General features: G+C 38.6%; 17 protein-coding genes and 3 pseudogenes across 18 annotated transcripts in view; 6 read left to right on the top strand and 14 right to left on the bottom strand.

The window, feature by feature from the left end:
* The window catches only part of LOC144667445 (DNA repair protein complementing XP-C cells homolog), a 20,929-nt gene extending 18,056 nt beyond the window's left edge, over positions 1-2,873 (bottom strand). The window contains exons 1-2 of the mRNA XM_078528862.1: positions 2,570-2,873; positions 761-1,255 (exon numbers count right to left, since the gene is read on the bottom strand). Coding sequence (XP_078384988.1) covers positions 761-1,255; positions 2,570-2,801 — 727 coding nt within the window. The 5' untranslated portion in view covers positions 2,802-2,873. The remainder of the gene's footprint in view (positions 1-760; positions 1,256-2,569) is intronic.
* A 2,045-nt stretch (positions 2,874-4,918) lies between these two features.
* Positions 4,919-6,149, bottom strand: LOC144667204 (serpin B6 pseudogene; annotated as a pseudogene).
* A 4,698-nt stretch (positions 6,150-10,847) lies between these two features.
* LOC144667514 (serpin B6 pseudogene) lies at positions 10,848-12,129 on the bottom strand (annotated as a pseudogene).
* Positions 12,130-12,701: 572 nt separating this feature from the next.
* Positions 12,702-13,876, top strand: LOC144667533 (leukocyte elastase inhibitor-like). Its single transcript, XM_078528960.1, has one exon. It carries the CDS (start codon positions 12,707-12,709, stop codon positions 13,874-13,876), a length of 1,170 nt encoding a protein of 389 aa, XP_078385086.1. The 5' UTR covers positions 12,702-12,706.
* Positions 13,877-16,608: 2,732 nt separating this feature from the next.
* On the bottom strand, positions 16,609-18,168 carry LOC144667513 (serpin B6-like). Its single transcript, XM_078528940.1, has one exon. It carries the CDS (start codon positions 17,828-17,830, stop codon positions 16,634-16,636), a length of 1,197 nt encoding a protein of 398 aa, XP_078385066.1. The 5' UTR covers positions 17,831-18,168; the 3' UTR covers positions 16,609-16,633.
* A 1,218-nt stretch (positions 18,169-19,386) lies between these two features.
* LOC144627972 (serpin B6 pseudogene) lies at positions 19,387-20,868 on the bottom strand (annotated as a pseudogene).
* A 10,336-nt stretch (positions 20,869-31,204) lies between these two features.
* Positions 31,205-32,323, bottom strand: LOC144628201 (uncharacterized). The gene has a single exon (XM_078486265.1). It carries the CDS (start codon positions 32,280-32,282, stop codon positions 31,458-31,460), a length of 825 nt encoding a protein of 274 aa, XP_078342391.1. The 5' UTR covers positions 32,283-32,323; the 3' UTR covers positions 31,205-31,457.
* A 3,063-nt stretch (positions 32,324-35,386) lies between these two features.
* LOC144628191 (uncharacterized) lies at positions 35,387-36,621 on the top strand. Its single transcript, XM_078486255.1, has one exon. It carries the CDS (start codon positions 35,453-35,455, stop codon positions 36,278-36,280), a length of 828 nt encoding a protein of 275 aa, XP_078342381.1. The 5' UTR covers positions 35,387-35,452; the 3' UTR covers positions 36,281-36,621.
* Positions 36,622-39,186: 2,565 nt separating this feature from the next.
* On the top strand, positions 39,187-40,022 carry LOC144628247 (uncharacterized). Its single transcript, XM_078486317.1, has one exon. It carries the CDS (start codon positions 39,218-39,220, stop codon positions 40,019-40,021), a length of 804 nt encoding a protein of 267 aa, XP_078342443.1. The 5' UTR covers positions 39,187-39,217; the 3' UTR covers position 40,022.
* An 8,523-nt stretch (positions 40,023-48,545) lies between these two features.
* On the bottom strand, positions 48,546-50,357 carry LOC144628942 (uncharacterized). Of its 2 annotated transcripts, none has more exons than XM_078487064.1 (2): positions 49,899-50,357; positions 48,546-48,719 (listed from the first exon to the last, which is right to left on the bottom strand). In XM_078487064.1, the coding sequence occupies exons 1-2, from the start codon at positions 50,258-50,260 to the stop codon at positions 48,584-48,586; spliced, it is 498 nt and encodes a 165-aa protein (XP_078343190.1). In that variant the 5' UTR covers positions 50,261-50,357; the 3' UTR covers positions 48,546-48,583. The 2 variants fall into 2 exon arrangements, with proteins under 2 accessions (XP_078343190.1, XP_078343191.1); XM_078487065.1 differs by having other exon boundaries at positions 48,548-48,726; positions 49,912-50,357.
* Positions 50,358-87,117: 36,760 nt separating this feature from the next.
* LOC144667202 (uncharacterized) lies at positions 87,118-87,912 on the bottom strand. Its single transcript, XM_078528607.1, has one exon. The coding sequence runs from the start codon at positions 87,910-87,912 to the stop codon at positions 87,118-87,120; it is 795 nt and encodes a 264-aa protein (XP_078384733.1).
* Positions 87,913-89,187: 1,275 nt separating this feature from the next.
* LOC144667201 (uncharacterized) lies at positions 89,188-90,069 on the bottom strand. Its single transcript, XM_078528606.1, has one exon. The coding sequence runs from the start codon at positions 89,998-90,000 to the stop codon at positions 89,188-89,190; it is 813 nt and encodes a 270-aa protein (XP_078384732.1). The 5' UTR covers positions 90,001-90,069.
* Positions 90,070-91,763: 1,694 nt separating this feature from the next.
* LOC144667199 (uncharacterized) lies at positions 91,764-102,496 on the top strand. The gene is made up of 7 exons (XM_078528605.1): positions 91,764-91,814; positions 92,669-92,711; positions 93,291-93,401; positions 95,008-95,118; positions 95,882-96,077; positions 100,793-101,167; positions 102,160-102,496. The coding sequence occupies exons 1-7, from the start codon at positions 91,764-91,766 to the stop codon at positions 102,302-102,304; spliced, it is 1,032 nt and encodes a 343-aa protein (XP_078384731.1). The 3' UTR covers positions 102,305-102,496.
* Positions 102,497-105,859: 3,363 nt separating this feature from the next.
* Positions 105,860-106,768, bottom strand: LOC144628396 (uncharacterized). Its single transcript, XM_078486493.1, has one exon. The coding sequence runs from the start codon at positions 106,719-106,721 to the stop codon at positions 106,089-106,091; it is 633 nt and encodes a 210-aa protein (XP_078342619.1). The 5' UTR covers positions 106,722-106,768; the 3' UTR covers positions 105,860-106,088.
* Positions 106,769-114,475: 7,707 nt separating this feature from the next.
* LOC144628387 (uncharacterized) lies at positions 114,476-115,668 on the bottom strand. Its single transcript, XM_078486482.1, has one exon. It carries the CDS (start codon positions 115,572-115,574, stop codon positions 114,786-114,788), a length of 789 nt encoding a protein of 262 aa, XP_078342608.1. The 5' UTR covers positions 115,575-115,668; the 3' UTR covers positions 114,476-114,785.
* A 1,247-nt stretch (positions 115,669-116,915) lies between these two features.
* LOC144628383 (uncharacterized) lies at positions 116,916-118,349 on the bottom strand. Its single transcript, XM_078486478.1, has one exon. It carries the CDS (start codon positions 118,234-118,236, stop codon positions 117,439-117,441), a length of 798 nt encoding a protein of 265 aa, XP_078342604.1. The 5' UTR covers positions 118,237-118,349; the 3' UTR covers positions 116,916-117,438.
* A 1,113-nt stretch (positions 118,350-119,462) lies between these two features.
* LOC144628388 (uncharacterized) lies at positions 119,463-120,463 on the bottom strand. Its single transcript, XM_078486483.1, has one exon. The coding sequence runs from the start codon at positions 120,355-120,357 to the stop codon at positions 119,569-119,571; it is 789 nt and encodes a 262-aa protein (XP_078342609.1). The 5' UTR covers positions 120,358-120,463; the 3' UTR covers positions 119,463-119,568.
* A 401-nt stretch (positions 120,464-120,864) lies between these two features.
* LOC144628349 (uncharacterized) lies at positions 120,865-122,249 on the top strand. The gene is made up of 2 exons (XM_078486450.1): positions 120,865-121,999; positions 122,035-122,249. The coding sequence occupies exon 1, from the start codon at positions 120,983-120,985 to the stop codon at positions 121,928-121,930; it is 948 nt and encodes a 315-aa protein (XP_078342576.1). The 5' UTR covers positions 120,865-120,982; the 3' UTR covers positions 121,931-121,999; positions 122,035-122,249.
* Positions 122,250-126,130: 3,881 nt separating this feature from the next.
* Positions 126,131-131,444, top strand: LOC144628309 (uncharacterized). Its single transcript, XM_078486397.1, has 5 exons — positions 126,131-126,221; positions 127,887-127,982; positions 128,752-128,998; positions 129,892-130,214; positions 130,510-131,444. Exons 1-5 carry the CDS (start codon positions 126,137-126,139, stop codon positions 131,433-131,435), a joined length of 1,677 nt encoding a protein of 558 aa, XP_078342523.1. The 5' UTR covers positions 126,131-126,136; the 3' UTR covers positions 131,436-131,444.
* Positions 131,445-131,865: 421 nt separating this feature from the next.
* On the bottom strand, positions 131,866-141,433 carry LOC144628344 (neuropilin-1-like). The gene is made up of 8 exons (XM_078486445.1): positions 141,275-141,433; positions 139,776-139,973; positions 138,290-138,429; positions 136,736-136,871; positions 136,135-136,218; positions 135,080-135,149; positions 133,730-133,952; positions 131,866-132,271 (listed from the first exon to the last, which is right to left on the bottom strand). The coding sequence occupies exons 1-8, from the start codon at positions 141,357-141,359 to the stop codon at positions 132,233-132,235; spliced, it is 975 nt and encodes a 324-aa protein (XP_078342571.1). The 5' UTR covers positions 141,360-141,433; the 3' UTR covers positions 131,866-132,232.
* Positions 141,434-142,300: the final 867 nt, after the last annotated feature.

The following is a 142,300-nucleotide window of genomic DNA, read 5'->3' as shown; positions in this document are numbered from 1 at the left end:
GAATTTAGAAGTGTTGGTTTTTGTGGAGGGAGGAAAACCGGGGAACCCGGAGAAAAACCCTCGGAGCAAGGACGAGAACCAACAACAAACTCAACCCACATATGACGCCGGGTCCGGGAATCGAACCCGGGCCACATTGGTGGGAAGCGAGCGCTCTCACCACTGCGCTATCTCTGCTCCCCCAAAACGTTTTATAGCAGCCTTAAAATAAGTCAAATTATTCACATCTGTTAGAGTCCCAGGTAGTTCATTCCAAAGCCGAGTAGCTCTGAATACGAATGACTGCTGGCTGGTAGCTGTGGAAACACCATGTTGGTGCCCACGCAGAGGGACACCAACATGGCCGCAGGAAATCAATGATCAAACACAGATCTGAAATTTACTTCTACTACAAAAAGCGGTCAGAACACCCTCATGAACACAGTTCAGATTGTTAAAAATCACAAGATGATGCATTTTTTTAAGCATGCAGCTGTATGTGGCAGCCTTCTGGCAGCCATCTTTGATGTTGTGTGGCATAAACTCTAAAATTCAAAATAATCTATCAAGGACAGAGGATGCTATCGAGCTAAAAACCTTCAATGTACATGTATATTAAGGATGTCTATTATAGCCAGTGAAGGATAAAAAATTAAGGGGTCTTGCAATTCTAGATTTTAGAATTTTGATGACGTCACGTGAAAACCAAGAATTGGGGACAGTGAAGATATTCAACTTTTTTCTTTCTTTTCTATCTTTCTTTTAACTTTCTTTGACATACCATCAACGTCTTCCCATGCCACGCCTTCATCGTCACTAGACTCGTCAGATGAACTCTTTTCTCCAGTATTCAAATTATCCTTTGTGTTCCCTTCTCCTTCACTTCCTATTGAATCTAGTCTCAGCTTTTTTCCCACAACCTTATCTTTTCTTGGTGATTTTTGGATATCCTCTGGAGTAGCAACATGTTTATGTTTCAAAGGACTCTGCTTTTGTTTTCTTTTCCCTTTTCCTGTTGTTGCATTGTGTACCTCTTGCTTGCAAGACGAACCAGCCAGTGATTTGATTTCATTTTTTTCTTTACCATTCTTGCCTGCTTGTTTTGAAAGTGCAGCTGATTTTCTTTGCTCTTGCAAGGAGCAGCGTTTATCATCCTCTGTGATTTGAGCATCTTTCTGTGTTTGCACCTTTGAATATTCTACTTTAGGCTTTTTCACAGGAGATTCACTAGACTCTTGAAGTGATGTATTCCTTTTCTTGCCATGCCTAGAGGGACCTATAAAGTACAACGTAAGGTAAAAAGGCTTAGTCTGCGTCAAGTTGCCCAAACCATTGAAGCCTATCCTGTTAATAAGATGGGATGCTAGTCCATTGCATCTGGTTTTATACCCCCAGCATTAGACTTGTCCAGGGTCTTAAGGAGGGAATATTTTTTCATAACTGATCCCATTTTTTTACCCAGAATTTTGATCCCTGATCTCAAAATAAGGGTAGCTTTGATCCCTGTTCCCCCCAAATTTTGTCGACCCCACTAGATTCTCTCTTTATAATTTCACCGCAATGTTGTGCAATATATGATTAGGACAGCCTGATCCCCATGCAATTCCATGAAAAATACTGCTGATCCTGATCCCACAGGTTGTGATCCCAGATCCCAATGCTACATGTATGATCCTTTATCCCACCCCTTTTCAGGCCTTTGATCCCTGATCCCATATACCTTGTTATGACCCTGACTTGCCAGAACCCAATTATACACCTGGGTGGAGAGGCATTGAGAGAGAAAAGAACCCAACAACCCAAGACTACAATGCAATGAGCCTGGCCAGGGCTCCAATCCAGACTGCTCTATCCAGAGTCCAGTTTAACCATATTAAAAGCCAACAGGTCTCACACAGAGCTGCAAGGTGATTGCCAATAACCTAAGCACTTTTAAGTTTACATGTAGCTTAGTGCCAGGGTACAATCTATGTATGTGCCACACAAAATTCTTTGCCACACAGTCTAAGACAAAAAGACGTGCGCTTTTAAAAGTCACGCCAAAGATCTTCGGCATATAAACCTGCATGTACATAATATGCCAGTTTTTCAAAGAATGGATAATGCTATCCACCAGATTGCACCATCCAGAAGATTTGGAAGGTGCCTTTCCTACTTCTTTATCAGCGGTTTTAACCCTGTTACAACCCCTGCGTAACCTGTTGACTGCATTAATTTGTGTTTTTGATTCAGAATGGACCATTCCATTTAATATCCCCCCCCCCATTGAGGGTTTAGGAAATCCTAGGGGGAGGGAGGGGGTCTTCAGCAGTTATTTCTGAGGGGGTAGCCATGTCGGTACTTTTGATCTTTTTAATTTAATGAAGGGGGGTATGTGTCGGCACTTTGATCAAAAAAGCTGAAGGGGTCTTCAAATGTAATTTCCGAGGGGGTTACGACCAAATACCCTCAATGGGGGGGGGGGGGGTGCGGATCTTAAATGGAATGACCCAATTACATAACATAAGCTAACGAGTAGATAAAGTTCGACAAAATATAGCAACGCGTCTTTGCGCCATTTAGCAGTAGTCTGTAGCTAAAGAATTCCTACCTTTTTCAGTTACAATATCCTTTGAATCACCTTGATTCACGGACGTACTCTTCGAACAAACATCTGTTGATTTCAAGTCCCGCTTCGCTGACCGTGCGCGTGTTGTTGTGGATCGAGAATTCCTCGCAGAAATCGCATTGGATTTGCTGTTTACACTACCTCTGGATGCTGAGAAAGTTTTCTTGGTGTTGTCTTCCTTTGCTTTTGCGGATTCTGATCTCTTTTTCGCCATATTACTGGAACAAATTATCCTTCTGACTCACAAGCAAGCTACAAGGCGGCCATTTTGGCGGGTTTCCTGCGGAAAACCGCTGACCAAGTGCGTGTGACGCAGGAAGGGTTGCGTGACTGAACGCGTGACTGTTCTGATCGTTTTGGGAGAAATTCACGAAAATGTAAATAAAAAAATCAATTGACCCTTAGAAACTCTGATCTGGTTTTTAGAGAATTTGTACGGGTGGGGGGGGGGGGGGAGAGGGGCAGGGTAAGACTATGAGTAGCCTCTCACTTTTCCTGCAGTCTCTAGTGGGCTCTCTGGCATGACATGCATTAGCCTGTTCCAGGCGTTCGGTTAGTTGGGAAGCAGCGCAGAGTCCCCTCACCAGTTTTTCGCTCGCCTTTCTTCGCACCGCTTCCCAACTAACTGCATGCCTTGAACAGGCTAGACATGCATAGGATCTGACTTGGGGAATAGGGCAAGTACTCTTAACTTAGTCTGGCCATGTCTTTACCTCTCACATGAACTCACTGCAGTATTAACTTTCACACAAAGAATTTATTGATTTTAAAATGTTTACTTCATGTAAATTCATTTATTCATATATAAAGCTATGTTATTAAAATAATTTTCACAAGGGGCCATTGAAAAATCATTATTTTGCATTAAAGTAATTTAAATAGTTTGCGTAAAAGTTTTGAAAGTTACTATACTCATGTGTCAAATATGTTTAAAATATTTAATCCTTACCTAAAGAAGGTACACTGATCTCTATTAGTGTTCATCCTAATAGTTAAATTTTGATATACTTTAAACACCTCAGGCTTGTTAATACCAACAATATTGGGCACTTTGATACTGGGACACAGTTGAGATTTTCTGTGTTACAGACTTCAACTCTACGGCAAAGACCACAGACTGGCAACCTCTTTGTCTGTGTTGACATCACACTACCTAGTTTTATTCTTTTCTCACAGTGAAAAAGTGGTGGATTTGCATCAGCTGTCCCTATCCGTACAATGCTGAAACATTAAGTACCACCTGGTTGTCCAGTACAAGTATAGTTTCTGCTTGACAAGTACAAATACTGTAACTTTTAAGTGCTTGGTTCCCCTGTTGGGCAAGGGCCAAGGCAGGTCATCTTTCAAATTAACTAAAAATTACTGAAAAGAAAATTAAGACAAGCATGCAACAGCTCTGGACAAGCAATATTTAAGAGCTGCTTGTCTGAAGGGCTATCTGTGGAATTCAAGTTTCTTTTTTTTTCAAGCCCTGTCCCTACCAGTATCCTTATAGCTAAATTACTGGTAGGTATGAATCTATGTTTAAGCTGCAGATCTCATTTGACTATGAAAAAATAGTACAAAAAATACACTGACAGTTTATGAAGTGAATTTTCCAAAATCATACATCTGTGCGATGTTTGGTCTTTCTAAATAAGAACAAGTAATGAAACTCTTTCTGTGGTGTGATAATGTGACCGAACCTGGAAAATTATCTATCTAATTTTTTATTAGATTTTAAGGTTGTGCCTCGCATGTGATACTTTTCCTGTTCGCACAACACTATTTGGTCTTTTTATTTATGCTATTAAATTACTACAGTCGAAGCTCTCTTAACGGACACTCTCGTAAGCGGACAGATCTACTTGCGGCCGCCTTGTTTGAAACCCCGTTTTAACTCCCATTAAAACTCTGTATTTTTACATTCTCGTAAACGGACATTCCCGTAAGCGGGCTGCAGACACTTTCAGAGAATACGACTTAGACTTAATGTTCTTTGTTTTTAAGCTCCCGTAAGCGGACATCCCAAAAAAATCCTATTAAAAACCTCTGTATCTTGTTTTTATCAGTCAACTTCACAACGCTGTTCGTCAAAATGGTTTTACAGTGATTACAGTACCATATTTTAGTGTTTGTTTTGTCGTCATCCACGTCCGGTTACATTTCGAAACACCACTTACATGCATATTAGCATTATGTTAGCTGGGCAAGCTCCCGTAAGCGGCCATCTATCCCCTAAACCTCTAGTGGCCGCTTACGAGAACCATTCTCGTAAGCGGTCAGCTCCAGTTGCGGACACTTTTTTCGCGTCCCGAGGGTGTCCGCTTACGAGAGCTTCGACTGTATTAATTTATGAGATAAAGTTGATAGGCTGAAAGGTTCAAATGTACTACTATACTAAGAGACATTCCAAATCTCTTGATCTCAATCACTTTGTTGGCTTCATGAGACGGCCCAGGAACAATATGGCACCAGACTCATTGTGCCGAATAAGAAACAGAAAAGGATGGTCAGCCTTGAACACTGGCTTCGGCAATGGCATGCACATCAAAGCTATTCCAATAGCAGTCGCTGCAGCAGCCTCGGTACCTTCTTCATTCACCTCAACAAAGGCCTTGTGAACCACTTTAGATACAAACAATGGCGCATCTGCTATACCAGAGAGGTCAGCCTTACCAGGAATAAACATCTCTTTGGCTCCCATCTTAGCCAAGATGTCGTTCAGGTCAAACTGCTGAGTCAGCTTAAATTTTGGCAAGAACACTTCCACCTCATCCGCTGAGGAATACATAAGCAAAGAAAGAGACTCTTTAAGGTTGTCGTAGGTCAACTTTTCTTCCAATTTGGCAAGGCCGTGGGTTTCATTAGGAAGATAGATTACCATGGACATCTTCCGGTCAATGTAAGGCATTTCAAGTATTTGGCAACCCAGCTTCTCCGACTCAGAATACTTGAAATCAGCTTTCTGGAACATCATTTGAACCTTGATCTCTTCATTTTGGGACACAAAGAATGACCCCAAAAATGTTTCTTTCTGGTTGAATTGCTCCAGCCACAAGCCTTTGAAGTAAATAGCATTCACTAGAGTCAGTCTTGTGTCTGAGCTCAGCATTCCAGAAGGAATAAGATCTTTGATCTTGTCATTTGTTTTCTCTTCCACCCAGCGGTTGATCTCTTCTCTGGCTTTCTCAGCATTTGTGATGTAGTCAACCAGAGCGAGTTCTGCATCGTAAAACTCGCGAGTTTCTTCTTTAAAGGTTTCCAGGATTTCAAAGCTCTTTTCAACAAACAGCCTGTTTGCTGTTAGCAGCTTGTTGTTCTCATCGCTTGCTCCATTTAAGGTGTCAATGAATTTCTTCATGCTCTTGTTGAGGTCAGGTGACGAAACCGAATCAACATGAAGAACTTTCAATATTTCTGCCGCAGTATTTCCCCTGGCTCCATAAGATGTCATCGCAAGAGCAATGAGGAGACTTGTAGGAGAATAGAAAAGGTTGTCGCCAGCTGCGAGGCATTTATGAAGATCAAGAGCGAATTTGTTCGCAGCTTCTCCCACAAGCTGTCTTTCTGTAGCAGCCATCTTTGTGCATTCGTTGCCAGTCGTTACCAGGTTCTTTTCTTGGGGGCGTGTCTGAAAGGGGGCGTGGCCAATTGTGGGGCTGCGGCGGGGGTGTTTGAGGGGGGGGGGGGGGGGTGGGGGTGGACTCTTATACTATATTTTATATATACCTACTAGAAGATGGTTTTCCATGTTCTATAAGAAAATAATGCACGCTTGAGGTCTAGAAAAGCTGCTAGTGGATGCCCGAGCCGTTAGGCGAGGGCATTCAGCTGCTTTTCTAGACCTCATAAGTGCATTATTTTCTTATAGGACATAGGAAAACCATATTCTAGTGGGTTTAGAATATAGCATTAAAAAGAGCACAGAACTTACAAGACTCACGGCCGCTTACGGCATTTACAAACGCACGCAACATTGGTAAAGTGAAAGTTTATTTTAATCTCTTCTTTGGCGGCTTTTTGAAAATAAACCAAGATACCATTTCATTCATATATCGTATTTATAATCCTTTTTCCGACTACCAAAAGATTCTCACAAAGTCAGCAAATCTAGTTGAAATATTTACGCATTCAAGTATGGTTAAGCCTACCTCAATTTCATTCAAATGAAAAATTTTCATGCGGTCGTTTCGCAGCAAGTTTTTCAAATTCGCCTCTAATTTCGATTTAAAAAGAACAAAAGTGGAATGTTCTGTCTTCAAATTGTGGCTGAAGAAAGGTTTCATACCTCAAAGCGTTTCTGGAGTCCTTTCTGTCATGCAGTCGTCGTTTTGTTTTGCCAATATAGAAAGCGTCACAGTCCCAGCAACTGGCTTTGTAGACAACCTTCGATTTTTGCGAGCGATTGAAACGATCTTTGTAAGGAAAAAAGGACTTAATCCGGCAAGTGTTCTGAAAACTCAACCTAAGATTCACGAAGCCATAAAATTTATTAACACAAGATTTAAGACGGCGTTTAAAATCTTCGGTTTGGAAACCTACAACCATGGTCACAAGTATTGGAAAATAATTATTCACACATATTTTGCCCCTCCTCACCCCTATGCAATTTTGATAAAAACATTCATCTGACACGTGAGAGCATCTTACCACTTGCCAACATTGAAAGGGGGAACGGGGGTACTGACACATATTTAACAGTTATTACGGTGATAAATTCATGTTTTTAAGAGCGTTTCAACCAAAAATGTCCATGGTTGTAGATAAGGTAACACAACGATTACGTATTTCTTGGGAACCGTGGTAACAGTTTCAGAAGGACTGTTCCTATATGTTTATTTAAGACATCATTAACGTTGTAGGAAATTATACCATTCGGGTAACCATTTTGAAGCAATGTCTTCCTGAGATCAGAGATAGCAGCCTGTAAAGAAGAGGATGTCTAACAAATGCGAAAACAGCGATAGGTGAGGGTGCGGATTAAATTGATTTTATACTTCCTTGGCGTGAAAGAATCCCACTTGGTGTAAAGACCTGTAAATTTCTTTTTGCGGTGTACTGTTGTAGAGAAGGTATTAAATTTTCATGGCGTTTGATGAGGACATCTAAGAATGGGATCTCTTGGTTTTCTTCGAGTTCCACAGGGATGCCTGTTGCTTAGGTAATGTAGAAATCTTGAAGCTTTGTCTTTACTGTCAAACAGGGAGAAAGTGTCATCAACGTATCTAAACCAAATGGATGGACAGTTCACTGCGTTATATACCCATTGTTCCTCAAAATGACGCATGAAAATGTTAGCTAAAAACAGGACCCAATGGTGAACCCATGGCTAGGCCATCAACTTGATCATAGTACTGGCCGTCGAATATGAAGTGGCTTTTCTTTGTTGCAAACTCAAGCAAAGGTTTAAGGGCTGGTCGTTTCATTTTTGTTTTTGTTTTTTTTTTTTCAGTTCTATCCTGGATTTCAAGCCAGTTCTTTGTTCATATATAATTTATTGTAAGTGCTTCAAGGTGTGTTCCTTACTCTTTCTATTTTTTTGGTCAAAATAATCCAACAAAAGACAATCTTGAGACATGTTACGTTCAGGGAGTTCCAATGATTAGAATTTTACGCGAAAACAAAGGAGGTCACTCACTACACTAAGTAAGAGCCTCACAGGGTAGGACCGGCCATGTTTCCTTGTTCCCTCAAAAAATTCATTGTGTTACCTTGTTCCCTAAAAGCATTTTGTCCATTTTTATGAACACTGTTCCCTAAAACACAGAAGCACAGCTTTTGTTCCTGTGTTTCCAGCCATGGCCATGTTCCGTTGTTCCCTAAAACCACTTTGGGAGCCTCCTTAGTCACGCAACTTATACATAATCAACCCTCACATTACATTCAGGCAAGAAGAAGAAAAAAAAACACGTACATTGCATTTTACATTGTCATAGTCAGAGCACCTGTTCGTCGGAAATATATTCGTTCTTAGCTTGATCGGAGAGGACAACAAGAAAATTTTCTCAGCCCCGAAAGTTGCATTAAGTAAGTTTAGACTTCGTTCAAATACAATGTGGGATTGCTGAGCCCTTAGTAGACTTTTTCAAAGTCCATTTTGTGTGCTATCCTCGTTAGCCGGCGACCTTGTTCCTCGTTATCGCGACTACATCACTCATAAGAGTCGACTTGTTTCAAGTCTAGGCCTTTAGTCATAGAGTACGTATTTTGAAGCCAAAGCAGTTTTTCGGCTGGTATGTAAAAGGATATCAATTTTTGGGGTCAGGTCTGAAACAGGGTGAGGATTTTAGTAGGTGTGCTGTGCCCCCACCCCCGGGGGGTACTCCCAAACATTTTGTACGGCAATGTACCGCTGAGTCTCTGCCTGACCCTGGACCTGTTCCAGAGAAAATAAGGTGAATTTGCGACCCTGTCCCAGACAAACATTGGAAATATTAGGCACCCTGTTTCAGAAAATATGCACGACGGAAAAATATATAGATATAAATAATAAAAAACACTGGAGAATATCATAAAGTGAGAAAGCCTTTATTTAAATAGGGTGACTCTATCAGCTTTTACAATAAAAAACTGTTATCAATAGAGGCCCTTGTCAAAAGTAAAAATTAAAAAGTCGCTAAAAGCCTTACAGTGTACCTAACTTCCGTCTGTGGCATGAAGATAAAGCGACTCTGTTCCAGAGTCAGGGAGGCAAAAAAGCATACCCTGTTGGGCGGCACATACCTGAATAGCCAATTTATGGGAGTACCCCCCCTGGGTGCTGTACACCCCCCAGCTTTTTTTGGAATACTGCCCACCCCCGGGCTTGTCCCCTATCTTTTTTCTCTTTCTCTTTTCGTTTTTTAGTAGCCCCCTTCACCCAGCCCTCATACCCAGGAATAAATAAGTAAAAAAATAGTCATGTTTCTTTCTGCTTTTTCGTTAAGTTCTCCTCTGGGAATTACCTAACAGGGCCATTAAAAAATTTACTGATGATAAAAGCAAATTTCAGTGAGATTGATAAGCTCTTTTTTTAATTCTAAAATTATTTTAAAATTCTTAGCAGTAATATTGCTTATTCATTACAATTATATTAAATTGTATATCCATCTATCTATTAAATGTATATCTATATTATAAGAATAATTTTATTCTTAACAAATTAATTTCCTATTAAGACAAATCATATGATTTTGTAAGGTCACATTTCTTACATATCTTATTTTAGAAAACTATTTCACATCTCTGACAAACTTTATGTCCAAGGCTTCTTAATAATAACATACACCTCTAAAATGTTCCTATCATACCCAAAAAAACACCACACATCACTCTACACAGCTAAATATACAATACAAATACAATATTTATATAGCGCTTATCCAAAAAAATAACAATAATAATAATAATACATTGTACATGTACATTGCTACATATATCATTGCTTTACACAATGCTAAGATAAATCGTTTATAGCTTGCTTAAAATGGAAGGTCTTTAACTTAGATTTAAAAATATTTGTATTGTGTAGCTTCAAAAAATATCCATACCCCTCCCATGGAAGGTTTTTTGGCTTGATCCCCCCACCCCTCTGGTCCAGTTGCCCCTACTTTCCTTTACAAATTTGGCTTTTGATACCTCCCACCCTCAGGATTTCTTTGACCTTCCATGGGGTGGGTATGGATATTGTCTTGAACCACACATTGTCAATAGATCTAATTGCCAAGGGCAGATTGTTCCGCAGTCAGGGTCAATGACTGAAAAAGCTCTGAGTTTATACGTCTTAAAGTTGTGGGGGTCAATAGCATTATTAACAGCTACCATTCATTTAATAATTTCATACAAATTCCAGAGGAACAGTTCATGTTATACATGTCGATATGATTTCCTTCAATTTTTCAAAACGCCATATTATAGAGGTTCACTACATATAATTGTCACAACTGAAGGTTGTCAGTGTCAAGGGGCAAGTGAACTCTCTATCATGTAATAAATAAACTGTATCAGAGGCGGCAGAGCACTTTGGAACGTGAAGGGCAGAGACTGACCAAAAATACTCGGCAGGTTTTCATTGTTTGAAGGCCATATGAACCTTTCCGATCATATAATGGAACTTTTCTGAGGGGAAAGGAAGTTTCCTGAAGACTTCTAAGAAAGTTTTGAAAATGTTTTAACTCACTCACGAGATGGAATATCTTGACAAACCAATTTTACGCTGCGCTCGCGATATTTTCGGCACCAAAACATGGGGGAGGGGGGCTGAGCTCCCCCAAATTTTTGTTGTTTTTTTTTTTTTTGGGGGGGGGGGGCTACAGCCCCCCTGCCTCCCTGCTCCGCGGCCTATGCATATGGAAAGGTTCAAATGTACTTCTATAATTTCATCTATAAAAAATTCAAATCTTTCATTCTTCATGACTTGGCTTCGTGAGACGGCCCAGGAACAATATTGCACCAGAGCTGTTGTGCCGAATAAGAAAAAGAAAAGGGTGGTCAGCTTTGAATGTTGGCTTTGGGCGTAAGCACGCCAAGAACGCAACCACACCAGTAGCTGCTGCCGCCTCAGTACCTTCTTCATTCACCTCGACAAAGGCCTTGTGAACCACCTTGGAGACAAACAATGGCTCTGCTGAGATACCAGAGAGGTCTGCCTTACCAAGAAATAAACATCTCTTTGGCTCCCATATTGGACAAAATGTTGTTGAGTTCAAATTGCTGAGTCAGCTTAAATTTTGGCAAGAACACTTCCGTCTCATCCGTCAAGATTGCCTCATCAAGCAACGAGAGAGAATCTTCAAGGTTGTCATAAGTCATCTTTTCTTCCATTTTAGCAAGGCCGTTAGTTTCATTTGGGAGAAAGATTACCATGGATATCTTCCGGCCAATGTATGGCATTTCAAGTATTTGGCAAGCCAGTTCCTCTGACTCAGAATACTTGAAATGAGCTTTTTGATACATCATTTGAACCTTGATCTCTTCATTTTGGGATACAAAGAATGACCCCAAAAATGTTTCTTTCTGGTTGAATTGCTCCAGCCACAAGCCTTTAAAGTAAATAGCATTCACTAGAGTCAGCCTTGTGTCTGAGCTTAGCATTCCAGAAGGAATAAGATCTTTGATCTTGTCATTTGTTTTCTTTTCCACCCAGCGGTTGATCTCTTCTCTGGCTTTCTCAACATTTCTAATGTAGTCGACCTGAGCGAGTTCTGCAGCGTAAAACTCGCGAGTTCCTTCTTTAAAGGCTTCCAGGATTTCAAAGCTCTTTTCAACAAACAGCTTGTTTGCTGTAAGCAGCTTGTTCTTTTGATCGCTTGCTCCATTTAAGGTGTCAATAAACTTCTTCATGCTCTTGTTGAGGTCAGGTGACGAAACCGAATCAACATGAAGAACTTTCAATATTTCTGCCGCAGTATTTCCCCTGGCTCCATAAGATGTCATCGCAAGAGCAATGAGGAGACTTGTAGGAGAGTAGAACAAGTTGTCGCCAGCTGCGAGGCATTTATGAAGATCAAGAGCGAATTTGTTCGCTGCTTCTCCTACTAACTGCTTTTCAAAAGCAGCCATGTTTGTAGTTTGTGCAACGATTGTTACCAGGTTCTTTTCCTTTGAGGCGGAGAATGGGGGGCGTGTCTCGAGGGGGTTTGGCCGATTGTCCTGTCCTGTAATTTAAATCCGTGCTACATATTTCTCTTTCTCTTCTTTTGTATTAAAATTCTCCCGGAAAAGACATTCTCAGCAAATTTCACATCACCTTTATTTTGCACGAACTATGCATTTAACACAAGGGAGATGGTCACGCGCTGTCACGAAAGTTGACATATCAACCCTTACGTTACAGTCACGCTAAACCCGAACAGTGTCGTCTCCAATCCTGCGTTAGATAAATTGTTAGCCTTCAGTACGGATCTCGCAAAAAGTCCGAAATTAACTAAAAGGAAAATGGTAGACACCAAGAAAATTCGCTCAGCCTTGAATTGCGTTAAAAGTTAATACAAGGGGTCAAAAACTTGACCCCCCAAAGGGATGGACACCGGGCCCTACATGTAGACAAAAAGCTACGCGACACATCGTGCGTGACACGCGTGACGCACCACCTGCCGCGCCTCAACTTGAGAGAACCTCAGAGAAAACCTGGTAACTACTGCTACAACGACTGCAAACATGGCTGCTTTACAAAGTGGGTTCGTGGCGGAAGCTACGAACAAATTCGCTCTTGATCTTCATAAATGTCTTGCAAATAACGATAAATTTGCCAATGGCAACCTGTTCTATTCTCCTGCAAGTCTCCTCATTGCTCTTGCGATGACATCTTATGGATCCAGGGGAAATACTGCGGCAGAAATATTGAAAGTTCTTCATGTTGCTTCAGTTTCGTCACCTGACCTCAACAAGAGCATGAAGAAGTTCATTGACACCTTAAATGGAGCAAGCGACGAGAACATCAAGCTGCTTACAGCAAACAGGCTGTTTGTTGAAAAGAGCTTTGAAATCCTGGAAGTCTTTAAAGAAGGAACTCGCGAGTTTTACGATGCAGAACTCGCTCTGGTTGACTACATCACAAATGTGGAGAAATCCAGAGAAGAGATCAACCGCTGGGTGGAAGAGAAAACAAATGACAAGATCAAAGATCTTATTCCTTCTGGAATGCTGAGCTCAGACACAAGGCTGACTCTAGTGAATGCTATTTACTTCAAAGGTTTGTGGCTTGAGCAATTCAAACAGGAGGGAACACATCCTGAGTCATTCTTTGTGTCTGAGAATGAAGAGATCAAGGTCCAAATGATGCACCAAGAAGCTGATTTCAAGTATTTTGAGTCAGAGAAGCTGGCTTGCAAAATACTTGAAATGCCATACACTGGCCGAAAGTTGTCCATGGTAATCTATCTTCCCAACGAAACCCACGGCCTTGCCAAATTGGAAGAAAAGTTGACCTATGACAACCTTCAAGAGTCTCTTTCCTTGCTTGATGCCTCAATGGATGAGGTGGAAGTGTTCTTGCCAAAATTTAAGCTGACTCAGCAGTTTGATCTCAACAACATCTTGTCCAAGATGGGAGCCAAAGAGATGTTTATTCCTGGTAAGGCTGACCTCTCTGGTATCTCAACAGAGCCATTGTTTGTCTCCAAGGTGGTTCACAAGGCCTTTGTCGAGGTGAATGAAGAAGGCACTGAGGCAGCAGCAGCTACTGCTATTGGTGTCAATACATTTTCTATGCCATTGCCGAAGCCGGTATTCAAAGCTGACCATCCTTTTCTGTTTCTTATTCGCCACAACGACTCTGGTGCCATATTGTTCCTGGGCCGTCTCATGAGACCAGCTCATGAAGGCTGAATTTTATTTTCATAAACTCAGAGCTGAATTACCACCACCAGGATTTCTCTCAATGAGAAAAATCATCATATCTTTACACTGTAAAAGATATGATATCTTTCACATGTGATTTCCGGTAGATATCAATTTCGACACGTTTGCTGACAAGTTAAGCATGTTTCAATACTAAATGAGCCAAAGTTTGTCGAGATGTAGTTGAAACATCTTCAGATCTTCCTTGGCATTCTTCAGCAATCTTCTGAAATCTTCTTCTGAAAATGGTCGGAAATCTTTGGAAAATCATCAAAAACCTTGTTATTAGTAGGTTTATAAAATAAAATAATACATGGTTGCTTGGAGATATGAAATTTCTTTTCTCGCGTTCAATATCAATATGAACACTCCAAGATGAACTTCAATCTCAGCGCAACTATGTATTATCCTCTATTTACAGAAATGTAGAAATGTGTATTAGATCTAACATGAACTGTTGATGATGATAATAATAATTGTAATATTATAATAACCATTTATATTACGCAGACTTCTATATGAATATGTTCAGTTGTGCTCTACAATATTGCTGCAGATGATTTAAGTGGATTAGTAAATTATTATTAAAATAAATTGTTAACAAAGTTTGACTATTTGTAGGTTAAAATAGCATGTAAATCATATTTTGATAGGGTCAAACATTTTCATTAATGTATTGCATTAGGAATTGGCCCTCAAAAATACTATGAAAAATTTTTAATTATAGTTTTTATGACTAAAACTCTTGAATCATTTTAGGATACGTTAATGGGCTGGGGACATTTTGTTGCAAAGCAATTTTTAACCAAGAAACTAGTGCAGTCCTCTGTAAAAAAAATAATGTTTTGTTAACTGAAAAGTACAAAATAATTATGTTAGTCGTTTGTGCAGTTGGCAAGTTCGTTATTGGTATGAACAAAGTGCTATATAAGAGTTAATAACCATGAAACATTTTTAACATTTTATTGTAATTTGCCCTGAAAACCATTTTTGGAGAGGTAAATAAAATCTTATCTTATCTTATCTAAAAAAAAAATGTCAGAATATTGCTGTGACCAAGAAATCATATAACATTCCTAAACATAGATATGGGCTTGATATAATAACTTATTTAATGATCTACTGAACTCCCACCTTGCTTCGAAAAAGCAAATAAGACAGAAGTTGAAGTCCGGGTGAATAAGAGAAGTGCTAAAAATAACTCCTATTAAAAAAAAAAAAAAACAACCCCCCCCCAAACACAAAAACCCCAACTCCCGTTTAATTTTAATTATGGACCTCCTCAACTACAGACCCCAAGTTGTGGTAAAGGTATCCATTGTAGTGGGAGTTGACTGTAGATCTAAATGAGGCCTGGAAATTTTTCAAAATAATACAATTTGCTAATTAGAAAACTTTTGAGGATAGAAGATTATTTAATTAATATAAGAGATATATTTAATATATTGTAATGAATTGATCACAATTACTACCATGAAAATCTGTTTCATAATTATGTGTTAAATAAAATTTTTGGTAGGTTCATCATTCTTAATTTTATTGGTATTTTTTTAAATTATTCATAGTAGTAATTATAAGACAATGATACCGTATTTATTCGATTGGTTTTAAAAAAAAAAGTTTTTTAGGTAAGCGCCCAACCTCGAATGAGCGCCCACCTCGAATAAGCACCCCCCTGTAGGTAGGAAAAGTTAATAAGCGCCCGGATGTGTCTGGAAGACACCCAGGGAAATTAAGGATTTTAGTTTACATATTTTACATATTTCTCTTGGGGTTGTACTCCCCCTGAATGGAAAGCTAGTCCATTGCAGGGTAACCCCCCCCCCAGCATTATGTCACTGGTACCCATTTATACACCTGGTAGAATAGAGTCACTATGACCCCCAAAAAAAAAAAAAAAAAAAAAAACCAAAAATATTTTCAATTTCATGGCAGAAATATTCTTCAGCTGGTAGTAATACTATTCATTACAATTTATTATTATTAAAATAATTTTATTCTCCATAAAATTTATTTCTTATTCAAACAAATCACATTTTTTGTAAGGTCACATTCTGACAGATGAGATCATATTTTAGAAAACTATTTAACAATATCTCTGGTGAACTTTATGTCTGAGACTGCTAAACAATAACATACACCTCCACAAATGTTTTATAGTTCCTATAATCAGCATAAAATAATCATTTCATCATATAGAGATAATTTCCTTGGGAAAACCTTGCCATATTGACAATGATCCAGCACTCTTCGAGTCCTTACAGAGATCAACATTGCACCTCTCACTTAAAAAAAGATGAAAAAAAAAAGGATTACTTTCTCAAGTGCTGCCAGTTTCACTGGTTTCTCGTCTAAAAATTACCTTGGAACAAAATGTCTATACAATACAACCTCTAAATGTATGTCCACTGTTATAAATCGTGAAATATATTTCAAGATATTTATGAGGCCCAGTAACTTTTGCAATACTTAATGAAACTTTTAGACCCTATCAGCAAACAAAAAAATTGATTTTCCAGCAACTTAATTATACAAAGTCATTCATTTAATAACTTCAGATTTCCTTCAATTCTGCAAAATGCCATTTATAGAGGTTGACTACATATAATAAAGTGTCACAAAGTGGTCTAAAAGCAAGTGAACTCTCTATATCAGTTTAGGTAATTTAACAGAGCCATATAGAAAGGTTCAAAATGTACTTCTACTTTTACAATTTTCAATAAAAAAAATTCTAAATCCATTAATTCATTCTTCATGACTTGGCTTCATAAGGCGGCCCAGGAACAATATGGCACCAGAGCTGTTGTGCCGAATGAGAAACAGAAAAGGATGGTCTGCTTTGAATGTGGGCTTTGGGCGAAGGCATGCTGCGTCCACACCAACACCAGTAGCTGCTGCCGCCTCAGTGCCTTCTTCATTCACCTCGACAAAAGCCTTGTGAACCACCTGGGAGACAAACAATGGCTCTGTCGAGATACCAGAGAGGTCAGCCTTACCAGGATTAAAAATCTCTTTAGCTCCCATCTTGGACAAGACGTCGTTGAGGTCAAACTGCTGAGTCAGCTTAAATTTTGGCAAGAATACTTCCACCTCGTCCATTGAGGCATCAACCAAGGAAAGAGACTCATGAAAGTTGTCATAAGTCATCTTTTCTTCCAATTTGGCAAGGCCGTGGGTTTCATTTGGAAGATAGATTACCATCGACATCTTTTTGCCAGTGTAGGGCATCTCAAGTATTTGGCAAGCCAGCTTCTCCGACTCAGAATACTTGAAATCAGCTTCTTGGTACATCATTTGAACCTTGATCTCTTCATTTTGGGACACAAAGAATGACCCAGGACGCGTTCTTTCCTTCTTAAATTGCTCCAGCCACAAGCCTTTGAAGTAAATAGCATTTACTAGAGTAAGCCTTGTGTCTGAGCTCAGCATTCCAGGAGGAATAACATTTTTGATCTTGTCATTTGTTTTCTCTTTCACCCAGCGGTTGATCTCTTCTCTTGCTTTCTCTACATTTGTAATGTAGTCGACCTGAGCGAGTTCTGCATCGTAAAACTCGCGAGTTCCTTCTTTATAGGCTTTCAGGATTTCAAAGCTCTTTTCAACAAACAACCTGTTTGCTGTAAGCAGCTTGTTGTTCTCGTCGCTTGCTCCATTTAAGGTGTCAATAAAGTTCTTCATGCTCTTGTTGAGGTCAGGAGAAGAAACCGAAGCAACATGAAGAACTTTGATTAATTCTGCCGCAGTATTTCCCCTGGCTCCATAAGATGTCATCGCAAGAGCAATGAGGAGACTTGCAGGAGAATAGAACAGGTTGTCATTGGTAAATTCATTACCATCTGCGAGGCATTTATGAAGATCAAGAGCGAATTTGTTCGTCGCTTTTGCCACAACCCCACCGTCAGAAGCAGCCATTTTGATGGTTTTTACAGCTAGGTAGCTCATTCAAGTTTCCCTTTATATAGTGGAGGCGGTACATGGGGGCGTGTCTTACTGTCTAGTCCTGGCGTGTTTACATACTTTTTTTTCTTTTTTACTCGATTTCGTGCTCGTGTACACGTTCTCGTGCTCACGGAAGAACGGGCATTTATACTCGCGCCAGTAATATTGGCTTTGCTCTATTGGAATCATTGACGGCTGAAGACATTTTCTTAGTGTTACTTCGCTTTTCTTTCTTGGATTCCCACCTCAATTTAGTCACGTAGTATTTGTAGAACAAACAACAGTCCAAGAGCAGCCATTTTGGATTTTCCTATGGACAACCGCTGGCCAGGTACATGTTCTGCGTGATTGTTACGTTTGTAACGCTCTTGAGTAAGGGACGGACCATTATTTTCTTGGAGGGGGGGGATGAAAATTTTCCTCTGCAACTTTTTTTTTAGTTTCCCTCTGCAAACATTTTTTGTCTCTTTTTTTGTTTCATATCGTTTTTGCAAACAATTTTCTTTCCAGGCCCTCAAACAATTTTCATTCTTCCCCCCCTCCACTATGTCTGTCCCTAACGCACATGCATATGCAAAACCTCGTCCCCAGGGGACGAGGTTGTGTAACGCAAGGTTTATGAATTGAAGTCCCGTGAATTGCTAGGTAAATGCCTTAGCTAAACGTTTAAATGTAGCACAATTCCAGAAATGTCAATCTAACTTTTACTAACGTACGAAACTGAAGCCACATAAAGAACTTTCATTATTCATTAAATAAAATTAATTATTGATTGATTTTGATTGATATTTCTGCAGCAGCTTTATCCTTGGCTTTATAAGATGCATCAAAAGGGCAGTAAGAAGATTTGCAGGAGAATAGAAAGTATTGTCATAATAGCAAATTAATTGCCATTTGCAGGGCATTTATAAAAGTCAAAAGCAGCCTCCACAAAAAGCTCCATAAGTTGCTTTAGCCACAGCATAATTTTTTTCAATCCATGGTAGTTATATTTCTAAATATAGCACACCTGATTCACTATTGACAATGGTTCAGGACTTTTCAAATCTTTACAGAAATCAACATTTTATCTCTCAGTTAAAAAATGATTACTTTCTCGCTGACAAGTTCACTGGTTTCTGGTTTAAAAATTACTTTAGAACAAAATGTCCATACATTACAGCCTCTAAATGTACGTCACTATTATAAACTGTGATTCTGTGAAAAACATTTCACAATATTTATAAGGGTCAGAGCTATAACTGCAATACATTTTGAAAACGTTTTGACCCTAACAGCAAACATACAATTGATTTATCATTGTTTCAAATGAGTATGCTTGGTTTTCTTTTCTATTTCAACAAATGCTGACTTCAGGTGTTCTTCTCGTTTTTTCCACGATATACTTTGCGTTTACTAAGTTTCTTATTCTTTTCTGTGTCCAAACAGTAGGTTTTCATTTCTCTTGTTTTCTGTGTTCCGGTATGCAGTCTGATTTTGTTGGGCTCTCGGCTTGGCCCCCTTGGTGCTTCCTCAGAAAACAGATTTTTTCGCTGCGCCTTCGAATAACTATACGGTAACTTAATGCCATTCATTTAATAATTTCCTACACATTCTGGCAGAACAGTTTATGTTAAACTGACATGTAGATATGATTTGTGTCCTTCAATTCTGTAAAATACCATATTATATAGGTTCACTACAAATAATTGTCACAAAGTGGTCTAACAGCAAGTGAACTCTCCAATGGGTAATAGCAGTCTTTACAGAGCCATACAAAAAGGTTCAAAGACTTCAAATGTACTACTAATTTTTTAATTTCTAAAAAAAATTCTGAATCTTTCATTCTTCATGGCTTGGCTTCATGAGACGGCCCAGGAACAATATGGCACCAGAGCTGTTGTGCCGAATGAGAAACAGAAAAGGATGGTCAGCTTTGAATGTTGGCTTTGAGGGAAGGCAGAAAAAAACACTCTCAATAAAAGTAGCTGCTGCCGCCTCAGTGCCTTCTTCATTCACCTCAACAAAAGCCTTGTGAACCACCTTGGAGACATACAATGGCTCTGTCGAGATACCAGAGAGGTCAGCCTTACCAGGAATAAACATCTCTTTGGCTCCCATCTTGGACAAAATATTGTTGAGGTCAAACTGCTGAGTCAGCTTAAATTTTGGCAAGAATACTCGCACCTCAACCATTGAGGCATCAAGCAAGGAAAGAGACTCTTGAAGGTTGTCATAAGTCATCCTTTCTTCCAATTTGACAAGGCCCTGGGTTTCGTTAGGAAGATAGATTACCATGGACATCTTTTTGCCAATGTATGGCATCTCAAGTATTTGGCAAGCCAGCTTCTCTGATTTGGAATACTTGAAATCAGCTTCTTGGTACATCATTTGCACCTTGATCTTTTTATTCTTGGACCCAAAAAATGACCCAGGATGTGTATTTTCCTTATTGAATTGCTCCAGCCACAAACCTTTCAAGTAAATAGCATTTACTAGTGTCAGCCTTGTGTCTGAGCTCAGCATTCCAGAAGGAATAAGATCTTTAATCTTGTCATTTGTTTTCTCTTCCACCCAACGGTTGATCTCTTCTCTGGCTTTCTCCGCATTTGTGATGTAGTCAACAAGAGCGAGTTCTGCATCGTAAAACTCCGAGTTCCTTCTTTAAAGGCTTTCAGGATTTCAACGCTCTTTTCAACAAACAGCCTGTTTGCTGTAAGCAACTTGTTGTTCTCGTCGCTTGCTCCATTTAACGTGTCAATGAATTTCTTCATGCTCTTGTTGAGGTCGGGTGAAGAAACCAAAGCAACGTGAAGAACTTTCAATATTTCTGCCGCAGTATTTCCCCTGGCTCCATAAGATGTCATCGCAAGAGCAATGAGGAGACTGGCAGGGGAATAGAAGAGATTGTCATTGGCAAATTCATTGCCATCTACGAGGCATTGATGCAGATCCAGAGCGAATTTGTTCGTCGCTTTCCCCACAACCCCGCTTTCTGTAGCAGCCATTTTGATGGTTTCTGCAGATTGCTAGCTCTTCCAAGTCTTCCTTTAGTTATATAGTGGAGGCGGTACATGGGGGCGTGTCTACTGTCTAGTCCTGGCGTGTTTCCTTTTTTTTCTTTTTTACTCGATTTCGTGCTCGCGTGTACACGTTTTCGAAGACACGTTAAACCAATACTCGCGCCACTAATCTTGCCCTCATGTTATCTTTAGGATAAAAATATAGGATAGGCTATTGGATAAAAATATGAAGCCAATAACTAGATTGTTCACAGCGGTAACCGGTCGTTTCGCCTACGAGTGGATTCGCTAACGAGCTAGCAGTTTCAGCTTACGTCTTTGGTCGATTGGCCTACGTCTGAAGTCTGTTCGCCAGGGAACTATAGCTATAGGTCGTTTCGCTAACGTATTATAAAGATTCACATTTTGAAATGTAGTGATAGAACATAACAATGCCTGAATCAATCCGCATAAAAGATTCCTTTCCAACTTGGATTTTGACAATGCCATCAAACACAGACGTAAGACGACAGTTATAAACAAAACTAAATGTGTCTCCACGTTTATCCAGTTTGATAAACCACCTAGGCCTAGGAAACATGGCAAACATAGGAGCGAAAGGACTTCGACCGAAAGTTGATCAAAAGTTCGACTAAGAATATTTCTCGTTCTTTAAGCGTGAGCAAAGGGCGACTACGTTAGCGAATTTTAAACGCCAAAAAGGTGGCTGCGATTTCAAAATTATTTCAGTGTTTCTCTTCTTACTAAAAGAGACGTTAGCGTCATAACTTTATTTATACGTAAGCGAAACGACCTACAGTTCGTTAGCGAAACGCCTTTAGACGAAGGCGAATCGACCTCTAAAGACGATAGCGAACTGCTCGTTAGCGAATCCACTCGTAGGCGAAGCGACTGCATTTCTTAACAGTCCCCTGTATTTTCCGTGAAATCGTCGAGATCGATCGTTGAGTTCGACGGGTTCCTGAACGCGAGCGAAAACTGGGGAGAGAGCAAAAACCCCGTTGGTAGGGATGCGGGCACCCCTACCCACGGGCATTTTGCACTCTCCCCAGCTTTCGCTCGCGTTCAGGAACCAAGATGGCAGTCAGTCGAACTATGGCAAGCCGACTGTAGCAATATTCAATATTTTTATATTTATTCAATTTAATATTTATATTTATGTAATATTTTTATATTCATTCAATTTAATATTTATATTTATTTAATATTTTTATATTCATTCAATTCAGTATTTATGTTTATGTAATATTTTTTTGTGTTTATTCAATTCAATCCCGGTATATGTATGTAAACACTTTTTAATCATTTAATTTAATCTGTCTATATTCATTTAATCTGTTTATATTCATTTAATTTAATCTGTGTATATTCATTTAATCTTGGGGACTGGGGCAAGCCATCAGATCAGAAGAAGGAAGGACTGGGAAAGAAGCAATATGGCGGATGAGGAGTCGGAGGAAGAAGGTTTCAACAATGAAGGTTTTGACATTGTAAGAGACCTGCCTGCGTTTTTAGCTTCGGTTTTAGATAAAACGGAATACATTTGTCAAAATGACGTTGACGAAGGAACTGCCGAAGCGCATGCTGAAGTGATTGACCAGAATATTACAGGAGGACAAAACGAAGCTGTTCCACAGAAAAGCTGTTCTGCATGCACTTTCCAGCTGGCTCGGTCAGTAAAAAACATGGACTACGGACTACGGACTACGGACTACGGACTACGGACTGGGTATAAAACCCAGACTGAGGTATAAAATGCGGACTCAAACTGCCGACTAGGTATAAAACACGGACTGCAGTATAAAATGCGGACTAAGCATGGAAACTGCTTACAAACGTGACCTGATGGTAAAATTAACGAGAAGAAAGGCTGTTGGCATTAAAAGTTGACTTTCTCAACAAAGTTAGCCTTTTTCCTGCAGAAAGCCTGCTTATAGGTTACGGCAAAGCACTGTCAAAACACCTTAAAATTTCCTCCAATTGGGAGGCACTTAAAACTTGTTTTTTTCCTGCGCTTTAGTCTTCCATTGTTGGAGTTGTAGTGGAGACTCGAATCAAAACTCAAAATGTTGTTGATTTCATTACAGTTAAATCTCGATAACTCGAACCCTCAATAACTCGAACCTCCTGCTAAACTCGAACCTTCTCCGATTCCCCTCCAGTTTTTTTAATACTAATATTACCCTTGCTATCTCGAACCCTTTTTCGATTTCTCTTGAAGGTTCGATATCTTGGGATTCAACTGAATATCTGGCCTCAAGCGGCAGGCACGTGAGAATTTGACAAACAACCCTAATTTGCATGACAATGAAAACCGGGTCAGACACTTTCCCCCGTGTGTTTCTCTTCTGCTAGTAGAATTTTTTTAGCCACTTCACTTCATCAAAATTTCGTGCCTCTTTTTTGCTATCATGGGAGTGTTGAAATAAGCGAATGGCGAAACGTGAAATCAAACCGTGTGTTAGTCTGTTAGTGTAGCAGCGAAAATAAGCAAAATTCGTACGTGTCTGTCATGTGAAGCCAGACGATAATCCACTTAACATTAGAGTTTGAAACCAGGTTTTGAATCGAGTTCTCGTTTTAACAAGGAATTATTCACTTCGACAATGGGATAGCCTGTCTACAGCCGTCCCGCTCCGAGCGGGACGTTGAAGAAAAAAATATCAAATTCCTGTACATTGAATAATAATTGTTGACTCTTGAGAAAAACCCTTCAGTTGTTTTGACTGTAAGCTCCGTAAACCGTAAGGTAGCTTGTTTTGACTGTAAGGTACTTTGCCGAGAAAGATCATAATTGTTCGAGGTGAATCCCTACGAAGTTCAACGGATGACAAAACGGTAAACTCTGAACAAGATTTATTTACTCTCTTCGATAACAAACATCAACGTAATACGAGCCGACAAAGGACATATAAAGTCCGTTGCGTTACATGCGGTCACATGCACAGTTTTGCGTGAACAATAGTTTTATGCTCATGTATGTACATCCTTGATGGGTTCTCGTTATTTCTAGCCGTGGTTCGCTTTTAAACGCATTTTATATGCTTAGTCCGCATTTTATACCGCAGTCCGTGTTTTATACCTAGTCGGCAGTTTGAGTCCGCATTTTATACCTCAGTCTGGGTTTTATACCCAGTCCGTAGTCCGTAGTCCGTGTTTTTTACTGACCGAGCGTAATATTCTGGTCAATCACTTCAGCATGCGCTTCGGCAGTTCCTTCGTCAACGTCATTTTGACAAATGTATTCCGTTTTATCTAAAACCGAAGCTAAAAACGCAGGCAGGTCTCTTACAATGTCAAAACCTTCATTGTTGAAACCTTCTTCCTCCGACTCCTTATCCGCCATATTGCTTCTTTCCCAGTCCTTCCTTCTTCTGATCTGATGGCTTGCCCCAGTCCCCAAGATTAAATGAATATACACAGATTAAATTAAATGAATATAAACAGATTAAATGAATATAGACAGATTAAATTAAATGATTAAAAAGTGTTTACATACATATACGGGGATTGAATTGAATAAACATAAAAAAATATTACATAAACATAAATACTGAATTGAATGAATATAAAAATATTAAATAAATATAAATATTAAATTGAATGAATATAAAAATATTACATAAATATAAATATTAAATTGAATAAATATAAAAATATTGAATATTGCTACAGTCGGCTTGCCATATCGAACTCAACGATCGATCTCTACGACTTCACGGAAAAATAGGGGACTGTGAACAGTCCGGCTCGCCAATAACTAGCCACTAAATTAGTATACAACACACGGTTAGCCACGCTTTTGTTGAACCGAGAAGTCCTGGATGCGAAACTAATTTGCATTTGGTGTTATGGCGAAATAATAAAACAACTGGGTAGGAAAAACTTTTACCTTTGCTAGGAGATTTTGTTTTTTGGTCATTCAAAAAGCCGAACAAACACACAATAGGTATTGCTTGATTGGCCAAATAACAATAGCCATAGTTAGGTTAAAAAAGGTGGCAGCCCCCCCGGGGGAACTCCCTATGATGGCCTATACGGGGAGGCTCCGTCCAAAAGGGGCACCTTTTTTAGGCTTCAGGTATATAAAAGGGTAGGGAGTTCAAAAATTTAGGTATATGAAAGGGTAGGAAATTCTGTCATTAAGATATTTAAAAAGGCCTTTAAATTAAATATTTCGAACAGACGCAACTTATGGCTGTATCGTCTTAATTTATTAAGCGCTGCATCAACATTTCAAGAAAACGTCCTGTTTTAATTGCATAGATAAACCGAAACAGGGTCCGTCTTTCTGGAAGTTTAATGCCAGTCTTACGGAGGATGATGATTTCATTAAGTTGATAAATGAAAGCGTGCCCGTGTGGTTAAACGAATTTAACGAAGTTACAGATAAAAGATTGTTATGGGTTCTCAATAAAATCAGAATCAGACAAGTTTCTATCAAATATAGTAAAGAAAAAGCTCGTGAAAAAAGAAAAAAAATCTGATATTGAGACTTCTCTAAAACTGAGCGAAGAGAAGTGCAATGAATCACCAACTGTTGAAAACCAAGAGGAACTTGAAATTTTAAAAACAGAATATAATTCCATTTATGAACGAATAGCAAAAGGTGCTATAATCCGATCAAAAGCCAATTGGTATGAGAGAGGCGAAAGAAATAACAAATACTTTTTCAATCTTGAATCGCATAAGAAAGCTAAAAGCTCTGTTCGCAAAGTCTTAAACAACGAAGGAGTCCTAATTACAGATCCTAAATAAAATTTGCAAGAATTTCAAAATTTTTATTCTACCCTCTGCGAGATATGTCCAGAAATGCACGCAGTTGCGAAAATTACGAAATTCGTGAAATTTCGCAAAAAACCGCAAGAGAAGAAAACACAAGTGTCAAGGAGGGCCCTCGACGAAACTGCGAATATTACGAAATCTGCGAAAATTACGAAAATCGTGAAATTTCGCAAAAACCGCAAGAGATAAGAGTATTAAACTCAAAAATTACATTGATTTACCAAAATCAGTAGAGGCAATGATATCAAAATCAAACAACAAGTTACAATAAGAAATGGAAGAAGTATAAAAATAAATTAGTATGCAATTCTGCACCGATGGCCACAACATAATAGCATTGTAAAAGGAGAAGCCACGAGCCAAGCGGCCCACACTGCCGGAGCTTATCCCGGTTTCCGTAGCATAAAGCGGCTAGGAATATTTCTACTCCCCCCTGAATGGGATGCTAGTCCATTGCAGGGTTCCCCCCAGCATTATGTCGCCGGTACCCATTTATACACCTGGGTGGAGAGAGGCACTATGAGAGTAAAGTGTCTTGCCCAAGAACACAACACAAGTGACCCCGGCCGGGGCTCTAACTCGGACCGCTCGATCCGGAGTCCGGCGCTCTAACCATTAGGCCACCGCGCCTCCCAATGTAAAACAGAGGACTCTTTGTGTAAACAATTTTTTTTTGTAATATTTATAGTGTCTGTATACCGGTATGTGTCTACCGGAAAGTAAAATCTGTTAACGTAGATTCCCTGAACGAGTCCTTGGCAACTTCGAAGCTATGCCAGGAACCGCCAGATGCTTTGCAGGAGCTCGTAACATCTTATAATGACACCCTGAAAGCTGCTTTGGACAAGCATGCGCCGTTACTAACAAGAACGGTCGTCCAGCGACCTCGTGTACCGTGGTTTAGTGAGGAGATTAGGGAGGCGAAGCGCCAACGACGAAAGGCTGAAAAGAGGTGGAGGATGTCGCGATTGGACTCTGATTTTGCTGTTTTTAAAGCAAAACGCAATGCTACTACTCGTCTTATAAATAAGGCTCGTAGGGAGTATTATACTAACTTCATAGAAGAGAACAGTGGTGATCAAAGGAAACTATTCCGAGCTAGTCAGCGCTTGTTTAATCGCACTGTGGATGATGGCCTCCCGCCCCATTTAAACAGTGCAGTTTTTTCTAACGACTTGGGGAAATACTTTGTGCAGAAGATTGAAACGATCCGTAGTCGGCTTGACACGGATCCGGCTGTTTCACATGTAGAAAATGACACTCCATCCACTGCTGTTGCTGAGCCGGCACCATCGGTTCCTGCATTTAAGATGCTGTCTTGTAATGATGTTAAACTGCTAATCCAAAGCTCTGCAAAAAAGTCCTGCCCCCTCGACCCTATGCCATCCACACTGGTAAGCAAATGCGAGGTTCTTCTCCCAGTTCTCACAAACATTATTAACACTTCACTGCAGTCTGGGCAATTCCCTGAACTTTGGAAAGAGGCTCTTGTTTTTCCATTGTTAAAGAAACCTGGTTTGGACTTCTTATTTAAGAACTTCCGTCCTGTGAGTAACTTGTCATTCGTATCTAAACTCATTGAGAGAGCCGCGTTCAACCAGATTCACGGACACATGGTTAGCAACAACTTATATCCGGACGCACAGTCTGCTTACAGAAGAAACCACAGTACTGAAACAGCACTTCTGAAAGTAATGAACGATATTCTGTTGAATATGAATAAGCAGCACGTTACTATTCTTGTGTTGCTTGATCTCAGTGCGGCTTTCGACACCGTCGATCATAACATTCTACTAAAAAGGTTGTCGTTAAAGCTTGGTTTGAATGGCACTGCCCTCGACTGGTTTCGATCTTATTTGTCTGGGCGTTCCCAGCGAGTCTCTGTTCGTGGATCTGTGTCTGAGAAGTTTGATCTGCGCTATGGAGTCCCCCAAGGCTCTTGTCTTGGCCCGCTTCTGTTTACAGTCTATGCAAGCGCATTGTTTGATGTCGTCAGAAAGCACCTGCCAACTGTACACTGTTATGCCGACGACTCACAGTTATACATCTCTTTCAGTCCAAAGGAGCAATCTGGCCAGGCTGATGCAATTGCTGCTATCGAACACTGCACTCAAGACATTAGGCAGTGGATGTCTCAAGACAAGTTGCTCATGAACGATGCTAAGACAGAACTTCTTCTGATCGGCACCAAACAGCAACTCGGTAAAGTCAGAATTGATAACATAGTGATTGGCACCTTTCCCATTGCTCCGCAGTCCCCCGTTAGAAATCTGGGTGTGTGGTTGGATTCCAATCTATCGATGGGCGACCACATAACGAAAACAAGCTCTGTTGCGTTTTATTATTTGTATAATATTAGAAGGATTAGGAAATATCTTAGTAAGGAATGTACGGAAACATTGATGCATGCCTTTATCTCTAGTCGAATTGACTATTGTAACAGCTTATTATATGGACTACCGGCATGTCAGCTACAGAAATTGCAAAGAGTTCAGAACTCAGCCGCTCGCCTTGTTTTAGAACAAAGCAAATATTGTCACATTACCCCTCTGCTTAGATCACTCCATTGGTTGCCTGTCAAGTTTCGTATTGACTTTAAGATTTCATTGTTAACGTTTAAGGCTATCCATGGTCTCGCTCCGCCTTACATTACCGAACTTATATCTGTTAGGGATACTGGTGGTAGATATAACTTAAGGTCAAATGATGGAATACTTTTAAACTTTCCTACCATCAAGTCTTTTATTACCCTGGGTGACAGATCTTTTTATATGGCTGCTCCGAAATTATGGAATGATCTTCCCATTTTTATTAGAAATATTTTATCTGTAAATAGTTTTAAAAAGTATCTTAAGACTCAAGGCGTTTTTAAGCTAATTTTTATTTTTTATTGATTGTAATTTTACACTTATCATGCATTTTAGTATTTTTATTAATTTTAGGGCCAGTTAGTGATATATTTTTTTATATATATTGTAATGCGCAAGTGAAAATCCTTGATTGATACTTGCGCAATATAAGTTCATTAATTATTATTATTATTATTATTATTATTATTATTATTATTATTATTATTATTATTATAGTAAAGTAGTTTTGAATTTTATTCATATTTATTTGTAGTGTTTGTAGTAGTTTAGTAACTAAAACATTGTATTATTTTTTGAAAGCTAATAAAAATAATTAAAGTAAAAAAAGTATATGTTGTGTCGTGTAGGTATATGAAAGGGGTACCTTTCTTTAATAAAAGGTATACGAAAGGGATGCCCTTTTCTGTCAAAATGGTATATATAAGGGTAAGGGGTTGGACCTCGGGGCGGAGCCTCCCCGTACCCGTATAAAACGTTTTTGAGTACCCCCAACGCGGGCGACAAACTTGAGCCTTTCCCCGCATGGACGGTTATGCAAAAAAGTTTGGAAATGGGAAATGATTTTCAGTTTATTTTGAGAATCTTAAGGTCAAACAGTTGTATTCAAGTAGAAATCCCACTAATATCTAACACCTTTCAAGATCACGCCGCTACCTTATTTAACAAACTTCCAACGAACCTTAAAAACACTGTGACCATGATGCAGTTTGCAGGGAAGTAAAGCGCTTCCTTTAAAAAAAAACTAAACCAACAGATTGATCTCCTGAAGCTTTTTTTATTTTTGTTTTTATTTATTTTTATTTTTTATTTTTTCTTAGATGTATACAGTATAGTATTTTTTAAATGCATAAATGTATATAGTATGGTAGCATAGTAGTATACAGTAACTAGTTAACGATAAAAGAGTTATAATTGTAAATATCATTTTATTTGCTAGGCTAGGGTTAGTTTGGTAAATGAAGAGCTACTCTGTAGAAATGTTACCAATAAAACCATTATTATTATTATTATTATTATTATTATTATTATTATTATTATTATCATTATTATCAGGTGTTCGCGGCTGAGCAGCGGAAGAAATATTTAAATTTCGGTTAGCATTGTGATCGTTATTTTTGAAGAACACCACCAAGGCTTTCGCTATGGAGTCGTTTAACTTGCCTAAACTAGCAACGAGTGACATTTTTACCGGTGCTGGCCAGGTACGTGTTCCGGGTGATTTGCAACGCTTGTAACGTTCTCACTGGGAGCAAATTTCCGTCACAAACACACTTTCTGAAGCGGCCATGCTTGCAGCAGTGGTAACCAGGTTCTTTCCTTCAAGTGGGTGAGGCAAGGCATGTGCTGAAATGAGGCGTGTCCTGAGAGTTCTGTCTTATTTTGTGACGTCAAGACAGCCATTTGAGCGGATTTTCTGAACAAACCTTGCTGACTATGTACATGAGGGGTATCAAATGGTCTTTGCGAGCATTTACGAGCATGCGCGCAGAGCGTTTTTCTTTGCGAGCACAAGCATTGACAAATGCCAGCCTTACGAGCAACGAGCACTTTTGAAAAAGCTACCTCCTCGAAAAACCGAGCATGCCAGCACTTGTAAAAATATGCGACAACGAGCAAACGAGCACTCACTAAAAATTTTGCGAGCATTCCGAGCAGAAGCCTAATTTTGCGAGCACTGCAAAGTTTTGATGGACCATTCATAACCCTTACATGTCGTTGTGTATGTGACTGAAACGTCATCAGTTAAGTACTAGCTTAAGTACGACGGCAACGCGAACGACATCCTCTTCTAAACAATAGCTCTGCACGTGCATGCGTTTAAAATCTTCATATATATCCTGGCCGTTCTCTGCAAATCAGCAAATCAGCAACGGTAAATGAACAAATTCTGCGTATTTTGAGAACATGAACGACGACGGCAAAATTCTCGTATTTTTATTTGGGGTTGAAAGCTCTCTTTACATATTCAGCTGGAGCTATTTCCTAAACCAATAGATACACTAGTACTGAATATATAGAGCTGGATAATTGCGAGATTCTTACATAAAATATTTTTTTTTGTAAGGGCGTTGTCCTCAGCCTTGCCAATGTTAAGGGACGGACCATTATTTTTGGAGGGGGGAGGGAGGTATAAAAAATATTCCTCTGCAAACTTTCTTTTTAAAACCAGATTGATTGCAAGGCTGGTACAACGGCAGGAGGGCAAGATTTATTGGCCAATATTTCAACTAGCAGAGCTAGTCTTCTTCAGGGCCAGTACTATAATCTAAGGAAAATAACGGCTCTTCAGTTTATGCACCTCTGCAAAATTTTTTTTTCGAAATAGAAACTATTTTTTGTTAAAAATATCGTGTTTTCAAACAATTTATTTTGTCTTTCTTGGCCCTGCAAACAATTTTTTTCAATATTTTTCATACCCCCCCCCCCCCTCCTTTCCCTGCAAAAAAAAAATGGCCCGTCCCTTATAGCCTCGGCCATGCCACTTTGGGGAAGCGAGCAACACTTAGTTTTTTGGAATTGAAAGTTTTAATAAGTTATAAGCAAACAGGCCTGCAAGCCTGTTACTCCTGTTCTTAGCTATACTTCTTCTTTCCTACAATGATATATAGTTAACTGGTAACTGATATAACACTAGAGCTATTAACAAATATCCATTTGTGTCCTGATATGTCTCCACAACACAGAAGACGAGTAATAAATAGAACATCCTGAAATTATTAAAGTTAAAAAATATGAAATCTGAAAAATCAGATGTAGATCTTGCTCTGATAAACAACGAAGTCTGTTTGAAATTCAAGGTAAGAGCTTTTGACTTGTTACAATTTTATCTAGTTTCAATCTATCCTAAAGCATATCTAACAAACAAATTCAAATTATATTTTTAAGTAATTCTGGGATGTAACTAGCGTTTGTATTCCTAATGCTTTGAAATTCGTGGAAACTGTTTTCCATGGTTCATGTTAGGAGGAGTGTTTATATTTCAAGTTCGTCTTCAGGGTCTTTCTCGCAACATTTTAGGAAGGATATTGTTTTAAAAATGGGGATTAATATCATGATCACATTCTTGGTAATGAATATCGAGGCATCTGCACCGTATTCGATATGTACTGCCACGCGAACCCCAAGGAACAGAGCATTGATGAAAACTTGAACTACAATCCGCATGGAAACCGCTGTATTACTGCCTCTTACGAGCCCATCTTGCTGGACCTTGTGCCCAAACAAATCCAACGGCGAAAGGAGAAAGCCAATACATGCAAAAGCAACTATTGCTTTCTCGAAACTCGTTGGAATTCCATGGCTGATTTCACTTTCTTGTAAAACCAAGCCCAGCATATCCACTCCATCGAAGAAATCAATCGTCATCTTGTAGGAAAGGTCAGTTATTAACGCATGATATTCATTTGAATCTGTTTTCACGAGTGGGTTGTTTAATAAAATCAACAGAAGAAGTGGTGAAACGCACAGGATCAATTTCAAACTACCAGGACTTAATAGTTCACCTCTTTGGAGATCGTTCTCGATGAGCCCAAATATGGTTCCAATTGTAGGAATTAATCCAATGCCAACATGAAGCAGCCAGACAGTACAGAGCCAGCGTAAACGCCCTGTCAGATCGTATGTATGCCACCACCACGCTAAAAAAGCGGGAAAGAACACCGGGGCGATTGCATACCAACCTTCGTAATCTTTGTATTTTACAAGAAAATTTGTCAACCCATACGCTTGAAATATTGCCAGAACTGCAAATAGTGCGGGGCGACCGTAAAATATGTATTGGGTTAACAGTTTTACCATGATCTACGCGAAATACCTTAGAATTGCCGAACGTTCACGTCCCAGTCAGCTAAAGAGATTAGAATCGCAAAGGTGCTTCAAGTTCTATTTTATTGCAAGAACTGACCCGGAAATTTCAATACCGCGGTTGAAGCAATATTTGGTTTCTGGGAATCCGGAAGTTTTAATGATTTATATTAAGCTCTCAGAACACTTAGATTCTTAAAAGCAATATGTAGTTTACAAGGAGTTTTTTTTATAGAAACTGTTACGAGAGAACTCGCTTAGTCATGATGAATTAGTCGCCTAGTCATAATGACATTTGTGTTGATACCTGCATGTACTGTATCTCAGGGAGACCACAACAGTTGAGGAATTGAATAAATTGATCAGTAAAAGAATACGTTACTCAGGTGGCCGAGCTGTCTGAGCTGTCTTGTGCGCGAGCGGATCTTAGACATGCAACTTTCTCCCTTTATAATAATTATAAATCTCAGATATGCTTATTTTCTAATAATAATTATAAAGGGAGAAAATTAGCATATCTGAGATCCGCTCGCGCACAAGACAGCTCAGCAAACGACAACAGTGCTGTCTTGTGTATCGCCTAGGAAACAAACGCAGCCAGGGGAGTAATATTCTTTTATTATTCAATTCCTCAACTGTGTTTTTCTCCCTGTGATTGCAACAGCTCCTTTCATACACGGCATAGGGAAATTTGTATTGGACCAGATCCTTTCAAAAGGGGGTTCTCCCTGCTTGTCAATCAATTAAGAATCGCTTACTTTGAAAAGAGTATTTAAGTTTTTTGTTTTACGCTTGGGCGTATTTACTTAAGTGACATGTCGGCACTACTTTGTACCTAGAAAAACATTTATAAGCAAGCGATATTGAAACGTTTTTTGATTTTATTTAACGAAGCAAAAAAGACTGCGGTTGGACCCAAGTTCTGTCTCATCCTTGACGTCAGTAAGAAGACCACTGAAGTAGATTCCCGTGACCAGAAAATCGTGACGAGTTTTCGTCCCCTCAAGTCATGCGAGTTGCTTGAAAGAGCTAATTTTCCCCAGTGCTCCAGAATGTTCCAGAGCGTTCCCTTTACAATTCTAAAGTCTCCGTTTATTCGTGAATTGTGTTCCAGTGCGGAAAAACATATCGTCACAAAACGGAGTTTTAAAAGACCTGGCTAAACTAGGAAACATTGTTGCAGAAACACTAGTTGCCGAGTCAAATTTTTCCCAGTATGGCCGCACGGGAAACATATGTTGCGGACACAAATTTTGCTTCCGAAACATATGTTGCCCAGCTAGTGTAGCCACCATGGAAGTCATGGAAGCATTTTCTTTGCTTCCCGCTAAAGGCCTGGCTAAACTAGGAAAATTGTTGCGGAAACATTGTTCCCTTGTCATGTTTTCTGGGTGGCTAAATTAGCAGGAAGCAAAGAAAATGTTTTGCTGCCCGAGTGGCTAAACGAGGAAACAATGTTCCGGGAATGTTTTTAACGAGCAGCACTAGAAACTAGTCAACATTGCTTCCATGGCTTCACTGGGCATCATTGGTTTCAGAAGCAAAATTTGTGTCCGGGGAGCAAAAAAGGTTTTTGACATGAGGTAGAAACATTTTCTTGTTTTCGAGAAGCAAAATTTGTTTTGTTTTTTTGCAAAAACGACGGCTAATTGGTTCGCCATGATTTTTTTTATTGGGAGTCGCCATGCAAGTTGTTTTGTATTTTCGATATGACCACTTCCGTACGTGATCCAAATGGCTTTGCTGCCTGTAGAAATCGAAAGCAAACTGATGCCAAAACTTTTCTCAGTTTCTTTTTCCTTGACTTAAGCGGGTTTAAAAGCTAACCGATACCGGACATCTTTTGCTTACAAAATCTTTGTAATTCGTGCTAAAAATTCTTTACATCTTGCTTTTGCACACGACAAAATGTAACTGCTCCTGAACTGAACAACAAATTAAGGATCGACTACTTACGTTGTCTGTTACAAGTTGATTATCAACTGGAAGTAGATTAAGGTAAATAATTAAACTGCCGTAACGAAAAGCTGACGTTTCGAGTGTTAGCCCTTCGTCGGAGCAAAGTAGAGGATTGTGCCTGCCTTTGCCCTCCCTAGAACGCAAAAACGTGTTCCACAACAAAACCTCCTCTGGAGGTACCCAACCGTAATAATTTGGAAATCACGACGGTGAAAACCAAGGACAATGTGAAGTGGAAAATTTTGACCAATTTCGGTAAAATCGCATAAGTTGTCCCAGCTGTTGGTACAGATTACAGTAAAACGACAAATTTGTATAGGTAATAGAATGAGTTGCAGTAGTATTTGGTAGCAATACCGGCTCGTAATATTTCATTTGTTGTTTTTATACGAGCTGCTTCGTACAGATCATGCTATTATTTGTGTTTTGCTTTCCATATTCGTAGTTTTTCGTTCATTTTGACAGCTAATTTCATTACAGTGTCCTTTTTTTGTCCACACGCTGAACGATAGAATTGTCAGCCATTTTTTTTTTTTTCAGTCTAAATTGTTACACTTTCCATATTTGGAAGAGAGTAGTATTTCAAGCTCTTGAAATATATACTACTCTGTTCCAAATTTGGCAAGTATTTTAGATAAAGACAGCTCGTTTTAACCAATCAGCGTTCGGAAATTCCTCAACCTGTATTATAAACAATCTAATTTGATATTCCAGTTAGCTGTAAAAGAACAATCCGCGAACTAATCAGACTTAAATAAGGCCAGACTATAGTTTGAAGATTGTTCTTTCGATGGCCGGGAGCTCCAGTGAAAGTGAATCGAGAAAATATGTATATTTGTTGGCTTAATTAGAGGGCACCCAATAGGTTTTTCGGGATACGGGATTTGGCTTATTTGAAGGCCGAGATCCGGGAATGTAGATGGAAAAAGGAGCGAGATTCGGGGTTGAAGCTTTCGTGTTATAAAAATGTTTTAGGAATACCGGCTGCTTTAGATGGTGTTTTAGGAAAATCGTCCGCCATTTCGGTTTGTTTATCTGGGTCTTTTCTGAGTCGTGATGTCACTCGCGCTCTTCGCTATTGTGCCAAACGGGGAACCCCCTTCTGCATGTTTACCGTCGATTACATCATTTCTCGGAAAAGGTGACGTGTCAATTCCGAATTCGCAGAAGCGATAGTGCTTCGGTAGTTTTTTTTCAAGTCTACAATGGCGAAAGTCTTATCCTTTTTAAAGAGAAAAATCAAGGCTTTGCGATTTGTTGACGTGGGTCGTTTTGCATTTGCTGTCCTGCTTCTAGCTCAGTGTGGTTTCCTCGCAGCTTACCCAGCAAAATACACGAAAAATTTACTTTGGATTGCTGTAGTAATTCTGTACGCTCCAGCACTATTTTACTGGCTGCACTGTCTGAAAACCCATGCAGGACTTCTCAGGATGTTTTTTACTTGGGGTTTGTACGTTGTGGTCGCTTTAGTACCCAACATAGCCATCACCTTTGCATTATGCGGAGATAACCTCGACAAGGAGACCTTCCTTGGACCTAACACTTTGAAAGTGGTCTTGTGCCTTACTCCAGTTCTGTTCCTGTTTTTGCTAAACACTGCAAGCGATTTAAGTGAAAGCGAAGACTACAGGCAGCTCGCTTCGCAGTTTTCTATCCAGATAACCATAGATCTTTTCGATGGAGTCGAGATGCTCGATGTTGTGCTTGACGAGAGAGAGAACAGCCATGGAATTTCCAAAGGCTTTGGGATAGCGATGATCGCCGTGGCTTGCTTTAGCTTTATGTTGTCGTTGTTGCAAATGGCGGAATATAAACTTGACGACAACAGCTACCAACTTCGCAAGAAGCTTTCTATTATCCGTAATGCTATGCAGTTGAGTTTGGTGAATTTGGTATTCCTGATTATTCGACTTGTGATCTTCATAAAGTACAAGAAAGATGAATCTATTTTCATCGCTAAGAATGGCATCGCCATATTTCTCTCGTCGTTGGAGATCTATTGGATCTGCAGAGACTCTGAATCTGTGGATTAGATTTAAAACTGTGGTCTATACTTCAACCGAATCATGGAGTTTTTATTAACTCATTTGACACTTTGACTGAAGCACTCTGTAGTTTAATTGTTCCAGAAAACCTTCAAAATTCCATTTATTTTCAGTATTTTACTTCTCCTTCGTTTTGAAGTCGTGTGATCTGTAAAGCTCTAGTAAACGTTTGCAACATTTAGATTGTACATCGGCTAAAATGGTTTGGTCAAATTTATGCTGGCACATGTTAAAAGAAAGTTTGATTCCCAAAGTTTGAAAAGCCAGAGTACGAAAAGTTTGTTGACAACAGCTTGTTATAGTCACGTTCTAAAACTCCAAACCTATGTTAGATACCGTTTGAATTCAATTTGAACAGATCATGGCTCTCTTTTAAATCGTTTTTCGTGTATTTGATGGTATATCTTAGTTGCTTAGCTTATAGTTATTTCTGTTGACACGATTTTAGTCAAGTTTCAGTTAGAGTTGTAAACATCGAATGGCAGCCCAAAATTTTACGTAACAAAACGATGTTAGTGTTCCAATAACGTTGTTGCTACAAGCTGCAATTTTCTTTCCATTAACATACTTTTAAACGGTGACCAAAAGACATAGCTGGAATGTTTTTCTATAATCGAGCAAGAGCCCATAAAAATTAGTAAATTACAGAATTAAAACAATGTTAAACTCTGATTTAATGGAATGTTCTGTCAGTCAATAAACGTTTCGTTTAACAATTTACTCGATTAATCTTCTTGCGTTGTATTTTTCCCTGCTTATAAAAATGTCTGTACATGACTCGAAATTAGGCGGGGAGATCTAGAAATTATCCAAATTATCCAAAATTTCAATGATTTTGATGGCAGGTCAGTGAAAGTCGAAAAGACCTTAGAAATGGTCGATTTCTTTCCCTGAATGTCACAGAAATTTTACGATCACCTATATAGAATTCGTTTTTCTAAGGAAAGATATCTTTGTGCCTTAGTTTACACACAACAAAATGTAATAGTAAATAACTTAAAAAAAAAACCAAGGATATAAGTTGTAACCGGAGAAAATTCACAGCAGCATGTGGTTATAATTTCCGAGAAAGATATTTGCATCCATGACGTAGTTCCTTTTTAACAGTAACTCGGGGAATCCCCTAAACCATAACAACGCATGCAAACTATCTTTCTCGGAAATTAAGACCTCTTGTAGCTTTCACTGATTTCGCGGTAAAGCTTTGTATCAGTTACAGTAAAGATTGAAGGTCTGTTATTTTGTTTTTTAACCAAGTCAAAAGTGCGAGGTCAAGATGGCTGAATATTCTTCATTTGCATGTTCAATATCCAGCCATATTTACCTTATAAAATGAGCTTTGTCAATAAGAATTTCAGCATTCATTTGGTATAGCATAAATGTTTTCTAGCAAGACACAGCGGACAATAGTCCATATTCACGATAGCCACCATGATGGTTTTCATATTAGTATTGGAAATTAGCCACGTTATCTTCCAGGGGGCGAACAATGAAATAATGCCGTTTCTCAGGGAATTGGCTCGTCGAAATAGTGAAGTATCTACGCTAAAATTACATTTGAGAGCCAATTTATGGAATAATGATTTCAATATTGACATTACCTTATTATAGGAAATTAACGCTTGTGTAAATTAAGGTATTTGAAATTAACGCGACTTAAATTAACGCGAATCGAAGGAAAATTTTCTTCCCAATAAAGGAAATTAACGCGAAAAAGACGGTAAATTTCAAAATGAAGGAAATTAACGCGACGTACACAAAGAAAAACACTTGTCCAAACAACAGGAACAAGCTTATTTCAACACTAGGCGTATAATCTGAGAAGGAAACAATGTTCGTGATACTAAACCCAAACGTATGAGTTAAGCGAAGGAATCTGAGCGCTTCGAGCGTCCACTCTGATGAAATAATGCTTTTTCCTATGAGATAAGAACATCTAGACTGTATCGAGAAATTGGGGCCAAAATAATGGAAATTAAGGTCGCGGAAATTAACGCTCCACTTAATTAACGGCGCGGAAATTAACGTTAACAAAAATTAACGCGACTTAAATTAACGCGAATTTTTGAAATTCGCGTTAATTTCATGAAGCGTTAATTTCCTATAATAAGGTAGTTTGAAGAATTTGCTTGATTAGAAGACTTAATTAGCTACGCAAGCCGTTTTCTTTTTTATAAAAGCGCCGAAATGGCGTAAAACTTAGAATATTTTTACCGCAATACTGAAACCATTGTAAGGCTATGGGAAAATTATCAAACATAATAAGAAGCTAACTGAAATTTGTTTGCCCACTCAGTATTTTCAGTAATCATTTACATGTATCATTATAACGGGAAAACAAACATGGCGGCTATCATGAATAAAGCCCATACTAAGCCCCAGTAGGGGAAATAAGTGCCAGATTTGGCAAATCTTCGTTCAAGCACTCGAAGAAAAGAAATTTACCAATATCCTGCCATCTTGACCTCACGCTTGGTCAATAACCCATATTTATTTCTACACTAAGCGATAGTCAAATTGTGTGATACAGATATTTTAATGTTTTGAATCGCTTTTACATTGTTTATATAGTGTGAATTAGCAACAGGTAATTAAAATTTTTCTGATCGATAACCGGTAACCCCGGTTACAGCTGGTGGTTAAATTTTCTTAAAATCTTTGATCGCGACGAATCGTTATTTCCTTGAAATTTCCTTATGGACAAGATATAACTTTAAATGTGTTAAAAACGTTCCTTTAATTATTTGTTATATGTTAAATGGTGTTAGCCATCGCAGCTGACATAATTTCATTGATTATTCAGCTTTAACTCTTAAGTCTTTGTTCACGTGGAACAAAGGAACGCATATTTTATGCAACCATAATACTGTTGGTTTGTTTTTCAGTGACTCATTGGCTTATAGAGCCTTTGATGGAGAGAGAGACATGCCTTCGTTTGCTACATGGGCTTTACGAGCAGAATTCTTCGCTTTTATAGTCACTCAATGCTTCTTTCTAGCAGCCTATCTGGCCGAGTACGAAGACAATTCTTACTGGTACTTCGCGATCGTCTCATTTGCCCCAGCAGTTATAGCATGGATCTGTGTTATCCTTTCCAAAGCGCCGAAGCTTCGCTCGTTATTTCACGTCTGGAGTTTCTACATCTTCGCTTTGGTAACCAACATTGCTGTCTTATTTGTACTTGTTGGAGAGAAAATTGACAAGGAAAATTTCCTTGGACCAAATTTTTTGAAGGTTATTCTAAGCTTTACACCACTTCTTCTACTACTGTTGTTGAATACGACTGGTAATTCGGGAGAACTTGAGAAACATAGCGACGTAGTGGCTACGCTGTCTATATATATGGCCATTGATCTCTTCGATGGAATTGAAATGATAGACATTGTTTTGGAAGAGAAACAGAACCACTTTGGAATATCCAAAAGATTCTCAACAGCGATGGTTGCAGTAGCGTGCTTTAGTATTTTGTTATCTCCTTGGCAGATGATAGAAAACAAACTCAGCAAAGAAGAACCAAAGATTCATTCCCGAATTGCAATACTTCGCAACTTTGTTCAAATGATTTTGAATTTACTATTCTTGATCATTCGAGTTGTGGTGTTCTTTGGATATGGTAAAGATGAATCTATCTTCATTGCTAAGAATGGCGTAGCAATTGCCCTTTGCCTGTCGCAGTATCGCCATCTAGGGCGTTCACGTTTGCCACTTAGATTAAAAACGCTAGTATGAATGTACAGAGAAGGTGGGGTGGGGGAGGGGGGATGGTGCGTCAAAATTAAGCTTGTTGTTATTTTAATCTTCTAGGTTGTATGTAAACAATATATTTTATGAAATCCTTTAAATCACTCTTTTTAATATTTGTTGAAATTAGATTGTATTTTTTTCCTTTTTAAAAATACGAAGTGTGTTTAGAGATTGAAAAACCATTACCCGCTGATAATTTTAGGAGATAAAGGATAAATGTAATACTGAGTAAATGCACTGTATCAATGATATAGACAACAAATGCAAGGAAACGTTGGTATACTTAACTGTTATATTTCGATATAATTCTATATCATCTTCAGACTAAGGTGACAAACAAGTAGCTAGGATTTAAATACTGAAAGGTGGTACGTTAACATTTAAAACATGCACATGAAAATACAAAACAAAGACGTTAATGTCAAGAGAATAAGCATAATTCCTTGCTAGCTTTTAAATCATTGTTCAAAGATGGTGCTGAACGCTTGCTGAACGTTTACAGATTTGGCATGCGAAATGAAAGAAGCTGCTCGAATATTATTAGGAGCAATAAATCGCTAACTTAATATTATTTTATTCATTTGGAGATTTCCTTATTCAAATTCATAGCTTTATAGTATGTCGGTACAGTCGCGTAAATATCTTCCAATGTTGAAGGAGTCAACTTACTCCAAGCATTAATCAAGTGTGTAGTAAATAATAAAGATGGTAAGTTTAAAGCTCGGTGTTAAATAATGAAGATGAATTTTTCAACAATGACACGAGCATGGGACAAAGAAAAATTCTGAGTCTCCGACGGGAATCGAACCCATGGCCTCCCAGATGCCGGTTGGGCGCTCTAACCAACTGAGCTACGAGAGACTCGTGGTGAGCTGGGCCATTTACTAGGTTGATATGTGACACACGTCCTGCATACTGCTATATATAGGATCAGCAATGTCCAAATCATCAAGTGTGTAGTAAATAATAAAGATGGTAAATTTTAAGCTCGGTGATAAATAATGAAGATAAATTTTCAACAATGACACGAGCATGTGACAAAGAAAAATTCTGAGTCCCCGACGGAAATCGAACCCATGGCCTCCCAGATACCGGTTGGGCGCTCTAACCTGAACTGAGCTACGAGAGACTCGTGGTGAGCTTGGCCATTTACTAGGTTGATATGTGACACACGTCCTGCATACTGCTATATATAGGATCAGCAATGTCCAAATCATCAGGTGTGTAGTAAATAATAAAGATGGTAAATTTTAAGCTCGGTGATAAATAATGAAGATAAATTTTTCAACAATGACACGAGCATGGGACAAAGAAAAATTCTGAGTCCCCGACGGGAATCGAACCCATGGCCTCCCAGATGCCAGTTGGGCGCTCTAACCAACTGAGCTACGAGAGGCTCGTGGTGAGCTGGGCTATTTACTAGGTCATGTGATATGTGACACACGTCCTGCATACTGCTAGGATCAGCAATGTCGAATCATCAAGTGTGTAATAAATAATAAAGTTGGTAAATTTTAAGCTCGGTGATTAATAGTAAAGATGAATTTTTCAACAATGACACGAGCATGGGACAAAGAAAAATTCTGAGTCCCCGACGGGAATCGAACCCATGGCCTCCCAGATGCCGGTTGGGCGCTCTAACCAACTGAGCTACGAGAGACTCGTGGTGAGCTTGGCCATTTATTCAGCTTGTTGTTATTTTAATCTTCTAAGTTGTGTGTAAACAATATATTCTAGAGAATCCTTTAAAACACTCTTTTTAATATTTGTCGAAATCAGAATGTATTTTTCCTTTTTAAAAATACGAAGTTTGTTCACAGATTTGGCATTGATATATAAGGCGAAACTGTGAATATTATTCGGGGCAATAAATCTCTTACTTAATATAATTTTATTAATTTGAGGATTTCTTTATTCATAGCTTCATAGTATGTCTGTACAGTCTCATAAATATCTCTCAATGTTGAAGAAGTCAATTTACTCCAAGTATTAATCATGCAGACTTTTTTGACCAGAAGGAACGTTCTCTCCAGCAGTCTGGGCCTAGCTCGACGGGGCCAAAAGTACAAAATTTCGGATCGGGGCTCCAGGCACCTTAGTAGTCTAAGTTAGTATAACGCATAATTTTTAAATCGATATAAGAATCTCTCTAATAGCGAACTTTGTTGTCTACAGTTAAAAGGATTTGTGAAAGCTTGTACTGACGTCTATATTTTTGTGGGGGAACAGCGGTTTTCCATATGAACTAAAATAAAGTGAACATAAGAGCTGTTTTGTGTTTGTCGAGAGCGCCTCTGGCACGCAGGTAAGGCATTTGCATACAGGTCATGGATGGTGCACCTTGAAAAAAGTGGCCAATTTCCCCCCCCCCCCCGCCAAGTCTCAAGTGTGTCGTTCGTAATCCGACCTGATCTTCCTTAGTCGTAACAATCATTGTTTTTGGTTTATGTAATGTTTTAAAATAAACGAGCATTGGGAGGTGCGGTGGCCCAATGGTTAGTGCGCCGTACTCCGGATCGAGCGGTCCGGGTTCGAGCCCCGGCCGGGGTCACTGTGTTGTGTTCTTGGTCAAGAGTTTTGAATATTACTTCTCAGGTGTTTTTTTACCTTAGACATCTATTAGTTTGAGGTTTCCTTCAATTGAATAATTTTGTAGATAAAAAAAAAGGTGTCAGAAAACACCAAAAAAATACACCTAGCTCCTTTAATGGTGTGCGCGTCGGCAGAAAAAATGAATAAATATTAAAAAATAATAGATGAATAAACAAAGCAAGCGAGCGAGCGTGCAAGTAAATATGACTAAAACCTGTGCTTTTTACGCCGTCGTGGTATAGTGTTACAAAGTTGCACGCAGACGTATGAATGAATTTTTTTAATTAATAAAAGACGAATAAACGAACACGACTCCCGTGGTTGCGCAAGTAAAACAGTAACGATGGTCCGTAATAATACAAATGAAAATGTGTTACATGCAAAGCAAGTCATTTTAGCTGTAAATGGCACTTTGACAACAAACCTAACAGGCCGTAACAGATTTCTCAGAAAGATTTATATAGGAATGACGTCATTTGTAAGTTATTATCTGACTCTTTCTTTCTGTATTCAAATCAGTTTTCTCGGAAGAGCACCCTGCACTTCGTACGTTTTCTTGGAAAGACCTTGCTTTGGCTTGGCTGATATGCCCTTGTAGTTTTGGAGAGAACTAACGCATATATCGTACAGCTACAAGATCAGAGTTTGTATCATGGCTTCAGGTCTAGTTTATGTTGGACAAGTCGCTTTTATCGTCCTTCTCTTTGCCCAGTCCGCTTCGGATGATGCTTATCCAGCAAAGTACAAAGTCAATCTTGACTTATACCGTTTAGTTGTTTTGCATTTCCTACTGTGGGCCTATGTTGTGTTCATTGATGGAAGCCTTCAATCGTTGTTTGCTCTATGGACATTGTGTATCATTGAATTCGTGATCTTTGTTGGAATAATCTTTGGTGCATTCAAGCCAATCTAAGAAAAACTCGACAAAGCAAGGTTCTTTGGTCCAGACATTTTAAAGATGATACTTTGACTAACCTGAATAACCACCCACCGGAACTAATTTGAATGTCTATAAAGACCTGAATTGGATACTGTTCTACGAATACTGAATGCTGTCTCTATACTACGGATCTCTTCGACTATAAAGATATTATCGAAATAAATGAAGTCAACCATGAAGTTCCAAAGAAGTTTAAAAAAGCCATTTCCTGCTGTAAAAAGATCTGTAGTTACATGGATCCAGCAATTAGACATTCTGCAAATGCACAGCGATCTCTCGTACAACCATTCAGATCCTCTGTGACAATTGTGTTTTCCCAGGGCTTCCCTTGGCTCTGTTTTTTTTTTTAATATGTAAAAGATGCAGCTATTTTTATTGCTAAAAATGTTATTTAGTTTTTCTTCGCCTTTTTGAGATTTGTTAAATGCGTAAGTGTAGTGGCTGTGACTGGATATAGAATATTATTAACATTAGTACTTAAACAGCCGGACAATGAATTCATAGTCGTTTCTGTAGTACTGAAGTCTACAGAGACTTTTCAACTATCAGCTGAAAAATGTGCGTATTTCTACGATTTTAATGTTGCGTCATTGCTTAAAGGGGCCAGATCACGGTATTTTAGGTAATTCTATTTATTTTCGTTAACTAACTGGAGGCCCCATTAGGGGGGGGGGGGGTCCAAGTATCTTAACCGTATCCCATTAATTTTTGGCCTAAATATCCCGTATCCCATTAATTCCCATTAATTCCCATTAGTTCGATATCCCACACAATCTTATTTCTTAATATCCCGTACCCTATAATTTTTCCCTGAAGTATCCCGTATCCCTATAATTTTTTTCCCCAAATATCCCGTATCCTTAAAACCCCTAATGGGGCCTCACTAAGAGCTGTAAACTTCAAATGGGCAGAACAAAAGTCATTTTTTGGCAAAATCACGGCCACATAACAAACAAGGATGATTTTCGAGCACCCCCCCCCCCCTGAAAATGACACTTTCATACAAATTGAGATAAACTTGAAAAAGGTCGGACCGACGTTTTTTAAGTTTACCCGAATGCAATCCGTTTTAATTTTCTTGAATTCTGCCCATCCATGCCCCTTTTTGGCCTGTCTGTGTATTATTCTACAGTTTTTACCTTATATTTCACTATGATCGGTTGGTCAGTGCTGAAATTGCCTAAAATTGCGTGACATAGCCCGTTTTTTGAATCAATAATGATTTATCTCCAAAGTCTACAATCCTCTCATGTTACAGAAACTAGGATGGGCCTGCGGCAGTGTGACCTGGGAGCAGGCTTGACCTTTGTTTGTTGCTAATGACTTACACAAATCAAGAAAGTACTCTGTGTTAAAATTGGCTCTGTACTCTCCCTTGTACTGTTACACAAGTCAATATTCACTCAGGAGTAAGTGCAGGGCCGTAACCAGACCTTTGGCATAGACGAGGCAAGATCTTGCTTGGAGGTTCTGGGGGCATGCCCTTCAGAAAAAGTAGAGAACTGTAAGCCCTGAATAAACTCTTTCTGAATTATTTTTCGTAAGGTTTTCTTTATCAATCTTTTTCAACTGGGGATTATTTTCCCAACTAAACATATTATGTTTTTAATTTTGGGTTAAGAACAAGACAAGGCAAGTGCCTCGTCTTGCCTTTTTCTAGTTACGGCCCTAAAGTGAGAAAAGCTGACAGAAACCTAATATTGATCTCAAATGCTCAAATTAGGAAAATGAGTGAAAAAAAAAACCAGGGATAAGTGAATCGTAAAACTAACTTTATTAACGTTTCCTGTTTAAAAGCATTATGGGGGGCCTCTCAAAATCTCACCACCACCTGACAGTCCAGATAATGAATATTTAGGGAAGATTGGAGGTAGTAAAGTAAACGTTGCATTAGTCCGGCTTATCCCCCTAAAAGATAAGCTCCAAAACTCACCATAACAAAAACATACATATAGTTACTTCCTTGTACCAATTCTTGAAAATTCTTTAAATATTTATTTATTCAACAAATAAAAAAGCCTTGGCCGTGCTTTGTTCTGTTAAAAAACTAATATAGCACGCAAGGAAGTGACGAGAGCACGAAAGGGGTAGGATGAAAAAGAGCCGAGGCTACTCTTGTGATTCCTGTAAAATAAATAAAAAAGTTTATTTGGGAGAGCGATGCGAGAGATTTTGAAAGCCTGCGCGCAATTTACGACAAATTGTCTTGCATTAAAATCAAGCGCTTGGTGGAGTAGTTCAATTCGTCATTTGAGGGGGCAATTTCATTCCTAGCGCACGCGTTCCAAGGAACCAACGCCACACCTCTGGCATTTTGATTGGTTCGTTTTGAGCACGCCTTTCAAGTTATCCTTGTCTCTTTTCTCCCCAATCTTGTCTCAAGTGGTCTGCGCCAGGGATCAAGACCTCTGGGCTAGACTAAAAGTCTGCCAAAAAGACGGCCAAATCTGATTGGCTGTTGAAAACTTGTTCATTTCATCCATAATCCTCGACGCACGTGCACAAGCAAACCGGAACCAGAAATTCCTGGTTTTGGTTTTTGAATCGCCCAGAGCTGTCGCGTTTCCTGACCGCTGACCAAGGGGGACGCAGGCTTTGGGAACGAGATTGTGTTCTTCCGCCTTGGTTCAACCCTTATATGTGGCAAGGAAGGAAGAGTTCAGGGACTGGACTAGAGATTACTGGGAGAACGCGCGTGATACAAAGCATCAGTGTTTTGTCGCTTAAACAAATACTGGATCGATGGAAGAACAAGTCTTTCTCGGTATAATCAAAAGATGACATTTTGGCATTTACGAAGAAACGACGAAATAAGTATAGCCCCATATAACCCCTCAATATGTTCCACGATAGCACATATGCAAGCATTTTCTGCCTTTTGCGGAGGAAGGAACAGAATAACAAGAGCAGAAGTGAACAAAAAATTCGTGACTCCCCTTTGTTTTGTGTGGGTTTATTTTCCATCAAAGCAAAATAGTGTCGAAAATTAAAACTGAAATACATTGTATACATATACCCTTACCCTAAAAAATCATGTGGGCTAAAAACCTCCCACCTTTGACGTTCCATTTTAGCAGCTCTGGGTCAGTTAAATGGGCCATTTCCTAGTTACCCTTTGCCTCTGTTTCAAAACGAGTCTACGCGCAAAACCTTTCATATGAAAATGAGTTTCACCTTCAGGTCCATTTTCATGCAAGTCAAACTCATTTTTTCATTTGAATGGTTTCGCACGTAGACTTGTTTTGAAACAGAGGCAAAGGGTAACTCGGAAATAGCCTATTGCAAAATACACAAGGTACAGAGGTTACTGGCTACATATGATATACACAGGAAGAGAATTGCTTGAATAAAATGTAAAAATAGGCTCAACAATAACTCAATTGAGCTGTTATATAAAAAGCACTGATATAAAAATGAACACAGTGGAAACCTCGATTTCTTAAAATTCCCAATTTGGAAACAAAAGTCGCGTTCCTTGGATTTGGTTCTCGTAAACGACCTAACTACACCACTGATTTTTCCAGCCGTCGACATTTCCAAACTCCCGCAAACTCGAACCAATTCTTTGCTTTGGTGGGAAAAAGCAATCCTCCATAACCAGGGACCGAGGAGCATTTTTCCAATTTAAGGGAGGGCTGACAAGTGACATGAAGTGGGGAGCTTTAGAGACTCTTCACTAAGTGATTCTTTATTTTTTTCAGAAATATTGTCGGGGGAGGGGCTAAGCACCCCCAGCCCCCCCCCCCCTGCTCTACGGTCCCTGACAACTCGAACCCTTTCAGCCGCTTTCAGTGTTGGATGAACAAGCGACCTATGCAAATTTTATACAAGAATTGGCCGAATACGACTAAAAGTTCTATTAGCAAAAATGTAAATTTTTCTTTAGAAAATAAGAACCTAAATAGCCTAAACTTGTGTTAACTACCATCAGAAACTTATAAGGGTTGAAACGTGTAACTCCCTATGATTCGCATTGTACAAAGCGTTTGCACATTCATTTACACTAAGTACCATATTTGGAAAACCACGAGAAACATTTAACCAATCAAAATTACTATATTTGAATTAAATTCACAGCGCGCGCTAGCTCGCGCTCGATGGCGTAATCTTGTTTTTGAACAAGCTTGGTTGAATAAAGTTAAATTTGGTTAAATTCTCCTGTTTCATCTTCTTGAAGTAGTCTGGAGAACTTCGCTTCGATGCACTTAATGTATTTCTTTAGTTTCTGTAAGAAATTTACGGCGTTTAGGTCGAAATTCAAGCACCTTACCGCAAAACCAAAAATTATGTTGCGTGTGTCATTACGTGTATAAAGCATTCGCGTACAAATTCTTCGTGTTTCCAAATATGGTACTTAGCAAAATGAATATTCAAACGCTGTGCGCATGCGTTACACGTTTCAACCCTTATGGGTTTCTGCTACCATTTATGTAAGAACATGTTTAGGCTAACCTGAAAAAATTAGGTTCTTACTGTAATCAGCTCTCACCATCGGTGATCATAAACGGGTAGTGTACTTTAACTTCGATAATTTTCGGCCCATTTTCTTTGGGGAGTAAATACTACAAGGAAATATGTTGAACACAAGTAAATGATCGATTTATTGTAACTTTGTCCAACAACTTTGTAAACACTACAGTAAAACCAACTGCCGTGTACAAAACCCGCCGAAACCTTTGTTGAGCCACAACTAGTCTTGAAGCTTTCAAGTCATTTCATATCAGAAAAATCAATTCGATAGATTGGAAAATGTTGATACAAACGTGATGTTCGATGTTCAAAAAAGATCAGAGGAAAAATTCTTTATTAAAACATTTAGGCATTTAAATTTTCAGATGTGTCATTGAGCCGTTTCAATTGTCGATCACTCGGTTTTGTCCGAAAATTTTCGAAGTTAAAGCAAACAATAATAAAGTACCTTTCATTATAGTAGCTTTCTCGAAGCTTTGAGCGCTGATATTTAGCAAGTTTTAGTCAGCTTAATTTAAGAATAAGTAGCGGATATCTAATTTAATTCACAAGGCATAAAATTCAAAGTTTTTCATTTCCGTGACTTGCCCTTCAGAAGTGATGTGGTTGGAATTGCTGACGTAAGCATCGTTGTTGTAACTTGTGACGTCAACCGACTTCTTTGAACTTTGTTTAATGGATCTTAATGGTATATTAGGATAAAAAAAAAACATTAAATTCAGAATTATAGTCTTCGTAATCAATAATAATAAAAATAACGTAAACACGCATAGATAATAGAGTCTTTACAGTTAGTCACGCAATAAAGCTAAGAGGTTGTAATGTTTGGAACTAAATTCAACTTTGTTATGGTATGTGGTAACTGGTGTCAGAAGCAAACTTAGTTATAATAACTTTAGACTTTCTCGTGCTCTTGGCCGTGATTCACTGCCAAGAGGAGAACATACCATGGTCTGACGTCACATATTAGCCACTCTAGTCACAGGAAGGAGAGGAGCCAATGTCGACCTTTGTTAATATTAAAATGTTCGATCTATTTCGTAGCGCTTGTCAAACGTTACACGATCTTTTTGTTTGCGGCTACGCCAAGCGCAACAGGATTCCTGCTGGCTTAACCGTCGCGTAAACAAAAAAGATCGGATAACGTATGACAAGCGCCACGAAATAGATCGAACACCTTAATATTTTCAAAGGTTGAATTTGGCTTCTGTGTTCTAGTATGTGCGCGGCCAATGATTATTCGCCAGAGCGATTTCTTTAGGATTGGCTTTACGACACCCGATCGAGAATCTTTCTTCAGTAAGTTATCTTGTTATTGTATCAAAGAAAAATGTATTGGATTTAACTAATTGGGTGTCCCTCGTACGGTTTAGGTTTGTTTTAGGTTAGTGGCTAGTGTTTGGATTTAGTTAGCTTTCCTAGTGGTATTCCTGGTTTTAGTACACGTTCATTCAATTTGCTTTGGTCCGCAGTAAGTAATGCCATTGCCTTAAATAGAGTGATTTTTACTTGTGTCGAAAGTAATTCGCGTTTGCTTTCATTTTGCATTACTACGCAATTGATTGGTTTAAAAAAACTCGCGCCACTCACTTGCGTCACTTTCTCGACCAATCAGAGGTAAAACCCAAACCAACCATGACTCGTTCACATGCGTTTTCTCGCGTTTTACGTCCGTTACATGTATTTGCTCTAAGTGCGATTCATCAACTCGATTCTCAGCGTCTTTTGTGATTTTTCAGAGTGATTTACCGCACTGAATCGAAAATCTCTCTAAGATGAGTAATCTGGTAATTGTATCACAGAAAAATGTATTGGATTTAACTAACTTATTGGAGCTCTTACGATTTCAGTGTCTCTTACCCGTTACTTCTAGATCTCTTGCAAGCCAACACGAGGGCAATGATAATCACCAACAATAGAACACCACCCACACAAGCTCCTATGATTATAGCAGTCGTTGGTTTTGATTCCTCGTCACTTTTTTCTGTGGGATCCGTGGTGGAGACTAAAGACTGAACACTTATGATGGTACCATTCATCGATTCTTCAATGCTTGATACATCACTCTCCAGGATGGCTTTCACGACTTCTTTGCGTACAATGTTATCAGAGAGCCCTTGGGGAAATTGTAGGTAAAATGCCAACAACGCTACGAGAGGATCAACAGCCAACTGCTTTGGATAACCCGGGAGAATGTGAACCTTATCCCTTGAAAATACCATTTTGTCAAATGACTGGTTTGGAAGGAAACTGTAAAAGGTACAGAAAGAAAAACTAATAAAAATAATATAAAAATAAAAATTAACAGTTAAGCACAAAATAGTGATATTTAGAACAAAGCTTCAATCAGATGTATAACTCGTGCATCATGATGATGATGATGATGATGATGATGATGATAATGATAAAGCAACTGAATATTTCAACAGCATGCTATAATCCGAAGGATCCATGTTTCAGATGGTTTGGTCACTGTTTTGGTTTTTCGTTTTATGATTTACCTTTTTTATTAAATGGCTGGTGTTTGTAGCCGATATTACGCGCTCTCTGATTGTAACGGCCTCAGTTTGAGATGTTCCCGTAATTATTATTGACTTAGTGTTTCGGTAAAATAACAATTAAAAAAACACTAGTAACTGAAAAACACTACCTTTTTGCTATCTAGATTCTGAATTTTTAGCAGAACAGATTCTTCTCTTTCTTTTGAAGATGCTGTTTGCGTAGTTGGGGTGATGGTAGAAGAGTTGCCTGGTTAACACGAAAATAAGAAAAAAGGGACAGTTAATACAATGATCTTAAAATTGTTTCAAATGATTCTAAAACTACAAATACATTTCGACCTTATCGTTTTGTAAAGAAAGGTTTCTCGTGAGAGTTTTCTCAAAAATTAAGGCAACAAACAATCCTGTGACACTAGATTGCATTAGGCAAACACATTAACCTATGCTAGTCCGAACGTGACAAAATATCAAGTGAGATAATGTTTTATTTTAAGATATATTTTTATACAACATCCTTTTTAAATTTATGTCAAGTTGTCATTTATTTATGTCAACAAACATTCTCTTATGTCATTGTGTTTTTTGCTATATCAAATGATGTTTTCATTAAAACAAATAATCACTGTTTCATATACTAACGTGATTAATCTTGATGTCAAGTTGTCACACATTTTTACCCATCAAGAACGTTTCTTACATGACATAAGTTATTGTTTTCATGTCAAGTTGCGCACATTTTTATGTATCAAGAAAGGAGAGATACTCTCTTGATCTGCAAATATCGCGGTCAGGCAGGAGTCTGGGTTCTGATCAGTTGAGCACAAACAATTACCCAAGCAAGTAAACACAAAAATACAGGGAGGAGATGGGAAGAAAGTCGGCACTTTTCTTTGACGACATAGCGGTGCCGGGAAACGGTGCAAGTCTATGTCATTCAAGCTGTTGCTAAGAAATACGTCACCCAAAGTTTTGTTTTTCTCAGGAAGATTGAAATACCAATGACTGCATGCGTGTGAAATGCGAATAGTGCCGTTTTTTTCGTTTGATGTCTCAAATGTTTTTTGCATTTTCAGCCAGATTTCTCACCTGATGTTTCACGTCACTGAGAATATTTTGGAGGCGTAGAATAACAAGCAAAAAATTTGTCACGGTTGACATTTAACAACCACAAATTGGTAAATCATTTTAAAATCATTGGAGTTATTTTAATTAGAATAATTCGCAAGCCTTGCTTTTGCCAGAATGGTCACCGTTATCACTGTTTGTTGTTTTGATGTCCGGCAAACTTCAAAGAAGCAAACAAAATGAAAAAAGCTATTGTGTTTTGTACACGGACAAGACCAAAACATGCGAACTAAACAATGAACTTTATCAAGCTATTCACTATGCCCTTAGCAACCATTCGATAGCTACTGCGCACACTCGATTGCCCGGCGCCGCTATGACCATCTTTTAAGTTGTGTAACAAAGGAAGTCCCCCCTCCCCCCTGCAAAAATACTAAAACCAATTTAGAGCTGAAAACTCTAATTCTGTCCAAAGGTTATTGAATCATAATTTTCCGTGGAATGTAACTTTTATTTGATATTTAATTTTTTTTTGCTATATATGGAAGGACACGTTTACTTCTTCAATCCCAAATATGTAATTTACCAATAAAAATTGAATAATTACTGCGATAAGGGCCATGGAAATGGGCCTTGTAGGCTAAGGACCCAAACAACGTAAAACAACTTAAAAATTGTTTTGTTAAACTTTACGTTGCTTTGGTTGTGTGTTAAGTAGTATTTTTCAAGATAGGCTTAAAAAGAGTTGACACAGTGAGTTCTGCATCTACTTCCCAGAGCTATCTTCCCCCAAAATCAAAATAGTTGGGTCTAAGTTGTTACTAGCGTACATACGAAATGAGAAATAAAAATGCAGACTTGTTTCGCTTTGTTGCAGCTTACTTATCTCACAGTTGTCTCCGTAGAATCCGGGTGGACAAGTGCAGTCGTACCCGACAGGAAACCTGGCACATGTTCCATTATTTCGGCATGGAGAGCTGATACATTGGTCAACTATAAAAAGTTATTAAAAAAAATCAGGAAAATATATAAACACTCCGTTAAATTTAAATTTTAAATAGCTTTAACATTGCACATTTTTGCTTCAGGAATGTCCTTCAGAGAAATCTGTGCCCTGAAAGTTAAATTCTGAGATGTTAGCGTTCGTAAGAAATTACAAATAATATTTCAAACTTGTTTCGCCTTGTTACAAACTTACGTATCTGACAGTTGTTTCCATAGAACTCCGACAAACACATACAGCTGTACCCTCCAGGAATTCTAGTACATGTTCCGTTATTACGGCATGGAGAGCTGGTACAGTTGTCAACTATAAAAAAGTAGTTAAAACGAATTTATTTACCTTTTATTTCACAAGCATTTTAAAAGGCCGTAATATTGCACATTTTAACTCTTTCTTCCTTCATGCATATCATTATTGTTTCTTCAATATGCTCAGAATGTGATAAATGTTCAATCTTTAAAGTTTCCTCAATGGTGTGTTCTAAATTAGTTCAGCTTTCTCGATGCCGTTACTTTCTGTGACCTCCGCTAATACCTGGAGCATGAACAATAAAACCGTGGCCTAATCATTTTCATTCTCCGAAAGTCCGTTCTGGCGGACAACCTGTTGCAGGACTCTGGGCTCGAAATTGCACATATTACAGATGAAAAGCCATTTTACATTCTTTCAACTCACATATTTCACAATTGTCTCCGTAGAATTCCGCTGGGCAAGTGCAGTTGTATCCACCAGGATACCTTGTGCAATTGCCACCGTTTTGGCATGGAGAACTATTGCAGTTGTCAACTACAAAAGAGTAATTGAAAACCATTTTTAGCAGATCATTAAACACTTTTTGTACTGTCTCAAGAATTTATGTCTAAGAACAAAGTTTGATCAGTTTACTCTCTTAAACATATGTGGTGCTGTTTACTATGACGTCCCTACAATGTGGTTCTAAATTTCAATCTGTGAACGAAAACCACAGTATGGGACAATCTCTTGATTTAAATGTCCCACGGATGGGGCGGCGGTCTGATCGTTTAAAAGTTTTGAACTGTACCTGCGTGTGTGAAATATTACTTTTTATCCTCCTTACCCCCCAAAATCCTCAACTTAAAAATTTGCAACATGGAAAAAAGTGCTCACTGAGTATAGTGTAAAGTTAAAGGTGTTATGAAAAATTGGTTTTGCTTCTTCTCCCAAGGGCTTTTTTTCCAGTCGCAATATCTCTTGATTTAAAAGCCCCACTGAGGTTGTTTTGCAATCTGTTGTTGTCATTCAAAACACCTGACATGGCCTCTTTTAGCCTTTTTTCAGCTTACTTATATCACAGTTGTCTCCGTAGAATTCCTCTGGACAAGTGCAGTTGTATCCACCAGGATACCTAGTACATGTTCCACCGTTTTGGCATGGAAAGTTGGCGCAGTTGTCAACTACAAAAGATTAATTGGAAACCATTTTCAGCAAACGTTATAATTAGAGAGAGCCTGGATGGGGTTAACTGACAACTAACAAATCGCCTAAAATTTAACTGACAACTGACATTTGTAGTAAGTTTATTATTCTCTCCAGCCCTATCTAAAGAATAAAAAATTGTTTTACGATCTACTTATCGTTTTGCTTTAATACAACTCATGGCCTAAAAATTAATTAAGAGTTTATTCTCTGATTTCTAAGAATGGAAAATAGTTTTACGATCCTCTTATCGTTTTGCTTCATACAAAATGACGTCAATTTATTTTGTGGGCATATCCACGTCTTACTTGTCTTTCCTGTATTTGTTTTAACATCGGCGCACTGAAATGGGTTGCTCAGTCACGTATGCAAATTTAAAACTTATCTTTTATTTCTTACCATGTGCACAGTTTAAACAAATTTAAACGTACTCTAAATCATCTCTAGTGTAGTTATTCAGTGTAAAATTGGACTATACTAAAGCATAATAATTGTTTGAACTTCTTTGAAAAATATGAGTCAGTTTGTATTTTTCACCTCGCGCTCGAGCAAGATGGGGTAAACATGTTTTTTAGAGCAAGTTTAGTTTAAATAGATTTTGTTCGAGCTTTTTGCTTTTACGTCGTTTAGTACTTCGAAAGACGTCACTTATACTGTATGAATTTCTTCCGCCGAGAAAATGTAAGACTAAAAGTCGGAACAAACTCACAGCAATAAGAAATAAACTCTCACGGCAAAGGATTAGAATTCGACTTTATTGACGGCCAAAGAAAATCAACTTACGGCAATAGATAATCGGTAAATCCATAGCAAATAAAACCAACTCAGGGGAACAAAAAAAATAACTGACATGTAAGCGTAAGCTTAAATGTACTACACATCACAGTTAAAGCGACTGAAAGGGGCAAAGTATAAGCTTAAGTTACGGAAAGATCTAAACTTTGCCGACCCAGAGTCTATCGAAACTGCGCTCAGAAAGTAAGCTTAAGTTTATAAACACCATGAAATTTTCTGAAATAAAATCAGATTCAGTACAGGTTGTTACCTTGCATCTGGTTCCTGTATCTTTCTTCAGCGGACTTGATCCATGCAGTGTTTAGCTTCGTTTTTACACAATCATTGCTAAAGTTATTGTATTCTTGATGTTGACGGCCGAAGATTCATCCGCAAACAACAGAAACAAGCAAACTGGACGTGCACAAGGAATATCTTTCGCAATTTTTCCGGGTCTCATCGTACACCTCTTTCGTTATCTACAATTTCACTGTATATAGGTGACTTTTGAGGACATTGTGCGAGAATTATTACTGACAGTAAGAAAGTTCACGATTCTCTGTCGCTCTTTTTTATACTCTCGGTTTCATTCAGCCTACACAGTGAATACCGCGCAACAAATTTTCCCGCGTTTTCATAACATAACTTCGTGTAGATCAAACTGAAACGTCCACATCATCCAGTCGATAGAAGATAACGTCAATTGCTCGTTTTACGGTTGCGAAAAATGCGACCAGAGACCAATAAATTGAATTTAACCGTGTAGCGATCGAACGAGAGCAATTTTTTTAGTGTAAAGGCTTCGATACACTCACACATGAATAAAGACAAACAAAATAGCGCAGTTGGATAATAAACCTCTCAGATATTTTGCTGTGTAGTATCGCTGTGTAATTTTACCCCTTGTGTACATTTTGTCTTGCCTTGCGAGCTTTATTTGCTGTTTGTAATTTCCTTACTTTTCTTTAGCCACGGGCGGGCAACCTCGTCCCCAGTCCTAATCCGTGCGTGCGTACGTACGAACGTACGTACGTACGGGGCGACAACCAAAATTTTTTCGGTTCGATAGGATACCATTTGCCTGCCTACGGATGCTCCGCTAGCGGCGCCTTCGGCGCCACGGGAGCTCCGCTATTAAAAGACCTTGTGAAACGTAATTAACGGCAAAATTTTCAGCCCCATTGTGTGCAATATTCAAGGAGATATAAGCGTTCAAAAACTGCAAAATTTCTGGGTGGCAAAAGCGCTAATGAGCCCATACATTCTTTGTAAAATACCAAGTTAGCAAACCTGCGTGACAGAAAAAAATTTAATATATCGGCCTCAAATTCATAACGAAAGTTAATCGTATCATGTACTTTTAATATTCAAAAATTGAGATTTTTTTAGCTCCACCAGAAAGTGAAGCGCTTATGCTAATGAGGTAAATATTGTAAACGAAGATTCTCTTATCAATTAATTATTATTAATTAATTTTGATAAATATAGTTTCATGGTATTGAAAACTGCTGGCTAATCGACAACACTTTAAATAAAAAAATAATATTTTATATAGAATAGCTCTGTTATACTTACCTAAACATTATGCGATGTTTTTGCTGCCAGTTGCAACTGTATAAGTCTGATATGGGCAATCGGTACACTGGCCTATTACACCAGTGGCAGTATTGTACGTATCTAGTGGGCATGCTGTGCAATTTTCAATATTGAGATCAAAGAATTCCCCAGACGAACCGTTTTCTAAAGTGAAAAAAAGATCGATAAAGAAAAGTTAGCAGAGTCGGTTTTCACTTTAAAGCACTTATTTCAAGCTTGTCGAAAAATTATAGGAAATAATAAAGAGATAATTAAGTAAAAAATATCTATAAATATAAGAAGGGAACAGTTTTATGGATTTGAATAGTAATATTCTTGCCATCTCGCCATAAGTTTGTTTTGAAAACTCGGTAATTTAATTGGCATAGAGCAAGCGCTTGTTTCTCTAAAGGGCCGATGACAAGGTATATTCAAAATTGACAAAAGTAATAATTTCATGTTGTGAAATATTGAAAGGAGAGTGGCAGTAATATATATATATACATGATGGTTAAGTATTAACAGACAATTAACTGACAACTGACAAATGACCTAACATGGAACTGAAAACTGACAATTTTTTATCCCCCCATCCAGACCCTCCTTGAACACTGCATTATAATTATATATTTTTTGAGCCATTACATGTCATTTTTGTACTGCAGAATTGCAGTCTAACAATAAAATTTGATTAGTTCAATTTCAGATACGTATTTGATGCTGTTTACTGACAATGCCATCATGGCCATGTCGTTCTAGCTTTCAATTTGTGGGCAAAACAGTAACATGGGGCCAGATCACTTGTTTTAAATGTCCGCTGATGGGGCGAAGCACTAATAGAGGTGAATATAAGAATGCGATATTCTGATTGGTCAAGAAGTTTTGGTTTTGACGATATATTCACTTCGCTTGGAGGTGAATATAGCATTTCAGGGCTTGGTTACTCACCCGCGCCATCTTTGTCTTCCAGGCAAGTAAACATGGCAGCATTTGCTGAATGAAATTTTCATTCATTCGAAAGACATCACTTCAAGTCCGGAGTATTCAAAACAGTTGGAATTTTGAAATTCGCTACCAAGGTTTTTGAACCGAAAATATTTTCAAGAAATGGTTCTCAAGGCATTAGAATTGGTGCTAAGGACGATGGTTTTGAAGATCGTACGCGGCCACAAGAAACTCAGTGGCAGATCAGTTGACAAAAAATTATTCAGTTCTCTTCAGATCAGAGCTACTCGACTCATTTCAAGAGGATTTACACAATTGTTCAGAAGTCGCCAACGATAAAACAAAGGTACTAGATATCTGTCTTTTTCGTAGTGTTGCTTTAACTAATTATAAATTGTAAATTCTGATTTACAATCGATGTATTAAACTTGTTTACACGTATTGAAGCGAGCACTTGTGTTTGTTGTTTCCGTGTTTTAGTTCTTTATTTTATAGTTCTTGATATTCACCTCTAAAACTTAGACTAAAACAATTATTCACCCCTGGCTCAGTGAATCTCGGCGAATATTCCCCGAGATTCACTTCGCCTTCGGCGACTACTTGTTAAATAGTTGGAAAAGCATTGTGTTGTAGCCGTTCGAAACAATTGACAGATAAAATTGCCCTCTTTTTAGCCTTCATTTAACCTACTTATCTCACAGTTGTCTCCGTAGAATTCCGGTTCACAAGTGCAGTTATATCCACCAGGATGCCTAGTGCATGTTCCACCGTTTTGGCATGGAGAGCTGGTGCAGTTGTCAACTACAAAAGATTAATTGAAAACCATTTTCGGAAAACGTTGGACACTGCATTATAAATATAACTTTCTAAGGCCTTAATTAATGGCGGGTCAAGGAGAAATCAATTCTGGTTTATTTGTGATAACAATCACCTCTGAAACAACATTAATGGGGGGAGAGCACATAACGACAGGGAGGATCAAAGAAAGGGCAAAAAGTCATCGGGTGCTGTAAGAAATGCAAATTCATTTAGTTGCAGCCGTATAAATCCGCAGTGTTCTATAAAACCTGCTTAAACTGTCATTTTCTATTAAGATTTATCGGATTATCTTGAAAAAGCTGCAAGAAACAAGACGAGTTTGCAACTAATTACCAGATTTCAAACAAAATTTTCAGTGGGCTGCGAATTATTTGAGCTAATTGCAGAGATAGAAATTCATGCTATTATACACTGACATCTCCTTTAGTAAAGCATATTTATCAAACTATGATCAGTTAGCAAAACTTTTTCATTTTTCACATCTTTTTTCATCTCTACTTCACTAACCGTTACAATTCTAAACGGAATGCAAAACTCTTCTAATGTCAGTTAAACGCACGGTCGGGCAAGTATTTATTACAATACTCTTTGAATTAGTCCACAAAGACTCCTCAAATTTCATTTATATAGCAAGGTGTAGGAAAATTGTAATGTCAGACAACTACGAATTTCTCGAAAAGGTCCAGGTCCGCCGATTTTTTTCATAAAAAGTATCAAAATCGCAAATGAGTTAGATATATCCATTCTTATTAATTAAATAATAAATAATTTTTATTTTATTATTTTTATTTTATTTTTTATTTTATTATTTTTATGACTGGTATCTTCTCGAATGAACAGAACTGTTTCGCGGAATAGCTACATCCAAAAGCCAAACGTGGTCCCAACCTTCGTCGGGTTCGAAAAGTTAGTTCCAAGCATGGAGTGTATGATCGATGCATCTGACAACTCAGCTAGGTTCCCCGGGCCTGCTGAAAATTAAAATAATACTGCCACTGAAATACTCGGTTGATTATATAGTTAAAGCTACGACTCACTTATTAATGCCGCAAATTCGTTTCGTGTTTTTTTGTCCTTTAATCATAGCTGATTTTGAAGAAGTATATCGTGAAACGCATGTTGCCTGAAAACTTTCTGTACAATTTTTAATTGTAATGTATTTTAGACAAACTGGTCCTCACTGTCAGATTTAATGCAAAATATATATGAGAGTTTATTGCAGTCGGAGAAATTCTTGGCAATAAAAATTTTTAACCATACACTTGACAAATCCTATGCTAAAGTCGGGACGAATCGCAGCGTTACTACAGCTATGAACGGCGGTTGAGATATTTTCTGCAGTTGGTACTTCACTTTAGCAGAAGCTGAGCTTCTACTAAACGGAATATAAAGCTTTTCTTGCTGCTAAAATTATTACAAACTGAACGGCAAGAACCAAGAAACTCAACCCCCAAAAGCTGTGGCATGGGGATGGAGAGTACTGGGGGGGGGGGGGAGGGGGGGGGGGAAGAATAGTCATTGGAAAGGATTGGGGAGAATCGGTTCAATTTTCCCTCCCCAGGGCTCTCTCTCTTCCTGCACTGCGGAGGACGCTACGGTTAAATAGTTAGGTTTAAAGTTGTTACCAATCATAAGAACTGAAAGAATAAAAGTAAAAACTCGTTTGCCATTTATTCAACTTACCTATCTCACAGTTTCCTCCAGTAAATCCCGGGCGACAAGTACAGTTGTACCCACCAGTAAAACTACTACAATTACCATTATTTCCGCATGGAGAGCTGGCGCAGTTGTCAGCAACTAATGGATAAAAAAGTAATTGAAAAGCTAGCCTGCAAAACACGTGGTACAGTGGGACATAGCGTGGGTGAAACAAGAACACAAGGGTGAAGCGTGAGGGTGAGCGTGGTTCGTGATTTGTCAAGAAAAAGCATTTTAAGTGAAACTTTTTGAGATAATTTTGCTCCAAAATGTCCGACTAAGAACAGACTTTGCCTTGTTTATTTTCATGTGGTGCTGTTTATTATGCTGAACAATGTGGTTCTAACTTTCAAATCGAGTACTTTCCAAATTTAAACCATTTTCATATGGTACTACTGGGCAAAAAATATAGCAATAAAGTTATTCTGTTATTCTAAAGTTATTTTGTTATGAATAAGAAATGGGTATATCACATTGCTCAAAGTAATTGTCAAAGTAACGAAAGTTGCGGCACATATTTGGCACAAACGTCGTCAAGAACTGGGGGGTTAAACAAAGGATTATTATAGGACAAAGTTATTTAACTAACATGACGACGTGGTGCCAAATGCTTGCAGCTCCACCCAAAAGATTGGGAAAAGAAAGGTGGGGCTTGGCGGGTCGTAATTTTCATTTCTTCTCGGTAGCTTGCAAAAGACTCTTTTCTGGTGTCAATAATTTATTTAAAATCCCAGAAAACCAATAAAGGCCTTATATCTATAATTAAGCTATTACATTGATAACACTGAATGTGATTGGAGATATATAAAATATTTTCACACACAACACAACACTCATATGTCTTCTTGCAGGATCGTTTTACCTTCTTTTAACTTACTTATCTCACAGTTCTCTCCATAGAATCCCGGCGAACAAGTGCAGTTATACCCACCAACGAAACTTGTACAAACACCATTGTTATTGCATGGAGAGCTGGCGCAACTGTCATCTGCAAAAAAGTAAATGCAATTCAGCGAGAACGTTTGAACATTTCATTTAATATCAATTTAGCCTGCCGGGGCATCTGGTTTTTTGCCTCTTGCTAATTTTAAATAGCCTAAACTTTGCACATTTTGGCTGCAGAAATTTCGTCGTAGATCGAAGTTTCTCTAGCTAACTTTAACCTTTATTAAAGGTGCTGTTAACTATGTTGTATTAAATTCTTGTATGTAAGCATTTTTCTACACGTATGTGTTTGACTTACTGATAGGACTTCTCATGTATTTGACACTTTAATACATGCAAAAGTCCCGAAAAACTGCCGCACTTTGTGGTTTCCGCATCCACGATACGCCTTAAGATGGTGACCGATACATTTGTACACTGATAAAGTACGCAACAATTAGCCAATCACAAAGCTTGTTAGAATGGTTGAAAGAATTCTATTGGTTGAATAAGCCAACAGCTGTCAACAGCTGTCAAACCAATGTCAAAGTATCAAGTTCAGAAACCATCAAAGTTCAGAAATTCACAAGCTGAAAATGTCAAGTGGAATTCGAATTTAACACGAGTCCTTGAAGTTCTTAGGAATTTTAGAACAACACAGGATAGAAAACTAGCCTGTTCAGTAAAAACCGACTGAATTCTGGCCCATGAAAACTTGCACGTTGTTTACTTGACAACTAGAAAACAAACTGCTCAAAGCTTGTGGCTGGTTCTTCACAAAATGCGGCCGTGCGGCGTGTTTCGCGAATCATTTACAACCATCGGATTCAAGGGAAAAAGAGTCGGCTGCTGTGATTGTTGTGGCCTTCCACCCATCGCACTGGAAAGGATATAGGAACAGGATTGTCTTCCAGAATTGCACTGGGACTTTCAGTTTCTGGAGGTCTGCTACTGGAATGGTAGGTAAACTTGTGTTTGGTGTTTTCTTTGTTTTCGCGCTTCATTTTTCTGACTTTGCATCAGCTTGTTTGAAGCTTGAAATTCAACCCCTTTTGCAATAGAAATTCCTAGGTTTAGGGGTGGATTGTTTAGGTGCCTCTCGATAGCGTTGCGAAATCCAAGAAGCGATGACCTTGAGTAGAGTTCACCGTTTTTTGTTCGAACTTCGGCGTAGAATTTACCGAGTTTGTTGTCTAGCTTCTTTGTTGGTAATTTCGTGAAGGCTTTCTTTTTTGCAATTTTTTCTTTCACGGCACCAAAGCTGTTTTGAAAACGCCAAAAAAAAATATTCAGTATATGATAGGTCTGAATTGTGTGTGTATTCGCTAGCTAATTTAGTTTTCTGTTTTTTAAATTGCTGTTTGCTTGTTTTGTTTTTTACACGAAAAGCCGTGCGGGTAACGGTGTTTGAGTTGCTTATATTTCCGTACTTTTAGTGGTGTAATAATAATGTGAAACTCACATTCAAAAACTCGGATAGCCCATTTTGTGCTATCTTTCGTGTTTTTCGTTTCTGCTCTCGTTATAATATCTTCAATTTCGGCTTTGACTTGTTTAAAAATCTTTGGTTGTTTGTTTTGTTGTTTATAAGCTTACTTTCCGGCTCGGTGCAATTTTTGCTGTGCAATTTGTGCTGTTAGGAACAGGACGTTCTAAATTAAATGACGCCAAAAACTCGTTTTAATTCTCGTTTTCCAGGTCAAAGAAGATGTCAGGGTCAAGACAAAACCCGAGAGAGACGTTCGGGAATTTGTCGGCCATATTGGGTCGATGGCGTGACATTTCCTCCGTACATCTGGACTCTGATAAAGTACACTGTTTCAGCCATTCAGAGCGCGCGTTATATGAAAACTTAATTATAATTACCCATAATTCATTTACTTTTACCCATAATTCATACCCAACAAACCTTAAACACTTATAGAAGCGCATATAAAAGTTTTTAAAACTTCAGACTTAACATACGCTGAATATTATTAGCACAGCAAAAAAAAATTCGAAAAAAATATGGCACTCTATTTGCTCTGTTAGGTTCGAAGGGTATTGCGGTGAAATATACATCTGCCATCTTTTTTCTTACGGTGGATTGCTTTAGTATCTTAGATCATGCCAGCAGTAATTTTCAACTCAGTAAAAAAGAAATCTATCCATATATACGCATACGCTGAATGATATGAGTACAGGGAAAACTTTCGGAAAATATATGGCTCTCTATGTTTCTTTTGGCTGTGTTAAGTTCGCATGGTATTGTGGTGAAATGTAGATCAGTCATTTTTTTCCTTTCGGTGGATTGCTTTAGTATTTTATATCATTCCAGCACTAATTTTCAACTCAGGAGGAAAGAATCTAACCATATATAATTATTATGTGAAATAGTCCAGTATTTAATAGCCTTAATCAGGCCTTAATCTGCCTGAGAATCAACCTAAGTAGCATAGTATAAACACCAGTTTTCTTCTGTGATATCTTTAGGGGCTCCTCCTATATATGTCTTATACAAGACTTACAAATGCTTTCATGATTATGGTCCTTATTGTGGTTTACTCACTTTGTTCAAAGAGTAGCTGATGTTTATCCAGTAGACAGAGTTCGAAAACATGCTTTAGCTCAGTCAAACAAAACTATTCTTTTCTAGACTTTAAAATGATAAAAACGACGGAATGTCATGGTTCATTTATATCTGGTTTACACCGCCAAAATTACCCATGGAAGTCGTTCAGAAGCTTTAATGACACCGAACTACCCTTTTACTTACAATCAATAGAAGGTCTTAAATACCGTATTTCTCAAGAATATTTACTTACTTTAAGGAAATGTAAACTAAAACTGACAACTCACTGTTGATGCCGTACACCTCGACTCTGAGACAGTTCCATTGGTGTTTTTTGGTTGGATTAAAACGAATGTATCTTGCAGACACTGGTACTGGTAACTTGTGGTGATCAACTATGGTATTGTTACCTTCCCTATGAAATTCCTTTAAACAGATAACACACAGTAATTTCTATTATAGTATTTCTTATTATTATTATATTGAATAAAGTGCATTTTCACAAAAAAATGCGCCAAATATAAATGCGGACGCGCCCGCGCATACACACCTTCCCACTCACACCTCACCCGCCCACAATTAACTTTAGACGCACGACGACACCCCATATAGAATAAAAATAATTGACACCTTTTGCCCTACAAGAGCTAAAAATGAAATAAAATATAAAAATGAAAATCTCTTATTTTTGTTGGTTCTAACAACTCATAACTGAAGCTAACAGTATTACTGAATTCTCATTAAGTTAAACAATACTTGAATTGAGCTATACGAACAATGTCGATAGGGTAGTCTGTTCCTGAGTCTCTCATATTGGCATCAGCAATCATAGCCTTATTTATGATAATTGCAAACAACAGAGACTACGATAAGTAAGATTACGGTCTGAAGAAGTCCCGTTTACTGTAAAGGCCCATTTTATGATCTTCAATGGCTGATGTGTGACAGCTTTTCGTGAGTACTTTGAGATGCTCAGTTTTTTATGATGTAATCACCGCTTTGTTTTTACTATGTTATAAAAATCATCACAGTCTCAGCAACTTGCCTTGAATACAATTTCAAGTTGAAAGAAACAAATGGCAACTTCAAATTGCAAAACTTTGACATTTTAGCAACAGGAAGATCAGATAAACATCGCCGGGGGGGGGGGGCGCTCTTCGTCTTGCTTAGGCGTGTAAATTTCGGATTTTTGCTCTCACGTAGGGTGTTGCGGGCAAAACACCAATGTTTTTAGCCATAATGGTCTCGTTTAGGGCTGCACACGAAGAAATATACAAATATAAATTATATATTTTTTCTATTTTTTTTTTCTTTTAGGGGTCATAAAAAGCTTGAGTCACACCCAGAATGGTCTCTTTTAGGGGCTGTTTGTAATTAAAATTTCCGACGAGCATCCCCTCCCCATCATATAGGAATCCCCTCCCCCCGAGATACATTGTACAATAAAGGAGAACTTCATAGATTCGTTATTGACAACGAGCCTTAAATGAAAACGTTGGCAGAGAGAAAGTTTTTCTTTACAAGGAAGGGCAAAAGGAAGGGAAAAAGATGTAGTGCTCTTTGCTCCTCTTCGGGCGCTGTTATAATATAAATAAAATGAAATCTTACCGCTTCAGTTCCATTTTCGTACTTATAAGTTTCCCAGACGTTTTCATCAGATGAATAGTTCAGATTGAAATCTGTTACCCATGCTTCAGCTTTAACTGCTCCCTGTGTAGCCACGCCACACACTGTAAATGCTTTTCCGAGGTCAACTTGGAGCCACTCGTCAACGTTATATTCTGACGAAGCGCACCATATATCGCTTCCGCTTCTACAAAAATACAGCGGATCGACGATGAGCTGAGAATTTTAACCGGGATTCCCGAAATCATACATAGTAGTCGGTACTGTTTGCTATGCTGTACTGACAATGTCATTGTAACATTCAAGTCTCGAATATTATCCTAGTATAGAACCATCCCAATGTAAGGTTTTGAACAGTGCATTGTAATTGACCATTTATTGTGTTGTACAAGATGTAAACTTTCAAATCTACTAAAAAGTCTCTAGTTGTGACCATTCAAATGAAATTAAAGCCATTGGGGTTTACCAACATATAATTAATTATATAATTTAATTATATATAAGTTCTTAGTTCTAACCGTTCGTGAGAAATAACATACATAATACTGCATGAAGCCGATCCAAATTTCATGAGGTTAATTATTGGGCCTGAATAGATTCCGGAACTTTTGTCCTGTACTTACGTGTCAAAGTTACTAGGAATGTACAGGTTGCTGAATTTCCAGCGTCATCTGTCGCCGTATAAAGTACTTCAGTTGAACTAGGGACAGGAAAAGGGGAACCAGGTGGTATGTAAGGGGTAAGAGATGGCGGCAAGCCTGAATTATCCGTAGCTGTAGGCGCCGGCCAGGTAACGGTCATTACAGGTGGTGGAACGTTGTGCATTATGATGTCGTTTGGGCACGTGAGCAATGGTGGCTCTTGGTCTAAAATGTATAGTAAAAAAAAAACAAAGATGTATACAACTCAACATAACATAATTACTTTCAACTGATTTCTTTGATAATCGTATCAACATCAAATTACTAATAACAAAACCAATAAAAATGTTCTCGATCTCGCTTCTGATTGGTTACCCGCGCACTTATTTGTCATGCAATTTAAGCGCGTTCACGTGCGTGTCCAATCACAGGTATTGAAGTTGTATATCCGTAATTGAACGCCTACACCATTCGAGAATCTATCACGTGCCCTAAAATGGCTTCTTTCTTGCTGTGTTTTTACTGTTTGTATAACCGATTGAATATACCTTTGACTTTCTCGCACAAGAAAGGTTATCAAAGACTTGCTTACCTCGAAATTTGTTATTGAAACGATTAATTATAGTCAATTTTGAAGAGGCATATTGATCTGAAATTCGTGTTGTCTCAAAACTTCTTTTTGCGCCATTTTGCTGCAATATACTTCATGGATCTTCATGGATCAGATTTAATGCGAACTTTACATGTAATTGCCTGCTGCAATGTACATTTGATTATAAGTTAAGAAAAATACTTTCCCGTACACTACAAGAACCTTAACTCAAAAGCAGCGGCTTGGGGATACAGAGTACTGGGGCGGAGATTAATTAATGGAGTGGGCAGATATAAGTCCTCCCCAGAGCTCTCTCTCCCTGCACTGCGGAGGAGGCTACGGTCTAATAGTTAGGTTTAAAGGAGCAGTGTCACGACATTTAAGCCATTTTTCTGATTACTTCTTAATTGAAGAAACCTAAAAATAATAATTTTCTAACGTAGAAAAACAACAAAGGAGTAATAAAAACGCGAAAATAACCAAGGATGGTTTTGACTGAATAAGAGTAAGAGAGATGACGATTAACAAACTTTAAAAAACTTGGCAGTTTTTTTCAAGATGCGTTCTCCGTGACGTAGGTTCTTTAAAGCTGTAACCAATCATAAGAACTGACAGATAAAAGTAAAAACACGTTTGCCTTTTGTTCAACTTACCTATCTCACAGTTTCCTCCAGTAAATCCCGGCCGACAAGTACAGTTGTACCCACCAGTAAAACTTGTACAATTACCATTATTTCCGCACGGAGAGCTGGCGCAGTTGTCAGCAACTGATGGACAAAAAAGAAATTAAAAAGCTAGCCTGCAAAACACGTGGTACAGTGGGACATAGCGTGGAACAAGAACACAAGGGTGAAGCGTGAGGGTGAGCGTGGTTCGTGATTTGTCAAGAAAAAGCATTTTAAGTGAAACTTTTTGAGATAATTTTGCTCCAAAATGTCCGACTAAGAACAGACTTTGCCTTGTTTATTTTCATGTGGTGCTGTTTATTATGCTGAACAATGTGGTTCTAACTTTCAAATCGAGTACTTTCCAAATTTAAACCATTTTCATATGGTACTACTGGGCAAAAAATATAGCAATAAAGTTATTCTGTTATTCTAAAGTTATTTTGTTATTGATAAGAGATGGGTATATCACTCTGGTCGAAGTAATTTTTAGAGTAACGGAAGTTTCGTTACATATTTGGCGCAAACGACGTCAAGAACACGGAGCGTTAAACAAAAAATTATTATAGGACAAAGGTATTTTAATTACATTCCTGACAACGTGGTGCCAAATGCTTGCAGCTCCACCCAAAAGATTGGGAAAAGAAAGGTGGGGCTTGGCGGGTCGTAATTTTCATTTCTTCTCGGTAGCTTGCAAAAGACTCTTTTCTGGTGTCAAGAATTTATTTAAAATCCCAGAAAACCAATAAAGGCCTTATATCTATAATTAAGCTATTACATTGATAACACTGAATGTGATTGGAGATATATAAAATATTTTCACACACAACACAACACTCATATGTCTTCTTGCAGGGTCGTTTTACCTTCTTTTAACTTACTTATCTCACAGTTCTCTCCATAGAATCCCGGCGAACAAGTGCAGTTATACCCACCAACGAAACTTGTACAAACACCATTGTTATTGCATGGAGAGCTGGCGCAAATGTCATCTGCAAAAAAGTAAATGCAATTCAGCGAGAACGTTTGAACATTTCATTTAATATCAATTTAGCCTGCCGGGGCATCTGGTTTTTTGCCTCTTGCTAATTTTAAATAGCCTAAACTTTGCACATTTTGGCTGCAGAAATTTCGTCGTAGATCGAAGTTTCTCTAGCTAACTTTAACCTTTATTAAAGGTGCTGTTAACTATGTTGTATTAAATTCTTGTATGTAAGCATTTTTCTACACGTATGTGTTTGACTTACTGATAGGACTTCTCATGTATTTGACACTTTAATACATGCAAAAGTCCCGAAAAACTGCCGCACTTTGTGGTTTCCGCATCCACGATACGCCTTAAGATGGTGACCGATACATTTGTACACTGATAAAGTACGCAACAATTAGCCAATCACAAAGCTTGTTAGAATGGTTGAAAGAATTCTATTGGTTGAATAAGCCAACAGCTGTCAACAGCTGTCAAACCAATGTCAAAGTATCAAGTTCAGAAACCATCAAAGTTCAGAAATTCACAAGCTGAAAATGTCAAGTGGAATTCGAATTTAACACGAGTCCTTGAAGTTCTTAGGAATTTTAGAACAACACAGGATAGAAAACTAGCCTGTTCAGTAAAAACCGACTGAATTCTGGCCCATGAAAACTTGCACGTTGTTTACTTGACAACTAGAAAACAAACTGCTCAAAGCTTGTGGCTGGTTCTTCACAAAATGCGGCCGTGCGGCGTGTTTCGCGAATCATTTACAACCATCGGATTCAAGGGAAAAAGAGTCGGCTGCTGTGATTGTTGTGGCCTTCCACCCATCGCACTGGAAAGGATATAGGAACAGGATTGTCTTCCAGAATTGCACTGGGACTTTCAGTTTCTGGAGGTCTGCTACTGGAATTGTAGGTAAACTTGTGTTTGGTGTTTTCTTTGTTTTCGCGCTTCATTTTTCTGACTTTGCATCAGCTTGTTTGAAGCTTGAAATTCAACCCCTTTTGCAATAGAAATTCCTAGGTTTAGGGGTGGATTGTTTAGGTGCCTCTCGATAGCGTTGCGAAATCCAAGAAGCGATGACCTTGAGTAGAGTTCACCGTTTTTTGTTCGAACTTCGGCGTAGAATTTACCGAGTTTGTTGTCTAGCTTCTTTGTTGGTAATTTCGTGAAGGCTTTCTTTTTTGCAATTTTTTCTTTCACGGCACCAAAGCTGTTTTGAAAACGCCAAAAAAAAATATTCAGTATATGATAGGTCTGAATTGTGTGTGTATTCGCTAGCTAATTTAGTTTTCTGTTTTTTAAATTGCTGTTTGCTTGTTTTGTTTTTTACACGAAAAGCCGTGCGGGTAACGGTGTTTGAGTTGCTTATATTTCCGTACTTTTAGTGGTGTAATAATAATGTGAAACTCACATTCAAAAACTCGGATAGCCCATTTTGTGCTATCTTTCGTGTTTTTCGTTTCTGCTCTCGTTATAATGTCTTCAATTTCGGCTTTGACTTGTTTAAAAATCTTTGGTTGTTTGTTTTGTTGTTTATAAGCTTACTTTCCAGCTCGGTGCAATTTTTGCTGTGCAATTTGTGCTGTTAGGAACAGGACGTTCTAAATTAAATGACGCCAAAAACTCGTTTTAATTCTCGTTTTCCAGGTCAAAGAAGATGTCAGGGTCAAGACAAAACCCGAGAGAGACGTTCGGGAATTTGTCGGCCATATTGGGTCGATGGCGTGACATTTCCTCCGTACATCTGGACTCTGATAAAGTACACTGTTTCAGCCATTCAGAGCGCGCGTTATATGAAAACTTAATTATAATTACCCATAATTCATTTACTTTTACCCATAATTCATACCCAACAAACCTTAAACACTTATAGAAGCGCATATAAAAGTTTTTAAAACTTCAGACTTAACATACGCTGAATATTATTAGCACAGGAAAAAAATTCGAAAAAAATATGGCACTCTATTTGCTCTGTTAGGTTCGAAGGGTATTGCGGTGAAATATACATCTGCCATCTTTTTTCTTACGGTGGATTGCTTTAGTATCTTAGATCATGCCAGCAGTAATTTTCAACTCAGTAAAAAAGAAATCTGTCCATATATACGCATACGCTGAATGATATGAGTACAGGGAAAACTTTCGGAAAATATATGGCTCTCTATGTTTCTTTTGGCTGTGTTAAGTTCGCATGGTATTGTGGTGAAATGTAGATCAGTCATTTTTTTCCTTTCGGTGGATTGCTTTAGTATTTTATATCATTCCAGCACTAATTTTCAACTCAGGAGGAAAGAATCTAACCATATATAATTATTATGTGAAATAGTCCAGTATTTAATAGCCTTAATCAGGCCTTAATCTGCCTGAGAATCAACCTAAGTAGCATAGTATAAACACCAGTTTTCTTCTGTGATATCTTTAGGGGCTCCTCCTATATATGTCTTATACAAGACTTACAAATGCTTTCATGATTATGGTCCTTATTGTGGTTTACTCACTTTGTTCAAAGAGTAGCTGATGTTTATCCAGTAGACAGAGTTCGAAAACATGCTTTAGCTCAGTCAAACAAAACTATTCTTTTCTAGACTTTAAAATGATAAAAACGACGGAATGTCATGGTTCATTTATATCTGGTTTACACCGCCAAAATTACCCATGGAAGTCGTTCAGAAGCTTTAATGACACCGAACTACCCTTTTACTTACAATCAATAGAAGGTCTTAAATACCGTATTTCTCAAGAATATTTACTTACTTTAAGGAAATGTAAACTAAAACTGACAACTCACTGTTGATGCCGTACACCTCGACTCTGAGACAGTTCCATTGGTGTTTTTTGGTTGGATTAAAACGAATGTATCTTGCAGACACTGGTACTGGTAACTTGTGGTGATCAACTATGGTATTGTTACCTTCCCTATGAAATTCCTTTAAACAGATAACACACAGTAATTTCTATTATAGTATTTCTTATTATTATTATATTGAATAAAGTGCATTTTCACAAAAAAATGCGCCAAATATAAATGCGGACGCGCCCGCGCATACACACCTTCCCACTCACACCTCACCCGCCCACAATTAACTTTAGACGCACGACGACACCCCATATAGAATAAAAATAATTGACACCTTTTGCCCTACAAGAGCTAAAAATGAAATAAAATATAAAAATGAAAATCTCTTATTTTTGTTGGTTCTAACAACTCATAACTGAAGCTAACAGTATTACTGAATTCTCATTAAGTTAAACAATACTTGAATTGAGCTATACGAACAATGTCGATAGGGTAGTCTGTTCCTGAGTCTCTCATATTGGCATCAGCAATCATAGCCTTATTTATGATAATTGCAAACAACAGAGACTACGATAAGTAAGATTACGGTCTGAAGAAGTCCCGTTTACTGTAAAGGCCCATTTTATGATCTTCAATGGCTGATGTGTGACAGCTTTTCGTGAGTACTTTGAGATGCTCAGTTTTTTATGATGTAATCACCGCTTTGTTTTTACTATGTTATAAAAATCATCACAGTCTCAGCAACTTGCCTTGAATACAATTTCAAGTTGAAAGAAACAAATGGCAACTTCAAATTGCAAAACTTTGACATTTTAGCAACAGGAAGATCAGATAAACATCGCCGGGGGGGGGGGCGGGGGGCTCTTCGTCTTGCTTAGGCGTGTAAATTTCGGATTTTTGCTCTCACGTAGGGTGTTGCGGGCAAAACACCAATGTTTTTAGCCATAATGGTCTCGTTTAGGGCTGCACACGAAGAAATATACAAATATAAATTATATATTTTTTCTATTTTTTCTTTCTTTTAGGGGTCATAAAAAGCTTGAGTCACACCCAGAATGGTCTCTTTTAGGGGCTGTTTGTAATTAAAATTTCCGACGAGCATCCCCTCCCCATCATATAGGAATCCCCTCCCCCCGAGATACATTGTACAATAAAGGAGAACTTCATAGATTCGTTATTGACAACGAGCCTTAAATGAAAACGTTGGCAGAGAGAAAGTTTTTCTTTACAAGGAAGGGCAAAAGGAAGGGAAAAAGATGTAGTGCTCTTTGCTCCTCTTCGGGCGCTGTTATAATATAAATAAAATGAAATCTTACCGCTTCAGTTCCATTTTCGTACTTATAAGTTTCCCAGACGTTTTCATCAGATGAATAGTTCAGATTGAAATCTGTTACCCATGCTTCAGCTTTAACTGCTCCCTGTGTAGCCACGCCACACACTGTAAATGCTTTTCCGAGGTCAACTTGGAGCCACTCGTCAACGTTATATTCTGACGAAGCGCACCATATATCGCTTCCGCTTCTACTACCGTAAAGTCGACCGTAATATGGGTGATAAACACCGTTTTGGGTATAATAAACGGAAGAGGCTGTCATCTGATCAACAGGGATAATAGACCGATTTGCAACGCCAACAGCATTATTGAAGCAATCGTCGAGGATTTCTATCAGGAAGAGATATTTAAATAGTAGGTTATGTATATTGTGTTAAATAACGTCTGTTACTTACATTTTTCTCATTATTTCTATTCTTACTGGCTTTTAACATGCATGCAGCTATTGAAATCAGAGAAGAGGGTCTAAATGGGATTTGGGGTTTAGTTTAGTGTAATTTGCCCATAATTTTTAGTATTTGCTGTTAAAATTTTTTAATGTTGTAAGTGTTTCAAGGGAAAATACTGTTAAGTGTTTGAAGGGTGTTTCGTAAAAAAACCCATAGTCTTTAAGCATTGTAAGTTCTTATCTGCTCTTCGTCATCTACTCAACCCAATTTTATGTCAAGTATAAAAACTGAGCTATCTTTGTCACTTTCCTGCAGAGACCAATGAAACTTGGCAGACTAATAGTTCTACAGGCGACACACTTACAGTTATAATAAAATTCTTTTACCATAGCATTTCATTGTTTTCCAGTCTCCACAAATCTGTTTTCAATATTTTAGAAATTTCAGTACCTTTGGAAAAATGAAACCCGGCCAAGACGTCTACCCAATCAATTTATATGCTCGCCAGATCAAAAAGTCTTCAGCATCGGGGGTTCTGCCATGTAACCAAATTGTAAAGTTCATATTGTGGAACACAACAAGCAGAGTGTTACTTCAAATAATCAAGCATTTCCGATATCTCTTTTCAATATTTGATCAAAATTTGGTTGAGTCAGAGTATGACGTCATCACTTTGCTAATTTGCATATTTTAAAAACTTGAAAATCTCTGGAAAGAAAAGACATGTTTGAAAACAGTAAACGGAATTTTTCTCTTAATACAGACTACTTGTCAATGTTTTAAACATTGAAAAAGTACTTTTCTTTGTTCGTTTGGTTGTTTGTTCATGTAAAAACAAAGAACTAAAGAACTAAAGAACTCAAACGCACGTAATTAGCAACTTCATTTGAAACATTAAAGTGTATATGACACAGTTTTTTTTATTTGCCTGATCGAATGTACGTGGAACGCTGATGGGAACATCGAAAACAGAAATTCGAAATCTCTTTTCTTCACCGCGTTTTCGCGCTCTAAAATCGTGAAATTTCACTTCCGGTTGGGTCCAAAACCGCGCACATTGGGGAGCTGGGTCTATTCTGCTTTTGACGTCATGGCCGATCTAGACCCAGCTCCCCACTGTGCGCCGTGACGTCAAACAAGAATGCGCTCAGTGATACACTCAATAACCAAACAAACCGAACATGGAATTTTAAAGCTGCGACGGCACAGATTTAAAATCGCTAAAATCACAACAACACGTGCGCTACTTCTAAATTCGTTTTGAGCCTAATAAGTCAAGATTAAAAACCGCCTTTTCATTTTACTTACCTGTATATTTGCTGATATGATATATGATAGCTTTATTTTCACACGCTGTTTCCATCGGCTTTTCTAAAAAAAATATTATTACACTAGTATCCCTCTAGACTTCAGATCATTTATAAACTTCCAAGTCTTTAGCTTTTTTTCGGTTTTCCGGCAACCAAGCCGCAATTTTCCTTTGAAATTCCCTGTTCAGTTTGTTTGGTTCTTGAGTGTATCACTTGTTTGACGTCACGGCGCCAAGTGGGGAGCTGGGTCTAGACCGGCCATGACGTCAAAAGCAGAATAGACCCAGCTCCCCACTGTGCGCGGTTTTGGACCCAACCGGAAGTGAAAATATTGCGTGTTTTAGGTCGAAAACGCGGTGAAAAAACGAGATTTCGAATTTCTATTTTCGATGTTCGCATCAGCATACCACGTAGATTTGATCAGGCAAATAAAAAAAATCTGTCATATACACTTTAACAACAACCTACCTTCGCCTCTGGCTGATCTTATCCAAAGAAGCAGTAAAGAGTAGGCAGTTACGTTAACAGCCAAAAAAAAGGAAACCTCGACTTTGTATTCTTTCTTTACACCAATCATCAATCATTTCATTGTTCATTAATCACGAATTTTACAAGAAGTTTTTGACATTTTCTTCAGTTATTCAAAGTATTTCGAATAAGAAAATGTTTTGAAAAACATTTAAGAACGAGTCATATATTTCGGTTTTTTGAAGCTTAAACTAAACTAAAGAAAGCAGTACTTTGCCAGATTTAGCCAAAAGTGACATTTTACTATATGCAGAAAAAATGAAAAGCTTTAAATTTTATTGTTTTGGCGACCAGAAACGTCTCAAGTGAACAGAACTGTTTTCACAACTACTCCAAGACCAAAACGTGGTCTCTTTGCTAGCTATCGACAAGTTAGTTACTTGCAGGCAGTGTTTGCACGATACATGTGACAACTCAGCTAGGATTCATGCACTGAAAAATGAACATTGCTACTGAAATACTCCGTTAAATCCTCAGTCAAAGCTTTGACTCAATGTGTCGTAAATTCCTTTTGGTATGTGTCTCCAAATCACAACAAATTTTGAAAAGGTATAGTGAACTTCATCCTGTACGAAGACTGTTTTTTGTGCCACTTTAATTTGTACTACGTTTCCTGCATCTTTACGGAACAATTGTTAGAAACATGACAAACTTGTCCTAATAGCCAAATTTACTCGAACTGTACGTGGATTTTCCTGCTGTGAGATATATATGACTTTATTGCAAAAATTCTTGGCATTTGAGAGTTCAGTCATGCACACACATGATAGATCTTACACTAAAGCCAAGAGTAATATTAATCTTACTTTAATGAACGGTGAACATTCTTGTTGCAGCTATTGCGCCATTGACCGCTACCAAACCAAATACTAAACTTTTCTAGTCTAGGAAAATTAACCAGTTTTGTTTGAAATATTAACGAGAACATACCTTTGCCTCTTGCAGAACTAATCCGAAGAAGCAATAAAAAGTAAGCAGCTGTTAGGAAGTTTTATTCTTTCTACAAACCATTTTTGCTATTGAGTCAAAACTGACTTTATGGGTCACATTATGCTGAACTGCGTAGGTTCTAAATCGCTTATTTGAGACAAGGGAATGCAAATCTACATTAATTCACTTTCTGGAGCCTAAAGGCATGTTTAATATGGGCAATTAAGCTGTCTTGATACTTTGGACCTATAAGACTAATTTTTTTGATTGGTGTAGTAAAGCTAACAATAAACCATAGAGAAATTAACATGCCACATTAATAGGCAGTCCTCTTGTTTTCTTGTTCGGTAGAGAGTAAATTGAAGAACTAATAAAGACGCCCCGTGACCTCCAGTACAATTCGTGGTTAATCAGGGACTCTCGTGATGTTTTAATAGTTCTAAAGATTGCACTTGACTTTAGGCTTGTGTGTGAATTTAGAACTCTCTAACCATCACAAGTACTCACGAATTTTACAAAACTTTGTGCCATTAAATTCTTCGTTGTACTATTTTCAACAAAATAATTTACGAGTAATATATTTCCGTAATTAAAATTTGATTTGCGTAACTCAGCAAGCTTCAAATGCCCTTACCAAACGTGCCTTACAAAACTAAAGACTTTTTACTGCGCAGAGGGCAATAAATGTAAATGGTGGGATATATTAACAGGTGTTTTGCCAGCTTGGGACAAGTTAGTTATAGGCAGGCAGTGTTTGATCAATACAAGTAACAAGCCAGCTGGGTTTTCGTGTGCTAGAAAATTGAAATGATTTTGAATGATGTGTGCTAGGAAATGCCAGCGAGTCAAAACCGACTTTGTGGGTCACTTAATGCTGAACTGCGTCGGTTAGAAATCGCGTGTGTGAAACAAGGGAATGCAAATCTACATTAATTCACTGTCTAGAGCCAGAAGGCACGTTTAACATGGGCAATTAAACTGTCTTTACTTTGGACCTATAGGACTAATGGAAATTTCTTATTGGTGTAGTAAAGCAAAAATAAATCTTAGACAAATAAACATGCCGCATTAAAAGCCAGTACTCTTGTTTTCTAGTTCGGTAAAGAGTTACTTAATTGACGTGTTAGTAGAGACGCCCACATGTCGTCCAGTGCTTTCGTGGTTGCTGATCCTAGCAGTATGCAGGACGCGTGTCTTATTGGTGTAGTAAAGCAAAAATAAATCTTAGACAAATAAACATGCCGCATTAAAAGCCAGTACTCTTGTTTTCTAGTTTGGTAAAGAGTTACTTAATTGACGTGTTAGTAGAGACGCCCACATGTCGTCCAGTGCTTTCGTGGTTGCTGATCCTAGCAGTATGCAGGACGCGTGTCTTATTGGTGTAGTAAAGCAAAAATAAATCTTAGACAAATAAACATGCCGCATTAAAAGCCAGTACTCTTGTTTTCTAGTTTGGTAAAGAGTTACTTAATTGACGTGTTAGTAGAGACGCCCACATGTCGTCCAGTGCTTTCGTGGTTGCTGATCCTAGCAGTATGCAGGACGCGTGTCATATATCAACCTAGTAAATGGCCAAGCTCACAACGAGTCTCTCGTAGCTCAGTTGGTTAGAGCGCCCAACCGGTATCTGGGAGGCCATGGGTTCGATTCCCGTCGGGGACTCAGATTTTTTTCTTTGTCCCACGCTCGTGTCATGTTGAATAATTTCTTCACTACTTTAGGCTTGTACGAATTTGAACTCACTAACCATCACGAGTACTCGCGAATTTTACAAGACTTTTGTGCCATTTAATTCTTATTTGTAGTATTTTCAACAAAATCATTCACGGCGAGTAATATATTTCCTTGATTAAAACTTGATTTGCGTAACTCAGCAAGCTTCAAATGCCCTTACTAAACGTGCCTTACAAAATGAACGACTTGTTATGTGCAGAGAACAAATAAATGTAAATGGATACACGGACTAAAAAACGTCTAGAATGAACATGAACATGAACATAGTTCGAGAGCTACGCCAAGTCCCAAAAGTGAAACATATCAACAGGGATTTTCACTTTGCCAGCTTGGGACAAGTTAGTTCCAGGCAGGCAGTGTTTGATCAATACAAGTAACTACTCTCTAGGTTTCGTGTGCTAGAAAATTGAAATGATTTTGAGTGAGGTGTGCTAGGAAATGCCGCAAATTCCTTTCGGTAGACCACTGCAGATTTTGAAGAGACATACCGATATCCATTTTGCCTGAAAGCGGCTTTTTGCCATTATTTTTAATTAGTTGGAATATACCTTATACTGACATATTCATGGAAAAGCTGCAAGAAACAAGACCAATTTATCCGCAACCACCTCTAGCCAGATTTTATGCGAGCTGTTAAGCTGCCTGCGATATCTTTTAGCTCTGTGCGGAAATTGAAGCCTTTTAAGAGTTTTCATGATACACTTGAAATTTCTTTTACTAATAAAGCCAGGATGAATGTCAACCTTACTTATTTGAACCACTAACACGTCTTTTTGCAGCTAGGTTACTCCACCAATCGCTACTAAACGAAATGCACTGATAGCTCTTCTTGTCAGTTAAAACCACAGTTGATAAAGTGCTTAAAACAATCAAGTTTGAGAGGTTTTTTTATCATACACTTGACAACTCCTAGACCTGGCGAAACGGTATCCAAACGACTAAAGAACTCAACTGACTCGTTAACAATGCTACGTAATTTGCAACTTCATTTGAAATATATTGACGAAAACCTACCTTGGCCGCTTGCTCGACTTGTAGTCTTTCTACAAAACATTTTTGCCACTGCGTCAAAACCGATCCAGTTTAATTGTGGTTCGCTATATGCCGACCGATGGTTTTTAATCGCTATATTGTTAAATAATTTATATAGTTCAATGCAAATCTAATTTACGGTCTGCAGCTCTTAGTTGGCATGTTTTAGGCAATTAAACTGTATTTATATTTTCGACAAAAGACGGGCGGGCTGAACAGCTAAGAATAAAAACAAACATACCACATTTAACTAAGTAGCTTCAGGTAAATAATCGCTCTCTAACTTTGCATAGTTACGAATATAAACAAATTAGACTTCCTTTTAACCAGTGCATTGTGGAAAAAGTTAGTTCATTATCAACTGGAAGTTGATGAAGGTGTTTTTTTTTTATACAGTGGAACCCCGCTTTACGGACACCCGCTTAATACGGACACCCCGGTATTACGGACAATTTCGTTGGTCCCGACGAAAACCTCTTACATTTTCTCTTAAATTAACCCGCTTAATACGGACACTCGTTAATACGGACAACGGACACTTTTCCGTGTCCGGAGTGACAAACTGTCATACATTGTCAACCTCGCTTTACGGACACTGTTTATCTGTGCACTGTCAATTTTCATTGTCACGATTATTTGCTAGCTTCACCCTGGTCAAATAATAACCGGCAGAATTCGACGAGTTAAAACGATTTTACTACAAAGAGTAACTTAATTGCGTGACTTGCAAAGGTTTTGTCGAATCTTCAGTCCGCCTGGTTGTGTCGCAAGCTAAAAGCTTTAGTGCAAAGTTAAGTTACCGACTTTTTCAAATAAAAATGAGTTTGTAGAGTTTAAGAATGGTTATGATAAGAGTTTCAGTAAAAAAGGAAACTTCAAAGAAAACGTTCTGTTCCTGTTGAAATGCGTTTTATTTCTTGTATATAGTAAAGTTGGGACATTTTCAAATAATTCCACAGATGAGTTTATTGAAGTTTAGTTCGAGTGTCTGCGGACTAGATCGTAAGGTTTTCGTAAAAACTACAGTATTAATTTTCGTCAGAGAGTTCACAGTTTGCATTTGCTACAATAACAGTACAATTAAACAACGTTTTATGGCCGTAAACACGTTTGCCTTCGTCTTTGTGTCGATAAAACATGCATCCGTGACTTTTTTCTGAGACCCCGCTTAATACGGACACCCCGTTAATACGGACAATTTGGCCTGTCCCCTTGGTGTCCGTATTAACGGGGTTCCACTGTATCTTTATCAACTTCTAGTTGGTAATCAACCAAGTGTTAACTTGTCCGCCAACGCAGCACAAGTTTCTTTTGAAACTTACAACTTTGTTCATTTATTGTGGAAAAAAGGCCAACCTCTGTCATCGCCTTCTGGACTTCTTGTTGCTAAGAGCAGTTATAAAAGGAGGCCGCATGACCCTCAGTTCAATTCGTGGTTACTCAGAGGTACTCGTGATGTTTTGATAGTTCTAAAAATTGCACTTGCCTTAAGGCTCGTGCAAATTAGGCTATTTCTAAACATCACGCGTACCGATTTATCACGAACTGTTAATTTATCACGAAAATTAACAGAAAAGAAAAAAGAATTTGATCTGTACCCTTTCTGCCAGAGTTTGTCAAACCGCTATATGTTGATATTTTTTTAATGATAGCGTAAATAGTGCAAAAATGTGTGAAATATTTACTGTTTCGAGCTATTAGGTATATATATATTAATTAAACTGTCACGATCAACGAACAAAAAAACCGTAAAATTTCAGTTGGTGTAGTAAGCTAAAAATTAGCTTTATGCAACAAACATGCCACATCACGGTCACATGTCTGGAATTTCACGCTAATAATCATTTTCTTATTTAGTATGGATGAAAATGAACAGATTTAAAAACATCCTCTAAACTAGTCCACACCGATCGGAAACGCCTGCTACAAAAGCCAAAAGTAGAACGTCGTAATGAAAAGTGTTTTCTTTTGCCAGGATTCGACCACTTAGTTCGATGCATGCTAGGTTAAACCATATCAGTGTTGGAAAATTGAACATTGCAAATGAAATCTTCAGCATTCGGAATCCTTAGACAATGCTTTGAATGAATTGCATGACTTGATTGCACGTGTTAATTGTCTGTTGTTTACACGATATTTTTAACCATCGGAGACAGAGGTGGGGAGGGTTAAAGCTGATGTTGTGTAACACGCAAACATCCTATTTTCAAATATCCATAAAAGGTATTAGTTGATCGCTCCTGTAATACACAGTGGCCTTGTTACCTGCTTAGGTGAAGATTGGTTAGCCAAACAATTTGTTGAGAAAGCCGTACGACTTCGAGTGCCGTTCGTGATCAATGTTTATGCGAGGGAGGGTGCTTAGTAGACCGTGTGCGCTTATTTGAGTGAATACGGTAATTAATAAGTACAAAATTGCACGAGCCTTCAGGCAAGTTTAAAGTGAGAATTTGCAAAACGTCACGAGTACCCACTAATCAGAAATGTTCTCGAAGGTCCTTTGATCATGGCCTTCATTGAATTGCGTATTCGAAGACGAGAGAGGAGTGTACAGACTGTACATACATATGAGAGCTAATGATGATTATGTTTTCAATATTTGAAGTATTAGTCAATAACTTCTGTAATTAGGCAGTACGTTTGTTTTCCAGCTCAGTGAAGGTCGTTAATCGAAGTACTTTTAAAGCAAGTCACATGACCTCAAGTTCAGGTTATATTCGTGATGTTTTGAAAGTTCTACTGAATTGCAACTTCAAGTAAAAGTTGTGGTAGCGGTTTTATTTATTGAGAGTAACGTATGAAAGCAATATAAATAAAATTGCTGTTAAACTTATGGCCCTCGATCTAAAAATAAAAATAAAATTAAAATTATGAAAAAAGGACAGTCTTCGCAATGTTACGTAATAAGCGACCTCATTCGAAACATAACAAGAACCTACCTTAGCCACTTGCTGAATTAATCCGAAGAAGGAATAGAAAGTAAGCAGTTAATAGCGAGGATAATAGACCTTGCCCTGCATCCTTTCTGTAGCGCCTAGAAATTTATTACGTAATCCCATTGGGGATTATGTAACCTTTGGGTGGTATTTAAATATTTTTTGTAGGATTTTGCATGCATTAGTTCTTCCGCGTGTAGTCAAGATAAGCCTTTTGGATTTGTGTTTCGTTTGGAATCGTTATTCCTGTGTTTCCTCATTGCCACACAGATTTTGAATCATCAGTTTTCATCAGTTTCATCAGTTTGATCAGTTACATCAGTTTCATCAGTTAGCATCTGTTGTTATCAGTTGTTTGGATATTGTGTGTGTTTACACACTTGTACTCCGTATTATTATATGGAAAAATAAATGGTGAATTCAAATCGTGGTGCGTTCCTGGAAATGCTACGTAGTCTTGGCTACATTTCATTCAAATCTTCTTGCGTTGTTTTGGATTATTATGGCGGAATCTGGTGATTTCTTTCCCGATATCGACGATGGTGTAGAGGTTGATAGCATTGATGCGGCAATGCCTATCGATGGTTCCGACTATGGCGCTCGTGGTGGCAGCGTTAATGTCCTTCCCGCGAAAACCAAGAAAGGTTTAAAACGATCTCGTGCTGGATATCAGGGATATCTAACTAAACTTTACGATGAAACAGAAGTTTTGATGTCGGACAAGGCGAACATGGAACTTGTTAACAATAAGCTCAAGGTTGTTCATGCAGCATTTGCTAATTACGAACGCGCGCATATCGCGTATATGCAAGTCCTCGAAGATCGTCGAGAGATTGAGAAAGCGACTTTGGAATACGAAAATCGATTTCGTGAGAAGTTCGAATTCCAGCGGCGAGTTAAAGCGTGGATGGAAGGCGATCAGCTCAATGCACAAGTTGTGGCTTACGATGTCCATCCAAACGATTCCGTTAGTCAGCAGGGCTCCTCTTCTTCTTCGAAAAGCAGTCGTCGTTCTGGCTCAAGAACAAGTTCCCGCATAAGTGTAAAAATTAAAGAAGCTAAAGCCGAGAAAGCGGTCGCCGAGTTAAGGTTAAAGCAGCTCAAGCGTCGATTGCAGGGAAAATGCGATGCCCTTCTTCGAAAGCTTTGGACGCGGAGAATGACATCGAAGGCTCGCTAGGCTAAGAGCTGAAGATGACGGAAAAGGTGTTCGAATTCAGGTGAACAAGCTCCGAGTGCCCTCCAAGACAAAACTTTGATTGTGGAAGACATGCTGTCTTCTTCCAGCCGCCCCTGTCTCCTTTTCCTTCTCTCCAAATTTCTTCTTTTACTACTAGCTGCTGTCGTGAAAAACATTGAAATTCTGTGGGTGAAATTTTTCAAATCTGCTGCTAGGACGCATTAAGTGTGAACTTGATCCTCGCTTGGTACCAGAGCTCGAAAACTAAAGGACCGTTTTGGCCATTTTAGATCGCTCACTTGAACAAGTAACCCGTGGTCCACCTTCAAGCCCAATATCAGAAGGTTTGCTGGCTGATCAGAAGGCAAAATTGTTATCTTCGGTATTGTGAAACAGTGCCGTAATCTAGAAGCTCTCTCCTTCTCTGAATGTGGTTGGTTGCTGACAGCATTCAAGTTGGCGTCCAATTTTCTCTCTTATCGAGCTGCCATCGGTCTTTGGTGCGCTCAACAGTGACAAGGACACAGGCAAGAAGGATAGGCCAAAGTCCTCCTATACAATGGGCACAACTCATGCAGCTATGGAGACTTTGAAAATCTAGTTCCCCTGTACCAAATGGAGTGAGTGAGAATCGTCAACCTATTCGAGACGCAGGATGTCTTCGTTAAATGCCTGGTGTGTGATGGAATAATAAGCTCTGGAATGTGAAAATTCAAAAAGTCTTATGAGGATCGAATGGATAATCGAGATGCTAAACTCTGTGAAATGCTTCAAACGGACACTTGGCTAAGGATGATCCAGAAGAGTAGCTGTTACGTTGAGGGCTGTAATAGAAAAAATGACTATTATCCACCCACCGGATCAAACGTGCTGATGGAAACTCGTGAAACACACGAAATAGCACTCCAGAGCCATCCTCGGGGAAGTGGCAATGAGATCACTTATCACTAATTGGGGCCGGTGTTCGTAAACCAAATCATTATTAAACGGGAGGAAAAGTACGCTTGCGATCTTCCTGTGAGTGCGTGGAACCAGCCGGGACAAGTGGTGGAAACGGCGCTTCTCTTTCCGTTACTTGTGTGGTATTCTCTAGGTGGGCATCTCTGGGCGTGGTATGCGGTGTACACATCTCATAATGCATTGACGAGGAGTCTCTGGCGCCTTCTGGGACGAGGTGGTAAGGGCCGTGCCGTCGTGCTGGATCGTAGGTCAATTAGTTGGTGCTTGGGGAAGAGATGAGAATGAACTTTTGGAAAACTGGTTCACTTGTATGGTGGCGGACTGGACGCTTTGGCGCTCTGGACTCCCCACCCTTCTCTGCGGGCGTTGGTCTTTAGTTCTTTAGGCAAGCTCACTATCCTCTCCACTAGCAATTAGGTGTTCAGCCGCCCAATCCCTCCCCCGTTTCCTTGGGTTCTTGGCGTTCACCTGCATGGTATGCCCCCCGGTATGTCCCCTTGTGTAACTCGCAAGGGGCCTAGGGGGGTTGTCGTGAATAAGAAGGAGGTGCTAGAACTTCCATTGACCTCGTTGCTTGTGGACTTAATTTGTGCTGATGCACTTCCTTACTTGGTATCACTGGATATGAATACTTTGGGTTCCTCTTACGACCCACTTGGATGGTATCTCCATCGTCTTACAGAAGCTATACAATCTTTGTAAGCAAAGCTCGGTTGGGATGAAGAAATTAGCGACGAAGAATCTCACGTTGGCAAACGTGGCTTTCAATTTACCTTTACTCTCAGAGTTGCGATCTGCTGGGATCAATCATAAAGTTGTGCAGGGTCGTCCTTCTTACCGGTGATAGGCCCTCCAACGTGTTAGTCTGAAGAGCCTGAGAAAAAGATTGAAAGACATCGGATCTGGTTCCATTTAATTAAACATGTTGGACAGAGGTGCCTAAGAGTTGGTGGAGACTTGAGAATTCAACGTTGGATTATCAGTGAAGCCCGTTGCTGTTACCTAAACATAGTTACAAGCTGAATCGTGTGTTATCCGTGGGCCATCTAGTCAGAATACGTGTGACATGTTTGAGACAGAAGTTTTGGATTGTCAGAGGACGCTGTTCGTAAGTGCTTGGAGCTGTTTAACGTGTCGAAGCAGACGCTCTTCGAGGTCGCAAATGATGGAGATTTACCCGATGATCGATTATTCCTGGGGAACCACCATTTTCGTACGTTGGTGTCGACTTCTTTTCCTTGTACGTAAAGCGAGGCCGCAGTACAGTCAAGATTACGGATGCCTTTTCTCTTTTAACTATGCGGCTACCCACTTGAGTGGCCGGTCTCTTGAAAAGATTCATTTATAAATGCACTTCGCAGATTTATCAACCTGAGAGGGAAGCCGAAGGTGATAGAAGGAATGGAAACTTGAGTGGCGGTGAAAGAGAGCTGCGCGAAACAATTGAAACTGGAATCAGCAGAAGATTGAAGTTTTCTACACCAGAAGAAATCGAGTGGAAGTTCAATCCTCCTGGAGCTTCACATATGGGAGGAGTCTGGGAACGGGTAATCCGTTCGGTGAGAAAGATTCTGAGAGTTCTATTGAGGGAACAATTGGTTTCCGGAGAAGCTTTGCGAACCCTACTAGCTGAAGTCCAAGGAATATTGAACAGTCGTCCGTTGACTCCAGTCAGTGTAGTCCACTTGATTTGGAACCTTTGACCCCCAACCACTTGTTGCTTCTCCGATCCAATATAATGTGTCGCCAGGCGTTTTTGTGAAAGATGATTTGTATTGTCAGCGTCGTTGGAGACAAATTCAGTACCTTGCGGATGTTTTTTGGAAGAGATGGCTGTCAGAATATCTGCCGACTTTACAAGAACGTCAGAAGTGGAGAAAACCGAGTCGTAACCTTGCTGTGGGGGACCTAGTACTTGTTGCCGACGAGAGAGTTCATCGTTGCCAGTGGCCTTTGGGGCGTATTGTAGAAGTCCATCCAGGAAGAGACGGACTGATAAGATCAGCCAAAGTGACGACCAAATCCTCTACCCTGACGAGGCCGATAAGCAAGCTGTGTTTCCTCGAACAGGAGAAAGTACCTTCAACATAAAACTGTGAACAAGTTGGAAGACCAATTGAATTAAATGGAGTTATATATGAACTGCTTAAGTGCGTCATATTTGAACTTTGAACACTAATAGCCTTATTTAAGGACGTGTTGTATTGACTTCTTTTTATAGTAGTCTAGTCGCGTATTGATAATTACTTAAGTGAACTTAATTATAAGTTCAGGGGCCGGAAATGTAGCGCCTAGAAATTTATTACGTAATCCCATTGGGGATTATGTAACCTTTGGGTGGTATTTAAATATTTTTTGTAGGATTTTGCATGCATTAGTTCTTCCGCGTGTAGTCAAGATAAGCCTTTTGGATTTGTGTTTCGTTTGGAATCGTTATTCCTGTGTTTCCTCATTGCCACACATATTTTGAATCATCAGTTTTCATCAGTTTCATCAGTTTGATCAGTTACATCAGTTTCATCAGTTAGCATCTGTTGTTATCAGTTGTTTGGATATTGTGTGTGTTTACACACTTGTACTCCGTATTATTATATGGAAAAATAAATGGTGAATTCAACATCGTGGTGCGTTCCTGGAAATGCTACGTAGTCTTGGCTACACTTTCTGTAGGCCATTTCATGCAGTGAGTTTAAAGCCATCTTTGTGTTTTTTTTTTTCTGTGGTCTTCTGATAAGGATCGGGTTTTTTTTAAATCGATTGTGCAGAAATTCAAAGAATGCCTCTGAAATCTACATATTCACTGTTTGGAGCTTTTGAGCATAACAGTTAAAATGTCATGATACTTAGGACACAAGATTAACGGACATTTCTGCTGGTGTTTTAAGTAAGCTCTTTAGTATGAAGTTTCGACAACGAACATTCAACATTTGAAGAGCTTTAAAAGTATTAGTCCATCGCTTTTGGAAATAGACAGTAGTCTTGTTTTCGGTAAACTGATTTTTTTTTTAATTGAAGTATTACGTGTATCAATAATTAGCAACTTCATTCGAAGCGTTAACAAGAGCCAACATTTGCCATTTGCTAAACTGATCCGAAGTAGCAATAAAGAGTACATAATATTAACTTATTTTCAACGAGTGATAACTAATTTGCGCAAAGAACAAATTTGCTCAAAGAACAAATGAAAAGTTGATAATTAACAAATAAAACCCCATCTTTTTAACGAGTGTGCTGTGGACTGAAGCCGACTTCACGGTCTTTTGAATTTTTTTGAGCAAAAATCATCTAGGATGGACAGAACTATTTTAATAGCAAGCAAATCACATGACCTTGAGGTCAATTCGTGGTTAATGAGTTATTCTCGTGATTTTTTGAAAGTACTAATTGCACAATCATCCCCTAGGCATCATCACGAGTATTCAAAAATCACGACGTTTACGAGAAGTTCGAAAGATTTTTATTTATAGAATTTTCAGATTAGTTCAAATCCGACCGGTGCACTTTCCGACATTTCGTTTCTTTTTAAGAAACAATCACTTTCCTCGCGGCCGGTATTTACTTTCAACAAGTCAATCAGGGAATTGGGCAAATTACAAAACGTGCCTGTCAGTGACAAGAAACTGAACGATTTCTGCATGCGTTTTTTCCGGCCCGGACATTAGCGACCGAATGCCGTCTGCTTCAACCAAATCCATTGCAAAATTATGGCCTAAATTCGAACAATTGTGATATTATGAAATAAAGAGCCATTCAGTTTTACGGACCAAACTATCTAAGCAAAAAGCGAAATGGCGGAAAGTGCCACAGATTTATTCAGTCCTGTTTTGTACAAGCTAGTGAGCTTGAAACACCTTAATAACGAATGTGTCTTGAAAGGGCTTTGTCCACCTTTAAAAAAATAAGGGATTCAAGTGATAATGCATAACACCTAAAGATCGTAGTTCCAAATATCAATAATCACTGTTTTTTTAATATTATTTCAAAGTATTAGTCGATCGCTTCTGTAAATAGATACTGCATGGTCAACTGACAGTGAAGACTCGTTAATTGAAGTATTTGTAAAGGAAGCCGCACGACCTCGAGTGCAACTCGTGGTTAATGGGCGCTCTTGATGTTTTGAGAGATCTTAGGGATCAGTAGAACACGCAAATGCAATATTTATTTATTTACAAGGTCCACTGCAATTCGTGGTCTGAACATTGACAATAACTCCAAACATCCAAGAATAATTATGATGCCATTTTTAGCAATAAAGATAGATTCTTTGCCAAAGTTCAATAGCAAATCTATGCGAAGCCCTAGCAACACACTATCGACACATACAATTTTGATGGTGGTGCGTAAGGCTGATGGAACTCTTCGGATTTGATAACTACCGTGTCCTTCAAATTTGATCTCTGCAAGTTGAAAAGGCGACAGCAAGAAAACGTTACACGCAACAGCAATCATGGCTTTCTTTAAACTCGTAGGAACTCCATGGTTGAATTCGCTTTCTTTCAGGACAACGTCTAGCATTTCAATGCCGTCGAATAAGTCCAGTATCATTCGAAAAGACAAGTTTGTTATCAGCTCTGAATATTCAAGTGAATCAGTCGCGATGTTAAGCAACAGTAGCAGAATAAGTGGAGAAATACTCAGGCTTAATCCCAAGACGTTTGGACCAAAATACGTTTCTTTCTCGAGTTTATCTTCGACAAGTCCAAAGATGACCCCAATGCTGGGAACTAATGCAAGCCAAGTATATAATCCCCAAACAAGAAAAAAACATCGAAGTTGTCCCTCGTTACGCAAGATACATGACCACACTATCAGGGCAGGGAGATAGAGGACTAATATTCCATACCAGCCAATTTGATTTTCGTACTTTGCTGGGTAAGAAGCTAAGAAAACGCCTTGAATAATCACCAAGATGAAGAAAACAGCTCGTCCCAAATATATCAATGGTGAAGCCATGACTTTTAACGCTTAATAACTCTTAAGATATATTTCTTCGTTTAATTAAAGATGCTGATAAGTAGATGAAAACAATCACATGGAGTTTGGGTAGCTTGTCATTTACAGGTCACCCTACAGCAGTTTTTAAGGTTGCCCTAAAACAGCACTGCAAGACTCAGTCAAGGTGCCTTGTCTAAGTGTCTAAGAAAGGAAGCTGCAGTACATGGCTAAAATGCTTTGCGAATTTGACTCAGTCTGAAACCAGATTCGAGCTCTGGCTAAGCGCATTTATTATTGTTGTGTTTACAGTATGCAATACAATCTATTCTCACTGGCCGGACCTTTTCCACCTAGCTGGAGTATTAATAGTTCTATATTCTTCCTGCCGTCCGACATTGAATAAGTATCGGCCAAATGCTAGGGCAACCTGTCAAAATGCTGGAGGGAAACCTGTGATGTCCTAGCATGCTATAGAAACCAGGATAACTTCCGTTGAGGTGGCCTATTTTGGCACGAGGGTAGAATTTTACCTTCCAAGAACACAACATAACACCGGCAGGGCTCGGGCTGAGTCTCTCTATCCCGAGCCGACAATAAGCTACCCACATATCCAGTCAAAAGTATAGTACCTTAAATATACGTAAAGTATACTGCTTACTCATTACACTCTAACTTGTGCCAAATAAAAGGGTACCATTAAATGTGTAAAGTTTGGAAGCAAATTAGTGATTGATTATATAAAGATACAGTAAAAACCCCGCAAGTAAGAACCTATTGTTTTTCAGGTTAGCCTAAACAGGTTCTTACATAAAGGTTTATTAACACAAATTAAGGCTACTTAGGTTCTTAATAGATTCTTATTTTTCCCTGAAGAAAAAATTTCAATGTTGTTATAGAGATTTTAGTGGTATTCGGCCTTTTTCTTGTATAAAATTTGCATACCACATAGAGTTTATGTCAAAATGAAGCACTAATCATATCATATTTTCCCCCCCCAAAAGTAAACATTTTTAATCAGTTTTAGAAAGTAAGAACCTGTTTTCAAATTTTAGGCTAAATATTAGGTTTTTATAGAAATTGGGTCTAATTTGCAAATTTTAGCCTAACAGGTTCTTAATGTTATGTTCTTACTCGCGGGTTTTTACTGTAGTCCATATTGACAAAAAGGGAAGTCTAACTCCGACAAAATTACTTATTGTTTAGAAATAAAGCTGCAAAAAAAAAGATCATCTAAGCAGGGAAAAAATCCTTATCGGATATATGGTTGGCACTGTAGACTTGGTCGATGCTCCTTTAAATGATTATTAAATTTTGTTCTTGATCCTGCTCACATCCACAGCAGCTAAAAATCGAACATAACTCCAGAAAGCCAAGGATAATAATGATGCCATTTTTAGCGATGAAAATGGATGCATCTTTTCCGAACTCGAAAAACAGCACTAAACGAAGCCCCAGAAAGGCCGTATTGACGCAAAGAACTTGGATGGTAATACGCAAGGCTGATGAACATCGATGGATCTTCCATTGGCGATTTCCTTGCAGTTTGTTTTCCATCAGTTGACCAGGAGAGAGCAGGAAGCTTATACAAACGATGGCGATTATGGCGTTCTCAAATCCCTTCGGAAGACCATGCAGGAGCTCATTCTCTTCGAGGATAACTTCCAACATTTCAACACCGTCGAAGAGATCCAGAGTTATCTGAAAGGACAGCTTGGACACGAGCTCTCTGTATTCATGTGAATCGGCTCCGGTGTTCAGCAACAACAGCAGGAGAAGCGGGGTTAAACAGAAGGTCATTTTTAACACATTTGGACCAAAAAACACGCCTTTCTCAAGTTTTTCTTCGACGATTCCAAATATTATCCCGACGGTGGGCACCAAAGCAAGCCACACATAAAGGCCCCAAACGAAGAAGATCCAACGGAGTTTTCCTTCGTCGTATAGAATGTAGAACCACAGAATTAAAGCGGGGAGATAGAGGAGCAGCAATCCGTACCAGCCATTTTGATTTTCGTACTTTGCTGGGTAGGAAGCGAATGAAACGCTCTGGAGGATCATCAGAACGAAAAAGGCTATTCGTCCCAACCAGACCAACGGTGAAGCCATGACTTTACAGATTTAAGAATGTTAGAAATATCGTGAAACTTCCCCCCGCCACAAGGAGAAGGATGCTTATGTCAAGTTGTTGAGCTGAGGCTCTTTTATGCCTGTCTACACCGTCTTTATGTCTTTTTTGGAAACGCCGTTTCCCAGAAACCGATCGACACGGCCTTGTTTAATGGTCTGACAGGGGCTTTGAACAAATTCTGCTGGCAGACTGAGTTTCGAGCAGAGTCCAGAATAGGTGAAGCATTTTTGATCAGACGAGGGAAAAGGAATTGTGCCAGCAGAATAAGAAATTTTCGAGCAGAATTTGACAACAACAAGCAAAGATATCGCTAACAAATTGAAACAAATTCTAATTCAGCAAGCATAAATGCACATTGACAATGGAGGAAGTTCAGTCTGTCAAACATGTCTAATTTAAACTTAAAAACGTTTTCCATTTTTTTTTAACGATAAATTAAAGGAATCATCATATAAGGGCCGCGAGAGAAAGAGAATTTTATTTGAAAGTCCACCAGTGAATCAAAATTGCTACATGGCGTTTAGAGTAAAAAAAGGGGGGGGGGGGGGCGTTGACACTATCTTTGTCTAATGATATGAATGCAAATATGTCAAAATTGTACAAAGCAGAATTAATATGAGCAGAAAAGCAGCATCCGAGCAGAATAACGAACAGGATATGCAATTTTTAGCGGAGCTCCACAGCGGCCCGAAGGTCCGCAGAGCGGAGCCCCATAGCCATAGAAAATACACAGAAATAGGTCATCACGGTTAGCGGCATGGCTCACAGGCGCGTACGTACATACGTCGCCCACTTCAGAAATGGATTAACCCTAACCTCTTTGATACTGGACATCCACGTTATGGTCAGTTGACAGCTGTCAATACAAGGTGTCCGCCGACCAGTACACGTAACTACATCGCAGGCTCAGGTGTATAACTTATCGGGGTCATGTGTATTCTTTTTTAAATTGACCGCTTACCAGAAAATGGTTTTTCTATTGGATCACAGGCTCAAATGCTATATTTTTTTCTGTCTATTGTAAGAGAATTCACATAATTATATAAAAAAGGGCAAAGTAAATTACTGGGGATCTCCACTTTTAGGCTTGGCAAAATCTATTTAATATAAGCACTACCTTAATCTTACTTATTTTCGCGAGTAATAATTTTCCCGATTTTCGCGATTTTTAAAATAATCGCGAAATAATACCAAAACATTGCGCGAAATTTAAGCACGCGAAAATTCAACATAAAGTTGTTCAAAATGGAGGACTGTAATTGGACACGTTCGTGAACTCGCTCAAAATACGTGACACATAAGCGTCCGGGGAAACCGATCAGAAACGAGAGTTTTGTTATTGGTACAATAACGCGATAAACGCGAACAGAATCAATCAAAATCAAGACATTTGTTATAGGTGCGATTATCAAAGAAATTAGTTTAAAAGAATGATGCTATGTTGAGTTGTATACATCTTTTTTTTTACTACACGTTTTAGACCAACAGGAACCATTTATCACATGCCCAAGCAACATTGTAATGCACAACGTTCCACCACCTTCAATGAACGTTACCTGGCCGACAGTTACAGCGACGGATAATTCAGGCTTGCCTCCAACACTTACCTCTGACATACAGCCTGGATCCCCTTTCCCTGTCCCTAGTTCAACTGAAGTACGATACACGGCGCCGGACAGATGGCGCTGGAAATTTGTTATTTGTTGTTTCTAACAAACGGTTTAAGCGCAAAACGTAAGTAATGTTGTTTGAGGTGAATAACAAGCTGCTCATTTTGAGTTCAGTTTTATGGGTAAGTTCCCAGGGCCGTAACCAGACCTTTGCCATAGACGAGGCAAGATCTTTTTATGGGGTTCTGAGGGAATGCCTCCAGACAGTTTTGAAATCTAGACAATCTGAAACACTTTCAGAGACATTATTTTCCCAACAGAACTTATTTTGGTTTTAATTTTAGGTAAAAATCTAAACGAGGCAAGTGCCTCGTCTTGTATTTTGCTAGTTACGCAATGAAAAGTAATTTTCGCTCAGTGTCATTTATTTCTTAAGGTTACCGCTCATTACTTTTATCAGATCGTCACCCCGAGAAATCTGGTCCTGCATTGTGGTTACGTACACAGATTAAAAGTAAGAACCACATTGTAAGGACGGCATTGTAAACAGCATCAAATACGTATATAAAATTAAACTAATCAAACTTTATTATTGACATGCTAAGGCCAAATAATAATTATATTTATAATTAAGTGTCCAAAGGTTACTGAAAATGGTTTCCAATTAATCATTTTTATCATTCAATGCATTTTTTTTCTTTTCATTGGCCGAGAGCCCACCACGTGATCTGCAAATAACTGCCTACAAATAATGGTCTGCTCGTGCGCACTAGCGTCTGACAGTGATTTTGCTACAAATAATATTCTGCTCATGCGTAGTTGTATCCACTTCCGAGAAAAATTGCAGCTAGTTTTCCAGAGACGAAGAAGAGCGGTTGGATTTTTCTGCTAGGCCCGAAAAAAACAGCGAAGCTACAAAGAAGGCAATGGAATCTCCTCTTATTGTATTTCGGCAATATCTGAAAGAAAGAGAATTGGATGAAGACCAGCTCGTATTATCGAAGGCGAAGTTAGGCTTTCGTCTGTATTAATTCAGCAAGAAATAGTGCGATCTCCACGCAGAGATAACTGTGAGATAAGTAAGTTAAAGAAAGACTAAAAAAAAGCAATTGTATCTTAAATTATTTCGAACGGCTACAACACAGTGTTTTTCAAACTATCAGAGCGTAGCCCCCTCCGTAAAACTTTTAAACCAAAGATTTGTCTTTGGAAATAAAAACGCCCTCGGGGTAAAAAGCAGAACCAACTTGTCTCAACCCCTTCAAGTTTACTCTCTGCTCTAGTGCTTTCTCTTCCGCAAGCCGCTAATTTTTAGTTGACTTTCTTTTGGTTAAGGGGATTAGAAGTATTTTATGCTGTCATTTTTTCGCTCGTTTTTGACAACTTAAACCTTTAAAACTAGTATCAGTGCTTCGCGCTACTCGTCGGACATATAAACAAAAGATCTGGTCTCGTATTGTGGTTTTGCTCACAGATTGAGCGTTAGAACCGCATGGCCACGACAGCATCAAATACGTACATGAAATTAAACTAATCAAACTTTATTGTTAGACCTGAAATTCTGGAGTACAAAAATGACACGTTAAAGGCTTAATAAAATTTATTTATAATGCGGTGTCCAACGTTTGCATAAATAGTTTTCAATTAATCTTTCGTAGTTGACAACTGCACCAGCTCTCCCTGCCAAAATAGTGGCACATGCAGTAGGCATCCTGGTGGGTATAACTGTACTTGTCCAGCGGACTTCTACGGAGACAACTGTGAGATAAGTAAGTTGAAATAAGGTAAAGCAATAACGCAGCTGACTGCTTACAAATCGGAAATTCAAGAAATGTAAAAATCTTGAGAGAAATGAGAAGCAGAACCGACTTGGCTCAAAACATGTAAAGCTGTTTTTCTTCCCCGATGACTTTTCTCACCCGGACCGATGCTTTTGAGTTGCCTTCCTTGTGGGGTAGGGAATAAGTTTAGTGCAATATAACGATCGGGCAATTAATGTTAAAGTACTGGCGTTTTACATTAATCAACGTTTTAAACATAACGACGACGACTCAGTATTCAGGATTTTATCCACTGACTTAAACCTATTGAGACCGGGGGGGGGAGGGGGGAGGGGGGCTTTTGAGGGCCGCGCTGACTTTGAACGCTTTTAACTTTTTTAAGATTCAACTATACCCTGCCAAACTTTGTGAGTTTAACTAATTTAATTTAATTTATCTGGGAGTAATTTGGTAGGATAGGACGTTGTGTCAGGAACTTGACATCACCATGGCAACGGCATGTTGATAGGCATATTTCCCAAATTTGAAATTTTCGGGTTTCTATTAATGGAAATTATCTTAAATACAATTAATTTTTACCTTTTTACGGTTTTTAAGCACAGTTTTATCGATTTTGTGTACTTTGCAGTAATTTTGGGTGGTTTTCTGGCATTTTGGAAAAAAATTGAAATCCAAGATGGCGGATCCAGGATGGCGGCTGTTTTGATATCATGACGTCATATTCCCACGTGACGTATACCAAAAGAAAGATTTTCGGACATACTATATGTCCTATAAGTTTCATTGTGATTGCTTAAATATTGTTGAAGTTACATGAGGGGGGGGGGCTTCGGGAAGCCCCCCCCGGTCAGAGAAGGTCCAAAAAAGCCCGGTATGAATAGGGTTAAAACCACATGGTCAGTACGGTATAGTAAACAGCACCATACCCCATGATGTATATCAAAGTAAACTAATCAAACTTTGTCCACAGACAGTAAGTCTGGAGTAAAAATGGGTATTGTTTAGCCTGTAGAATTTATATTTATAATGGAATGCTATTGTGTTCTTCTGACAAAGCTTTTTAATTACTCTTTTGTAGTTGACAACTGCACCAGCTCTCCATGCCAAAACAGTGGCACATGCGCAAGGTATCCTGGTGGATACAACTGCACTTGTGCACCAGGGTTCTATGGAGATAACTGTGAGATAAGTAAGTTGAAAGAAAGTAATATGGCTTTGCAGCTCTTATATGTGCAATTTCGAGCCAAGAGTCCTGTAGCAGGTTGTTCGCCAGGACAGACTTTCGGAGAATGAAATTGATTAGGCCAGAAATTCTTGTGTTGCGGTTTTATTGTTCATGCTTCAGGTATTAGCGGAGGTCACAGAAAGTAAGGGTATATCGATAAGGCTGAACTTATTTATAACACACCATTAAGGGAACTTTAAAGGTTGAAAATTAAACACATTGAACAAATTAAAGAGACAATAATGTTATACAAGAAGGAAGGAGGAGTAAAAATGTGCAATGTTACGGCCTTTTAAAGTGCACGTGAAATAAAATGTAAATATATTCCTCTTTAAATTCGTTTTAATGATTTAATTACTTTTTTTATAGTTGACAACTGTACCAGCTCTCCATGTCGTAATAACGGAACATGTACTAGAATTCCTGGTGGGTACAGCTGTATGTGTTGGCTGGAATTCTATGGAGACAACTGTCAGATACGTAAGTTTGTAACAAGGTGTAACAATTAAGTTTAAAATTTTATTTGTTATTTCTTACGGACGATAACCACTCGTAATTTAACTTTCGGGGCTTAGATTTCTCTGTAGGACATTTCTGGAGCAAAAATGTGCATTGTTAAAGCTATTCAAAATTTTCTTAAATTTTTTTTTAATTACTATTTTATAGTTGACAAATGTATCAGCTCTCCATGCCGAAATAATGGAACATGTGCTAGGTTTCCTGGCGGGTACGACTGCATTTGTCTACCCGAATTCTACGGAGACAACTTAGACCTTAACTATTTTGATTTCGCGGAGAATCATTTAAAACATTTAAATCATTTCGAATCATTTAAAACACTTTTAACCATCGGACGTACAAGCAGACTCATACACCCACCATCGTACAGGGGAGGGGGTTGATGGTGGATGGATCCTCCCCAGAATTTTTCGTCCTATTAAGGCGCAGCGAAATATTTTTGCACTAAGTAGAAAGCCCGAAGCGAACTCTACAAGATGACATATTTTTGGTTGGCTGTGACGTCATTATAGCCGCCATCTTGGATCCGCCATCTTGGATTTCACCATTTCCTTAGAAATTCAGAATATAACGGAAATTGATGCAAAATCAAGCCAGAATGCTTATGGAATGCAAATATAATCAAATCGTGCAACTCTCTTTCAAAAAACTGGAAAAAATAAAGAAAAATGATAATATCATTGCATTAACTGTCCTTTTGTTTTCTTATTTTTGTATTAACCAGGCAACTCTTCTACCACTACCCCTACTACGCAAACAGCATCTTCAAAAGAAAGAGAAGAATCTGTTTTGCTCAAAGTTCAGAATCTGGATATCAAAAAGGAGGTTTCTACAGTTACTAGTGTTTTCTTTAATTGTTGTGGGGGCTCTGCCCGCACATTGTTATCGACTGAGGGATTTATTTATTTATTTGTGTGTGGGTTTGCTTGTGTCACGTGGTCTTCTGCGAGAGATCCTGGGGATGAGTCGGCGGTCTTGTCGAGTAGGCCATATTGGATTTTGGCGTGTCGTTTCGTGTGGTTTCTTTGATTTCAGCTGTTCCTGTAGTTGCTCGTCATTACAGCAGCTCACGAAGTCAGCTCACAGAAGTTTCGTTTGGCTGGAAGTCTGTGCAGGTTGCACATCAATTCAAGAGGAGCTTTTACGCTTACGCAAGCCAATATTGAGAGCCGCAGAAACAGCACAATTTAATACATTTGTACTTGAATCAGTCTATATGGCTATATGTTCTGATATATGTAAATTATTCTGCAATGCATACCTACGGAGCGATATAATAAACAAACCATTTTAGTGCTACTGGTTAAAAAAGAAAAAAAAAAAGGAAAAAAGAAAAAAATTGTCCCCGCTGTGATTCGAACTCGGGCCTCTGGCGACCTCTCGTTCCCCAGTCAGATGCCTACCCGACTGTGCTACTCTTACATTCTTAATGACGTGAGGCGAAAATATCGTATATCAATGTAATAGACATTCCGCTGTTTATCTGTTATCATGTGCATCAAAGAAATGTTTGAATCACCTGCTGCTCATAAATTTTCAAGGAATGAATTTGCAAAAAATCGCAAAGATTATTTGCCGCAATAAATAGCAGCCTTAAGGTAATTGAATGTACTAAATGAATTCACAAAAAAGAAGAATCAAATTTGAAATTATCAAGCCCCCACACGTACGCATGGCGGACCGATTTTTTTTACGGAGACATTATGTCAATAATAACTACTTATTAACCGAGATTGAGGTCGTTACGGGAACATCTCATACTGAGGCCTTGCTGTTTTTGAAATATTTTGCTTTATTATTATAAGTTATTATTGTTATTATTATTATTGTTATTATTATTATTACTATTATTTTTATTGTTATAATTATTATTATTATTATTATTATTATTAATATTATTATTATTATTATTATTATTATTTTTATTATTATTATTACAAGTGAAACCGGTAAAAACAATATATAATTATTTATTCCATAGAAAACTGGCAAATGTGAAAAGGTTAAACAAATATATTAGTGTGCATCAATCTGCAGCTTACTTTTTTAAGCAAATGCCTACATTGTGCGGTTCCAGAAAATTCCATACTCAACCCAAGGATGGTCAAAGAAAACTCTGAAGGGGAGGGAGGTCGCAATAGCCCAAATGTTTAAAAAAAAGTATAAAGCTAAACTGAAAGTTCCAGGGGGTCGGAAGGGTCCAAACCAAAGAACCATCCTTGGGGTAGGTATGGATATGTTTTGGAACCACACATTATAATTAAACTGCCATTATATATGGTCTGCGATAATAATTTCGTAAGTTCTCTGTAATTTCATTATTTTTATTGAAACAAAATATTTTTGTCATGAACCCCAGAGTGGTTTCAAATCTTACATGTAACAGAGTGTCAAGATTCACATGTAGCCTTATTGGGTTCTGGGATGTTCATATTACATAAATAGCTATAAATGTCACTAAAGTATATATTTCAGGCTTAAACTGGCAACATGTGGGAATCAATCATGTGACAATTTTATTGCATTAACACAATGTGTATTTTTGATTTCATTTTGACTAAGAGGAATGTCATTGCACTCTTCAAGTCACCTGTAAATAGAAACAAAACAAACAAAAACTATTTATTTTAAAGAAATTGCTATTTTTCCAGCATGCAGACTGTATATTAAATGGCCTTTTTCAGTGTGTGAAAAAATAACTGACTGCTTTCATGTTGGGCTAGTGGATTCAATAATTTTTTCCACTTGCTAGATAGCCAAATGACATTGCCCAGTCTACCTGGGTCAGGCCAGAAAGAAATTAATTTTCTTTGCACCCTTCCTTTCATTAATCATAATTTTGCAGAAAAAATGTCAGGCTTCATTTGATTTTTTTACATTGCTAGCTGTAGTTTAAAATACTACTGAAGGCCATACAACAACTGAAAATACATGCCTTAAAAAATGTCAACAGCTTTTTTATAAAGTAGGCAAATGTCTGGTCAGGAAGTAGATCTTAAATGTCTCAGGTAATGAATGTGTGTAGAGAGGAGGATGGGAATTGCTGAGATTGGCTGAATAGATCAATAACTACCTGAACTTGTTATAATCCATAGTTTAACTCACCAGTAATTCAGAAATTCCTCAGTTCTGAATTCTGTAAATCCTGTTTACACATTAGGCATTCTATTAATCCCACAAATTACCTGTATACCACAAAATGCAAAAGAAACGTAAATCTATGTCTGGCAATATAATACACATCATGGAAAGATACAAATTTTAAGTTACCACTTGGTCAATATTTCGACAAACATTTCCTCACGTATAAATAATGAATGGATGCGATTCTTATTAATTTGAAGTAGCTTAACATTCAGATGACAAATATAAATAACAATTACATGCCTCGACGAACTGAGTGACATTACTATGATACTATCGCCTCAAAATCTACAATATCTATTTTTTTTTAATCGCCGATCTCGGCTTTAATTCCAGTTAGCTAAGTTTTGGCACGATTTTATCTTTAGCACTTTTATAAATCTTCACATAAACGCCGAAGACATAATTTTAAGCCAGTCTTCAAAATAAAATTATAGTAAAATGAGAAATGCTTACCTCAGGTCACTGTAAGTTTCTGTTAGAAATGTTTGCGAAAAGCTTCCACCGTTTCTCCTCATTCCATATTCTTCTTTATCGGGAATACAAATAAAGGATATTGCATACCCTTTGTCTGGGGACTCGTGATCGCGTCAAGAAGAAAGAACATTGACAAAACTATCCTATATAACTCAAAATCACTTCATAAGATCGCCATCGACGCCATTTTGAAAATGCTCGTCATGAGCCCGCAATACGGACCACGGGGAATCCGCAAGCAGGGGAGAGGGGAAGGGGGCCGCAGATTAAATTCTCCCCAGGCGCCTCTCCTTTCGTCTGAAAGAAATAAAATCCATCCTCGCCAAAAGCAATTAAAATGAACAGAAACTGACAACGCTATCATATAGAGCATACACTCAAGCCTTTGGCAAAATTTTCTTTTATTTCAAATGCAAATGGTCGTTGAGTAGGAAGCCAACAAACTTTTCAATTGTATTTTTTATTGCCGTACTTTTTCAAGAAAAAGTAATAATGGCCATTTTTAAAAACACTATTTAAAAAACTACAACTTCGCTCAAAAAGATCCTAAGAGAGAGGTTCTAGTAAAGTTTTCAAGCGAATTTAAAATGTGATCCGTTCTGGTCACGTGACCGATGACGTCATAACAATGGGATTGATTACCTTACATTTAATGCAACGCCAGATACGCACTTGTACCCAGATTCCATTTTCATTAATATTTATATTTTGTTCCGTACCTGAGCAGTCCGAAATGCCTCACACCAATGTGCTTCAAACTGCAATGACTGCTTTTTCAGTAACAAACTATTTTCGTCACAGTGAGCAAAAACGAACTTCCGAGCAAAGCCAGGTGACTAATGACGTCATCGACCTACGACTTATACAAGAAGTAGTTTATGGTAAGAGTTATTTCTATACGACGTACTACTCCTGCTGACTTCAAACTGACCAAGTTATTTGGCATTGACGATTTTTCAGTTGCAAAGGATTTTGGGAAGGTTTTTATTATAATTATACATTGTTTTTATAATTATTATTATTGTCATTATTGCTTTACTGTTCAGACTCTTTTTTATCACCTATAATTAACTAAATTCACTACCTTTCCACTTAAATATTACTCCAATGCAATATTTCTTAGTACAATCGACCATTCGTTCGTTTGTTTACTTGTGCTTGATTAGTGGAACAAACAAATGGAAGATGACTTTAAAGGAGAATTGCAAGGCTGGCTACAGATTACTGTGCTAATGACATATTCCGATGTCACTTCATTTCGACAAGGTAAAAACTATTTCGACTGAAAAATAGACATAACGTAAATACAAAAAAACACTAGAATAACCACAGCATTACGATTCCTTAGATGTGCCCACTTCAAACAAAATCATGTAGTTAGTCACAACTCCTAGACTCTTGTATAAAAAATATAGACTGCTATCTTCGCACGCTTGATCCTTCCCAACTGACACAACTGAAAAGAGTTCCGCACAGGTCTCTCTGATTGGCTCTTGATCGGCTGTAATATAACCTCTGATAATCTTGGTCGGGAATCCATCATCATCATCATCATCGTCATAATCATCATCATCATCATCATCATCATCATCATCATCATCATCATCATCATCATCATCATCATCATAATCATATAATCATCATCATCGCTCGGGTCATCGTCAATCATCATCATCATCATCATCATCATCATCATCATCATCATCATCATCATTATCATCTTCATCATCATCAACATCATCATCATCAGCGATACTGTTATCCGTATTTGCCTTTACCCGCGCAAATTTTTGTCTATTTGTTCTGCAAACTATTCCTTTTAAACTATAAAAAGAAACAAGCTCCAAGAGATAAGATCGTCTTAACTAAGTCTTTTACAAAACATATATCATCTCTCTTTCGGTTCAGTGGTGATGCACGAGTTAAAAATCTGATTGAATCTTTGATCTCAATGTCAATATTTTGTGCTAAACTATTAATTTTTATTATTTTTTTCTTTCTGTGTCTTTAACAGTTCTGACAAAAAGGTATTTTCAAAGGATAAGGTCCACATTCTCCCGGGTTATCCAAAGCAGTTGACTGTTGATCCATTCGTAGCGTTGTTGGCATTTTACTTACAATTCCCCCAAGGGCTATCTGATAACATTGTACGCAAAGAAGTCGTGAAAGCCATCCTGGAGAGTGATGTATCGAGCATTGAAGAATCGATGATTAATGGTACCATCGTAAGTGTTCAACCTTTAGTCTCCACTACGGATCCCACAAAAAAAAGTGACGAGGAATCAAAACCAACGACTGCTATAATCATAGGAGCTTGTGTGGGTGGTGTTCTATTGTTGGTGATTATCATTGCCCTTGTGTTGGCTTGCAAGAGATCTAGAAGTAACGGGTAAGAGACACTGAAATCGTACGAACTTCAATTAATTAGTTAAATCCAATACATTCTTCTGTGACAAATTACCAGATAACTTATCATAGAGAGATTTTCGATTCGGTGTCTTAAAGGCAAAAATCCCTCTGAAAATCACAAAAGACGCACAATTCAGTGAATGGATCAAAACTTAGAGAGCAAATACATGTTAACTGCTAACTAAACATCGCGTTGTTCACTCGCGAAACATTCTTCATTCTGAGAGTAAGGGATTTTAACCCTTGCGCGCGCACCTTTTTAAAGTAAGTAATGCCTAGTTAAGGCCGAGTAATACGCGCAACATTTCATTTCAATTTGTCACGCAACAATGTAGCATTGTCAGTTGAAAAGTGTTGTTGAGCGTATTACCACGCGTGTTGCGCAACATTTCGGCAACATGTCGCAGAATTAATGTACACCTAGTTCGTGCAACATGTTGCCGCAACTTCCAATACATATTCGCCGCGCGCATACTAGAGCACAGGGAGCAGAGGACCAAATTCAACCTTTGAAAATATTAAAATGTTCGATCTATTTCGTTGCGCTTGTCATACGTTATCCGATCTTTTTTGTTTACGCAACGGTTAAACCAGCGGGAATCCTGTTGCGCTTGGCGTAGCCGCAAACAAAAAGATCGTATAGCGTATGACAAGCGCTACGAATTAGATCAATTAAAGGTCGAATTTGACTCCTCTGCTCCCTGTGACTAGAGTGGTTGATATGTGACGTCAGACCATGGTATGTTCTCCTATTGGCAGTGATTCATGGCCAAGAGTACAAGAAAGTCTAAAGTTATTATAACTAAGTTTGCTTCTGACACCAGTTTCCACATACCATAACTGAGTTGAATTTATAGTTCCAAACATTACAACCTCTTCTATGCGTGATTACGTTATTTTTGTTATCATTGATCAAGAAGACTATAATTCTGAAATTAATGTTTTTATCTTAATACACTTCTTTTTCCTAAGGTCCATTAAACAAAGTTCAAAGAAGTCGGTTTACGTCACAAGTTACGACAACGATGCTTACGTCAGCAATACCTACCACATCACTTCTGAAGGGCAAGTCACGGAAATAAAAACTTTGAGTTTTAAGCCTTATCAAGTGAAGTAGATATCCACAACGTATCCTTAAGTTAAGCTGAATCAAAGCTGCTAAATATCAGCGCTCAAAGCTTCGAGAAACTACTGTAATGAAAGGTACTTTATTATTGTTTGCTTTAACTTCGAAAATTTTCGAACAAAACCGAGTGATCGAAAATTGAAACGGCTCAATGATACATCTGAAAATTTAAAGGCCTAGATGTTTTAATAGTATTTATTTTTCCTTTGAAATGACTTGAAAGCTTCAATACTAGTTTTTTTTTTATTTAACGACTCAACAAAAGTTTCGTCGGTTTTGTACACTGCACGCAGTTGGTTTTACTGCAGTGTTAGCAAAGTTGATGGACAAAGTAACCATCAATCGCTTATTAACTTGCTTTAAACTTATTCCCTTGTATTATTCACTCCACAAAAAATAAGCCGAAAATTATCGAAGTTAAAGAACACTACTCGTTTATTGTCACCGAAGCTGAGAGCTGATTATTAAAATGTTGCTATAATGCTATTTGGTAACACAAAGGACTTTGTTATTCATCTGTTTTTAAAGGCTTTACATCTTTTGTAACGGTTTATTCATAATAGTTATGCAACACTTTCTCGTGGTATACTTTTTTAATAATTTCTATTTTTAGCTACGTTATTTTCAATTTTTAAGATTTTTTTGGGCCTTTCCTAACACTATAAAAATCCAAGTTGACGGACCTCAGTCGTCGGATGTCGGAACTTATAGAAAAATGCTAGCGATAAGAGGTGCCACCTGAGAGAGAACATTGTAAAATTATGTATTCGCCATACAAGCTCCATTACCATAGCTTGGACAAGTATTGACAGTCTCGTAAAGTGGTTATAACAAGTGTACTCGACTTGGACCCAACTTGTGTAGGGGTAGCGGGGCCATGCAAGTCACTACCTGTCTGATAAGCCAAATAGACAAAATTTATTTGGCTTAAAATTCAAGTTGAGACTTTCATAGTAGGTGTGCATGAAGCTTGCCTTGCTAGAGAAATGGCACAAGAAGGTTTGAATCTTTTTCTCAGTTTCTACTCCTGATAGAGTGGGGGCTATACAAACAAGACACCATCTTTTAAGTTGGGGAAGGGGCGGGGGGGGGGGGGGGAGGTTCCTTGAAGAGACCACCTGTCATTTTGCAGAGTGGTGGGTCCTGTCTGAGAACAATAGTTGTGACCATTTCCCTTCTCTAATAGTATTTTAACGATCATGTACAAAACTTTAACAATAATAAAAATAATATTGAACAACAACATTTTAACTATCCGTTTGGTAGATTGACGAATATATAAAGACTGCAGTTAGAACTCAAATTGAAAAGTAAAGTGTAGACGTAAATGAAATGTGAAACTGAAATGATGAAATTGGTGTCATAAGAATGAGAGGGTGTTTTTGTGCAAACTTGATCAGATAGAAGCGCATTACTATTTCTTGACAGTTTGCTGCACAGTAGTAATGTTAGAACAGAATTTAATACTCGAAACTTGGATTTTATGCTTTATTTGAGACCTTTGATCAGCATAGGGATTTAATTGGCACATAAACAACCTATGAAAAAAGGGTAATGAACACAAAAGAGGGCCAGTTAATTACATTGTAAGTATAAAAGTAATTCTTCTTCCTTCAGGAATTTCACTTGCACTGTCAAAACAGCAGTCTGCCCGCGGATTTCTGATGCATTTAGTTTGTGGCCACTCCCTGCCATTTAGCTACAGCATTTATTTTTTATTAAGTTTATAAAAGAGTGAAAGAGCGGCTACAATCTGAAACAGGGAACTTGGTTATTTTAACAAACACTAACACTAGAAATAGCTGACACTAGGTTGCCCCCGAAGTTTCGACGATGTTTATCGGTTTTTCTTTTCTGTTCATCCTTTTCTTCAATTCAGACATTTGATTGGAAATTAATTTTCTATTTTGGATGATTATTAATTATGATACGGTAAATCATTTAATTACAAGAACGCAACAGCATCTTGACATCATTTTGTCATGTTTTGATGTGGTGGGGGATCTCAGCTAGACTCAAGCTAGACTTTAGAAAAAGTCCGTCGTCTTTATTAATTTAACACGCCGGGACGGTCGACCTATCGCGACTTGCGTGGCTCGTTTTCGCGACTTCGTCGCTTTGAATGGGCCGCTTTGCGGGCTCGAATCAAACTCACTTCACTGTGGTAAAGTCTTGATCTCAGCGAGGATAAACTTTAGAAACAGCACAACGTTTTAAAATTACCATTTGAGCCGGCCCAATTGTTTTATAAATATATGGGCTGAGAGCCCGAGCATGAAGAATGACATGAGAATGATCAATCTTTAGAAAGAAAAGGATGTCGAAAGAATTTCTTACCTCTGTCAAAGCAAACGCCTGCCGCGAGTTTTAAATAATCACAATGCATCTCGAGATCTCTTTTGAATTTCTTTTCTTGATGCCGCATATCATCTTGTAAAATTAAAATTTCGTCCGGAAGTGGACCGATCAAGACTTTTGAAGTTTTCTCCATTCAAGTAGTTTGTGCCTGGTAAATCACGGTCAGTTGGACAAAGGCTTTCTTATCGTAAATCACGCTTCATGACAACGATCAACTTTTTAAAAGGAAAGGATACCGAAAGAATTTCTCACCTTTGACAATGAAAACGCTTGACTTTCTAAAAGTCGCTCGCTTCTTGTTTCCGGTTTCGCTTGCCGCGAGTCTTAAACAATTATCTCGAGATCTTTTTTAAATTTCTTGTAAATCTCGTCCGGAGATAGACTGATCAAGGCTTTTCTCCGTTCAAGTAGTTTGCGCTTGGTAAATCGCGGTTTTGGACTAAGGCTTGCTTATCATAAATCGCAGACAAATTTGAAGATATGGCTTGATATGTTCGTACGTGTTCCTAGACATATTTCTTCTTCGGCCACTCAGATGTAAAAAAAATGTGGATTTTCTTACTTCTCTGCGAGTTACTTAGTTAATTATCGCGAAGTCTTTTCAACAATTGCATTGCTTTCGGCTTTTAGACATTGTGAAATGAAAAGGCCTCGAATAAAACCTCAAATTATCTTTTTCAAAATTCTGCCCAACTGCAATCAACCTTTACAAGCTTCGTTTGTTTACTTGTTGTCACCTGTGCACGTGCTCACGCTTTGGGTTGTCATCATCATCCAATCATCGTTTACTTGCGTCATCACTGACCAATCACCGTACAGGCAATTTTATCACACCTACCGATACTACTTGCGGTCGCACTTTGGCCAAGTCGAGATTTTGTCTGGTAATACCATATATACTCTATATACGCGCGGACCATAATGATGCCTCCTCGGGTTTTGGCCTCTGGGCCAAAACCCTGCGGGGGCAATTACAAATAAACCGGTCCAACCGGCAAGACTATTGAAGAACATTTGCACAGGATCAATCCAGGTGTCTTAATTTGTGTACTTCTGATTTGTTGTCCCTTTGGACACAAGTCTTTCCTTCATAATTGCCATACATTTCTGGTTGTGGATTTATTCTGGCACAGTTCTCTATTCATGGACATGCATGGTTGTTACAAAATAATTGGGGACGTCGACTAAGTTATACAAATCTACATTCAAAACATTTCCTCGCCATAGAAAGGGCTACTGAAACCGTGGACTGAACATTAAGTCTTTACAAAAGACGGCTCAATACTTTTTTCCTACAAGAATTCATAACTTGTAACACATAAAGATGGCTATGGTTATACGTACGTTTTCTGACACACAAACGCTCCCTACAGATTTCGAAACAAAATTATCATCTCATGGCTGCAAAGTCATTACATTAATATTCATCACAGCCACAACATTCACAGATCGAACATATCTCGAAAAGGCCAAGAAAAATTATAATGCCATTTTTAGCAATAAAAATGGATGCATCTTTCCCATACTTCAGAAACAGATCCAGGTGAAGCCCCAGAAACACACAGTTGACGCAGATGACTTGGATGGTTGCTCGCAATGCGGCTGGGCATGTGCGAATTTTCCAATCGCCGCTGAAACGTCTCAGCTTGATCTCTATCAGCTGCAACGGCGACAGCAAGAAGCTGATACAAACAAAGGCAAGTATGGCTTTTTCAAAGCTCTTTGGAACTTCATGGCTAACTTCATTTTCTTCGATGATAACTTCCAACATTTCCACTCCATCAAAAAGATCTAGTGCCATTCGCAGAGACAACTTCCAGATCAGTTCCTTGTAGATCATTGAATCGGTTCCTGTGCTAAGCAGAAGCAACAGAATAAGCGGAGCAAGGCAAAGTGTCATCTTTAAAATGTTTGGGCCGAAGAACTTTTCTTTGTCGAGTTTGTCCTCGATTGGTTCATTTCCACCAAAGATGATTGCGATGAAGATGACGAATCTGGACAGCGACAAAACATGTCCAAACTGCAAATATCCACTGCAAATGTTTGTCATTGCAAATGATATAAAGCCAGAGTGCGAGAGCAGGGAGACAAAGGACTAGTAGCACATAGAAGCCACGATTGTTTTTATAGCGGAGCTCCCAGCGGCCCGAAGGGCCGCAGAGCAGAGCCCCATACCCATAGAAAATTAACAGACCCATGCTTTTGGTTTTCCATGGTCATCATGGCTAGCGGCATGGCTCGCGGGCGCGTGCGACGACGACGACGACGAAGTTGCCTCATGGCGGCCATACTCCAGAAATCGGTTTAAGGTGGCCTAGTACAGTTTTGAGAGGGAAATTCAGTCCAACTTTCATCCCTCTTTGAGAATCTCCAGAAAAGTTTTATCTTTCTCTTTTTACTGTTTGTTACATCCTAAAACCATCATATGCGACATTTGGAAAATTAAAATTCTAATAAACAGCTAAAATGAACGGCCGAGTTCTTAAGAGGGGACTGGCACTAGTAGTTAAAACGGCGTTTTTCTCAAAATCTACCCGTATGACCCTACCTCAAAATTTCAGAAATTAGACATTGGCTCTGATTAAACATTCATTCAAAATAATAGCCAGATTTTTTTGCAAAAAAGAAATATGTGATATTTTGCCGATTTTAAAAATAGCTCAAAATCTGTCTTACACATTTTTTAAAAATTTTGCTGTAGACGTGATTACCCCTTAAAATTAATTGTGAAAGTTTCATAATAGGTTGTACGGTAGATTTTCGAGAAAATCTGGATCAAAATTTGGCTTTTACGACCTCCGAAGAGAATCGAATTGCGCGTGCGAGCGCGCGCTAATATGACGCCATGCGTCGCGAGCGATTATGAAAGACAGAATTAGAACTTCTCTGTCGGTGATTTATCTATCTTTTTGTCGTATTATTTCCCCTCCCGGGTTTAAAATCCTATCTGAAAGTGTTTTGAAGTTTTCTCTTGTATACAAATTTGGTCAAGCACGGTAAAAGAGCTGGAACTCTTTTTCGTTTTATTTAGAGTTGCTAGCGCCATTTTAGCCCGCGTGAGCAATATTGACGTCGGCAGAAAATCGTAGCGCGCGCTTTTGAGCCACGTAAAAACTGTATTCAGCCACCTTAAGGCCCGGTAATACGGGCAACATTTTTGTTCAACTTGTCTCGCAACATTGTTCCATCGCAAGTTGACCGAGTTGTTGCCCGTATTACTACCGCGCGCTCAATTCAACTTGTCTCGCAACAAATTTTGGTGTTGCAGGTTGAAAAAGTTGTTGCAAAAAGTAGAACTCGGTTCTACTTTGTGCAACATGTTGCTGCAACTTGCAACACCGAAATTTGTTGCGAGACAAGTTGAGCGCTCGGTCAACTTGCAATGCAACAATGTTGCGAGACAAGTTGAACAAAAATGTTGCCCGTATTACCGGGCCTTTAAGGTTATGGTTAACGCCAGCTTACATGTCATGATCAATTGACAGCTGTCAAAACAAGGTATCCGCTGACCAGTATCACATGACCATATCGCGGGCTCTCATATAGAACTCATCGAGGTCGAATGTTTTTCCGCTGACCAAATAATGGTTAACATTGGATCGCAGGCTCAAGTGCTATATTTTTTTCTGTTATTGGTCAGCTGTAAATCGGGAGCTCCGCTTTTAGGCTTGGCTAAATCTATTTAATAGCGGAGCTCTACAGCGGCCCGAAGGGCCGCAGAGGAGAGCACCATAACCATGAAAGAAAGCAGAAAGAAGAAGTAACACTATCGAAATGAAACTGCTGGAGCGATCTGAAGTCATAGCTTAAAAAAATGTTTAAAACAGATCTAAAAATATAAAACGATACTCTAAATTTTCGATCGCCTTCTGCGGTCTTCTTCAGAGAATGATGGATTTTTGCAAGGTTCGCAGAATTCTAATAAGCTACATCGACGTTATTGTTCATTGTCCCCCTGGGGAGCAACTAGCGATGCGTAAACCATTGGGAAGGGCGCTCTTTCGTTTATAGTGTTTTTGTTTTGCTTTAATGGACCGAGCTCACAGAGAGCAGAGGAGCCAAATTCGACCATTGTAAATATTAAAATGTTCGATCTATTTCGTAGCGCTTGTCATACGTTATCCGATCTTTTTGTTTACGCGACGGTTAAGCTCGTTCAATAGTCTATTGAGCCTGCGGCTACACCAAGCGCAACAGGATTCCCGCTGGTTTAACCGTCGCGTAAACAAAATGATCAGATAACCAGCAACCAGGGCGGGAGAAGCGCTGCGAAATAGATCGAACATTTTAATATTTACAAAGGTCGAATTTGGTTCCTCTGCTCCCTGTGCCGAGCTAAGTGCATTCCATCAACAACTGCGCAAAGACAAAACGAGAAACAACGCGTTATTAATGACTTAAAAGCGTGTAACGGTTATCCCGAGAGCTTTATCAAGTCAGCTGGCGAATCAAACAAAACAAACACGCAACCAAGAACCCAGGAGAATCCGAAGGCATACCCGTCCATTCCATATGTGAAAGGAGTGTCGGAGCGCGTTCGACGGATTTTGAGCCGCGAAAACATCAAGACAGCGTTTAAACCAGTACGAACGTTAGGAAATATCTTCAAAAAGCCCAAGGACCGACCGAATAAAGATCAATTGAAAGGAATCGTGTACAAAGTGACTTGCAGGACATGTCCATTTGCATACGTTGGGGAAAGCAAAAGAAACTGGAAATCGCGGGGAGCCGAACACAAGCCCGGAACAAACGGAAATATCAACTCCGCGATTAAACATCATGCAGAAATCGGCCACGACATACATCCAAGTTACGCCGAAATTCTTGAAACAGGTGTAAGCAGCAAGAGCAAAAGACTGTTTCTGGAATCCTTGCATTCCTTCCTCGGCAAAAACACTATTAACGAAAGAGCGCCCTTCCCAAGGGTTTACGCATCGCTAGTTGCTCCCCAGGGGGACAACGAACAATAACGTCGATGTAGCTTATTAGAATTCTGCGAACCTTGCAAAAATCCATCATTCTCTGAAGAAGACCGCAGAAGGCGATCGAAAATTTAGAGTATCGTTTTGTATTTTTAGATCTGTTTTAAACATTTTTATATTTTACAGCAAGGCGCCCAAAAGTGTGACCACCTTTAATTAATTCACATTCTTTCGTGCAACCACCATCCAATCAGAAGCCAAGGACAGGTTCCAGTTGACTTCTGATTGGATTAAATCTGCACGGAAGAATGTGAATAAATTAAAAGTGGTCACACTTTTGGGCGCCTTGCTGTAAGCTATCGAAATGAGTTTTCATTGTTTACATGGCTAGCGGCATGGCTCGCGGGCGCGTCCGTACGGTGTCGCGCAAAAACCAAGATGGCGGCCATACTCCAGAAGTTGGTCGAGCTAAACAACTGAACTCGCCCTGGTTATCATTCGTTCTACCGCGGGATGACCTTTCTCTTTCAGATTCTGTAACAGTTGAGAGATTCTGGCAAGCCGTTTAAACAATAACAAATATCAACGGTCAAATCGCCGGGAAGATGAGAACCATGTTTGTTCAACTAGCTACTTTAATACGGAGTTGCGTAATAATAGGAAAAAACCGCTGCTTCGTCTCTGATATTTATAAAGCTGATTTAAAAGCTTTGCGCTACTTAAATGATCAGCGTTCTCCCAAAATGAGGTAAGTCTGAATTAATTCAAAATCTGATTTTTGTCGGTTTAGTCGTTTATATTTTTCTGTAGGTTTTATAGACACTTACTGTAGGATTTTACACTTACTAAACTTTGAGTTTAAACTGTGGCATTTCGTTTGATTTTGATTAATGAGCAAATGAAACCTCTTCAGGCCTTTCACAACTGAGAAGTGCACAGAATACATGTAAAACATGGATAACAAATGTTGTTATGATTAAGAGTAAGAATTAAAGGGGAAAGTGACTTAGTATAATTGATGCTGACTGGTTACATGTGAAATTTTGGCTGTTGTATTGGCAGCTGTGGTGAAGTGCATATGGCTCCCACTTTGTATGTACGCATATGAAACCCCAGCCCCCCATAGCAGGGTGTGTACAGGCCATGGAAAACCTGTAAAGTCATGGAATTTTAGAATTTCATTTTCCAAGCCTGGAAAGTCATGGAATTTTAGAATTTCACTTTCCAAGCCTGGAAAGTCATGAAATTTTAGAATTTCATTTTCCAGTGGAGGGGGACAAGGGGGCGGGAGCACGGGAGAAAAGGGGCGGGAAGCGGGAGGAGAGAGGGCGGGAAGCGGGATTCCTAAAGTGGTGGGAACCGGGAGAAAACGAGTGAAATTTCGTAACATTTCATTATATTTCGCAATAGACATGGAACAAACAGGAGAGAACAGCTACGGAAAGGGGTGGGAGGCGGGAGTAAAAGGTACGGGAAGCGGGAGTAAAAGGTACGGGAGGCGGAAAGTCATGGAATTTTAGAATTTCATTTTCCAAGCCTGGAGAAGCTATAGAATTTTAGAATTTCATTTTACAGGCCTGGAAAGTCATGGAATTTTAGTGTGGGTCATGAGTTCATGGAAATTGGTTCTGATAAGTGATTGTACAAAATAAATTAGGCAAGCTATTTTTGTGAATGAAAGGTTAAAACAAACCTGGAATCAAGATAATTTTTCAAAAATGTCCAATGAAAATGGTCAAATTTAGGTCATGGAAACCATCGAAGTGTCATGGAAAAGGTCATGGAGAGACATGGAATTTCAGAATGCCAAAAGAGCATGAATCCTGCATGGGGACACAACAACAAAAGCAAACAGGGTTATTTGTATTTTTTATCTTTCTTTGTCTCACATTCATTATCATAAATTATCTGATTCAAAGGGAAATGAAAATCAAACTGGTTTCAAAAAAATAAATAAACAAACCAAACATTTAATCCAAAACATTCAAAACTGGCTTTGGATCTTGTGGTATAGCATTCAATAGAAAATTTTGCTAAGTTTAATTATGGTCAATTATTGAATATACTACAGCTGTACACAACATCCACTCAGTGTTCATGTGTTTTGTGAGTGTTTGTTACTCTGCAGCTATTAACATGGCATTGTTTGCTTGCTTTTGTTCTATTTACAGACATACCGGTAGATGACGTTGATGAAATGATGCACAATATTTATTTATGGCCTTGGAGTTGAACTTCTGTAAGCCATCTATAAAAAAGTCTGAATGCCTTAATAGCAATTTTTGTATCAACTATTTCTTACACTGTTTTTTTGTTTTCATGCAATCTAGCAAATGCTCCTATTAAACAGAATTTGCTTATTGGTTTTAATTTGGAGTGAAAAAAAAAATAATTTGGTATCATACAATGTACTATTTGTGGTTTTAATGCTCAGTGCATGTTACAGAAAGTACATGTTCCTGTAAGAACTCGTCCATGTCCACCTCTTATTGGAAGTTTTGAAAGTAGTTATGTTAAAACATATCATTTTATTTTGTTATATCAAACAAAGGAAAGGTAAGAAAATAAAAAAATTATAGTAAAAGGACTGATTGACCCTGATAGATTATAACTGACTTTGATTGTATCACTTTCACTCAGTATTTCAGTTGTTTATCTAAAGGCCTTGCTATGAGAGGTGCAGTCACTGTGGCCTAATGGTTTAATGCTGTGTGTGTGTGTGTGTGTGTGGGGGGGGGGGGGTAACCCCATAATAGATAAGCATTCCATCCAGGAATAGTAAAAATACTCCTAGTCACTTCATCTTCTGAAACCGGGATGAGCTCTTGGCTGATGGTCCACTAGGCGCGAATACAGACTGAACCTTTTTTTTACCTTCATATGAAAAGATCTGGACCAGAAATATGGGCTGATGAATAAACTTCAAAAGAAGTTAACAAATGGAGGGGGTGTGATGCTAATAAATGGCAATTGTGTCAATAAGGAAGGACCTATTTATTCAAACAGAACAGTCTATCATGATTATGGAATAGGTCATGAGATGTTGAAATACTGTAAATGCTGAAATTGCAGTCAGGAATATTCATAACACAAATATTTGTCTGTCTGTTGCTGTTAAAATTTTGGCAACCCTGGCCTGCATCACACCCTAGAGAAAAACGTTAGGATGTGATCTCTTTATAAATGCATTTAGAGATTTTAAAACAAGATTATCACTTTAAAAGAATTATACATGAAGCAGGTGAAAATAGGCCTAATTACCCTGCCATTTAGTACACCTTGGGAGGCCCAGTGGCCTAATAGTTAGTGCGCTGGACTCTGGATCGAGCGGTCCAGGTTCGAGGCCTGGCCGGGGTCATTGTGTTGTGTTCTTGGGCAAGACACTTTACTCTCATAGTGCCTCTCTCCACCCAGGTGTATAAATGGGTACCAGCGACATAATGCTGTGTGTGTGTGTGTGTGTGTGTGGGGGGGTACCCTGCGATGGGCTAGCATCCCATTCAGGGGGAAATATTCCTAGGCGCTTAATGCTATCAAACCGGGATAAGCTCAGGCAGTATGGGCCAGTTGGCTTGAGGCTTCCTTTTTTTTTAGTACACCTAGGATGGGATGCTAGCCCATCATGACACTTATTAATTAAGATGAAAAAATATTTGAGAAAAGGAAAACGTTGATAAGCAACATATATGAATATCTAATTATTTGCCACAAAGTAGCTAAACCACCCAGCTGTGGTATGTAGCCCTAACCATACCACATTTTAACTCATTTTCCCTGTCTTAGTTATATAATAGCCCCTTTTGCCGCAAAATTGGATCTAAAAATACTGTTTACCCCCTTTTTAAAGTCACAACTGTACATGGCTTATGTTTTTGCACAGATTGCTAACTAATAGTACTGTTAGCCAATTATTTTCTTTTTGATTGATTACCTGACTGATTATTTGCTGTTGTTTCTGCATCATTAACATAAAAAAAACTTCGCATAAAATAATAAAAACTTAAGAGCTCCACTTTTAGGCTTGGCTAAATCTATTTAATACGTACTCTACAGGATATGAAGACAGGGAAAAGTATTAAGGCTTGAATGATTACCAAGCCGAAGAAAAAGAGTAAACCAACCAAAACTGCGGGTGCGTGTTCTGCCGGACACAAGGGTTGATAATTCCTTGATTAAAGTAATACTGTATGCTAAGCTGAAGCACGGTCTTTCTAAGAAAACGAATAATAATTAATGTTGTCTTCCGAGAAAAGCTGATTTGAATATAACAAAAGACTTTACTCTTAAAGTATGACGTCATACAATGATGTTTGAACATTCATTTTTCTAAGAAATCTGTCTACTGTCAGTGACCTTTATAACTAATTAACGATTTGCTTTGTCACAGATTTGAATTTTTATTTAACTGCAACAATAGATAGCTTTTCCCAGTAAAATAAACGCCAACAGAACTAGGCAGAAGGAAACTTTCTTTCACATTTTATTTCCACTATTACATACAGAATACAGCCCTGTGTTGTCACGCGTGTCCATAACATTATTATCACATCCTTACTTTATTAGGTACAGACAACAGTATATTTAGTTGATTACTTAATGTTAATAATAATTTCCTTGTAACCTAAAATTTCCCTTTCGAGAAATCTTCACGAGAAAAAAACTTGAAATCATGACCACTATCAGATCATGCTTATTACTTTTTAGTGACACTGAGACAATTTCGTTACAACAGATTGACATGTTGGATCCTTTAATAGTAGCTGAGTATGGTAGAGTCTGAAGCCCCACTTCTTTTGCTCAAAGTCCTAGAGCAAGGGCTTCTTTTAAGACTTTATATTCAAAGATGTTCTTGCTGGTCACACAAACAGCACTTTGAAACCAAATAAGTTTATTCCTTTAACGACTAAAGAAATTCTGTTTCAATTCAGACCACATGCAAGATATGAAGCTATGTACTATCAGATCATTTCATCAGTAATAAATGTGGCCGGATCGCCTTAAAAGATTAAGGAAAACGCAAGCTATATGGTGTCTATAGTAGCTGACTGATGACGAAATTATTGTCCCCCAAAAGGATTTGTTTCCAAGCAGGTTCGCATTTTCACATGTATATTTCTCAGGCATGAGTTCCTCGGTAGTTCAATGTTCATTTTTGTCGGTAGTACGTCGATCAGACTAATCTTAGCTGGTTGCTAACGTGAAGCACAAATATGGCGAATCTCTAACATGGAGAGTATTATCGCGATGCCATTCTTGGCAATGAAGATGGACTCATCTTTGCCATATTTGAACAAAACTACTGCGCGAATAATCAAGAAAGGTAAATTGACGAGAACAATCTCCAAAATGTTGCGCCAAATTGCTGTTCGAAAACGAATCTTCGCTTCTCCTCCGGTCAGTTTGTTTTCTGCCAGTTGCCATGTAGAAAACAGAAATGTGACGCATGCTAGTACGATCATCAATGCTCCGAATCCCTTCGGAATTCCATAGTCGTGTTCGATTTCTTCCAAGACAATGTCTATCATGTCCACAGCATCGAAGAGATCAATAGCCATCTGATATGACAACTTGGACACTACTTCTTTGTATTCGTCATTTTGATCCGAGTCGTCTGCAGTGTGCAGCAACAGTAGAAGGAGAAGTGGTGTGATACACAGAACTGCCTTCAGAGTATTTGGGCCAAGGAACTTGTTCTTGTCGATGCTGTCTCCGACACCGATAAATACGATGGCAATGTTGGGTATCAAGGCACAGATAATGTACAAATCCCAGACATAAAACAACCGGCGAAGTTTTGCTTTGTTGGCAATGAGGCAGAGCCACACGACAACTGCTGGGCCAAATGAAGTAGCCAAAACATACCAGTTGGAATTATCTTCGTATTCGGCTGGATATGCAGCAAGGAAGAAGCACTGAATTATAATCAGGGCGAAAAAAACTGCACGCGCTACCCACTTACAGCACTTAGTAAACGAAACCATGTCTTTGGATTGATAAACGTCGCAAGCAAAATGTGCTTACTTATGGGGAAAAAGCTTGATGCTACTTTTTATATGCCACGATACGTAAACACAGATAGCCAACAGATAGCCAATGAGGTAGCGACACCTCGCTTTTAGGTAGTGAAAATGAATATATTTCAAAAGGGACTTACCCTTAAATTAAGAATGCAACATAGTAAGAGTTTACGAATGACATCATGTGTATAAACGTGATCAATGCGGCAAATCGGATGGCATATTTCAACAGTTTTTGTATCAAAGACCACGATACGATTTGAATACGTAAAGCGCTTTGAATTTTTCTTTCCGAGAAATTAGTGAAAACGGCACGTGGACTCTGCTTCCGAGAAAAAAAATTTGCATATGCCACATTTTAGGTAATTTAGGGGATTCCCCGATTGAATCTGTTATCACGCAACGACCGGCAACGGCATTACTGAGAGCCTGCCTTGAATAAATCATCCCCGGTTGTTGAGAAAGGGCTGGCACTACTTTCAAAAGACTGCTGACCCAATAAAATTGCTTTTCGTTCAGACAAGTTAGGCGGCTCGTGTGGGTAAAGGCAGAAGGGAAACAGATAAAAAATTGGGGGAACGCGACTTTGATGTAAGTGATTTAAGTCACAGCGAATTTGTGCCAAGTCACTCAGATTCTCAATAGTCTAAACAAAAAGAAGAAGAAGCTGGCGATGAAGAAGAAGTTTTGATCGATCGAAGAAATTAAACCTCCAAATGCACATGGTCAAGGTGTTAGCTAGGGAGCTATACGAGGCAACTGTACAGTAAGAGAATGCGGAAAAGAGATTGGAATACATTTTAAATGCTTAATCTAGGTGTACTTTACTTGAAAAGATGCCATTGCTTAGCAAATTTTGAATCTTATTAATAATTCAATATGAGTCCAATATGGCCGCCGGTTGCTTAGTGTGTTTGGCTCTGGTAGGCAAGGGGTTAAAATTAGTTACGCCACGAATGGTGCATGCTATAGCTTTATCAAAACAAAATGAAAAGGTTATTTCATAATAATAAATCTGATAGCTGGGCAAAGCTCCACTGTGCACAGTACTTTTTTTTCCCGTCTGGTACTGAAGGCTTAAATGCGCCCGGCTTCTCACCTCTGACGCACTGAGTTGATTTGCATTTAACTCCTTTGTCGTTAAGATAAAGAAATTCTCCCATGAAACAAAGGGTAACGATCACGGAGGAAGGCCAGTTAACTAAGTTTAAGGAATTGCAATTGCACTATCAAAATAGCACTGAGTCTGCCTGCCAGATTTCTGATGCATTTTGTCTGTGGCCACTCCCTGCCTTTTAGTTACAGCATTTATTTTTTATTAAGTTTTTGAAAGAGTGAAAGAACGGCTACAATCTGAAACAGGGAACTTGGTTATTTTATCAAAAATTAACAGTACAAATAAACCGGTCAAACCGGCAAGACCACTGAAGAACATTTGCACGAAATCAGTTCAGGTGCCTTAATTTGTGTACTTCTGATTTCTTGTCCCTCTGGACACAAGTCTTTCCTTCATAACTGCCATACATTTCTGGTTGTGGATTCTGGCACAGTTCTCTACTCGTGGACATGGTTGTTACAAAATATAAGGGGACTCAGTTACACAAATCTACATTCAAAACATTTCCTCGCCATAGAAAGGGCTACTGCATGAAACCGTGGACTGAACATTTAGTCTTTACAATAGACGGCTCAATACTTTTCTCCTAAAAGAATTCATAACGTGTAACACATAAAGATGGCTATGGTTATACATACGTTTTCTGACACACAAACGCTCCCTACAGATCTCGAAACAAAATTATCATCTCATGGCTGCAAAGTCATTACATTAATATTCATCACAGCCACAACATTCACAGACCGAACATATCTCGAAAAGGCCAAGAAAAATTATAATGCCATTTTTAGCGAGAAAAATGGATGCATCTTTCCCATACTTCAGAAAAAGATCCAGGCGAAGCCCCAGAAACACACAGTTGACGCAGATGACTTGGATGGTTGTTCGCAATGCGGCTGGGCATGTGCGAGTTTTCCAATCGCCGCTGAAACGTCTCAGCTTGATCTCTATCAGCTGCAATGGCGACAGCAAGAAGCTGATACAAACAAAGGCAAGTATGGCTTTTTCAAAGCTCCTTGGAACTTCATGGCTAACTTCATTTTCTTCGATGATAACTTCCAACATTTCCACTCCATCAAAAAGATCTAGTGCCATTCGCAGAGACAACTTCCAGATCAACTCCCTGTAGACCATCGAATCGGTTCCCGTGCTAAGCAGAAGCAACAGAATTAGCGGGGCTAAACAAAGTGTCATCTTTAAAATGTTTGGACCGAAAAACTTTTCTTTGTCGAGTTTGTCCTCGATTGGTTCATTTCCACCAAAGATGATCGCGATGAAGATGACCAATCCAGCGATATAACATGTCCAAACTGCAAATATCCACTGCAAATGTTTGTCATTGCAAATGATATAAATCCAAAGTGCGAGAGCAGGGAGATAAAGGACAAGTAGTCCATAGAAGCCACGATCGTGTTTATACTCTGCAGGATATGAAGACAGGGAAACGGCTTGAATGATTACCAAGCCGAAGAAAATGAGTCGTCCAATCCCAACTAGCCATAAAGCCATAATGCTAACCCTTATACAATGCGTGTTCTGCAATATAATACACAAGGTTTAATAATACCTTGATTAAAGTAATACCATTCCTGTATGCTAAGCCTAAGCACGGTGTTTCCAAGAAAACGAATAATAAACAATGTTGTCTTCCGAGAAAAGCTAATTTGAAAATAACAAAAGACTTTACTCTTAAAGTATGACGTCATACATTGTTTCTGGAACATTCATATTTCTGAGAAATTTGTCTTGTGTCAGTGACCTTTATAACTAAAACGATTTGCTTTGTCACAAATTTGAATTTTTATTTAATTGCAACAATAAATAGCTTTTCCCAGTGAAAATAACGCCAGCAGAACTAGGCAAAAGGAAGCTTTTTTTCACATTTTATTTCCACTATTACACGCAGAATACAGCCCTATGTTGTCACGCGTGTCCATAACATTATTAACACATCCTAACTTCATTAGGTACAGACAACAGTATATTGAGTTGATAATTTAATGTTAATAATAATTTCCTTGTAACTTAAAATTTCCCTTTCGAGAAATCTTTACGAAAGAAAACTTTAAATCATGGCCACTTTTAGATCATGCTTATTATAGCATGGGACCGTTAAAAAACTAATCTATTTATCTTCCATAAATGAGTGTTACGTACTTTATGTGTATTACCTAATGCAGTATTAGAGTGAAAAATATCGTTTCATACCCAGATACCATAAATAATCGCACTCGTATATTTGCTTCATTCTAATTAGTTATGAATACACTTAGATGTACAGCAATAAATTAAATTCACCATTCTCAAAACGTCTTGGCTTTCTGGTGACACTGAGGGAATTTCCTTACAACAGATTGATATTTTGGATCCTTAAGTAATTAGTAGCTAACTGGGGTCGAAGCCACAGTCTGAAGCCCCACTATTTTTGCCCAAAGCCCTGGAGCAAGGGCTTTTTAAGGGACTTAATACTTTAAAGATGCTCTTGCAGGACACAAAAACAACACTTATGAATACAAGGTGCAAATTAAGTTTATTCCTTCAACGACTGAATAAAATTTGTTGAGACCACATTTAAGCAGTGAAGCTATGCACTATCAGATCAATTTAACAGTAACAGATGTGGCCGGATCGCCTCAAAAGATTAAGGGAAACGCAAGCTATTTAAGTTGTCTTTAGTAGCTGACTGATGACAAAATTATCGTCCTAGCTCTAAAAGTATTTGTTTCCAAGCAGGTTTACGTGTTCACATGTATACTTCTCAGGCATGAGTTCCTCGGTAGTTCAATGTTCAATGTTCACTTTTATCAGTAATACATTGATCAGACAAATCTTAGCTGGTTGCTAACGTGAAGCACAAATATGGCGAATCTCTAACAAGGACAGTATTATCGCGATGCCATTTTTCGCAATGAAGATGGACTCATCTTTGCCATATTTGAAGAAAACCACTGCGCGAATAATCAAGAAAGGTAAATTGACGAGAACAATCTCCACAATGTTGCGCCAAATTGCTGTTCGAAAACGAATCTTCGCTTCTCCTCCGGCCAGTTTGTTTTCCGCCAGTTGCCATGCAGAAAACAGAAATGTGACGCATGCCAGTACGATCATCAATGCTCCGAAACCCTTCGGAATTCCATAGTCGTGTTCGATTTCTTCCAAGACAATGTCTATCATGTCCACAGCATCGAAGAGATCAATAGCTATCTGATAGGACAACTTGGACACTACTTCTCTGTATTCGTCATTTTGATCCGAATCGTCTGCAGTGTGGAGCAACAGTAGAAGGAGAAGTGGTGTGATGCACAGAACCGCCTTCAGAGTATTCGGGCCAAGAAACCTGTTCTTGTCGATGCTGTCTCCGACACCGATAAATATGATGGCAATGTTGGGTATCAAAGCACAGATAATGTACAAATCCCAAACATAGAACAACCGGCGAAGTTTTGCTTGGTTGGTAATGAGGCAGAGCCATACGATAACTGCTGGGCCAAACGAAGTAGCCAAAACATACCAGTTGGAATTATCTTTGTATTCGGCCGGATATGCAGCAAGAAAGAAGCACTGAATTATTATCAGGGCGAAAAAAGCTGCACGCGCTACCCACTTACAGCACTTAGCAAACGAAACCATGTCTTTGGATTGAGAAACGTCGCAAGCAAAATGTGCTTACTAATGGGAAAAAAGCTTGATGATACTTTTTATATATATGCCACGATACGTAAACACAGATAGCCAATGAGGTAGCGACACATCACTTTTAGGTGGTGAAAATGAAAATATTTCAAAAGGGTCTTACCCTTAAATTTGAGAAGGCAACATATACAAACAGTTTACAAAAAGGCAGCTGGTTTTGTTAGCACATAAAAAATATTAAAAGAAATCGATTCTGCAGCAAATCGCAGTTCAACAGTTCCTTGTATCTAAGGCCACGATAAGATTCAAAATAAACTATTTCTGCAGTTTTAGGTAACGTACTTAAAAATATTGGAAAAAAATCTTGCAGAGGGCTTCGGAAAATACTTTAATCTTTCCGAGAAATCTATGAAAACGGCATGTGGCGTCCGTTTCCGAGAAGAGATTTGCATATGCCACATTTTAGGTATTTTAGGTAATTCCCCCTTTATTAAATGGAATGATTGACGTATATATTCAAGAAGGGGAACAAATAAAACGGGGGTTCTTCCCATCTCACTTATTTAACCTTGATATTTAAGATTACATTGCGAAATATATTCGGGAATGTCCCTCTTAGACAATGCCTCGTTTTCACAAATGGCAGCCTCTGATTGGTTATAGCTTCGTTTATAAAGGCGCCTTGCTCAGCTTTTTATGTTTTCATTCTCAGACAGTCACTTTCTTCGGTGTAAAGTTCTCGGCAGAAAATCTTAAGTCTCCACTCATGGCTTCGTTTGTTAAATGGGGAGGACGTCTACTATTTTTTGCTCTGTTAGCAACTCAGTGCGGTTTCCTAGCATCTTACCCAGCCAAGTACAAAGACACCATCTGGTTCTTTATGTTTGCTTGGTATGTCCCAGTAGTAATTATCTGGATCTGTTTGATGGTTCTACGTGAAGCGGATCTTCGGCGATGGGTTTATGTCTGGGGCTTGTATATCATTGGTTTATTAGCTAACATTATCCTGATATTTGGATTCGTCGTAGACGGCATCGACAAAGAAAATTTCCTTGGTCCAAATACTTTGAAGATGGTTCTTTGCATTACGCCAGTTCTTCTGATACTGTTGCTGAACACTGCAGACGATTCGCAAGAATCTGACAAACACAGAGAGCTAGTGTCCAAATCATCAGTCCAGATGGCCATTGATCTCCTAGATGTTGTGGAAATGTTAGACATTATATTGGAGGAAAAGGAACATGCCGTAGGAATATCGAAAAGCGTCGGAATAGCTATGGTGGTAGTGGCATGTTTCAGTCTGTTGTTGTCGATTTGGCAAATGGCAGAGAACAAATTTAACGGCGGAAAACCGACGGTTCGCAAGAAAACATCATTAATACGCAGTGCAGTGGAGATGGTTTGCGTCAACTTGGTATTCCTGATCGTTCGTGTGTTTGTTTACTTTAAATATGGCAAAGATGAGTCTATCTTCATCGCCAAGAATGGCATTGCAATAATTCTCTCCACGTTGGAGATTCGCTATCTGTGGGATGAGGCAAACTGGCAATGTCCAATTCTGTGTTATTAGCTACAAAGGAGGTGCTGCTGTTCGTAGTTTACTGTTTGGAACGGGGACTCAAGAAATTTAAACATAAATGTATGTAACATTTCCTAGAATTGTGATTTTCCTAGAAATGTGACTTTTCCTAGAATTGTGATTTTCCTGGAATTGTGACTTTTCCCAGAATTGTGCTGCATTAAGTGTTGACTCATGCGGCTTAATGATTTCATGGCAGTTGTATATTGACAGGCTACTCAGTACCCCAAAATTTGGATTTGTGTTAGTTTCTTTTGATTCTTAGCGTCATAGCATCCATGTAACCATCACAGAAGCTTCATTACCACAGCTAAGAAAGTTCTGGAGATAACAAGGGCAAGAGGACGTCCCCTCCTTTCAATGCAACCCCCCAAAACCCAGCTTGAATAGGGTTAAGAGAAATGTATTAATAAACAAGGTGCAGGGTAGATTGTGTTATTTTATCTTAAATAAAAGAAATTTATATATATATCTGAGAGAGCTATCTTTTGTGTTGGTTTATATCCTGCTGTACACAGCTCAGGACAACAGTTAAACGATCTTTGCTTCAAGATTGTATAGTTGCCAAAAAGTCATTTCGCATTGCATTCCCATGCAAGTACGTGTTCTGCTGGACACAACAGTTTAGTAAAATAATTGCATCCTCTATAGAATACATGCCAAGCTGAAACATGGTCTTTCCAAGAAAACGCACAACAAAAGATACTCGCTTCCGAGAAAAGGTGATTTGAATAACAAATAACAAATGGCTTATTAAACGTTTACCTTTCTTAGAAATCTGTTTGGTGTCTTTTTGGTAATGGAAATAAAAATAGTCCAAAAAGGTGACTTACCCTAAAATTTGAGAAGGCAACATACACAAACAGTTTGCTAATGGCAGCTGGTTTTGTTAGAAACATCCGGCATACATATTTAACAAGATCGATGCGGCAAATCGCAGTTCAACAGTTCTTTGTATCTAAGGCCACGATACGATTCAAAACTAACTATTTCTGCAATTTTACTTAACGTTCTTTAAAATATTTGAAAAATTTCTTGCAGAGGACTTTAGAAAATATGTCAATCTTTTCGAGAAATCAATGACTGCACGTGACATCCATTTCCAAGAAGAAATTTGCATACCGTATTTACTCGAATAAGCGCCGCGGCGGTTATTAAATTTTTCGCGCCACAAGTGCGGCGCTTATTCGAGGGCGGCGCTTATTTGAGGGCGGCGCTTATTTAAAATTTGGACGCTACAAAGAATCTTATCTTTTACAGTTATTGAGAAGAGCGTCTCTTGATCGTCAGTATTTGTCTCTTGCTGAGACAGAAGTGGCGCTAGCTGTCGTGGCAAAGTTTGCGGTCTTCACAACATCTACAGAACTACGTATTGTAAGAGTGTTGAATAGAAAAACTAATGGGAGAGCGATAAAACAATCACTCATAACTGCAAAACATCGCTTTTTATGCAAAGAAATGTTCAAGCTTGTTGTAGAGTTGCTTTGTAGTGCCGTTTTAAGTTAAACGAAATTCTTCAAATAAGTGCCGCATCGGGACTGCGGCGCTTATTCGGGGGCGGCGCTTATTAACTTTTTTGTCCCAAATGCGGCGCTTATTCGAGGGCGGCGGTTATTCGGGGGCGGCGCTTATTCGAGTAAATACGGTATGCCACATTTTAGATGTTTTAGGGGATTCCCTGATTTAATCTTAAAAATAGTTATGTCACGAATGGTGCATGCCATTGGCTCCTGATATAGCCTTATGAAAACAACATGAAAAGACGATTTCATAATAGTGAATCTGGGAACTGGGCAAAGCTTTACTGTGCATAGCATTTTTTCTTTCTTTCTGGTACTGAATTAAATCGAAGGATCTCGTACGCGCTGCTTTTGCGCCGATTTAATCTTAAAATTAGTTTTGTCACGAATGCTGCATGCCATTGGTTCCTGATATAACCTCATGAAAACAACATGAAAAGACGATTTCATAATAATGAATCTGATAGCTGGGCAACGCTTAACTGTGCATACCATTTATTTCTTCTTTTTCTCTGGTACTGAAGGATCTCGCACACATTGCTATGTTTAGTTGCGCCTCCGGGCTAGCGAAGCGCGCGTTAGCTTCGTTCGCCGCTCCCGGTTGTTCTTGCATCGCGCACGAAATATGTTTTAGTATAAAATCAGAGCTTTTTTAATTATAAGTCTGAATGGAATGAAAGACTCCGACCGGCGAAGTTTGTCCCTCAGTCGCCCGGCGCGGGAGAAAATAAGTCAAAATAATAAACGGTCAACTAATGATAGTGGGGAGCCAAGAAAAGACTATCAGGGGCGGACTTAAACTACCCTATGTCAGTAAAGATGGTAATCTACATGGTGTCTTGCTTGTATGGCCCGACTCTATAAAAAAAACAATAGTTGTGAAATTTCTCTATGTTGTTTCCAGAGCAGTGGAAGCTCTATGAGATTCATCATATTAGCGACCTTGTGTACCTTCCCCAACCTCGAGTGCTCTTTTAATGTCGACCACTTCACTTATTATGTTTCTCTTTACTCCCGGCATTGGCACCTGGTTGAGTTCCACCCTCGCTCTCAGCGCTTACTCGTACTTTAAGTTAGTATCTATCCCTATTGCTACGCGATTAAGGGTTTTAAAGGCAAAAATCTGACCCCCTAGAAATCTCTAGTACTGGTGAAGGGATTTCTCTCAACGAGAAATCTGTTTTAAAGTTAAAACGGACGCCACTGTAAGGCTGACAGCTCCTTTTAAGTCGGACGTCGTTAGCTGTCTAGCTGTCTCAGGTTCTGACATAATTTTACTTGTTTGTCTGTAAATAAACTCTTTTAAAGGCGCGGACACCTTGCTATTAAGGCGGACAGCTTGAGTTTGTCTCGTGGGTACTGGTGTACACCTTGCAGAGAGTTAACTGAATACCACTTTTTAATGTTATTTAAATCATCACGCAACTGTGACCGTTCAGTCACGACACTGCGGAGGACTCGACGCTGCTTTTGAGTCACACCTGTCATTTCTTTGTAAGAGCAACTTGTACTATTTGCTGAAATTAAACCAGTAGACCACACAAAGGGCAAAGAAATGTTGCGTTGTTTCAGTTTAATGATTTTCAACGTTATCGTTTGTCGAAGTCGAAGAAATACTAAAGGGTTGATAGTCGTCTCCATTTAGTGACTACACATATGTTGGCGGAGCTGTAAATCACTTAAAATATTTTGTTCATATCCAACCAACGCGACATCGACAACGTCAAGCGCATTCCAAGAACTTTTTTTTTCTTATCGAGTTCGTTCCGGTTTTTCGGAAGGAGAAGGGCACAGCATGAAAATTGGGATTTACGTGAAATTAAAGGTAGTTAAATCTGGTGTAAAGTTGGTTATCCAACTTCATACCATCAAAAGGTAGAAGGACGCTGGTGTTAAAAGTGGTTAAACCGATCTTTACACGGTCTACCGTGTGTAAATGTGACTGAAAGTTGGTGTAAAGGAGTCTCTTTATCTGCCTTTACACTTTGAGTGTAAAGCTGGCATAAAGTTTAGCTTTACAAATTTAACGTTAGCGTAAAGCTGATTAAATTCCAAATTTACTCCAGCTTAACTTAGGCTTTACACCATAGTAAAGTTATGTTTTCATGCTGTGGGGGCAGTCTCGGTTATTATAGATTTGGTTTATAGCTGGTGGTGTTTGTAAAAGAACCTGCCGACTGTAATAATCAACTTAATTAATTTTATTCTTTATTTCAACGACTCGAGATGAAATATAGTCACTTTGTTAGAATTATGCTGCTTCCAAAAGAACGATATTGTACTCTATAGTTGCTGAAAAACGAGACCCTAATGGACATTAGGATTGAAAAGTTTGAACAATACGCCCCGTGCAACAGGTGTCGGAAAGAGCGCGCTTTTATCATGTTTGTGACGAGTGAAAAAAAATTGAATCTTTTGTTTCCCTCATAGATCGCAATTTACCGATCATAAATCAAAGATCGCAATTTAGAGGATATCTGTAGTGTAGCACAACGAAAATGACGAATTCGTTCGATTACCAAATCGATGCATGTTCTGTCTGATTCAATTGTGGCTTGCTTGTAAACTGGCACAAGCTAAATTACTGTTTCACCTTGGCCTTACGTCGGTTTACAACCCAAGAAAAGACGACGGAGCATAGAAACCACATAGTTCTGTGCCTCAGGAATTTGGTCTTATGCGGGGAGCTGTGGCAATATCGTTTCTGTTTTTGTTCGTCTTCAGTGTCTTCGCACGGAAAGAGAAGATAAATGGTGTAACAGGTATTGTTAAAATCATAACAAATTCAGAATTTTGTAAACCAATACTCGCTCACAAAACTGTTTTAGATATCGCAGTGATATCAAAGTTCATGTAACGTTACACAGTATAAACAAGCAAATTTACGTCATACACTTTCGCTTAACTCTCGTATGGATTTTCAAGATTATTTATCCACGATTGTTTTTGTTGCTAATGATTTCGTCTTACGAGGAGACAACTGTTTACATGGGCAAGGTGTAAACATATCTTAATTGCTTTTTATTAAAACTTCAGCTGAAGAAGAAAAAGTTGAGAAAAAGGGTGTAAAGTGATTCTGCTGTGATTTTCACTGGTACTTTTTAAAAATGAGCTCTTCTTCAATAACAAGTTAAAGTTTGTTTTATGGTGCCGTGAACCTGTTCTTAGATCAGACGTTCGCATAAGAAATGAGTTTTATTCTCCAAAGACGTTAAAAGTGAAACCTTTAGAATTTTTCCTATTTTGTGCATTACAAGTTCAAGTAAACGGACAGGACCCTGCAAACTAGGATAAAAGAACACAAAAGGGCAGTTCATGTTTGTGACAGTAACTCAAAAGTGGCCCAACACGCGAACGAATTCAACCACAACATGGATTTCGACCAGGCAACCATCGTGGCTAGGATGACGGACTATCACAAGAGGCTCTTCCTTGAGGCATGGCATTCTCTAAGGGACCAGAACGCGGGAAATGAACATATTGACATTGCCGACATTTACAAGTCGCTAGTGTGACATTTAAAGTCTCGCGCAGCGATCGCGCGCGTTCGCCATGTCACGCGTGTTCTGTGAGACACTCTCGCACGCGCATAATGTAACCGTTGTAAGCCGTTGGCTTTTTTCAAAACCGAGGAAGGCCGAAGATTCTCGGCCGAAACGTCTTTATAAGAGTTTCAAACAAACGTTGTTTAAAACGTTTGATAATAGTCAGTGACAGACAAATATTTGAGTTAAGTTCAAGCATATGTATGGATAATTATTATAAACCAGCTATGTTATACTATAACATAGCTGGTTTTTAATAATTATCCATTAAAAGTTGCAATTCCTGAGTTTTGATTGGTTTACAGGCCATGGTATATGAGCTCATATACCATATTGGACCACAAATAATGGTAGGTGTATGCGTCAGCAAGAACAGCTGTGGTGCTCAAAAACTGCAATTCTGTGGTTGTTTAAATAAAAACAATTATTCCACTCGCGCTTGCTGGATATGAGATAGTTATAGCCAACTCGGCGCTACGTGCCTCGTTGACGATCTAACATCTCATATCCAACGCGCACTTATGGAATAATTTTTAAATATAAAATTAGATATTTGAATATATTCGGTAATGCAGTATTTTACCTAAGTTAGCTTGGATAAAGACAAGTTGTTCAAATCAGAGGGCTTACAGCTGTAGATGCGTTTCTAGGGTCCGCTTTCTAATTTTGGTTCAATCAAGTAAGCTTTCATTGAAAGGTCGAAATTAAGTGTTAGTTTATTCTGTGGCCCAGTACGATCGCTTTTAAAATTAGGAAAGCAAGGGCAGGGTAGAGGCGGAGTAATTCAGGATATGTTGAAGAAGGATTCGTATTACAGTAACATGTAAAATGTGAGCTACCTGTAGAAATTTTTACACCAACAATTAATTTGTATTTACACAGAGTCAAGGAAATCAGCAAGAAAATCACAACTGAATGTTGGGAAAGTTGCAAAGGATATTACAAATAACTTTCTCAAGTTATCAAAACCAAACAATGGTAAGCTGACTATAGCTTTTCAGTAACGCTTGTGATATGTCTGTTCTGATACAATCCAACGAGCCATGCAACCATTTGCTATCGCATTACCCTAAAAGGAACTATAACTTGTCAAATATTTCATTTCGGCCTCTGCCACGTAACATTTTGCAATCACAGAGGTGCTTTGTGGCCAATTCTGGGCCATCTATGATCATGGTGGGTAAGGAGTTAGTAGTGGTGGTGGGGAAGAGAAGGGAAAATCGGGGAGCGGGGATGGGAGTCCAGCTATCGTTTGGATAGAAATAAAAGCTGGTAGGGTGAAAGAAGTGGTTGGGAGGAAGAACGCGAGAGGGACAATCTCACGTCTCACTGGAAATAGAACGTACGTTAAGTTAGTATGGTGAAAGTGGTGTTGGAAAGCAAGAGAAAGAGGAGGAGGAGAAGGAAGAGGGGAATCTTCTAGCTTAGACACGCTGCATTGGAATAAAATTACCATCTTTATTATTTACTACAAAATTGTCTTTTTACGTTTTCTCGAGTTATTTATAAGACGTTCACAGAATTATATGTGACGGCCACAGAATCACATTTCACACTAAAGTAGGCTCACGAATCTAGTTTAAGGGATGGCAAATGAAGGCTTTATTTACCAGACCGAGTTTTCTCCTTGATTTCTATCGACGTTGATAGTTGCCTAGGGTTTTAACCTCTCGCCAAGTATCAGCTGACAGAAACCTCGAGTTCGCATTATAATTGTTAATTTATTTTTATTTTATCTATGTTTAAGGTAAACCTCCAGTCATTGACCTCGTGTTTGCTTTAGACGCTTCAAGTGATTATTCAGTAGAGGAACAGGGAAAAGCCTTCGATTATCAACGCGAGCTTGTTAAATCCTTGTTAGACGGTTTCAGTATATCTCTAAGCGGAACAAGAGTTTCTATAGTTTCCTGTCGGTGGCCGTACTCACATGTGAATTTTTACCTCACGCAACATGTCAACAAGGAATGTGTCATGGCCTGGATTCCAGCATTAAGGTAACAGTGATAATCTATAGACAGGGGTCCTGTAAACTGGCCTTCCTGCCTTCCCATCATTCCTCGCGCCATCTTTTTTTTCTCATAAGGGAGAACTGGGGACGAGTCATAAAAAACTGCCGATCCAGGAGCAAATCGTTCAAGACTTGGCTCCCGAGCTTTCTCGTGCCTGCCAAGGACTTCTTTTGTTTTTATTAACACTTGAATAATTTTTAAGCCTTGGCCCACTTCCTTTTATCTTCCCCTTCACGCTTTGTATCAGTATCGCAGAATTTATCATGGAGCTGTGTATTACAACATAGGTTGCCTGCACGTACTTAAAGCCGGACTAAATTTTACGATAGCTAGCTTACGGGATATGAATATAGGTGATATGCTTCTGATATAAGACGTAACCACGTGGCTTTGCGTCTAATAAACGGGAGAATTTTAAAGCAGGGAGTGACAAATTCTGGGAAAAACAGTTTAAGTATAGATCTAAGATAAAATCTGCATCAACGTTATCAATGTTGATATGTCTTTAAAGTAGACTCAGGTTTGGGAGACACGGTGGCCTAATGGTTAGCGTGCTGGACTCCAAATCAAGCGGTCGCGGTTCGAGACTTGGCCGGTGTCATTGTGTTATGTTCTTGGGCAAGACACTTTATTCTCATAGTACTTTTCTTCACACAGGTTTAAAATGGGTACCGGCGACATAATGCTGGGGGGAACCCTGCGATGGACTAGCATCCCATCCAGGAGGAGTAGAAATACTCCTAGTGAATGTTATTAGTCACTTAATGCTACAGAAACTGGGATAAGCTCCGATGGTATCGGCTACTTGGCTAGACGCAGACATTACCTGACCCACCTATAAAGTAGACTTCAGTAGTAGTTTACTTGCTTTATTATAGAAACGAAGGCGGACCAAAGGCGCTTGGTAGATGTCTCTCTACTATTAAAGGAGTATTCAAAGAAAACACCGGAATGCGGAGCAACTCAAAGAAAGTTCTCTTTGTTGTTACTACTGGTAAATCACGGGGTGAAATGCAACCAGAGTTCCCTTCCAAGTGGTTGAAGAAACATGGGGTTGAAATTTTTGGTCTGACGATAGGTCATGGAAAAGATGGCCTAGAGCAACTGCAGGAAATATCTAGTACCCCTGTTGAGAAACACGTGTTTTGGGTGAAGGAATTGAAGGACATCCGTACTTTATCAACGATGCTTAAAAATAAAGGTAAGTCATAAGTTAAACGCCTGAGCTTCACAGTAACTTCTGGACCGGTTATTTGATCAAAACCATAACATTATAGTCGAGATATTAAGGTATGATTTCTCTCGTGTTTTTGAAGTAAAACATTCTTAGGAGAAACAAACTCAGTACAAAAAGTGTTATTTGCATTTGATTTTTGTTTTGATAAAATCAAAAAACCCAAAAGGAATAGTGCCGAACAATTGGCTTTAGCTTCAGCTGATAGTTATACACTACAGAACCTTAAATAACTAATTAGTTTTGGCTCATTTTTTACTAGGCGGCTACCCAACCATTTGTCACGAAGATGGTACTTTTTATGACGAGTGTGAACGGATGTGTTCTTGTATTAGCGGCCGACAAAAGCAATGTAAACACGTCCGAAAAGACTTCAGTGCCATGAATAAAGAGGATAGAACTCGTTTCATCAAAGTTTTAAAAATTGCAGCTACAAAAGAACCATTTAGGTCACAGTATAATGACTTGGTGTCTACGTACAAGAAGTTCTTTAACTGCGTTAGTAAAAGAACTGTGTATCTTCCGTGGCATCGAGCGTACCTTCTAAAGCTGGAGAATTTGCTGAAAGAAATTGACTGTCGGGTGACGCTTCCCTATTGGGACTGGGGCCGAACATCCGGGAATCCTTGGCAAGTCGATGACCCAATTAGTGTTTGGAGCAAGGCTTCTTATGGTCTTGGAGGCAATGGAACAGGACCCAACAGTTGCGTTCACACTGGACCTTTTAGAGAAGGACTTTGGAACATAACTATCGATGGTGTAGAAACAACTTGTCTAAAAAGACGTTTCCATGACAACCTCCCAGATACACGGAAAATACAAACTGCACTAAGTCTACCCTGGCAAAATTTCTCCCAGTTTGAAAAAATGTTGCGTGTTCGTTTTCATCATTCCTTAGCTTGTAATAATATTGGAGGACATGTCTGCTCGCAGGAAGCAGCTAAAACTCCAGAATTCATTCTTATTACTTCTTTTATTGATAAACTATGGGGTCAATGGCAGAATATTAGCGATTTTCACCGAGATACAGGGTATCCTGTAGTTTCTAATAACCTTCCAGGCTTTTATTTTAGTTATGTTGGTGACGTACTAAGGTTGGATAAACAACCTGGTTGTGTGAACATTATATACGACAAGACTACAAGAATAGACAACAAAAATACTTCAACTTCGTCCAAAGGTGAATAAAGTATTGTTTAAAACAGTTAACTTATCTTTTGCTAATAAAATTTAAAACGAAATAGTAAACAGCGATGACTATACAGCAAACCACATCTTATACGAATTATGCTAAAGCTGACTTATTTTATCTTGCTCTAAGACAGAAAACAAGTATACCTCAGCACTATACTAATATCATCTCGCCAGGCGTCGCTTTTTGGTTCTTAAGCGGGTTGTGGTAGGGGTGGAGGAGAGAAGAATTGCCACTGATTTTCCCTTTTTCTACGCAGAGATACAACGGGGCCTTGGGACGAGGCACATGTTTACTGTGACTGTTTCCATAGTTTTACAGAAAAACATTTTTTTAGAAGTTGAAATTTATTTATTTATTTATTAAGTTTAAAGTTCATTTAAAGCGTGATAGCGTGTATAAAAAAGCTTAGCCAATCAAATTGCAGCATTCGCATCAGTATACTACAGTTGAATCGCGATAACTTTAATCCTAAATAACCCGAACCTCCCGCTAGCTCGAACCTTTTCCGAATCCCGTCCAGGTCATTTTTCACTAAGTTACCCTCAATAACTCGAACCCTCGATAACTCGAACTTTTTTCGATTTCCCTTGAAGGTTGGAGTTATCGGGATTCAACTGTAGTAGAATTCCACTAAATGCTATTGTTATGATATGTACATCAAACAGACCCTCTCATTCACTTTCAGTATTTACTTTTCTAGACTGAAAAAGTTTTATCATTGTCACTGTCATCGATTTAATTCAGAGTAGTTCCGAACAGTTTTCAATACATCTTTTCCTCCTCAGGATCCTTAAGAATAAGTAATTGCATTGCGATCAAAGGAGAATATCTGCAATAAAACAAAACGAGAATTTAAAAAAAAAACTATATAAAAATAAATGCTTTTTTAACCCTCGGACGTACAAGCAAACTCATACCCCCACCATCATACAAGGGGGGAGGGCGGGGTAGATGGAACCCCTCCCCGGAGTTTTCGTTATATTAAGGCGTAGCGAAATTATTTTGCACTGACAAGAAAGCCCTTGGCTTACTCTACAAGATGACATAATTTTAATTGGCTATGACGTCATATGGCGTCACGTGACGTCATTAGAGCCGCCATCTTGGATCCGCCATCTTGGATTTCAACATTTTCTTAGAAAGTCACAAAATAACGAAAATTGATGCAAAATCAAGCCAGAATGCTTATGGAATGTAAAAATAAGTAAATCTTGCATTTTTGATTAAAAAAAACTGGAAAAAATAAAGAAAAATGTTAAAAATGACGCTTTTTGGCAAGACCTGCTTGTATTTGTGACGTTGCCATGGCAACGTCAAATATCATGGACACATGGTTGACATATCAAAATTTCCGCAAAGGATGAATGAACAGCTACTGAAAGTTTCAGCATTGTAAAGTAAATCCTTTTTTCAAAATTTGGAAAAAACCTTATGGGGGGGGGTGGCATCCACCCCCCCCCCCCCTTGTACGTCCGAGGGTTAATTGATTGATGAAACTTAGACGTCATTCCTTTACCCATTACAAAGTAACATATTTTGCCAGGAATATTAAATTTAGACTGTAGATCATCATAAATAACGTTAAATTAACTTCAACTTTTTGACATACAAAAGACTTTTTCAGCACTGTAGCAGCTCTCGTAAGCAGTTAACGTTGCTATAGGCATTGTTCCTGTTTTTTATTCTATTTTTGTCTTGAAGCGCTGTAAACCATTTATATGGGACCTTATAGGAAACTGCTATCCTACCTATGTTTTGGCCTCGTCTGAGGACCTCTCAGGGGCAATGGGAGAATTTATTATTTGCTCAGTGATGAGAGGTAGCAAAATAATTTAATTAATTAATTCTGGTAGCAAAATAATTTAAAGTATTTTTCATAACGCATAAAGAGGGAGCTCCATTGGGATCAGATGTTTTAAGTTTGTTGGTTTCGGTTGAGATTTTTGGGCTCCTATTGGGATAAAACGTATTCGTTCAAATGGTAGACCAACATATGTTCAACAAATCTTTTCAATCCAATAAATCGAAAACGGTCACCAACGGAACTCGCCCAAAACGTTTTCAACCATTTGATGAAATATATTTGGATTCTTCAATCAAAACCAGTTACCGTCAAAGTTACCAGTTAGTCTCAATACAACACAATCTTCTTTACAGCCGTTATCTAGGGCGTCAAGCAACGCTGGTTGGGGGTCACGCAACGCTCCCTCCCCAACAGCGTTACGTGACGAGCCCAAACAACCGCTGCAAAGACTAAATGCAACACCAACAATATAGCTTTATTTACCTTGTTGTCGTCAATAAAAACAGGTGTCTCCGCTTGTGCGCCCTTTGCACCATCTTCTTTATCATCGTGCTCAAAGTCCAGAGACACAGTTTGGAACTCGTAAGGGGGTGGTTGCTCATAGATTACACCATTGTCTTTTCCCGTGTTGGCCTGGTCTGCAAAGTACTTCTGTTTCTCTTCTCGTTTTTCTTGTTTTTCTTTGATTTTACGAGCTCTTTTAGGCCTATAATTAAATATAATATGCTAATTTAGTTATTGGGTTAATACGCGCTACAAGCTAAGATCTTTCAAATTCAAATGATCCCCCTTGAATAAGGTCTCCCTACGTCCAAAGTTGAGTGGGTTGGGGACAGTTCTCTGTATTTTATAAACAATAGCCCTTATCCTGCGCATAATATGCAAGTTTTTTGTATTGCACGGGAATTTTCTGTTCCGATTAAGCATTTTTTTAGATTGAAGTTTGAGGGAAACAGTGGGCTTCGACGAACATACAACATCCTGCTACAAAAATTTGGGCATACGTTTAAAGCCACATAAAGGCTAGCGTGTTCAGATTATCCTTTAAAAGTTTCACTTAAATATTCACTACAAGTTTTCTTGGCTATGCTTGCAATGTACATGCATTTATAGACTGTCCACAGCCCTCTATTTTTTCGTGTTTTTTAGATCGATGAGCGCGCGATGAGAACGGCGAGAGAACTGGGGACGCCAGCGCAAAACGCTCATCGATCTAAAACACTTCTCATTTAATTAATGTGGCTTCGTTTGTTTTTTGCGTTGAAAAATCGAGTCTGTGAACAGCAGTCTAATGTATTTATGTTTGCCTTCAAATATCGTAAGAGTCTGTTCAAAGAAGAAAATTAAGAACATTTGACTGTGTGCGATTTAGCCATTGATACCAGTGGAAGACTTAAAAGGTGATCGTTGAACACGAATTTTGAACACTGTGGGATATTGCTTGGGATATCTTCGGATAGATTCCAGATTTAACTAGAGCAAATTACATCACGTGACATGAGACTAATCGTACGCAAGGGAAAATTAAACAATCTTTAGATTGGAAGACACGGTGGCCTAATATTCTGTTGTGTTCTTGGGCAAGACACTTAACACTCATGGTACCGGCGAATTTACCGGCTGGGGAGTGATCCTGCGATGGACTAGTATTCCATCCAGTGGGGAGTAGAAATACTTCTAGTCGCTTAACGCTACAGAAACCGGGATAATCAGCTTTCGGCGGTGCTGGCCACTTGACTCGACACAGACTTTAATTTTCTTTTTTGAAATCTGCACTACCGAGGTTTACAATAGTGACTTTGCAGATGAATTATCTTATGCAAGGAAACTTACTTGTGTCGACAACAACAAAAGCACATCAGACTAGCGATAATTACGCAGCCAAACAGAGCAATTGGAATTACTAAAAGGGTAGAAATAATAAGTATTATGTTATTTAAGATGTTTGCATTACATACTTTAAAGTAAACAGGAAGAAGGGGAAGGAAAAGAGGGAGAAACTCCCAGGAAAACTTATAAATTAGTGAAGTTGTGCCACTACCTAGTTCCTGGACAACATCAAAATAAATATGTTATTTTCCCATTCAGGAAAATTCAGATAAAATGTTCCGGACTGCTCGTCAATGCAACTACACTGTAACTTTGTTATTTTAATGTAGACGTGAAGGGTTGGATTCGGTTGTATAAGTTGGCTCAAATGTTCAATTGTTAAAGGGGCAGTGTCACCACCATTTAGTGCCACTAGAAAATCCAGTGAAGGTATTGGAAATCTACTAATAGTGTCCTGGCCTTGCTAACATTTACTGTACTAGCCATGAAAGTTGTCAAACAGTCGTGTGGTTACGGACCGGAAGAAAAGAAGTGGCCTAATACTTCAAAAAGTCGGGCCGACGTTTTAATTTTGACAGTGTTACAGCAAGGCGCCCAAAAGTGTGACCACCTTTAATTAATTCACATTCTTTCGTGCAACCACCATCCAATCAGAAGCCAAGGACAGCTCCCAGTTGACTTCTGATTGGATTAAATCTGCACGGAAGAATGTGAATAAATTAAAAGTGGTCACACTTTTGGGCGCCTTGCTGTAAAAGGACGAAAATCACATAAAATTAATTGATTACGGTTTATTCACATATTGGAGAATAAATTTATGCCTTTCTTTTGTTGTTCAAAGGTATTCTGTTGATGAGAAAGTGCACCCTCGTAATTCTAGCACAGTTTATACAAAATCTGAGAATATATCTCGAGACACTCAGTCCTTTTAAGTGCTTAATAACTTTCACTTGTCTTTAGTAATAGATCCATTTTATGATATAGACATGATCCCTATGCAGGTTTATTTTAGAATTAAAATGAATAATTTAATTTTATTATTGTCAAAAACGACTAACCTAAGAAGAACGTTTCATCCAGTGGCTTGTCTGAATTAGCAGCATCGTTTAAGACATCGTTAGGAAGAACCATTGTGGGACCATCTGTTCGTAGAAAAAAAAGTAAATGGAGGAGTCAGATAAGGATAATTAAACCTAAATTACCGACCCAACAAAGCATTTTGAAAAATTGTGGTGATAAAAATAAGCTTGTCAGCGAATAGCAAAAAAATGAACACTAAATGTTTTTTTTCTTAATATTGTGGCTAAAAGAAACGTTGGGAGACTAAGTGCCAAAATGATAGAGGAGCGCTGGACTCCTGATCGAGGGGTCCGGGTTGGAAAGCTAGCCAAGAGGTCACTGCGTTGTGTTCTTGAGCAAGACACTTTACTCTCGCAGTGCCTCTCTTCACCAAAGTAATTGAATGTGTAACGGCAAAATTCAGTAATGATGGGGGTAACCCTGTGATGGAATTGCATCCCATTCAGGGAAAGGAGACGTGCTCTTGCCCTTCTGCTACGGAGACCGAGTTAACGTGACGTTTTTAAGCATCTAAATTATTCTACTGTCATAATTCAATGATCGATATAATTTATATACAGAAGAGAGATTTGCTCATACCTGTTTGGCATCCATACAAAGCAAGGCGCATGCATCTCCATTTGCCATTACGGCTTTTTGGAAAAATGCGAATAAAATGAGCCCAGATGTTTTTTAAAGTCACATTTTTGGCTTGTACGCCAGTGTTGGCTTGCATCTGTGTGGAAACAAGAATGGTTTAACTAAAATAGTACATAAACATGAATAAAATAGATCCTGTTTGACTGCAGAAAGAAAGGAAAAGGAAAAATGATCAATGGAGCTATTTGCTTAGTTCCAACTTAATATTCTAAAGGTGATATTACAGAGTCAATTTAATGAATATAACCTCAGAGCAGCTGTGTTTTAACATTTGTTTTAATTCACCATACAGTAAAGTTCATTCCATGTAGTTAGTAAAGCCCCACTGGTATCCGGTCGTTTCGCCTACGAGTGGTTTCGCTAACGACCAGCTCGCTAACGAGTTAGGTCGATTCGCTAACATCTAAAGTCGTTTCGCTAACGAGCTGTAGGTCGTTTCGCTAACGTATTATGAAGATTAAAATTTTAAAGTATAGTGATAGAACATTACAACACCAAATCAATCCGCATTAAAGACTCCTTTTATACGTTGATTTTGACGATGCCACCAAATTCTTATTCACCGACGTAACACTAAGACAGTTTAAAACATAGCTAAGTGTGTCTCCACGTTTGTGCGGAAGGGGACTGGAAGACTAAATACTCAATCAAGTCTCCCAATCCTCCGCATAACATTAAAGACTGATCAACATTGTCGACGAAGTATAGGTGATCAAAAGTTTATTTCACCCAGCCTTTTTTCAACAATCGGCCAATTTGGGTCGGCTAGCTGAACATATGCAAATTACAATGACTAAAAGTTTAGTGAAGTTTTGTAAGCATCACAGAATGATAATAAATTCAGCGATCTTTTATAATCAACGCGTCTACTTAGTATGATTAAAAGTTTGGCGAGGTTTTGTAATCGAAGCCAAGCGTCTTCACAATCGATTTACCCTGTCAATCAGAAAAGAAGGACCCCCCCCCAACAAGCCCTTATCAATTTAATCCTCTATATGTTATTTTGACCACACTGTAGTATCAAACGTCAACCCATTATCCAAGTACAAAGGCCGTACAGGGAAAATATCAGCCTGAGGTCTTGACAGTAGAAAAAGACCGAGGGCTGATATTTTCCCAATAAGGTCCCAGGGACGCTTGGTTAATACGAGATTTATTATACGATTGAAAAAGATTTTTATAATTGTAAGCGGAAGGTTAAAAGGATAAAAAGAATGGGATTCTGACAAGGTTTTACCACTATTTCGTTCCGAGAAAAACTCCCTAACGTTGTTCTACAAACCAATATAAAGTACGAGAGGGTTTAAATGCGAGACAAGATTATTTTTTTCACTTTTGTAAGCCATTACCCTGGCTGTTACAATGCCGAAGAATTCGCGCGCGGGATTATTCGGGACAATACCCGGCCCAACACTGGACAGGCAATGAAGCAATCTGATTGGTCGATTTTAGTTCTTTGCCCACTTAGTTCATCAATCGATACTAAAGTGTTACCTGTGAAATGTCTCCTTCAAAGTACGTCGTCCAGCTTTTAGTATCATTACTAATTTGTACTTCATAGCTTTTAACCCACATCTTCTCGTCATCTATGATAACGCCCTCCGACTCAATAACAACGATATTTGTTAGGTGTTCTAAGGAAGAAAAAGGTAATTTTCAGTACCAAATCAAGGCGGCTGACGAAAGGGTCCAACTCCTGCAAGAAAAGGCGCATTTCTCATTCCTCCTTTATATTTCCCCTCCACCCCACTAAAATTGGGCACTATCGTATTGGGCACCTTTGCTACCGCGACTGAGTTTTAGAGTGATTTGCGAAGTACAGAAAAAGCAAATTCAATGTAATCACTCTTGCCAATCACAATTGATACAGGCAAACCAGAGAAGCAAGTACATGTATCCAGGCACGAAGCGCGGGAACGAAATTAAAGAAAATTGTGCGCAAGCGTGGCACGAATGGTTTTGGTTTTACTAATGATTGGTTAAGAAATGGCGCGGGTTTTTAAACCAATCACTCAGCGAAGCAATGCAAAAGCAAAGCAACTTTAACCTCTCATAAGTGGACACCTCTCGCAAGCGGACCGTAAGTGGACTCAGACGCCACACACAAACACTGCATGTTGAAGCGTCCACTTACGGGAAATATCTCGTTCAATATAATTCGCCATTGTTATATAGCTGGAATATTTCCCCAAAAGTGCGTCTTCATATTGGCTACTTCGGGTTCATATAACATCTAAAAACTGACTGACAAAACCTGTTTCCCGCTAAAAGTCTCTGTGCGCGGGCAACATTGCAAAATCTATGACGTCAGAGGATAACAGTGCACTGTTAGCTCTACAAAGCGGTCAAACGTGGCAAGCATGCGCAGTTCCGGCCAAAATTGTTGCATATAGACGTCTTAATTTCAGTAACCCTTTCGTTTTAAGCCAAATGTAAAGAAAGTCCCTAAAATTTAAGCTTTGTACACCGCTTATGGATAGGAAATTTAATAATTGTTCTCTACCTTGTTTCTCGGCTCGTAATTTTGTTTTCCATTTTTTTTTATAATTTTTTTTCTACAAATGTCTTGCACATTCTCGCATCAAATTCTTATAAATTTTGAGGCGGCGAAAACAGGAAGTGGCGTTGGATTTTTGCGTTTGACCGCTGTGAGAGGCTCGGTCAACTTTTGACTGACGACAGCCACTGCCGTGAATCATCTAATGTCTTCGCTTTGCTATGTTTTCCTCGTTTATCAATGTTTCCCTGGTTCCACTTCGGGAAACATTGAGATTTTCGAGAGACAAAATTAACTGTTTTTTCTCGGGACCAGTCATTCAGTGTTATCTGTTATTAAATAATAAAGTCGCTATCGTTTTATCGTTATTAAATAATATAGTCGCTATCGTTCTACAGGTAAAGTTAGAAATGTGATTATCAAAAAACAGCAACATAAACAGAGAAGGTACTAAAAACATTACAAAAAAATTTTATAACGCACCAAAGAATATTTGAATGTAGGGGTTAATGTCAGCTTCCGAGGCACACCAACCATCGCCCCAAGATCCTCTGCTCTCCAAACCAATCCGACCGCGAAAGGCTTGGTAACTGCTACTCTGGTCAGATGATGACGTCATGTACTTGTCAGGAATTCGTTTGGGGCTTGGTACTTTGACACCTAACGCTTCAGCTTTACATCCTGTAATCGAAATTTTACAATTGTAACCACATTAAATTTGGTCGAAGCTGTTGATTAAGTTAAAATTGAGGCCAAGTAAAAAAAAAAATAAATGTTTCTCGTCCCCGCCCGCTTCATGTTTTGAAGGCCGCCTTCTTTTTTTATTATTTGCCATTGGAAACGTTGGAACGAAAAAAAAAAACAGCAGACGTTAGTACAACTGATAATTCTGTAAGAAGTGGCTTTTTTCTGCGCTTTAACACGAACTCAGGCCAAAATTTCAAAGCCTTGGTACGCTAGGGACGCACTGTGTAGGTCAATTACCTTGCAGGATTTCTTTTGCAAGTTCGCTTCTGGAGAATTTGACGATGGAGAAAATAACAAATTAATAAAACGCCCGCCCGCTCGCTTTTTTAAAATAATCCGGACAAGAAATATTTATTTCTTTGACCTTGCCTAAACTTTCTCTATTCAAAAATCTTTCGTTAATAGACGTCTGACTTTTAACATTTTTATGGTTGCTGCCTTTCGCCATGAAACAGACGTGTTAAATATCCCGTCAACGTAGAGTTTATCACTGGAAAAATGAGGCCAAGAGAAGAGAAATGTTGGACAGACCCGTAGCATTTTTCTCTCCACTTTTAACGACTTTTCTGTTTACAAATCGCACTACTCATGCGTGAAAAGTCAGAAGTTCGTGGCTTCGTGCAGCAGCACATGACTAAAAGAACTGTCAAGATATATTTTCCGCGGGAATTTCGAACTTCACTTTAGGTGCTGTTACAATAATCAATTTCTTGTCTAACTAGTATAGCAACGAAACTTCGAAACTAGTTGCTAGAAACGGTGTCCAGAGTAACAGAGTTTAATACAAACACTGTCATTCCATGCATACTAATCATGCTAGAAATTTCTTAACTCCTCAAAATTCTAAAGCCACAAAATTAACCTGTTGCTTTGAATGAGGAAAATGTACACCCGAAAGATTTATGGCATCCTTTGTAAGCGTTGAAATTGACATATAAGTATTCAGTTTTAGCACTTTTTATCTTTCTATGTAGAACTAAATGAATTCGGTTTGCTTTAGTAACTGTTGCTTCAGTTGTCGAAATGGAAAACAAATTTACTGCATGCAGAAAGAATGTTCAGGCTTATTTTAGAGATTATTTTAGTAAAGTAGGCTTTATAATAATCAAGATCGTTTAACATTTACGGGTTCTAGATTTAACAACCTCTGCTTAAAACTCCAAATCTTAACAATTTTCAATTCAAACTAAATCGCTACACCCAATGATGCCTATCAAACAATTCAAATAATTTACCTTGTGCATTTGTCCACTGCGTCACTGAAAAAACCAATGTGAAGAAAATTAAGATTGAAACTCTCTGTTTTGAATGCAGATACATTTTGATGCAGTTAAACCTATGAAATCAAAACCCCGATATAGTGCTTTAGCTCTTGTGATATTGAGTTATACGTGCTATGCAAAACTGCGATCCTTGAACAATAAACTGCAAATTGAACTAAATAAAAGGTGACGTCATGTGTGACACATTTTGCATTGTAGTGCGTTTCCAGAAAACACGAAAATTAATCGACCGTATTAAAAATGCTAATTTTGATGATCCAAAGCGATCGCTATGGCTTATTCGGACGGGAATATTATTTTTAAACTGGGAATTGCAAGTTCGTTTATAAGATAATATTTACAATGTCTTTTTTTTCCAATCACATGTGTTGTGACTACCTTTTCAGACGTACTGGCGTCACCTTTCGAGAGCTGCGCTACTACTGGAACTTTAAGCTGTTTATTGTTTGTGTATTGATGCCTTGCTCTCGGCATCAACCGTTACGAAGATAAACAGCTGCAGTTGCCTTTATTTGTTTTCCAGACCTCATTGTAACGAAGCAGTATGCTCCAATGAGCTAGCCAACAGTTTGAAGTTGAAGATCTCGTCCTAAAATACGACAGCGTGAGGGGAGCTGAGGGCCTCAACACGAGACCAGGATGTTGCCCTATGACGTGGAAATACGTCATGATTTCCGAACAGCGGCCATCTTGGATTTCTTGACTTTACCATGACGTCAAAAAACCGTCGAAACTGACTCTGAAAAGTTATAAAAACCAATAAAAGAAATGCTTACATGTCTAAAAATGTAAAAGTTGGTAGTAAATTTAAATATTTTATATTAAAAAAAAGCAGGAAAATTCGAAATTTGGGAAAAAACTATGCCCGTCAAAAGAGACCGCGATAAGTTCTTCCTTATTTATTATTTTATAGTGATGAGTCATCTTTTACCTTTGTTCGCCATGGGATTCACTTCACCAAAGCAGGCTGATTCATGG

This window comes from Oculina patagonica, chromosome 10, assembly GCF_052425735.1.
Source record: "Oculina patagonica isolate OP01 chromosome 10, crgOcupat, whole genome shotgun sequence".
Classification (NCBI taxonomy): domain Eukaryota; kingdom Metazoa; phylum Cnidaria; class Anthozoa; order Scleractinia; family Oculinidae; genus Oculina; species Oculina patagonica.
The sequence above is the reverse complement of the archived record's forward strand: the minus strand, read 5'-3'. Positions and strand labels throughout refer to the sequence as shown.

Bases quoted from the DNA above. Each gene is read 5' to 3' on its own strand.
- LOC144628344 (XM_078486445.1), bottom strand. From the start codon at position 141,359: ATGTATCTGCATTCAAAACAGAGAGTTTCAATCTTAATTTTCTTCACA. The intron at 136,872-138,289 runs GTAACACTTTAG...GTTTCCACACAG, and splicing joins TTGAAGGAGACATTTCACAG to ATGCAAGCCAACACTGGCGT. The intron at 132,272-133,729 runs GTAAATAAAGCT...GTTTTATTGCAG, and splicing joins TTTTTATTGACGACAACAAG to ATATTCTCCTTTGATCGCAA.
- LOC144628383 (XM_078486478.1), bottom strand. From the start codon at position 118,236: ATGGCTTTATGGCTAGTTGGGATTGGACGACTCATTTTCTTCGGCTTG.
- LOC144628309 (XM_078486397.1), top strand. From the start codon at position 126,137: ATGCGGGGAGCTGTGGCAATATCGTTTCTGTTTTTGTTCGTCTTCAGT. The intron at 126,222-127,886 runs GTATTGTTAAAA...GTATTTACACAG, and splicing joins GAAGATAAATGGTGTAACAG to AGTCAAGGAAATCAGCAAGA. The intron at 130,215-130,509 runs GTAAGTCATAAG...ATTTTTTACTAG, and splicing joins AACGATGCTTAAAAATAAAG to GCGGCTACCCAACCATTTGT.
- LOC144628942 (XM_078487064.1), bottom strand. From the start codon at position 50,260: ATGGTATTTTCAAGGGATAAGGTTCACATTCTCCCGGGTTATCCAAAG. The intron at 48,720-49,898 runs GTAAGAGACACT...TATACCATTAAG, and splicing joins AAGAGATCTAGAAGTAACGG to ATCCATTAAACAAAGTTCAA.
- LOC144667201 (XM_078528606.1), bottom strand. From the start codon at position 90,000: ATGGCTTCACCGTTGGTCTGGTTGGGACGAATAGCCTTTTTCGTTCTG.
- LOC144628349 (XM_078486450.1), top strand. From the start codon at position 120,983: ATGCCTCGTTTTCACAAATGGCAGCCTCTGATTGGTTATAGCTTCGTT.
- LOC144628201 (XM_078486265.1), bottom strand. From the start codon at position 32,282: ATGGTAAAACTGTTAACCCAATACATATTTTACGGTCGCCCCGCACTA.
- LOC144628387 (XM_078486482.1), bottom strand. From the start codon at position 115,574: ATGGTTTCGTTTACTAAGTGCTGTAAGTGGGTAGCGCGTGCAGTTTTT.
- LOC144628191 (XM_078486255.1), top strand. From the start codon at position 35,453: ATGGCGAAAGTCTTATCCTTTTTAAAGAGAAAAATCAAGGCTTTGCGA.
- LOC144667199 (XM_078528605.1), top strand. From the start codon at position 91,764: ATGTTGTTTGAGGTGAATAACAAGCTGCTCATTTTGAGTTCAGTTTTA. The intron at 91,815-92,668 runs GTAAGTTCCCAG...GTATTAATTCAG, and splicing joins TTTTGAGTTCAGTTTTATGG to CAAGAAATAGTGCGATCTCC. The intron at 93,402-95,007 runs GTAAGTTGAAAT...CTTTTTTTATAG, and splicing joins CGGAGACAACTGTGAGATAA to TTGACAACTGTACCAGCTCT.
- LOC144667513 (XM_078528940.1), bottom strand. From the start codon at position 17,830: ATGAGCTACCTAGCTGTAAAAACCATCAAAATGGCTGCTTCTGACGGT.
- LOC144667202 (XM_078528607.1), bottom strand. From the start codon at position 87,912: ATGGCTTCACCATTGATATATTTGGGACGAGCTGTTTTCTTCATCTTG.
- LOC144628388 (XM_078486483.1), bottom strand. From the start codon at position 120,357: ATGGTTTCGTTTGCTAAGTGCTGTAAGTGGGTAGCGCGTGCAGCTTTT.
- LOC144628247 (XM_078486317.1), top strand. From the start codon at position 39,218: ATGCCTTCGTTTGCTACATGGGCTTTACGAGCAGAATTCTTCGCTTTT.
- LOC144667533 (XM_078528960.1), top strand. From the start codon at position 12,707: ATGGCTGCTTTACAAAGTGGGTTCGTGGCGGAAGCTACGAACAAATTC.
- LOC144628396 (XM_078486493.1), bottom strand. From the start codon at position 106,721: ATGACAAACATTTGCAGTGGATATTTGCAGTTTGGACATGTTTTGTCG.